The sequence below is a fragment of the Agelaius tricolor genome, unplaced genomic scaffold (genome assembly GCF_023055355.1).
Source record: "Agelaius tricolor isolate 1412-34295 unplaced genomic scaffold, bAgeTri1.0.p SCAF_13, whole genome shotgun sequence".
NCBI classification, from domain to species: Eukaryota; Metazoa; Chordata; class Aves; order Passeriformes; family Icteridae; genus Agelaius; species Agelaius tricolor.
The window spans coordinates 18,068,063-18,212,241 of record NW_027269273.1 but is presented as its reverse complement, the minus strand read 5'-3'; the positions used below and the strand labels follow the sequence as shown (position 1 = coordinate 18,212,241).

The window sequence follows — 144,179 nt, the reverse complement described above, 5'->3', positions numbered from 1 at the left end:
CTGCCTGCGCAGTCAGAATCCTGAACAGGAGATTACCCAATAATAATAATTATTATTATTGGTATTATTACTGCAGATTTATATCTCTATCATGATCTCTCTATCAAGAGAGACGTTGTACTCTCCTTGTGAAATAACATTTGCTTTGCTCTTCACAGAAGAATTAGAGGCTTTACAGGCAAAAATATACTGGCAAGTTACTCCAAAAGCACTCCAAGAAGGCAGAGGTCTACATCAAATATGTACATTTGCACCTACTTAGTCTATGATCACTTTTGTAGTGGTGTAAATCAGGAGTAATGCTCCAGACACACCGCTAATACACATCAGTGCAGTTCACTGATTTCATATAAAAACCCTGCAGACATCAGACAGGGAGAGAGCGCAATCAGACCCTGTCCGAGATCACCCCGTGTCCATATGCTGTTATTCATTACAAAGTATGATCTCAGTGCCTAGGGGCTCCTAGGAAGGCCAAAGTCCCCTCCACTACATTCTGCACTGATCAGTAATGACATACAGCACCTGCTTCAACAATTTGCAATGAAAGGAGACAGAAACCAGGTATATTCTGGTTACATTCTCAGATGATGAAATTACTGCCAAGTCTTGCAATTACATGGTGAGCCCATACAAGTCACAATTTTTCTTCAAGTCTCAGCTCTCAGTCTAGTGAGCTGATGAGATCTTGAAGAAAAAGGCTACTTTTTCCCCTAGAGAAGCCTTACAACTCAGACCTCCAGGCTGGCCTTTCTGCCCATTTCTGATTTCCAGCTGCATCTTCAGTGCATGGGTGAGTTGGCTCTCAATTCTATCTATGCTATATCAGTCTAGAAGGAACAAGAAGTCCAAAGAACAAAATAATGGGAAAGAAAGAATGGTTAACAAATGCCACTACAACCCTTGTGAGTCAAAACTAACACAAACTTTCCAAACTGAATTTTCAGTCTGCCTGAACTTGAGTCAGAATTTCCAGTTCAACCTGCATATTGATTTTACTTAATTATTATTCAGAGCTAAAGAAATCATTTATGTCTGTCCAAAAAAAAAAAAAAAAAAAGAAATACCAAGACACATTAGGAAAGAGAAGAAACACACCACTGCTGCAAGACAGTGGTGGGAGCTATGCAGAGCTGGCAGCCACAACCCTCCCTGCTCTGGTGATACAGTGCCTGTACCAGAAGAAGGACCCCCTTCAGGACCTTTTTGCACCTCAGCATGAAATCACTGGATGAGGTCAGAGGAGTTACGGAGATTGTCATATTCAACCATCCTGTCCAAACCAAGACCAACAAGAGGAGGTTGCTCAGGGCTGTGTCCAGTCAGTTTTTAAATATCTCCACTGATGGAGACCCCATAAGCTCTCTGCAAAACCTATTCTAGTGTTTGACCACCCTATAGCAATTATTGGTACATGGCTCACATGTGGAGATATTCAGCCATCTCTTAACCTGATTTGTTCACCATGTGTCAGAAATTAAATAACTCCACTGTCCCTAGTCAGCATGTTACAGTAGTGTAAGAAACCTACTGCAATAACACTTGGAGCCCAGCTGGAGCTCAGGAGCCCATATGTTACATCTGTCACACCATGAACAGACCAGACACAGAAAGAAAGAAACAGGATATAGAGAAGTGGCATGGTTCAGCTCAGTTCATCTCTGTTCATCTCACAATAGAAAGGACTAAACCCTGGGTCTCTGAATCCTCTGTTCATGGGAGAATCACGCTAACACATCCACATTGAAGCATTTATGTTCTGCTTCGCCACCAACACTGGTGACATTTTTCATAGCAAGTACAAGCTGTTGCAAGTTTAGCCTTTACCTTTTCCTGTTCACAGATCCAAAAAAAAGGCTTTTTAGAAGATAGTTTCTTGTTTGAGTATTCCATACATAAGGAACATGCTCAAATCTCAGTTGCAGCAATTCCCCTTCAGAAGAACTTTCATTCCTATATAAGACATCTGAGGTCACTGAACATATCTGCCTTAACTACTGCAATATGGATTAACCATGGAAAGAGCAAATAGCCACAAAGCAGGAATTTTCTGATGGACCAAGAGCCACATGTGTCTACAGGCCTCTTTGAAGGTCATCTTCTCATTAAAACTGCCAGGTGCAAACACATATCCCCTGTGGTCTGTGATCTCATTGTAGGGCTGTGCAACCTCTCTGTCCAGGGCAGGGACACAACAGCTCTGAGAAGTTCCACTTTTTGCATTTGTTGCCTTCTGCCAGCAGTTTTCTGGTTAAAGGCAAAGCTGAGGGAAAGTTAAAGAGCAGCAACAGCTGCTCCGGTGCCTTCCCCAGATGTTCAGCTATGTTCAGCCGGTTAACAGTTTGAGAAATCATTCGTCAGCAAAGGTTTTGCTGCCTTGCAGGCTTATCTCTGAAACAATATGGTACTTACAGAAAAACTCATTCTCACCCTGCCACACTTAGCACCTAAAAACCCCTTGTCATTTCATAACCCACCACACTCTCTATTCTCTCTCTGGGTTGTAGAAATTATTTGGTGCCTTGATGGACAGAGATGTGAAGAGGCACCCACCCTGTAAGGACTATCTGCAGGCACTCACAAAGGTTAATCTGAATGTTTCATGAATTTTAAAAGTTGACCCAGTTTTTCTGAATACTGTGCTTCAGCATGTCTCCCTGCTAGAGTGCTTTCTTCTGCTGATTATCATTCAATTACTGTTATGATTCTCTGTTACAGGGATTGATTGCAGAGGTCATGAAAGGAAGATTACAAGGAGTGTTAATGTTGGGATTAGGGTATGGTGGAGATCAGGGTGGAGCAGAGTGGCTCATGTCCAAAGTTACAGCCAGTCAAATTACAAACAGCAAAGGGCAGTTTAAGAAGGCCAGAGTTAGGACCTCTTAACTCCAGGTATCAAGGACTTGGAAGTGAACCACAGTGACAAGAGCTAATTGCCAGCTGGATACAGTCAGGACAAATTACAAGTGTTAACTGCCAATTAAAATGACAGGGCCAATATCAGAGCCACTACAAAGATCAATTATGGGATTACAGCAAAGGTCTACAAGTACATAAGAACAAAGCCCACCTGCAGCCACACAGAGAAACTCAGATGAGGAGCTTCCAAAAGTCTGAGAAGACTTCTTTGCCTTGAGGCAGCTGAAACCAGAGGCCCAGTCTCTCACAGTTGGCACAACTGAGGTTCAGGGAAGTTCAGGAAACAATGCCGCTTTACTCCAGCTGGGGTTTCAGCTGTGAATAGGCCTTTACTGGTGGTAGGAGTAAGATATGACTTATCTTATGGTTGTAAAAGACCTACCAAGAGGGACAGGAGACAGATGTCTTTACAAAGGGCTCACTGGAGAAAGAGCACAGCTCTATCAGCTGAGGAACCAGCCAGGTGTGAAAACCAAACCTACTGTACTGCTTCTTTGCTGATGTTGACACCAGTGAATCTGGGATCAGAGGTTTTAAACTCAGCCTTGCTCTTTCTGTGCTTAATTAGCTGTCCATCCATAAGCACATCAGCCAGTGTGTGAAAAGGCTCCTCAGACCTCTGCTGAGCACTCCAGTCATTTCAGAGCAACAGACAGAGCTTTATGAATAACTTAAGAGAATTTTTCCTCTGTCTGCAGAATGCTCACATTGCACTTAGCACCTGACACATATTCTGAGCTCACATAGACGTTCTCACTCCCTTTGAAGGCATCTAGATATAGCTATTGCACAATCAGGACAGGGGCATAAAAGTGCCATCTCTCTTTTGCCCTCCAAAGCCATCTAGGTGAGGACTGAGGCCAGAGCTTAAGGTGGGCAGGTAGAGAAGCCACACTGGGCTGGAGGAACATATGTGTAGATTTCCCTAGAGCTTTGATTTGTTTGTTTGATTTTCCTTTGAACTTTGATTTGTTCAAAGACAGATGCCCTTGTTCAGGCACATTCCAATTGCAAACTCAGTTCTGGGTTTGCTCTCCCCTTGTATCAATCCACCAATACCTCAGTGATCCCAGCTTGGAACAAAATTGCTTAGTGCCCACAGAGACTGACTACAACCACCTTTGGGGCAGAACAGCTCACTCCAGAATCTTTCACACATGGAGGAGACCGATTCTCTGCATGCCAATCCTAGAAAGATCGAATTACACAGTCCTAAATACCACAGAAGCTGCATAGATTTCTTAACCCACACTGAAGTTAACTGCAATCCAACAGCACACCTGTCTCAGCAGCATATGACACCAAAACCCCATCCTAAAAAGCCTGGCATTCTTACCCAAGCCTTGCAGCTGCCCTTACACTGCCCAGCTCCCAAGATATACTGGAGCGCTATTTGCCCAGGCTACCAAACAATCTCCTTTCTACTGGCTGGACAAGATCCCCTCAGTCCTGTGCTGTGCAGAGGCAGCCAGTCAGAACTGCACTGCCTCCTCAGCTCACCCCCAAGATGCTGCTGTAAATCCAAAGAGAGATTATCTTACCTGCCACAGTGTTGCCTCCTTGACTGCCAGCAACGGCAAAGGGACTGGTGAAAAATGCTGTAAATTAATTAACATCAGACCTCTTGTAGCTGTTTGTTACTGTAAACAAACATTTTAATATGCAGTAATTAATTAAATCTGCCATGCTGTCCCCCTCCTCCCATTGATCTTTCTTCAGCTTTTCTTCTGCTCTGCCTCATCTTTTTCGCTTGGTGAAACAGATCACTTGCAAACAGAGACACAGCTTTCCCAATGGTCCAACAGCAGCGACCCAATTCAAAGAGATCACTTTCCTCTTCTTAATCAAATGTTGGACTCTTTTTTGCCCACACATCTGGGTTTTTTCCCTCCTCCTGTGCACATTCTTTTCTCTCTGACATTTTCCTTCCCACTTATCAAATACAAATGCTAAATTAATTGTTTTAAATAAAAATTTAAACAACATCCCAACACTTACCAGTTGCTCCCCAGACAAAAAAAAAAAGACAAAAAAAAAAAAACTTAGATTATGTATCTTGGCACAAACCATTTCCTTTCATCAGAATCTTTCCAGCCTCCTCCTATTACAGCTCAGCTCTTTTATTCTCTCAACTCTAAACTGAGCCCTAAGTTTCCTCTTAAGCTGTAGGCAAGCTGTACCAGGCACTCAGAAAAAACACATCTTCCAGTTAAGTTTTCCTGTTAGCTCCAGCTAACACTGTTACAACCAGGAGAAAGCACAAACCCAGCATTCCAGTCAGAATGGGTGGAAAACCATCAAGGAGCAGGAAGAGTAGGGCTGTTCCATGACAGAATATAAACCAAGAGCCAGAGGTGGCTGAGCAGCAGCAACACTCACCAGTTAGAGTGCAGTTTCACAATATCTAGACAGGACTGCCAGAACAGCACCCATGAGCATTCCCTTCCCACCCCCAAAGGTGTGTCTTCACACTTTAGAAACACCTGGGTATTGGCTCTGAAACAATCTGCTTACTGTGGGTTGACATGGGGCTATTTACTAAGCCCAGATACCAACATGGCATGGGGAGGCGGCAGCTAAGGCAGGGAAACACAATAGAGATGGGACGGGAGGGACTCCAAGGACACTTAGGCCAGTGCCCTTTTCCACAATCACAGCAAATAACATTTGAACTGTGCCCTGCCCAGTCTAAGTTCCATTTGGCATGTTCACATCACTGCTGTGACCCAAAAATTATGATAATATTTGAGCAGTCAGAGTGCATAGGTTTGTTGGATGAGGACTGGGATTTAGGAGCATCTATCTATGTGTGTACAGATGGAGGTAAGTGTATGACAATGAATTTACAGAAAGGTGTGCTCATATAATAAATGCTATGGTAATGCATGCTCTTTGTGGAATGAACTCTTTCCTTGATAGGTTGTAGCAGCATCATGTTCAGACAACATTTCCAAAGACACCCAACAAAATTTTATTCCCATGGGAAAAAAAACCTGTTGGTGTGTGTGGAGTTAAGCCAGAGCACTATTTTAAGTGGGAGGCAGATGGAGCACAAAGGAACCGCAGTTCCTCACCAAGACTGGGTTATACTGCTGCAGGGAGCAGTTGCCCATCCTGTCAACCACAACTACTTAAAGAACAGAGCCAGGGCCAGGAGGAGGGTGAACTGTGAGCCCCTTTGTGCTATCCTGGTCATTTGATGTAATCCCTATTCCTTCCAGAGAACAGAATTTCTGCAGACCTTACATCTGCCAGGCAGGAGACCACCAGCTCTGTTCCATCGCAGGGGGAGAGTGCCCTAACCTCCACAAGGCTGTCGGGGTGTGCAAGGGCACCTCATACTTTTCAAATTGTGGGCTTTGCCACAAAAGCTGGCTCCAGTGAAGCCAACCACAGTCATGAGTACCCAGCCCCTCTAAGGAGCAGGCCTTGTATTTGCAGTTTTATTATCCATTTTTCTTTTAATGTCCTGCACACTTGAGAAACCCTGTGTGAGAGTCAGAATGAGAGAGGGAGAAAGAGAGAGAGCTCATCATGCCCATAAAAGGGACAGATTCTGATTAGCTGAAGTTATAAAAATGATTTATACTTGCAAACATTATTTCTACTTGTATTGTTTGCCTGCAAGCGTTAACATCACGTCATGGACACTGTAGCCAGGCTCAGTCATCCCTTGAGACGGGACAGATGGCTAACGTCCCCTTCCTATCAAAGAAACCCCAGAATGCAGAATTGGGGTGACCAGAAGAAAGACTTTGCTCTGGCTCTTGGCACTTCCGAGCCTCATGGGAACATTCATCCTCACACAGCCAAAATAGAGTCCCAGGCATCAAGAAGAGCAATCCTGATGTCAGCTCCTTCTCTGTGCTTGGCATTTCTCAAACAGGAGAAGCATGCTGAGTCCTGCCTATATTGTGCACTTTCCCCGCCTCCTGCCAGCCCAGATCTGGGTTTATTTCCTCATCCGTGATTATTGTAAAGAGGAGCAGAATGAAATGCAGATGCAAAACATGCTCGTAAGAATTTCCTCTCTCTCTCTCCCCCATCTGCCAGAGAATAGATTTTAATCTTTAATCCATGAGCAATCAGCGAACACTAGCGAATTGCAAATTACAGATGTTTTACTGTCTTTGGCATTTTTAGCTTCCTCGCTTCCCCACTGCCACTCAGTGTCTTTCTCACATCCTCCCCTCTTCTGCATTCATCGAATGCCACGCGCCATCACCAAAACCATATGACACTGTCATCATTTGGTAATTAAACCTTTACTCACTTTAAATACGCAAAGCTGGCTGGGGTAAGCAGCACTTAACCCCTTCCTGACAGGCTTTATGCATATCTGGAGTGAAGGGAAGGGGGAGGATGTTGGACAGAACAGTAAGTGAGAGGAAGCCCAAAGTTTGAAACTGTGTCCTAGTGCTGATGGCTTTCTCTGAAAGCTTCCCTGCTCTAAGAGAGTCCAAAAGAGATGGCAAAGGTCTCTGCTTGTTTCCATTTACCTTCCATCAGGACTGTCTGGTGCCACTGACAGAGGGGAGCACAGGCTGCTCTGTTAAACAAACCCCATGGGCTGCTTGAAGACTTGAGGTTCCTGGTAAAGGACCTGTTCACCATAACTATAACCCTGCGCCACACTTTCATACTAACTAACTACAGGCTCAGTCCTGGCTGCTTCAAGTTGTTTATTAGCACAAACTGTCCCTGTCTGAGGTCCTTGGTTTGATTCTTTGCTGCCCTAATAGAGATCACCAAAGAAAATCAAGTGCAAGGACAGCAGGCAGATATAGAATAGATACAGAAGCATGGAGGTACCTCTAGAGGGGTAAAGAGTAGGTGTGTAATCACCCTTCCTGGAAGTATGTTGCAGCTGTGAAGGACAAGGAAGAACTTTTAGATTGCCTCAATTGCAAGCTTATGGAGAAAAGACAAAATAAAAGCTTTCAGCACGATCTGCTGCACTGGCCTGGGTCTCTTGTCTTAGGGTGGCCTCCAGCAGGGCTCACAGCAGGGTCTCCAGCACAAGTGAGCACTCAACCCTACTAGTCTGTGAGAGATCTGAAATCTCACTGGAGGTTAAATCACAATTCATTATCAAACGAGTCCAAGGTAAATCGGAGCTGGAGAGAGTAAGACGTGGCAAGAAGGGAGGGAGGGAGGGAGGGAGGGAGGAAGGAAAGGAGGAAAACGCTGCTGCAATTATTTTGCCATAGATTGGCAGGGCCTGCTTTCCCTGTAAGAAGACTGCAACATTTGGGGAAACATAAATAACAGTTGACAAGAGACTGCACCGTAGAGACAGGCAGTAATTGTTTCACCTCCCTGTGTGCCCTGTCCACTGTAGGCTCCCAAGGAACTACCTTTGTATCTTAGCTTGAGGCAGCAGCTCAGGGCCCCTCTGGACCAGGAACAGCCAGAGCCTTAATCATTTTCTACAAGTTTGTCAATTTAACAAGTGTTTGCCCAAGGGGCATCTGTCTTCCTGCCTTCCTTTATTTCTCTCTCAGCCTGTTTGTTTGTGAGCTGGTGCATTCTGGCTGCTATCACCAGCTTCACACAAGTCTGGCTCTAAGCAGGATGTGGCCCTCACTGGAAGCAATATGGTTAACCCCAGTTTCAGAGGTTACTAAATGGTATCCTCTCCACTTTCTGCCTTCACTTATTTTTTTCCTCCATCTTTCCTTCCTGTATGTGTGGGCTGCAGCAGTCACACAGTGATCCTTCTCTCCTGCCTCCCTGCACCAGACTGAGTTTACCCCATGGCAGCTGGAATTAAATTCACCCAAAAGCTGAGCACTGACTGTTCTTGAAAACAATGTCTTTCAGCAAGTCCCCACAGGACCTGGGGCAGCACCAGGGAGCTCTGGTTCACCAAGGCATTTTAGCATGGCATCCAGCTGATGGGTATCTAAGCTGAAGGTACAGCTGTGTCAGGTGAGGAAGAGGAGGAAGGTAGGGAGTGAAGACTGCTGATGGTGGGGGGCTGCACTCCCCTCCCAGTGCCAGGTCCCCAGGCCCTCTCAAAGCGTGACAGATTGAAAGACAGAATTGGGAATTTTCACAGTTCTTCAGACAACTGAAAAGCAGGTACAGAATCATCTCTCCTTTCTCTTTGAATAAAGCAATAAAAAAAAAATACCATAAGAAAATTTTCAGTGCCTGATTTTAAATGCATTAATTTGTTTCAGATTTCTCAGGGTGGGGTTACTTTCAGAGACACTGTACCTACTAACTATAATCCTCAATATCATTGTAACATGCCCTTAGAATAACTCAGCACTATATCAAGAAAACAAATTACTCCCTCTCACATTACTCTAAGCTTCTGTTCTCAGAGAGCATTCAGCTTTGGTGCCCATGATTACCAAGACCTCATCTTAACCCTAGCCCAAATCCCAAGCTTCAGGGTCAAGTCACCCATCTCTACAGTAAAGTACACTGAAGGATACAAAAGTCCAAAGACACCAGATCTCTTCCTTGTTGTAAAGGCCCAGCAGACTCTGATTTAAAAAAAAAAAAAAAGAGTGCCCAATTAAACAAGTGATAGCCAGAACTGCCATCCTGTAGTAAGAGAGAACAAAGTCCTGATGAGAACCAAACATCTCCCTAAGGATGACAACCCTAAAGAACACATTTATTTTTACTTCTTCAGCCTAAAACTTCACTTGAATTATAATGGACAGCCCATCCTTGCAGTCAAGAAAAATTTAAGACTCAGCAGTTGTGAGAGCTCTGTAATGTCTATTCAAACTTGGTTCTAGTCATTTGGACTGAGATGATTCTCCAAGCTATATCTCTGGCTGCAATCAGACTTTCATTCCAGTTTGGCTGTGGTACTACAAAGATCTTCTAGTTCAATGCCCCATAGGACTGCTAACCATATTTATACAGTGCTGTGCCACTCTCTCTTCAAGAGAGGGCTGTGTTTGTCTGGAAGCTTTACAGTATTTTTTCTTTAATCACTTCTATGGATTTGTTCTAGTATTTCAGCACCAAGACACATCCTTACACAGTATCTCCAGGACAGGTATTGCTGTCTTAAAGACATGGTAAAAACACAGAATAAAATCAGCCAGTATCTTCTACAACACTCAGTGAAGCCACAAATATGAATATGCAGGAGGTTTGGATTCTATCCTAGATTTGATTTAGGTCTAAATATTAAATATGTGACCAAATTGTTTAAAGGAGTCATTAAAGATGGGAGTGAAAGGAAACTGCTGGCAATTACTCCCCTGTGAGATAGAACAGGGAAGACAGGATTGACTGCAAAACATATATGTTCCAGACATGGCTTTTAAAATAGAACTGGGTGATAAGAGCTCAGGCAACATGACATTATTGCAGGCAGGCAGTACAGCAGTCCCAGGAAACCTCCCTGCCGCTCATCTGTCAGTATTTATATTTTTTTACAGGGGGGCTGGCCTTGATGCTTTGTACTTAGGTCAGAGTAACTGATTATAAGGGAAGACTTGACTATGATCCCTTGGAGAAAGGTGAGCAAAAGAACATCCACTTAAACACTTAGATTCATGACACATTGCATCTCACATAAACCATACCAGAGGCAAAAATCTCAAGTCCAATGAGAAATCTACCAGCATGCTCACTTGTTGGCTTTTCTTGGTCTTTGAGACAGCAAAGAAATGCTTCATAAGTACCACAACAGCTACTGTTGGGATTGTCACCTCCAAGAAGGTGCCAGTGTGGATAACTATGAACCACAGATTCCAGTGTTTCTCTTCAGCTACAAGAAGCCTACAGCTGACAGCAGAACTTCCCTCTGTAAGCTGCCCTGTGTTCTCTATATGCTTGGAACTGCACCACAGCTTCTCCAAGACTTGCTGCCCTCAGGCCTTTCACATGCCAACAGTGGTTTATTACCTCAGTCTCCTTACCACTGGCAGGAAAGTCTTTAAGAAAAATGGGTGAAAAACCCAGGAAATGTGTGTCCTTATTAATCACTGTTAGGGTTGACAAGGAGGAAGCAAGTCCTGGACCATATCTGGATACAGGAAGGAGAACTGGAAAGACCACTTCCCAAATAGTAAACAAGGCCCCAGAGGCAGAGGCCACAATTACTCAGATGCAATCAGAGAAACTGGAATACGTTTACAGGTTCCCTTCAATCTGACATGAAGATGGACAGGACCAAAGCAGACATACCAGGGCACTTTCCACCTGTCACTTGATCAAGAAATAGCTCTTCTGCCTTCCCCACCCACTTCTTGGTGATGAACATCTCCCTAGGTCATTTATAATGAAGATAATGGGTTTAAGAAGAGATGAGCAAACCACAGTACATGAAGGATTTACCAAATCCTGATAATAGGCTAGAGAGGCAGAAACACAGCCACCCTCCTCATCAGTGTCAACTCCTTCTCCTGTGGTTATGGCCACAGCCTATTAGGTGCCAGAATGTTTTCCTCTGTGGCAAACTTTTCTGCATGGCACCATTTAATATTGGAGACCCCAGGCAAGAGAGAGCAGAGATGGGATATGTGGTTGCTCAGCAATGACCACTATGGAATTAACAAGGAGATCAGTGAGGATTTTCTACTAAAGAGATCTTATTACCCATGCTCTGTCCTCCCCACCTCCCTTCTACAACTTTGTTTGACTCACTGACATGTCTCCCTTAAGTCTTCTCCAGCCCTTCCATTCATCCAGCCTGAGCACTTCACTGGCACACAGTCACCCTCTAAGAACAAGAACTGCTCCAGAATGTAACTTGAATCCTAGGTCACATCTTAGCTTCCCTGACTACAGCTCTGGCTCCGATAGCAATAGAAAGAGCCTGAAATATCCATTATTCCAGCTGAAAAGATCCAACAAGACATTTTGCCAGGGTGGGGCAAAGAGCTGCAGATGGGCAGGGAGAATAAAAAAGGAGTGGGAGTGAGTGTCACAGAGCATCGAGACATTGTACTTAGAGGGATAAATGATGATGCAGGAGAGGTGAAACTGAAATACTGCCAAACTTCAGAGTTAGTAACTGACACACACTGGTCACAGTGCTGGGGCTTCATCTGTGCTGCCATCAGTTTCCCCAAGCCAAACTGGAAAGTATGTCCCATCCTGTTTAATACTGGGAGGTAACTGGAGTCCTTCAGACTTGCAGGTCACTGTGCATCTCTACACTCCCCTCCAGCACACTAAAAGATCATGTGAAATAATGCAGCCCCCTCTTAGCACACTGCCCAATAATACTCACAGAGCAGCCTGCACTGAGTTGCAGAAGAGATGGAGACTTTAGGAGAGTGCATGGACACACAGTCCAGATGACTGCCATGGAAACAACTTGGCTAGCCTGGCTCCATCAGGAGGAATACCTGCCCAAGGCCAGCAACCCAGCAGGAATACTGCTCCATTGAAGAGAATAGGAGCCCATTTCCAGATAATTTCTTCCATTCCTCCTGCCAACATCAGCTGTTCCCCTATTGTCAGGCTTTGGCCAGGTGCTTTCCATCAAAGCATTCTCACAATCTGCTTTCCATTTTCCCTAGGCCAAAGAAGCTGAAGTTACATAGGAAGATCCTAGAGTAGACAAAATATTGTTAAAGAGCTTCAGAAAGCAATGGAGGTATTTGATTCTGGAGTACTTGATTAAAAAGAGGATAGGAAAATGTTCAGAAGTACTTAACCTGGCGTTGTAACAAACAGAGATGGAGAACTCTTAATCAGAGTGTGTTAGGGGAAGCAATACAAGCCACTTCCATTCTCAGTGCCTGTTTTTATCTCTTCTCAACTTTCCCCTCCAGCCACACTTATCTCAGTGCTTTTAGACATACCTGCTCTGTCTCTACAGCACCTTGCACACAGCTGCTGGCCTTACAGTGGTAACAGTGACAAATTCCATTGGCAGACAGTCTACTGGGGAAGTTGGGAAAGATCTGGGACACAAGTGAAGTTGTATCAGTACAGGAAAGCAGAGTGGGAAGTCCAGCAGTATTGTTGTAGCCTTGAAAAACGGGCCTGGCATAACCCTAGTAGGAAAGCAGCAGCAGATGGGCTTGCACAGAAAACCATCCTGTGGACTTGAACCTGGCTGATGGCCCCTAAAACAAAGGTAAGATAACATAGTAATGATCAGCCTGGGGAAGGGAATAGCTGAGTATCATGTCAGGCCAATTCTCAGGTTTATTAATGACATAGAGCAAAGGATATCAAACATTTCAGTAGATGATACCAAATGTTCTCCTTTGTCAGTTCAGCAATGAAGACAGGGCCAAGTGAATACTCTCTTTTTATGCCTAACACAAGTTCCTGTGCCACAGTTATGGTCACAGCACCCACTCCATGATGATTACTTCCCTTTTAAGAATGAAATACACTTCTCTTGTAAGAATGAAATAAACCCCATGCTGCACAGCATCCAAAAGGAAAAGAGATCAGTCTTCCTGGCAAAGCTGGAGGCGGGCTGGTGTGCGGGGGGTTACCAGAATGCTTGATGGTTGAATCACACTATACTTCATCATGATAAAAACCCAATATGAAAACAGAAAAGACATGAAGACCAGCTATATAAAACAACTACCCATGGGTGCTTTTCAAGACCTAGGAAATTCATAGTAGCTTAGTCTTTTTTTTTTTTTTTGTCTTTTTTCTGCAGGAAGCATTAAGAAATGAGGAATGTTTTCCCTGGATGACTTTGCCCTCATATGGAGTGCTGCAGGACAAGGACATGCACAGAACCTGCCTGAAATAACTAATGTCCAAGGCATTCTCAAGGTCATTTCACCCCATGGTAACCAGCTTGGCTGAATCTCAACCAGCCACAGATGAGAATTTCCTGTTACAATCTGAGGACAGTTGAACACCATGGCAGTAGCTCCCAGAAAGTAACCATCAGGCTGGTGGCCAGGATCTGTTCCATCAGCACTTTAATTAGTTTGGCTATAGGTCTGTGGTAAACACACATCACTCACAGAGCAGGCAGATACCCTCCCATACCACTTATTATTAGAGAAACCAGTTAGAAAGGAAAAAAGAAGAAAAGGGGATTTTCAGCCAAGTAGATGGGAAAGTCCTGTAAGAAAAGACAGTGAGCTGGCCCTCAGCTGGAATACACTAAGTTCATGAGCAAAAGAGGAGTTTTGTTGACTAATGAGGGAAGGAAGAAGCAGTATTTCTATAGAACACCACAAAAGAGGAAGATCTCACTAAATGTAATGGAAATGAAGCAAGCAAAAGTCAACTTGCAAGTTACATGGAAGTACCCCAAGAGAGAGGATGAAAGCCTTGGGATTATTTAGGCCACTTGAAACTTTCCTGGATAAGGCATCTAATCACACACAGTGAAGAAAAACTTCTGCTCACCACTTGAGGAGGGATACCTAAAGGACCAATCCATGGTCTCTATGCAGGAGTGGTTTCCACCAGAACATGACTGGTGAAGCATTCAGCTATCCCAGAGCATTACCCAGTGGTTAGCAATGTGGCCAAGTGCAGGCAGAGCAATACTGAGGGCTCCTTGCAGGCTCCCGGAACAGTATTGGGAAGTTTGGCTCATCATCAGCCCCTGATGCGAGTTCCTTCCTTTGCCCAAGCAGACTGCTGATTAACTAGGAATTAAGCTGGCATGAGACAAGAGCTTGTTGATGTCTCATGCCAGCTTAATAGACAAAAATAACTGATAGACAAAAATAACTTTCATGTTGTCTATTCTGCCTCATCTTCTGCAAACATGCCTGGTTCTGCCAGACTGTCAGCCAAGGTCCTCCCCATACTGTAGTTTTCTGCCTGTACTCAGAAGGAGGAGATGTGCAGCTTGCTTGTGCTCCCTTGCCCACACATCCTGTTCACCCATGTGCAGGCTCACATTCACATGTGCCCCACATGTTCCCACTCATGACTCAGACACCTGCGCATGTGCTCACATGTAAGAATCCCCAGGCTGCCTGCATATGGGCATCCACCAAGTGTTTGAGGATACACAGAGGAACTTACACTGTCGCATAGGCATACACACCTTCTCACCTCATCCTCAGGCATAATTGTATCCATATCAGTGTGTGTGCATGTGTGACACTGCCTTCATCTGCAGAGATACATTCCATCTCCTATTCATTCACCACCCAAGCATTCACAGGCACCACAGCACAGAGTCCATATGCAAAGCCCATAACCTTTAGACAAGGCAAATTAATACTCACACAGACGACATGCATACAACATGCTTACAGAGCCTGCAAATACACTGCAAACCTACAGAAAGAAATAGTTTTAAGTCATGTTTATTTATGTGTGTGCAAAGCAACGTCACTGAGAAATGAATTGCTGACATTTCTGTAAGGGGAAGAGTTGCTCTTTACTAACGATTAAGCTCTTTTTCTCTTTGCAGTTCATCACCAGGGTAGAAACATGGAGCAGTCCTAAATTGCAGATATTTGTTACCATAATTAACATTAAAGATTCCTCACAAACCAGTTTAAGAGAAAAAAATTCTGCCCTATTCCCTGTGCCTACTACTGCTGCTTGTACTACATCAGTACCAGGAGCCAGGTGAGGGTCAGGAGCCCGCAGTGAGCTGTACAGTGTGACCTTACAGCGAGTATCTGAACTCCTTCCCGTGCAGCACAACAGGTGATGACAGTGGTGGGGCCTGCTGTGCCTGGGTGAGCAGTGAGAGAGTGCTTGCAGTCTCTCCCACGGCACAGCTCTGTGCCTCCAGCTTCCCAGCAGACACCCAGAGCTTTCCTCTCTGGACTCCCCCAGCTCTCGCCAGCCTCCGCAGGGGACGGCGCAGATCTGCACGAGTGCTGACACAAGCAGCTGGGACAGGGTAAAGACATAATGGTCTCTGACACACACATTTACATAGTCAACACAACCACTGAGGGGAATTTGGATCCTCACTTGCACAGAAAAATACTTTCCTCTCTCCAAAGGTGCTAGTTCATCACTGATCTTTCCAATGGGAATTTTTCATACTCTTTTGAAAGTATATATTCTTCACCAGTCAGTGATCTGCTAGTAACAGAACAGCTACATGTATGAACTTACTTGTTTCAGATTTATGTCTTCTCTTTTCCCTAACTCTGCCCCCAAGAAGTATGAGGTGCTAAGTCCAAAACTGCTAGCACTTACACAGAAAACACTTCGGTAGATCTGTCTCCAAATCACTTCAGCAGTCAAAAGCTAGCTTCAAACTGCATATAATTTTTTTCAGAAGAGAAATAGTGTGTTTAAGGAAAAAGAAAATAATTATGAGAAAAAACTCTGCTGTGTTTTTGTTGTTAAAGTGAAGAAATTCAAGTCAACTTTGTTTCACATGCCAAAACAAACATATGGGTGCTACTGTTCCAGACTAAGAGAACACGAAATTTAAGTCAAAGATTGCAAATTTTCACATGGTTTTTGGCCATAAGGGCTCCTACAAGAGCAAACATGGTCATGTTAGAAAAGCATCTAGCAATGCATTCTTGGAGTATTCTCAGAAGCTTCAGGGGAAAAGGTACTGGCACTAAAATGTCCTAACACAGATGTTAAGTAGGAAAAGAAATAGTAAAAAGAAGTTTAAAGTCCCTATAAGGAATAATCAGAGACTACAAAAGTTTTGATCTGAAAAGGTATCCAAACTGTAAAGGGAAGGAGAAGGGGAAAGGGAATGTTCTTAATATCTCCATCAAATTTTGTCTGACCAAGAATCCTTCACTGATCCTAGGAAAGGGTTTTGAATGTTGATTTCACAGACAACAGAAAAGGGACATGTCTTAAGTGCCCACACTTCACAAAATATTACTCTCTTACCTTGCAAGTATTTATTGAGCTCTCATGGTGAAAAGCACTCAGGAGTATAGGCTTTTAGGTAATCTTTCTAATTCTTGACTGCTGCCAAGGTAAAAACAAACAGTATCAAGAACCTCAAGGAATCCCTTGATGGAGCCTTCAGGCCTCTGTTTGCAACATCAACTCTCAAAAAAAATGCAAACCTCGAGAGGAAGCATAGAGGGCTGCAGTAGCTCTGTGGGATAAGCAAAGACATCTGTGAGGGAAGAACAAGGGCCAGCTGTGCACTCAGGGAGAGCAAGCCAGGGGCCAAGGGCAGCCCCAGCACAGACACACAGTGGTGGGGCCGGATTGCACAGTGCCTGAGCACAGCAGGCACAGCCAGGAGCTGCCAGCAGGCTCCATCAAAAGGCTCAGACAGGACTGGAAAAAACACTACAACATGGGCCTAAAGACCATGCAAAAGCCATAGCTAACAGACATAACTGGAGGTAAGCTGTAAGCTGTGTGTAAGGGGGGCAGCCAGGAAACAAGTTACTTACAATGCAAGGCCAAAGTCTATCCAAAAGGTCCAGAAAACAGATCCACCTACTACAGAAACAGAGCAAGGCCCAGGTCTGAGCTTAAATAGACCTCCTGGACCCCAGCCCATGGGCCAGAGGGTGTGGGGCGTGTGGAGGTTACAGGTGAGGCTGGTCAGAGCATTAAAGTCCACTGGGACATTTGACACCATTTCTCAGGAGAAGGTTTTTTATCCCAGTAGGATGCAAGCAGCCTAACGTGGCAGCCCTGCTCAGAACAGAGTGCTCCATAGCCCGAGCCACTTCATGGACATCCCAAGAAAGAGCACCCAAGAACTGCCAGGATGCCTCTGCTAAGAGGATCTGCTTCCCTGTAGGATTCAGGAAAGCTGGTGTGACCTGCTGGTCTCTAGACAAAAGATCAAACCTGCTCTTGATTTTTCCAAGCCTGAGTAGGCAACTTTAAAATTTTGTCTAATAGTTTTTTACCATATTAGCAACAACCTGGTTCCCAGATCTGCTACTCTTCTTCTCTGTACCTTCCATCTACTTTTGCCTTTGCTTCTCACCAATAACACAGAAACATCTGTTTTTCCTACTTATCTGCTCTGTGCTAACTTCAAAAACCATTTCTGAAAGGCATCCCATAAGGTTCTCAGATAGGTGCTTTGAAGAAAAATTCTTTCCTAAATGAAGGAAATTCTTTCCTTTAGAGCAAAAACTAGTCTGTATCTTTGCCTTCCAAGGTGACACCAGAGTATTTCCTAGCTAAATAATGACGTTTCCGTTAAAATAATCTAGTTTACCTGCCCCATTTTATTTTTTAAGACAAACTTGCATCTATTAGACTTGTTCAGCTTTAAACAAATACATTTTAAAAGGAATAGTATAACTAAAAAATAGTTTTTAAAAATTAGGTGGTTTTTTATTTGTGTGTTTTAGTTTCAGGTTATTCTTCAACACTAACATACGAATTTATGTGATTAGCCAGCTGTAGACTTCTAAGAGAAAAATTACACTCAGAAATTACTAGTAATCTTGTTGTGTGTTTTAAAAGGAGAAAAATTTTTTGATTCATAAAATGCAAAATATTCCCGTTGTCATCCCCAAACCCTGTATCAGTCATGAGTCAGTTATAGCTTGAGATACGAACAAATTTACAAACCTTACATCCTTCTCATTTTATCACTAAGGCTTGAGCTAGGCTTTTCCTCACAACTGTACTAGCTGAAAATACATTAAAGCTGAGAGTTGCATTTAATCACTTGACTCCAGGAGATGGGACTGAGACAAGCTGCTGTTAGGGTAATCTTGGGGACAGTATTCCAAGAGCTCTCAGGGCAGCTTCTGAAGGTAGCTGGTAGGTAAGGCTGAGAGGCAGCCCTCACATATGGCCTGCAATGAATACAGAAACCCCTCCAGTATTTAATTGACACAAGACTCAGGCTGAGCCTAAGTTCCTAAAATCTAGTGACCAAGGGAAATAACAGCATCCAATCCTTGTTCAAAATGCAGCCCCTCAGCTAACAGGAACTCAGTTCATTGCTACTGCATGATTCCTTTTTCTGCTGGTTGATGATCATTTCTGCTTGCAAGTCTGATTAATTTTTAAGGGCATCTAGAAGTTGGGGAGCTTGTGGGGTGGGGCAGAGGGAGGGTGATTTCCAGCTTTATTTACATCCAGAGGGATTTATTTCATTAGGAGTCTGAGTGCATTTTCTGAACATGTACCTCTTATAGATGCATCTCAGACTACTCAGCAAAACAAACAGCTAGGGCTTGGGCACCTCCAGCCCAGCCGAGGTCAACAGAAACCAGAGAGCCAGTCGAGCTCGACTGACTGACACCAGCAGGACTTGCTCTAAAGCTGCTGCTGCTCTGTGGAGCATCTCAATCAGCCCACAGACAGAAATAAGGAAGAAGAGGGAAAAGAAGTGCCTAACTTTGCCTTCTTGTGGGCAGCCCTGAGAAGGCCTCCTGCTCACACCTGCAGCACAGGCAGCTTCCAGGCTGTCAGCAGCACACAGCAGCAAAGGAGGGGGTGGGGGGCAGAGGGACGGGAGCTGGACAGGCCATAGCCCCCATCCCCAATGAAGTGACAGGGCTGGGGATCACCACCCCTGGTTCACCTCCAGCCCTGCCAGAGGCACACCCAAGGAGCACAGCACGGGGCAGGGGCTGGAGACTCCCAAGGCATCACCCCTCCCCGAAAAGGGAAACTGAAATAAAAGGCAGAGGGAGCCTTGTGTGTGTTTTTATTATTATTATTTCTGATTAAAGAGGAATTCATTTCATCTTTGCCTCCTGCCAGGGGCTGAGGTGCCGCCATTGAGGTTAACGGTGCGGAAGAATACAAAAAAATTTCATTGAGGAGGATTATAAAAGTTACTAGCTGGAACATTAACAGAAGAGTAACTTGTAAAAAATGCAATATTACAATATTCACAAGGACGGTAGAGCGTGGTAAAGCTATAAAATTCAACATTAAAATCTTCTACAGCCTAGATAACCTAGTTAACAAACATTGTATTGGAACTACTTTTTTTCCGCGGTGCCGAGGTGCGCGGGGCCGGGGGCGGCGGGGCCGGGGCCCGGGGCCGGGGCAGAGCCGCTCCGCGCTGCCGCTCCCTCGGCGAGCAGCGCATCTGCGCAGGGCATGCACCAAGGCGTGGAGCCGGCGCGGCTCCAGCCCCTGATTCAGCACTGATGAACTTTATGTCATTAGCAAAGCGTGGGAAGTGATTTGTCTCATCCAAACCCGCAAACAGGAAGCACGGATTCGTGTCATTTGTCACCAGCACCTAGTGCCCATACGAATAACAGCCAATATTTTTCCCTGCGCTGATGGAATTCAAAGGAAAAAAAAACCAAAACCAACCACCACCACCACCACCAACAAAAAACAAAAACAAAAACAAAAAACCCAAAAAAACCCCCAAACCAAACAAAAAAACCCCACCAACCATACCAAAAAAAAAACCAAAAAACCCACAAAAACCCCTACAAAACCCCAAACAATCAAAGCCCATTTGAAAAAAAAAAACCCAACAAAACAAAACCCCAGCGAACTGGCGAGGATCAGATATTATTATTGCTATTACTACTGCTATTATTATTACTATTATTATTATTACTAATATTCTGCTCCTAATAACGGTCTCATGCAAAGACATCAACCTTAAAGATAAACCGATGCCATTCTCCCAAAATCGGCAGAGAGAGTTTTAATCTTTAGAGTCTCCTACATCAGGCGAAACTTATTTCTCTTGCAAGAAGTAGGTACGCATTTCCCCCTGTTGTGTGTTATTTTAATGTTGTTTGTCGCCGCATCCTTCTCCCCCCACCCCGTTCCCTCTGCGTCCTCGCTCCTCTGTTCTGGGGGCTGCGGAGTCGCGAGAAGCAGATAGTGTGAAAGGGCCGGGAGAGAGGGAGAGGGAGCGAGAATTGCTCTGAGCGACTGCGGAGTGGAATTCAGTTCCCTGGGGAGTTAGCAGACAGTTTGTGGAGATGTTACTCCAGAGTTTCAGACTATGATAAATATGATAATTTGTATAAAATTTGAATGGGTTCTTGTTTTCAGGGAGAATGCCTCCGATGATGAATGTTCATGATTTTCAGATAGATGGCTGATAAAAAGTGTATTGAATTGTTGAAAGCGATTTTAATTTTAATTCTCTACCTGCAGATGTCTGATAATAATAATGTCTCCTAATAAAATAGGAAGGTGTCAGTTTAAGCAGCAGTATTTCGCTTCACTTCATCCTTCCCATCCCCAGACTGTGGCAACATTAACCTCTTCTTATAAAAAGGCACATAAAATTATTATAATTACAGAGTTATTAATTTTAAAAAGAGGGTTAGCAGGATTTTTTATTATTATTAATAGAGCTCGCAGAGAACCCCTGCAAGTAAATCCCCGTGTGAAATGATGGATCCGATTGCTAATTCTATTATTAGGTATTGCCTAGGAATTGCCTTTCGGGTTTTTAATTAGAGTAATTGAAACTGGAAGAGGCGGGGCTGATTATTTTTTATTTTTTCCCCCTTTGTTATTATTTAAAAGTCATTGATAATGTTCCCTGCATTCAGATATCGCCTTCAGAAGGAGACTTACAACAAAGCAACAAAGGGAAAACAGACAGATCCGCGGGTCTGGAGCTTGAAACTCCCAAGCCAGCAGTGTGCGTGTATTAGGTTAATTGGGTTTTGTGGGTCTGGGGGATCTCTGAGACTGTCCCCAGCCCAGCTCTTACTGCCTCTGAGCTGGGCTGATATTTCATGTGTGAGGAAAAAAAAAGAAGAAGAAAAAAACCAAACAACAACAACAACTCTGGTAACATGAAATCAGTGACCTGGCAGTTACACTCTAATTAGCGCCTCCTGCGAAGCAGCCCAAAGCCAGCCCAGGAAAACCGCACACAGGCACCGCACGCCGGGGAGCGGAGGCGGGCGGGCTGTGACTCTCCGTGCCGGGGGCAGCCTGGCTCCCGTCCGAGCCTCCCCCGGTGCGTCTCCCACCCGCGGCCGCAGCCGCACCTCCGGCTCGCCCACGCGCGGCGCGGAGCGGCTCGGCCGAGGAGCGGGGACCGGCCCCACCCGGCTCCCTGTGGGGCAGCCGCCGAGAAGCCCCCGGCTTCGCTCTCGTTTGCCCGAGCTATTTTTCTCTCGCCCTGAAAAGAGCAGACAATATTGTCCATTCATCAGAAAGGCAGGAATTTGGTGCTTCTGGTTGACTCCGAGACGGGTAATTCAGAGAGAAATGAAAGCTGGATAAATGACTCGGTAGTGTGAATTAGTACGGAGGGTGCAAGCCGCCTGGCAGAGAAGTGCGATTTTATAAACAACGGCATCATCTGGCAAAAGGGTAAAGAACTGCGCAGAGCTCCCAGCTTTTCTAAAGCATCACATTGATATTTTATAAATGGAGAAGAGGCGGGGGGGAGAGAGATACGTGTGATATATGTTCATGAGCACAGGCTGTGCAAGCACAAGGGAACACTCCCGTTCAGATCCCCACACAGGTGCATCTCGCCACGTACTAAATGCTCCCTAGCTGTCTCCAAAAGAAATAGCTATATGCAATAAAATATATATAAATTAAAGTCTCTTCATTTTGATATAAAGATGCGGGTTTGTATTATACATTTCTTATATATTGCCACGTATTCCTCTCCACAGACGAATCTATTTTGGGTATATGTGCGTAGTTGTGAACATAACATATATACTTATAGTTACACAGGGAATCTGAGAGTTGGCAATACGTCTGGCAACGAGAGCACTCGTTATATATATGGTTGCATAAAGGATCGTGTACAGTTACATTAAGTCCCATTAAGACAGTGAATGTCGGTCCGCACCGTTTCGCACACGAAATTACAATTACAAGTTCCTGACTAAAGAGCAGGAAGAAATTGTCAGAAGCTGGGGTGGTCCGGTCCCCCGGCCTGGTGCCTGCGACCTCCTTCCCACTGGGGTGCCATCGGACTTAGGAAACCGGAGATGGGGAAAGGTATTTATTCAGGGCAATTAGAAAGCAGGTACCGCTTCAAAAAATGGATTTATTAAGGGGAAAAGGAGTCGAAATTATTGTTTAAAAATGCGCATAAACGAGTCTAACAAAGTAGGGAAGCAGAAGCATATTGGCGTGTAAGGTATCACACTGGAACTGCTTCCACTTCAGACCTCGGGATTAATCAAAGAAATCGGTGCGGCTGATGAGGAGTTATTCAGCAGCTGAGCTCTGGAAAACTGCATCCCTGCTTTCTCTATACATTTTATTATTTTCAATTGGTTTGAAAAATTAGAAGTGTTTAGAAAAAAGAAATACACATTTCTTCTTCCAGCGGGCTGGAAAGCTTTGATTTTATCCCCCCATCCCCTCTCTCTAGTCTTTTCTTCCCTTTCTATTTTTTCTTCCTCTCAAGTTTGTGATGGGGACCGCAGGGAAGGATGCTTTTGAGAAAGAAATTGAAGCACCTTTTTGGAGGGCACTGCTCTCCTTCGCCTCACCCTCAGCATTCCTAACTCCCGTTTTTACCGACAATGCCAGCCTGGAAGCCAGCAGCCCGGGCATTCTGTAACCTCCGACGCCAGGCAGGGAAGAGACAGATCAGGGCTCTCCCTGACAGTTTCCCTTCATTGTGCTTTTCAACCTCCCCCTGGCAGGGCTCGGCAAGCGCTTCTTTGTCCGCTTAGGAGCGGCCGCGGCAGGGGGAGGCGAGTTCTTCCTCTTTACATGGACATCCGTCCATGCCAAAACTTTCTTAGGAAACTTGGAGAAAGACTCAGCTTCTGACAATCGGGTAGAGATGACAACTGCCAGAGATGCCCGTGGCCATTAGCTTTAACTTTCTCTCCTTTCAAAACCGATGGGAAAACGCCTTTTTTCAGAATGGCCATCTCTTCCATCGAGTACTCTTAAGTGTAAATCTTTAATGCTGAATCAGAACTTCTGTCTCTTGGCCGGTTCGCAGACAAAGTTGACAAGCTCAGGGGATGGTGGGGAGCGAAAGTTACTGACACGAGTGAGTGGGACAAGGCAGGAGTGGCCGCACCCCTCCCTCCGCACTCTCTGGGGTGTCACGCCTGGCCCTGTCCAGGCACATGGACCGCTCGGGAAATAATCCCCCGAGAGCGATTCCTATTGATCGCCGGGCGAAGAGCAGCGGATTGCATCTCTCCCCTGACGGTCGGCGACGTGTGACGGTGGAGGGTATAGGGCGGGGAGGGGACTGGGGGGGTGGAGGGGGCGGAAGGAGAGAGGGGAAGAGGGAGTTCTTGGGCCAATTTATCAGTTATTAAAGGACCCTTCCTGGACCTACAGAGCTCAGGGGCATTTCTCATCTCAACTCCAAATAGAAAAAAAAAAAAAAAAAATGTAGTCAGCTATCTTTAATCATTGACTCGAGGGCACATTTCACATCATCTCTCAAATCTGCATTTTTTATGAAGTGGCCAAAACGTGTGCTGTGTGCCTAATTTTCTCTCCCTTACAGGCGTTAAGAAGAGTAATGAGAAATCGGCTGGAAATTAACTTGCTTCTGCCCCTGCAGCCTTCTCCCCTCATGAGAGACTGGAACTTTTATCCCTCTCACACACACTTTTATATCAACTGGTTCAGAGCCCGGGGGCTGCTGGGGTTGCGGGGCAAGGGGGGCAGGCGGAGGGAGCTGCCTGCAGCAGAGTTAGGAGACAGACCTGCAAAGTTCCCTTTTCTCTACAGCTCCTAGACCATAACAGAGATTCTTGTCACAAGGACAATGGTTGTGTTCCCGGGAAAAGGTGAAAGGCACACGAGTTACATCTCCCCCGGATTTTACTCTTCCACTCAATGTTCCTCTCTCAAACCTACTCCAGCCTCCAAAATACTGAAAACTCAGCGTGTTCAAGAGCTCCGGGGAGCAGGGAGGCAGCGGATATAGGAGGATATTTATTTTCTATGCTTTAATATACGGAAACACATTATCATTGTTGTCATTATTGTTCGTCTTATCATTACTAGTGCCTGGAGTGTTGGAGTTTTCCACCGAGGTTTGGAGTTTTCCACCGACGTGGAGACGGCGTGTAAGGACAGGCTATCTGGGAAGGGAGAACCACTTCTTCCTCACTTCTTGCACCTTGAGGTCTATTTTTTGTTGTTCCCGTGGCCGCTCCCCAGCACTCGCCCCCGCGCCCGACAAGAGCGGGGCAGCCCAGCCGTGCCGCCGCTTGCTCCTTCCCCATCCCGGAGAAAGCCGTGCCCGGGGAAAAGCAGGCTCTTCTTTCTTCCCTTCCCTCGACGTGCCGGGGAACTGTTGCTTCTGCGCGCCGGCCCACACCGGCGCCTCCGAGGCAGCTGCGAGCCGCTCCTGCTGATAGCCCCGGGCTACCGAGGGTGGCCGGGGCTGAGAGCCGGAGCTGCCGCGTCCCGCACGGCGCGGAGGGGCAGCGCCCGCTGCCCGCTGCCCGTCGGCCCGACGGGAGGCGCTTGTTTGGGGGGCAGCTGCTCCGCCTGCTCCGGGGCACTCGCAATGGACACTGGAAGTGAACCTAAAAAAGAAAAGTGTGGCGGAAAATAATTCTTACAGCTCAAAACAGCGTAAAGCTGAGATTTAGGAGCTTCATAAAATGCCAATGGGGAAATCACCTCGGCACAGGCTGCCATAAATGTTTCAGCTTTTCTGTTCTAATTCTCATGTCTACCAAGTGTTTGACGGCTCTTAAAAACCTCTTTACTCTTTACTTATTTTCCTTTTATCCTTTCCTCTCTTATCCTTTCTCTTCCTCTGCCCCCTCATATACTTCTTTCCGTCCACAAATGCTAGGAAGGTGGGGGGTTGTTTCCCTCTTCTCATTTTTTTTTTCGCCCCTTCTATTCATTTATCCATCCATCCAAATTAAACGTTCCCTTCTTTATTCAGACCTTTTTCCCTAATATTGTTAAAGATCAATGTATGTCTCTCTGTCTACCCATTCATCCTGATTTCCATCTTCTCACTTAGTTCCATGCTTCTTTTATTTTCACCTTCTTTTGCACATTGGCACGGGGTGTGCTCTGCTGCTGCAGTCTCTCGTGGTTTTTATGTGATCTTCCATTTTTCCTTTCCTTTTCTCCAATTCTGGCAACGGCGAGCGGAAGCCCCTCACCTACGTATCCACATCCCTCATTCCTATCCTAATCCACGCTGGGACTCTCCAGATTCCCTGCCCGCCCAGATTCCCCGGGCCCTGCGGACTCAGGCTGTCCCTAAGCACCGGGCGCCCGCAGGCCGTGTGGCTGCCGGGTGCCCTTCCTTGAGATAGAAACTTGTGTTGAACTACTTGGAGAAGGAATAAGAGATTCATAGCGACGTCTCCCCAGCTCTCGGGAGAGCACTGCCACCCGTCCGCCCACAGCCCCGCGCAGGGGGAGCGGTAGCCCCGACCCCGGGAGACTTCGCCGGGTTTTACCAGCCGCCCCCTCCATCGGGGACCACCAGCCAGGGCCGTAGAAACATTCTGGGAAGCGCTTTTGAATCTAAACCTCACCAGAGGGCAGCGAGGGATTAACACTGCCCGGCTCCGGGGCTGGGGCAGCATCCCCTGGCTGGGCCGAGGCCGGGGCCCCGCGGCCGGCGCCGCCGATCTGCACCGCCCCCTCTGGCGGGACGCGCGGCCCCGCCGCCCCTCAGGGGACCGGCCCGAGGCCGCCCTGCTGCTGGGGCCTCGGGAGCGCCGAGCCAAAGTAACGGCACCCTCCTCCCGGCTGCCCCCCAGCCGCTGCAGGAGCTCCCGGCCGGGTCTTGGCGGGGCACCCGGCTTCCCGCAGCCGGCCTGGTTCCGTGCCCCGGGGCGCCACCGGCACGCCCGCCCAGCCCGCTCGTCCCTGCGCCACGTCCCGGTCGGCAACTTCACGCCTGGCGCAGCTGCCCTGGCTCCATCCCTCCCGCCCACTTCCCACCCCCGCCAGCACCCAGGCACCCCGCCGGAGAGACCCGAAAGGCAGCGAGAGCCCCTGCGGCCGCGTCCCGTGGGCGGCCGGGAGGGTTCCATCCTACGGCAACCCTAACCCACCGCCCCCAGGTATTCACCCCACCCACCCCAAAGTTGTCGCAAACCCTTTCCCACTCCGCTGCTCTGACACCAGCTCAGCCATGGGAAAGGCAGCCTTTTCCCGTGCCAGCAGCATCCCTGCAACTTTGGCAACTCAAAGTACTCCTGCTCATCTCACGGCCTCTAAGGACAGCCCCGGAACAGGGGAGAGGCTCACTCCTTGTCCTGCTCCTCTCACCTCTCCCTTTGTCCTCCCCCGTTCCGCCATCACCATGAAAAAGCACCAGGTGGTCAGCCCAAAACTAAGGCAATAGTGCAGGGCAGAGCGGCAGCGGCACGGACATCCCGCACCTCCGAAGTCACCCCGAAACTCTCGGGAAAGGGCTGGATCTGCTCCTGCACGGCTGCCGGCCGGACGAACCGCAGGGAGCGGCCTCTGAATGCCGAAGACCCCGACCGTGGTCCAGCCTCGCCTCTGTCCTTGCATCTCCCTTGCCCGTTCCTCCGCAGGTCATCTTTTGAATATCCTCTCCACCCTTCAAAGCACACCCTGCCTCAAAGAAAGGGAGAGGAGACGTTGGACGAAGGGAAATGCGCCCATTTCCTTACAATGCTCTCAAGCCAAACTGGCAAGCAATGTAAATTTCCCCCCGCCACTGGGAATCGTCCCTGCTCCCCGTGTCGCTAGTGTCTGCCCTATTACCTGTTGCACCACTTTCTGTCTCGGACTATGGGAAAAGAGCCTGTCAGCCTCCCTTTTGCACACCACAGCCCCGTCAGGAGTTTATTCCTCAAAACACTCGGTCCTGGTTTCCTTGCTGAAAGGCGCAGGCAGCCAGAGCCCAGCCCGCAGCGGAGGAGCGGGGGGACTTTCCCGAGTGCTGCGAGCGGCCGCGGCCAGGGGGAAGCGGCGGCCGGTGCTGGCTGGGAGCGGGGAGAGCCGCGCTCCCTCTGCCTCCGCATTTCCCTGGGAACTTTCTATTACGGAGTTAACTATTAACTGCAGCAAAGCAGGCAATTTTCTTCGGAATGCGAACTATTTCCTTTATCCAGCAGATAGATGTTTGAGGTGATTGATTAATATGGAAACTGATATTAAAATATGTGTCGTAGAACACTTTCCCCGTAGTCACAGTCTCACGGCTACTGCCGCACGGAGGAACAGGCGTCCAGGGCAAGCAACGCTCCGAGCTGCTGCCGAGGGTTTTCCTGGTTAGCCAAGAAATGTTTTAATTGCGAAATACATGCAGATATAGTTATAACAGCTCACATTAATACATATGAACAGTGCTGAGCGAAAGGGCACACTGAAGGCGCACAGCAGGACTCACGCGGGGGAAGAAACGCCGGGGGTCCCGCCACAGAAGGGGAAAGTGTTGGGAAAATGCTTGACGCTCCCCTCGGGAGCAAAGGCGAGGGTGGGCGTCCAAGTTGTCGGCAGGGTAAAGAGCAGATATTCACGTATATAGAGATGGTGTAGAGCCAAACAGGTACGCTATAACCATTCGTGGGGCATCAGTTTGCTGCAAGGGGAGAAACAAGAAATTTTAACAGGGAAGGCTATATTTCTAGACTCTCGTTAGATTATACTTCAGCACAGCTTTAAGGTAGGAAGAGTCGTGTGTCCGTTAAGGTCTCCATAATCATTCACTCCGTTTATCTGTAGCAGCACCTGCGCTCCTTGGTTAAGGGTCGCGGTCTGACACCGAAGAGGAAACCGGGAAAAGTCCGGTTCCCGTTTATCCCGGCCCCACCATGTGTTGCTGTTCTCCCTGGGCTAGCCTCGAGCTAATTAACCTGTGCCCCTTTTAATTAAGAGAGGACTCTCTTGGCGGTGCCCCCCGCTCTGCCCGACGGCGCGCAGCCGCACGTCGCCCCTGCCGCCCCCCAGGGGCTGAACCCCCGGGCAGCCCCAGCCCTGTCGCCCAGCCCGCCCCAAGCCCCCGGGCCGCCCGCCGACCAGCCCCATGGCCCCATGGCAGAGGTAGCTGGCATGGGCACCTGCTCTTCTCGGCCCGCTCGGCTCAGCCTCATGACGATATTTTTCATGCTTTGCCCCCCCCTCCCCCCTTTCCCTTCTCTGCCGATTCACACAAACATTTTATACAGGGAAGTGGGAATTTTCCAGTCTCTTTTGCTGCTTTTCCCCCTCTTTCCCGGGTTTACCCCTCTCTCCCTTGCTCCCTTGCCTTCTGCTTCCTTGCCCCTCGCCCCCCCGCCGCCGTTTGTTTGTCCCAATGCCCGGCCGATCATCGCGGTGTATGAAGTTCTAACTGGTTTGTGTCAGGCAGCTCTCTCTAAGCAGTCTGGCGTGACGGATTAAACATCAACTAGTTAAATAAAAATTAATATCAACTGCCTCCTAACTTCTAATGTCATGTTGTTTATAACTAATGAACTGATTAGGGGATAAACACATCAGGAAGACATTTCTGCTTCCCTGCTCTTTCGAGAGAGATTTGCAGAATTCAGAGTAAATCTCCCAGAGTCCCTTCTGGGTTTCTCCCACACCAGTCTGGGGAGGGAGGACGGGGATTCCGTGGGGTTTGTTGGGGTAAGGTCGGAGGAATCTGGTGCATGTGTCAGGGTTAGCTGGACTTATTTAAACATCTCACCGAGGAAGCATTTCAGCGCGGCTGCGAGCTGGGCTCGGGCTGCAGGGAGGTGAGGAACAACTCCAGACAGATCCAGCGGCTGCTGCAGACCGGGCTGGAGACGGCGTCTGAGGCAAATACTCGTTGCTGCAATTATTGACTGTTGGTGCCCCATTTTAATATTTAAGATGAAACTTTTTTTTTCTTTGCTTGAAGAGGCAATCGATGATTTTTAAGTGATATGAAGGAAAGCGTTCCCTCCACCTTCCTTATTTTTACAATTCTCCACTTGTCTGGGGCGTGCTTTTCACCAGTCTGCGTTGTTAACATTTTCCTAAACACTTTAGAAAAAGAAACACATGCACACACATAACCCCCAACAGCCTCATCTTGGAGAGGTCCCAAGCTTTTAAATACTGTTTGCCCAGCACCGCCGGCTCTGACAAGACAATAATAACAGGGGAAGCTTTTTAAAACCAATTTAGCAAATGCAGAAATGTAATTTTAATGAAGAATCGATAGCAGAATGGTTCATTTTTCCTGGGACTCCTTGTTGGAGCTGAGAGAGACTTTCAATCAATGGGGAGATAGAAGGGGGGGGGACTAGAAAGAGAGAAAGAAAAATATTCGTTCAGTGATGTCTTTAGCACTGGGAATTTTTCTTCTTTTCTTTAGAGCTTTGTTCTATTTATTATTTATTTATTTTCAGTCGCAAAGCCTTTACCAAAACGTGGTCATAAGAGCAGGACGAGAGACGAGTGGACGGATAAATGGAGGGATGGATGGATGGATGGATGGATGGATGGATGGATGGATGGACGGACGGATAAATAATCTCTCAGAGGCAAAAAGCTAGGCGCTCACAGAGGTAGACTTCGCAGGATTGCCTTCTGTCGCCTCCAAACTAAACGGCGGAATCCCCATCCCCCGCCACCCCAACTGGAGTCTGCCCGGACCCCGAGCTGAGAGCTACCGGCTCCCGGGTGGGCTGCGCCACCATCCAGACCAATTCTCCGCCCGTCCCCGACGCGCTCCCCCCCTCAGCCGGAGCCCACCGCCTCCCTTTTCAACTTGGAGGAAGTTCCTCCTCTGTCCCGCGTCCCCCTCTCCCTTGCCAGCCCCTCTCCGAGCACATTTTTATGGTAATAAGACAACAAATTAATCTGCTGTTGCAACAAGACTTCCCTACAGGTAGCCAGCTTGAAGGAGGGGGGCAAGGGGAAGCAGATTCAAAGTCCAGGCGTTGTCCCCCCTCCCGCAGGATCCCCGCGGGACCCCCCCAGCCCCTTTCCTCCCTGGCTGCACAGTCCTGGCAGACTGGAGCAGGTGAGCCCCTCTCCAATTTTATAAGCAGCAGCGCTGCATTTGCTTTGATTGTTATTTATTTTCCCCTCCTTTTAGCCTGTCCCGGCTCAGTAGAGCGGCGTTTCTTTCTCTGTGGCTGGCTTTTTTTTTTTTTTTTTTTTTTTGGTGGTGGTGGTGCTCTGGTGTGTGTGTGTTGTTATCTAAACCGTTTAGTTTTGGGTGGTTGCGCCTAGATCTCGAAAGTCAGCGGGGGAAAGCAAGACACCCAAGCGGGGAGGAGAGAAGCGAAGAAAAGGCCGCGGCGGATCTACTGGCTTGCAGCCGTCCCGGGGAGACGGGCCATTAGGCAGAGGAGCCATGGCTCAGAGCTCAGGGAGAGCAGGTAAGGCGGGGGGGGCGCTGAATATTCAGCAGGGAGGGATGAGACCGTCACCCCCAACTCCCTCCTTTGGCAGGAGGCAGCCTGCTTCTGCTCTCCTCCGCGCACACCCTCCTCACCTCGCCAGATCTCCCTCTAACACTTGCTATCTCACCTGAAAAATACCCCTTTTCCTTACGGGCGTCCGCTCCAGCGCCCCTTGAAAGGCTGGGTTCCCACCGTGTTTACCGTGGCAGCTTGGCAAGGACCCGCAGCGGAGCCCCCAGACGCGAGCGAGAGCCGGGCCGAGCCCCGGTCCCTTCCCTCCCGCCCCGCTCCGACCGCCAGCGGCCCCGGGCGCTTTGCCTCGCCGCGCTCCAGGCGCCCCGGGCGGCCGAGCCAGCCCCTCCGCCGGCCTTTGTCTATTTGCCCCGATCCCGGAGGTGTCTCCCGTCCGCAGAAAGTTCAGGGCATTGCTTAAACTCTTCCTCCACCGACTCCCTCCCCACCTCGGGAAACTTTGCTCGCCGTGCCGGCTCTGGATCTGCGCTGTCCCCGCCTCGGGCCCCTCGGGCAGCCCAGCGCCTTGCCCGGGCTCTGCGGGGGCGCAGCGCGGGGCTGAGGCGGGCGGGGGCCGGCACTGCCTCGGCCCCGAGCGGGGGCTGCCTCTGAGCCCCCCAGACCTGCTCCGCCGACGGACGCGTCTCCGGATCGCCCCCGTCTCCCAGTCAGCAATTTTATGATTTGCAAACAAAGCTTCAAACAAACCCCGCCGGAGAGGTTTGCCTCGGCGCTGCCGCTCGCGGTAAAAGCACAATTACGCGGTTTGGTTCCCTCAAATTAAGTATATAAACAGAGCTTTTAATTAAGGGATTTTTTTTTGGGGGGGGGGAAAGAGCATAGAGGTTTAAAATACAAACCTCACCGACTGTCAGCACAGAGCCGAGCTGTTGCCCCGGCTGCCAGTCGTTTGCTGCAGGGGAGGCTTGGAAAAGAAAGGCTGCGGCGAGCGCTGGGAACCGAGGCTAGGAAGCGGAGCTAAAAGCGCTGGTTTTCTTTTGTCATTTCTGATGGAGTCGCAGGGTGAAATATCCCCCACCTAGAGAGGGATTCAAGTGCACAAACAGAGAGACACGTACGGCAGGCAAATAAAAATATTCGCCCTTCAGAAAACCACATCTCTTCAATCGATAGTTTCCCCATATATAAATGTGTCTGCACCACCTCTGTAAATCTCAATTTTAAACACGTTGTGTGTGAATATATATATATGCATAAACACGTGCAAGCTTATGTTTTCATAATCGAACCAATTAAATCTATTATATATGCTGTATACTACATATAAATATGACAAAGATCCACCAAACATGAAAGAAAATTACAAAGGCAACGAAAAGGGCCTCCTAAAAGAAAAGGCCACAGAGGCAGTTTTTTGCTATTCTGCACCGAATATCTTCTAAGTCAAAACTGGAAAAAACCTTCAGAAAGTTTGCAAACCCGTCTGTTCCTTTTCCCTTCTGTGTTTTTAAAGGATCTGCCGAAGTCCCTTTGCATCTGAGGTTTAAATAGGGAGATCAATAGAAAACAGTTGTAATGATCTAATTAATTATGGCAAAATTAAAAGCGAGTAGAAAATCAATCTCTGATGGTGTTGAAGATGGAATTAAATTGATAGTCCATCTGTTCACCTCCTAGACCGTATAAATATGCAACCCAAGGACGGAGCTAATGGGATCGAGCTGCCTGGGAGACTCTCTCATTCTCTCTCTCTCTTCTTTTTACTTCATTCCTTCCCGAAGTTCACCCCCGTAGCCCCCGTGCTCCCGCTCGCAGCCCTCTCTTCACCTAGAGTTCCCCCTCTCGCTGGAGACAAGCAAAACGCTGCTTGTGTCGAGCAACTCAAACCGGCAGCAGTAGCCCGCAAATCTGAGGGTACAAAGCCGTGTGATTGGGAGGAAAAAAAAGAAAGCTGAGGAGACAGCATTCAGTGAGAGCGTGCTCCCTATCGTGCTGTTTTTAAATCAAACGGACATGATGATGATGACGATGACAACGGAGTAGTTTGAGGATGTTCTCCTCCTTCTGAGCATCTTATTTACATTGGTCGTGGGTTCAGGAAAGTCAGCCCTTTCTGTAGCCGTATTTCTATAAAATACTGTGTGTGTTCTGTCAGGGAGAGGTGACACATTGAATTAGTTTTGTTTGTCCGGTTTTCCTGACTGCGAAGCTCTAGGAGCAGAGACTCAACGGGAGGCCCTCGGTGCCGCCCTGTCCTGGCGCTGTCCCCCTTCCCCACACCTGCCCTGTCCCTGCCAGGCCAACTGTCCCCAAGTGGGCACTGGGCATTCCCACGCCGGGCTGTCCTCGGGCTTCTACCCGCCTGCCCACCACGGTGACATTCTGCTGAACGACCAGCGCCACTTGAAAATAAAGGAGAATCGGTGTAATTGCTAAATTAGAGGCATTACTGCATTTGCCGGTTAAAAAAAAAATCTAATAAATACCCTCTTTCCCCCATTTCCGCGGTTATTCGTAGGTGTGGAGCATACGCTAACAGCAGGGAGAGCTAGGGCGAGCTGTCAGGCTGAAGGAGTTCCCCGCCATTCCGGCCGCTTTTTAATTGTGAAAAATTAAAGCTAGGGGCTGCAGTTCCATTGAAAAATAACCAATGAAACCGATGATACTATTGCCCGGGCTAGAGCTGCGTGGGATGGAACGGTGGGGGAGGGTCGCTTAAATAAGTGTAGCCTAAATATAAATTAACTAAGACGGGGGGTCCCGGGCCCAGATCTAAACGCGTGTGCACACCCCCACTATCGGGGCAAAAAAAAATTGACCGTATCTCACCAAGTTGTGTCAATTTAGTTCTGCCAAACCCCGAGAGCCGACGGAGGGAGTCCCGCCGGCTTCGCCTGCCGCCCCCAGCGCCGCGCCGAGGCTGGAGCCGGTCCCGGAGCCCCGCGCAGGGCCGGAGCGGGGGAGCAGGGGAGGGGGGAGGGCGGGTCGGGTCGGGCTCTGCCTGCGGGGACTTCCCTGCCAAAGTTTGCCTTCCCCTCACACTTCCCCATCCGGCCAAAAAAGAGCGCCTCGGGGGCGGGGGGCTGGGGGAAGGGGGGGAGCAGCCCGCAGCACCAATCGGATTTATTAATTGATGTATTGAAAAGAAAGATTGATTGACATCTCCTAATGGAAATCACAGCCTCACTTTCCTGCTGCACGCTGCCCTCCCGGCTATCCCTTCATAAAGAAACCCTTGAGGCGAAAGGTAGATTTTCATTTAAAGTGCCCCAGTCCTCAATTTCACAGATTAGATACATTTTAAACACAGACGCACATATTGCAAATTAGAAGCTAATTTAATTATAAATCAAAACTGGGCATAAATCTGCACTCACCACAAAGGATCCATTTAGCAGAATGCAACCACCTCCCCTAACCCTGGAAAACTGCCTCGCAGAAATAACACTACATATACATTGCCAAAGTTATGGATTGTGCACAGTTTAAAGACATCCACGGGAGATATTTTTCCCCACGCTGGGGGAGGGGTAAAGCCCCATGTGTCAGAAATCAGCCGTTCACATGGTGACAATTTCTCTTTTTCCTAGAGAAAGGAATTCTCCGACAAATAAAAGTTTGCATAGATGTAGAAGGTTGTAATTCTGAACTTACAGGCTAGGAGGGAGTCAGAAGAGGCAGATTTTTGAAGTCCAGCAGGTCAGGATCAACAACCACGCTCACACACGCACACGCACGCACACACGCACCCACAGAGCCGGGTTTGTATTGACTGGTGACGTTTGGTTTGCAAACCTCAGAGAGGGGAGGAAGGAGGAAAGTACCGGGGTCCGAGTGAGGAGAAGGAAAGGCAGGCACCCGGGAACAACGCTCCGCGCGCTGAAAACCTCCCTCCCTCTGTCCGTCCCTCCATCCCGGATCCGCTCGTCCTCTCTCCTCTCCGCGTGCCACTCTCCCGCGCCCGCAGAGTTGCTCCCTGACTCCTCATCCCGCAGGAGCTGCCCAGATGAGGCAGCCAGGGAAACTGGAGGGATTTGGTGTCGGCTCATAGTTCAGTCCTTCCCCGCCCCCTGCACCTTCCAGCTCCTTTTTATAAGTTAGAATTCTCTATTTCCCCCACCCTTCCTTTAATCTCTCTTTCTCTTCCTCCACTACGCTGAGAGACCCCCCCCCCCCCCCCCCCCCCCCCCACTTCTTTCGGCCCCTCCGTTTCCCCGCACACTTCATCCCTCTGTGTCTTCCTCCTCAGAGGCAGTAAACTCCGAGGCCATTAACAGCTGATGTTAAAGAGGCATGAGTCTTCCTGCCACTTTTTTAATTAGGCGCCTAACTTGAGCTTTGGCGGCTCGAGGGGAAGGGAAGGGAAGGAGCGAGCCCGTCTTTGCCAATGGCACGGGAGGAGAGAGAGCTAAATTCGCCCGTTTTCCCGGCTTTCCCACAAAGACGGGAAGGGGGAAGAAAGTTTCCCCACCAACTTACGACCAGTTTCTGCTGAAGCCCTGCAGACTCGCATCTTCCCCCCCGCCGCCGATTCAAGCACTGTTCCGCAAGCAGGACCCCCCGCGCCCGGCCGGGCAAGCCCCAGCCCTCACCTGCGGCTCTCGCACGGGGCGGAGGGGCCGCGCCAGGTCCTTTGTTGGTGCGTTTCCAGCCTTTGTTTAGCGGTGGAAACGAGCCTGCCTTCCCCGACCCAGCTCCCGGTGCATCCCATCCGACCGGAGAGCCGTCCGTGGCGGAGGGAAGCGGGGGCAGGAGCAGGGCTCGCAACAGGGCTTGGGAAGCACTGCCAGAAACGCAACCGCGGCAACTTTCTCTGGGGAGGTGGATTTGTGTGTGTACTGAATTGTTCGGGCTCAGCTTGGCAGGAAAGAAGGAAAGGAAAGGAAAGGAAAGGAAAGGAAAGGAAAGGAAAGGAAAGGAAAGGAAAGGAAAGGAAAGGAAAGGAAAGGAAAGGAAAGGAAAGGAAAGGAAAGGAAAGGAAAGGAAAGGAAAGGAAAGGAAAGGAAAGGAAAGGAAAGGAAAGGAAAGGAAAGGAAAGGAAAGGAAAGGAAAGGAAAGGAGGAGAGGAAGGAAGGAAGGAAGGAAGGAAGGAAGGAAGGAAGGAAGGAAGGAAGGAAGGAAGGAAGGAAGGAAGGAAGGAAGGAAGGAAGGAAGGAAGGAAGGAAGGAAGGAAGGAAGGAAGGAAGGAAGGAAGGAAGTCTCGAGGCATATCCATCACTTTCTAGTGCATGTGTGAAGAAGTCTGCTTCCAACTTCCCCCACCGGCCCTGCGGAGGGAGTGGAGCGAAGCAGTCGCCCCTCTCCCCGGCGGGTCTTTCTGTGCGATCATTTTTGGAGATGTGAATCCCCGGCAGTCATTACCACACTTTGGCCCCTCTCACTGCTGGAATTACCCTTTCCGGGGACTTTAATGGGCAAGCCATAGGGTTTTTCGCTGATCCGCAGCAGTTTTCGCTGCCTCCCCGTTTTTATGGGTGTATTATAGTTAGGGGTTATATAAATGTTTTTGCGTGTGATAACTGTAAATCCTAACATTTGCAAATCGCCCTGAGGCAAACTAACCTTGGACGGGCAGATAGAGGGAGGGAGGATCTCCCACTACTGCTGATTAAAAGGAGACTTTAATAAGCGTCTAATTCACTCATCGGGAGTTTTATGGAGAAATTACAGGACAAAAAAAAAAAGACATCTCCAGTGTGGGGGGGAGGAGGCAGTAGAGGGGGCTCCCACGCCTCTACCCCACAGGCAGCCCAGGGCAAAGCCAAGAGACAGCTGGGCCTTGCCAGTGGCTCAGTCTCCTATCACGAAAGAGGCAGGGTTCACATCTGGGCCAGTTCGTTTTTGGGTCAGAGGAGCAACACGAAACCCCCTGCCCTCACCCCGCTCCGCTGCTCCGGGGCAAAGAAATGAGCAGGCAAAGACCAGAGGGGCTCTGGGACTGCGGGACAGACAAACGGAGAGATGGGTGGCAGGAGTTTTGTAGTGAGCGGGCGAAGCCGGCTCGGGGAGGCCGCCTCGACGGGAAACAGCTCTGGGGACCCCACTTGCAGCGAGGGCTCCTCCAGCCCGCACTGGGTGCGATGTTCGGGGGCAGGGATGGACCGAGAGCCCAGCTCGGTGCTGGGAGCCGTGTGTCCGCTCCCTGCCTGCCTGCTTAGGGTGGGAAGGGGCAGGCTGGGGCGGGCTGTGCTGAGGCCGCCCCTGTCTCCATATGTCTATGGCCCGGGAAGCTTGGAGACTCGCCCCAGCTCCGGCCGTCCCGGTGCGCTGAGAGGCGGCTTTGTTGCAGAAGTGTCTCTTCACATTGTTGGCTCTCCTCCCCCCCTCCACTCTTTTTTTTTTTTCCTTTTTATTCTTTTTTTTCCCTTTCCTTTTTTTTCTTTTTTTTTTCCCTCAATGAGGCTGCAAAAGGTCTTCGGCTTGTCTCGTTTTTGTGGCAAACGCTCTCTTGTAAAGAGGAGAGGTTAAAGTGTCGGTGACTGAATAAAGAGCAGCACACGTGGGCTATTACCATTCAGGGCAAACAAATGCAGAGAAGGGAAAAGCCAGCAGCAGGCAGGGCGAGGGGGGAGCGCAGCCCCCCCGGTACACACACGCACCCGCCCCGCTGGCAGGGCCCGGCCGCCGGCCTCCTTGCGGCCCCGGCGTCCCCCAGACATGCAACCCACCCATGGCTCACAAAAGAGCTAGAGAAAGAGAGAGGGGGAGACATGAGGGGGTCTTAGATGGGAAAAAAAAGAAAGTAGCTTTAGGGGAAATGTGCTGTGGAGTGTGAAATTGCAGCCCGTGGTGCTCCATATTGTACCAGAAGCTCTCCAAAAACTCATCCTCCAACGTGACCAGAGGTGCTTAGAGGGGGAGAAAGAGGGAGAGGGGAAGAGGGGCTCGGAGACACAGGGGGAGGGGAAGGATGGGGGTCTTTTATTCTTTTCGCGCCCTCTTTCTTATTAACTGTTCGTTTAAAACCTAAACTTTATGTTTATTTGCGAAACTCGGCCACCAAGAGCAATATCAGCTCTTCTGGGCAGAGCGGCGGGGGGACACGAGGAGGAGGAGCTGGACGCTGGCTGCCTCCCCCCGCCCTGCTCGGCCCTGCCTGGCCCTTCGGAAATCTCCCCCAGCTTCGGTCCTGTTTCCATGTCTCCACGCTACCGCTCGGCACCTCCGCCCTGCCCCATCAGCCGCTCCCCTCCGGAATGATCAGACCACAGCACCCATACAGCGAAGATGTGGACACCCCTTTCATCTGGGTGCTCGTTGGCGAGAGGCACCGAGAAATCTCAGGCCAGAAATCATCCTCTCCTCAGACATAGCACCCAAAAAGTCATCCAGGAATGTTTTAGCAAAGCGTTCCCTTCCTTGAAGATCTTTCTGACACACACGTGCCGACTCCTTCCCTTAAATGCTCACATCTTTGGGCGGGGGGGATGTGTTAGCATTTTTTTCCTCTATCTTTTTGCAGATAGAGATTTCACCACTGACTTTCTCAGGGCGAAAGTTAACTTAGTTGACGCAGAAACTATGTGTCAGAAAAATACACCTAGACAGTCAGCATAGATTTATTCTGCGAATTCTTAAATATGGTGCTGAGGATATTAAGGGTTGAGCTAAATCACCTCCAAACTACCAACATTTAGGCTGTAAGCATTTGCGCACTTGACAAGAGGAAGAGGGCAGACAGGGTGTGGAGCCGAGAACTTAGCGGCATCTCCATGGTGTAAATCCAAAACTTCTACCTCTGCAGCACACAGTCCTGCATCCTGTGGCCATAGGTCTCATTTAGCTGTTTTCCAGCATAAGTGGCTATAGACAACCCGTAGAAAATAGGGAGCCAACGTGGGCGCAAGCCCTGCTCTGGAGCCAGCTGCGATGGCAGGCACAAGTGCTTGCTCCAGGCCTGAGCCCTCCGAGGGGCTCCCCCCTCCGCCCGACCCCTATTGTTCTGGGCACAGCGCCCTTCCCGAGCCGAGAGAGGAGCAGGGGGAGCAGTTTCCGAGAGCAGCGTCTGTAGAACCGGGCTCCCAGGGACGAGGCGAGGCGGCAAGCTAGGGAAGCCAAGGCGGCTCGGGAGAACTCAAATGACTTCGAAGGGAAGCTGACAGGACCCTCGAGGTTATGTGTATTGGAACCAAGGGTGGGAAACAGGATCAATGGAGAAGATTTCGACTTGATCAGATGGAGAAAGCCGGCTAATGAAGCAGATCGAAAGATGGCTATCATTGTAACTCCCCCAAAAGTTTATTTTTCTTGAAATTTCCGCAGAGAGGCGGCCGTCTCTTTTGAAGTGTAAATGTTTCTAGCTTGGGGGAAGGCGGGGGGGGGTGGGGAGGGTGGGAGGAAGGCTGGGTTAGAGAAGGGGGAGATCCTCAGATTCTCTTTGAGAAAAAGAAATAAAAGCAGAAGATAAAAAAAGGAAAAGCAAGGCAAAGCAAAGAAAAGAGATTAGGAAAAAAAAAAAAAGATTAATCTAAAGCGGGAGAGGGAAATAAGCACACAGGGCTCGTGAAGTGGAATAGATGGGAAGCCCTGGGAGTGGAAAGAGGCCCATGGTCTTGGCCTCGCCCAGTCCTTCAGGGCACACGGCAGTGCCCGGGGCACGCAGACAGGCCGGTATTTTTAATTCTGGTTGGCAGAAATTGTTCAGTGGATTTAAATGTTGACAAAGCAATACTTCTAGGAAGCCTAGTGTGGGAAGGGGCACCAGCTGATATTGTGGTATGTGTGGTGGGGGAAGGGGACAGCAAGTGGAGGGCCTTCCCTTCCCTTCCCTTCCCTTCCCTTCCCTTCCCTTCCCTTCCCTTCCCTTCCCTTCCCTTCCCTTCCCTTCCCTTCCCTTCCCTTCCCTTCCCTTCCCTTCCCTTCCCTTCCCTTCCCTTCCCTTCCCTTCCCTTCCCTTCCCTTCCCTTCCCTTCCCTCTCCTCAGAAAGCTGTCTTGTTCTACCAGTCTCAGGGCTCCCCGGTTTACTCGAGTTACCTCCCTGAGTGGGATTCAGGCTTCGTGTCGCAGAGTGCTCATTTTTTGTATTTCTCGAGCTTGCTATTCCTGTCTTTCTTCTCAGTGATATGGGAAAATAGTGAAGAAAGTAAGGCAAAAGACATTATCGGGAAGAGGTTTGGGATTCGCCGGCTGCCCCAGACTACCACCAAGCCGTTATCTCCTCACCGTGCAATGGTCAGCTCCAGAGGCCCGAAGCATCTCTGAGCTGAACTCACCAAGTGTTAGTGCAGGCTCAGGGAGCTCCCTTCCACCCGGCATTGCCGGGGGCTCCTGCCCGCACCTCTCGCTCTGCCTTCGGCTCGGCTGAGCGCCTGAGCACGGCCCCAGGCGCGTAGGGGCAATCGGGGCTGCCTGGGGCGGAAGGGAGCAAGGGCGGGAGTGACTGCTGGAGGACCAGAAGCGACCTAGACCGGTCGGTGACAGAGAGTTGTGACAGGGCCGTTTCCAGCCACGGGCAGCGCGGGAGGCGCCGAGTGGCGGGAGGGGCTCCGGGCAGCGGCGATAAGCGGGCTCCCGGCCCCGCCGTGACCAGGAGACTCTGCTGCCGGGGGGACCCGACAGCCACCGTCGTCCCACCGACAGATGCGCACGGGCCGTGCCGTGCCGTGCCGTGCCGTGCCGTGCCGTGCCGTGCCGTGCCGTGCCGTGCCGTGCCGTGCCGCGCCGGGGATCCCGGCGGGATCGCCGTGGCCCGGGCCCGCCGCCGGCTCCTCTCCGCTCTGCCAAGCGACCGGAGGGCTCCATCTAGAGGCCGCCGTGGGCAGCGCCGCCGCCCGCACCTGAGCCCGGCCGCCCCTCAGCCGCTGCGCGGGGCGGTCCCGCCGCGGCCGGGCCCGGGGCCGGGCCGGGAACGCTGCTGAGGGACCTGGCGGCTGGGCGAGCTGCGGCCGGCGGGTCAGAGCCACGGGGAGCAGGGCACCCCGGCCCGGCAGCGGGGCAGCCCGCGGGAAGCGGCGGCCGCCCTCAGTTTGGCGTGCGGCGGGAGTTCCCCGGGAGAGACGGAGCGGTGCCTCTGCCTTCGCCGGGCGGGCGGCAGCGCAGATCCTGAGCGGGCAGCGCAGAGCCCCCCAGTCCCGTGGAAAGTCCACCCTGTGCAGGAGCTGCTGGCAGGGGCGGGCAGGGCCGCCTCAGCCGCGCCTGTCCGCAGCTCAGCCCCGCAGTCACCGAGGACTCACTTCTATGTAATCCTCGTGGTATAACAAAAAAATTTCTTTTCCAAATCATCCCTTTTTTTGCACACAAGGGAAAGAGAGAGAGGAGAGAGAAAGATAAAACATCAGCTGAAGTGCCAAAATGATTTATGAGACAGTGAAAAATATTTCATAAAGATCTCTCAGACATTCTTTACTTAAAGCGGTTAGGGAAAAAAAGGGGCGGGGGGGCTGTTTTGTGACAGATAAGCAGAGGGATGAGGAAGAATGAAGGAAGAAAAGAGAAGGAAGTATATTTCAGGTGATGGTAAACTCTCAAGTCTGAAAATCAAAACTGAGCTCACAGCAATTTCTGTCTTGCCTTTTTGCCCCTGGTTATTACCCTAAGAAGGTATTTCTTACTTGCTCTATATTTCTCTGCTAGGTCAAAGCCATGTATATTTTTGCAGTAATAAGCTGCTACAATAAGCAGACTTATTTGTAAAATAATTTAAATAATTTAAAAATCCCACTCTAACATAAAAAAAAAAAAGAAAAAGAAAAAAAAAGAATTGAGAGAGAGAGAGAGAGAGAGAGAAGCAGAAGAGATGTGGAAAGTGTGAGGCTGGATTTGCTGTTATTTCCCCAAATGCATGTGAGGGAAAACTTTGCAATGACTGAAACGGGCCTAATCTCTTCGTTTAAAGAGGTGCGAGAAGCTTGCTTGCTTTTTCGTGTATGTCTCGTTCTTTCTTTCTCTCTGGCTGGCTTCTATTTATATTTCTTTATTTTCCTTCTTTATACATACCTCTCTTTCTGTCTCTCTCCTTTTCCTTCTTCTCTCCCCCTCACCTCCTTTCTTTCTTTCTCTCACACTAAGCCGCACACCACGGAAGCCTTGATGTGTATCGAATCCCCCTCCTGTCCCGCTTTACACCGAGTAAAGTCTCCGGTAAAAAAAACGGAGCGTGAGAAGGGAGGTGAAACTAGCAAGGCGTGTGTGCTTGTGTTAAATAAGGGAGTTAAGGATCCTGGGCCGCAAGTGACAACAAAGCGGGGCTCCCGTCCGTTCCCGCGGGCCGGGCAGGGGCGCCGCCGCCCCGCACACGCACGGCCCGGGGCTCTCCGGAGCGAGCGGCCGGGGCTCCCCCGCCGCCGGTCCCGCAGGCGAGGGCCCCCCCCCGCGCCGAGCGCCGCCGGCCCGGCCCTCCTCTCTCTCCTCTCCTCTCCCCTCTCCTCTCCTCTCCTGGCCGCGCTCGGCTCGGCGCGCTGGCGAATCAGAGAGTGTCGGAATCTATTGCCTTTGTCTGACAAGTCATCCATCTCCGGGGAGGCGGGCGGGGGGCTGAGGGCGCTGCGGCTTTTAGAGAGACACACACCGGGAGCGGAGGCTCCAGTCTCCGGCCCCGGCTTCTCGCAAGCACTTCCCACCTCGGGCGAAAGTCCGCCGGGCGCCGGATCCGCCGCCCGGCCGAGAGGAGGGGTCGCGCCCGCCCGCCGCTCGCCGCTTTCCCGGGGATTGCTACTCTGCTTTGAACTTAAATGAACTAGCCCCGGACCGCGGGAGGAGGAGGAGGGAGAGCCGCGTCCTCCTGCGCCTTCTGCCGCCTGGCCGCCGGCCGCACCTTGCTCCGGCACCCCCTCCCCGCCGCCGGGGATGCTCTGAGCCCTCCCAGCCATGACACCCACCTGCCCCCCGGCGCCGCCAGTCCCTCGCTCCCACGGACTCTGCTGACTCCCCCAAGGCCGGCGCAGCCCTCCCGCCCCCCGGAAAGTACTTCGCTGCCCGCTCCGCCGGGCCGGGGGCCCAGCGCATCCCGCCGCTCCCCTCCTCTCCTCTCCTCTCCTCGTGTGCTTTTTTTGTTTTGTTTTGTTTTCCTTTTTTTTTTTTTTTTCATTTTTTTTTCTCCCCTAAGTCTTGAAGTCGAGTTTTAGAGGCGACACGGCGGCTTCAGCCGATTTCTTCCCCTTCCTTTGCCTCCCCATGGATATGCACTGCAAAGCAGACCCCTTCTCAGCAATGCACCGTGAGTACTGGAGCCCGGCTCCTTCCGCTGCTGTCCCTTTCTCATCCTTTCATTCTTCCTTCCCCAGCCATCCTTCCTCACCTGATCCTCCTTTCACCCTGGCCGATACAGGGCTTAGAGAGGCGTTCAGGAGGCAGGACGGAGAGTGCCGGCCCGAGCAGCAGAGCAAGGATGCCGGGCAGCCCCGACTGAGGGGAGCAGAGCTCCGTGCCGGCAGCGGGGCGGGGGCCAGGACCCCCAGTCCGAGGGCAGGGGTCTGAGTGCTGCTGTGCCTGCGCTGCGTGCCCTGAGCGAGCTAGAGAAAGCCCCCTCCGAACCAGAGCTATGCTCCGCAAACACACTTTCTCCATCGCCTCTCAGACAACAAGAGTTTATTCTGACTCGTGTCAGCCCCCGGGACGGGCCCTTTCCCTGTCCGTGCCCAGCCGGGCCGGGACTCCCCGCAACGCTCCGCGGCTTTAACCCCCTAGATTTCCCCGCGATGCGATGCTGTTTGCTTTGATTTTGGATTTCGGTGGCAGACAGGGAAGACGCCAGTTTCGAATTAATGGCGGGTTAGTCGGTGGCCGTTCTGTGAGTCGTTTTCGTTTGGCGAAAGGTTGGACTGCGGGAAAAATAGGACAATTGTATGGCAGGGAGATGAAGTGGCTTTGGAGGCTCCCAAGAAGTCACGATCCCTCCTGGTTTATTTACCAGATACCCGGTGTGAATTTTAGATACATTTCTGGTACAGAGGAAAGGGCATTCGTTCTACATTTTCAATTTTAAAAGCCTTTCTTAAGAGGGGGACGAAGGAACGTGAAAAGCCTCTTTTACCAGAGACTGTAACAAGGAATTTCCAGTGATTTTAATTAAACCGCAGGAGAGGCAATAATTCTGAGATTTAAATTGAAGAAGAAAAAATACAAATAGAAAACCGAGATTGAGAGTATGTTGAGTCAGGAAATGAATAATTAAGAGCAATTTGTAACTTTTGACACCGAAACTTTTGAGGACACGCCCTGCCCGCTGCATAAAACACTAATCGAAAAGATAGAAAATGGAAATGCTTGAACTTTAAAAAAATCCCGATTTTGCCTTGAGAAGGAAGGTGCAGAAATACAAACCCAAGATTAAATCCCCAAACGCGGATGTAGGTAACTGCCTTTCTGTTTCCTAATAACAGATTTCCAGAATACATTGCTTAAAATGTGAGGTTTGATTTCCAAAGAGCTTTAACAGCACATACTCCGTGCTTTAGACATTATTTTTAGTTTTCAGCGGTGCGATCTGTTTTCAGACGCGATGTCAGTAATTCCAGCTCCAGTACGATCCGAAACATGTCAGCAGACCAAAGAGGCATTTCACTGTCGCTGATTTTTTAAAAACTCCAGGGAGATTTCCGACCAATTTTTGGCTTCCGATTAGGGGAAAAAAAACCCCAAAAGAACACCAAATCTAAACAAAACAATAAGACCCCATCAACATTTGATTCGTTTCCTAAAGTGTATTTCTAGAGCTATAGACCTGGATATTATTAAGCAATTTAAAGAGATGCGGGCACAGGCTCCTGACATACAGACAGCACACACGATCGGTACGACAGCGGCACGACTGAGCCTGTGCACATACAGATGCCGGCACGCACATGCAGATAAACACACGTAAATATCTGACTGCTCTGATAGAAAGAATCGTAGAAAACCACGGGGCAGAACAAAACAAACTCGTGTGAAAAATATCCGGACTGCAATAATTTGAATTATTAATTTTTAATCTTTTTGCATCTGTTGCCCTTTAATACTTTGTAATGCGAGTTATAATAGGTGCTTTGAATTATTTATCGTGGAGTTGCCGAAGAAATTGCTATCTTGTAACTTTAGAGGCAACATGTGCAGAAGGGGTTCTGAACAAATGGAGGAATAACACAACAATATATACCCGCGGGTTTTAGTGGAAGAAGATAAATATCCCCCGTCCCCTCTGAAACCCTAAATATGTTTTTAAAAAGACTAACAAAAGAATGCAAAACATGACTCCGGTTCAGCGGGAAACGACGGGAAAGCCAGCCGGCGCCCCGGCCGATGGGGCTGGGAAGGGATGTGTGAAGGTGTTACTGAAAGGGTGGGGGAGATGGAAAAAACTCTATTTGTACGAAAGGACTTGGATCGATCGCAGGGCAATGAGAGTTTCCACTAAGTTCAGAGCCAATAAGTCAGTGTCAGAAGCAGGAGAGAAAAAAACCACAACGAAAATACAAACAGATCATTTTTCAGCAAACTGCAAAACGAACTAAGATCTCTTGGCGAGGAAAATACAGGAGGTTAGGGTTGTGTGAAAGGAAAGCTTTAATACAGAGTGCACTCCACAGCTATATCAGCTGGATATTCCGCTGCTCAGGTAGCAGCGCCAGCGAAGCTGTGCCGCCTGCGAGCGGGCATCTCCCCATGCCCTGGCAACGGCGAACTGCTCTCGGCTCCAACGTACACGTTTGATTCACGACCATCTGTCTTATTGCGTCCCAAAAGGAGATATTTCCCTTTATCCCCGTCACTCCGTTTCTCGTGTCCACTCTTAGCAGGTGCATACTTATTTTTTTCTTCCAAGTTATTTCTAGAAATGAAGAAAGACAGATCGGGGGGGAAAAAGCCATCCTAGCAGTCCTATCTGAGCGAGAGCAGGTTTTTGCCTGAAAAGGGGGGAACAGAAGAAAACGGAGAATTTAAATTCTCCCTGAATTAGATTTGTATGGTGGGGGGAAAAAAAACCAAACCCAAACCCGAAACAGTACGAATCTGTTCTGTTTTTTTTTTTTTTTCCTTGAAATTTTTTTCTGTAAAGATCGAAAGCTAATGAGAGAGAAGGTCTGCCTGTAAAGGAACACCAGCTGTGGGACTCAAAATATATTTTTTCTCTCTCCCTCCCTCCATTTTTTTCCTTTTCTCTTTTTCTCTGTGAGTCCTTTCGACTCGCATCCCAAAATAACGGGATAGGACTGCTTGCATGGGGGACATGCCGCGGGGTGAGGGAGGGCGGAGTTCGCGAGGAACTGTAATTGACAACATGATAGAAAATCCTGGAAAGAAAATGAGAGAAAAAGCCCAGGAGTAAAGAGAAAGGGAACTGCGGCAGAGTCCGCCCGGAGCCTCTAAGAGGTCGAGCTCTGGAGTTTGGGGGTGCATCTCTGCCCTGCTCTGTTTCCATGTTCGGCCCATCACAATGGCCGTGAGAATCCACCGCTCCGGCATCCCGATCGGGACCGCAGGAGGAGAGCGGCTCGGGGAGGGAGGGCGGCGTGCGGGAAGGTGGAGAACAATCTTCCTCCGTCTCGGAAAAATTCATTCTGCTTTCCCTTTCCATCTTTCCATCATTCCTCCTCTCCTCCCTTTATCTTTCTTTCTTTCTTTCTTTCTTTCTTTCTTTCTTTCTTTCTTTCTTTCTTTCTTTCTTTCTCTTTCTTTCTTTCTCTCTTTCTCTCTTTCTCTCTTTCTTTCTCTCTTTCTTTCTCTCTTTCTTTCTCTCTTTCTCTCATTTTCTCATTCTCCCTGTTTTTTGCTCCTTTCTCTCCTTCTCCCTGTTTATCTTCTCTCACTTCCCCACGTCCTGTTCCCCACACTCGACCCCCCCCGCCATCACCTCCATCCATCTGTAATGATTGGAGAATTTGCAGTACGAGTGGTAAAGAATCCACGACTAACGGTGTGTTTCTGGTGTGCGTGGGTTGTTGTGTTTTTTTTTATTTCTCTTTCCCCAGCAGGGCACGGGGGTGTGAACCAGCTCGGGGGGGTGTTTGTGAACGGCAGGCCCCTACCTGACGTGGTGAGACAAAGGATAGTGGAGCTGGCTCACCAGGGGGTGCGACCCTGTGACATTTCCAGGCAGCTGCGGGTCAGCCACGGTTGTGTCAGCAAGATCTTGGGCAGGTAAGGAAAGAGGCAGCTCCTTCCCCTCCCCTGAGACTGTAACGTTGCATCCCTTCCCCGCTCCAGTATGACCTTCCGCCCTTCCCGCGGCACCGGGCTCTCCCCGCCACGACCCCGAGCGGCCCCGGCACCTTCGCACAGTGGGAGCCCGCGGCCGAGCAGGGCCCCCTCCTCCAGCTGGCAAGGACGTGTTTCTCCCCCGCCTCCCCCCTTCCCTCACCGGCGGTGTTTGAAAACTCCTGGGAAGACAAAATAATTCGAGAAGAGTGGGTGAGAGGGCGGGAAAGAGAAGGGACGGGAGAAAGAAAACGAAAGAACGACCAAAAATCCCCAATCCATCAGGAACAAAAAAAGAAAATCCTAACTCACAACAAGCCGTAAGCAGCCTTACCAAATACACGGGTAAATAAACAAACAACGGGGCAAACAAATAAATAAATAAAAGCCCGCGGTAACCGATCATCGCCAAATGAGGTGTGCAATATCCCTAGGGGCTACTCGGGGAGACCCCGGGCCCCGGCCCGGCCGCTCGGCTGCGGAGCGGTGCGAGCAGGCGGCAGTGCCCCAGCCGCCCGTGCGAGCGCTACGCGCGCTGCCGTGCCCGGCGAAGCCGGCACAGAAACGCTGCGGGCAGCGGAGCTAATGGACAGCGGGGAGCGGGCTGGCGCTGCCCTGTACGAGCACCCGCTTTAGAGGCACCCCGGGGCCAGGATAAACCCTTCTCCTGCATCCGCAGCCCGGCCAGCGCCCCGATTCGGAGCGGCCGGCCGGGAGATCCAGGCGGGGGAGTGCGAGCCCACCACTGCCCGCTCCCCACGCCCCCTTCCCGGCCTCCCGGCCCGATCCCGCGTTCGGCAGGCTTCACCTCCGGACGGCTGCAGCGGCGAGACGGTTTCTGTTTAATTTCCCGACCCCAGGGCCTAAAAGAAGTGTGTGCGCGTAAAGCGGAGGAAGGGGGAAGCAGCGCCCCTCGCTTCTAGCATACACACACATATACAAAAAAAAAAAAAAAAAAAAAAAAAAAGGGGAAAAACCAAACCAAAAAAAAAGCCCCCCCAAAAAAACCGAGAGCGAGCTCTAGAGAGACGAAGGGCATTGCCTTAGCCCCAGGTCATGCCGCCTGGCGCCTCGCGGAGCGGCGATATGCAGCGCCGGAGCGGCCACGGCCCGAGGCCGCGCACCCGCGGGCCGAAACCGAGGTGGGGCACGGGGCAGGGGTCCGCGGGGTGCTCTGGGGGCCAGTGGGGCTCTGGGTGCTCGAGGACGGCAGGCCACTGACCATCTTTTGTACAGGTATTACGAGACGGGAAGCATCAAGCCCGGCGTGATCGGAGGCTCCAAACCCAAAGTGGCCACCCCCAAAGTAGTGGATAAAATCGCCGAGTACAAAAGACAAAACCCGACAATGTTCGCCTGGGAGATCCGGGACAGGTTATTGGCCGAGGGCATCTGCGACAACGACACGGTCCCCAGCGTCTCCTCCATAAACAGGTAAGAGCAACCCCGCAGCTCGCGGCCCACTCGCATCTTTACGGCCCCATAAAACCCCTTCCAACAGCGAGGACGGCCTAATCCTTCCTCGGTGAGGGTAGATCCAGCCTTCTCCGGTCCCCTGTCCGCAGCGGGACCCGTGGGCATAGCCCGCCAGTCCCCGGCCCGGTGCAGCGGGCGTTCCCTGGCTTCGCCGTGACCTCCGAGCGCAGCTCCGGGCAGCGGGACGGAAAGCAGCGGGACGGAAAGCAGCTGCTCGTTCCCGCAGCAGCCGCCCCGAGCAGCGGGGGCGCGGATCCGTGCCGGGGCTGGCGGCGGCAGGGCCGCAGCTTGTGCCCGCCGCCCGGCCCGGGGCAGCAGGGGGCTGGGGCAGCGCTGCTGCCAGAGCAGCTGAGCTCCCGCCGAGCAGCCCGGCACTGCCGCAAGGTTTGGGTGCTCTTCAGGCTGGAGGGGTGGACGGGCTGCGGAGCCGGGGTTTCCCGTGTCCCTCGAACATCCCTACCGGGATGTAGATGACCTCCAGCCTTGCCAGGGTATTAGAACTCTGAGCCGAAAGGCGGTCGTCATCTTCTGCCAAGCTGGGCTCGCAGCCGCGAGCCGCTGAGCGCGGGAAGAAGGATTCCCTTGCACCCACTCCCCCGGCTCACTCCTCATCGATAGCCTAAGGGAACGGCTAAATTTGCCGGGCGGTTCTTTACCCGGCTGGGGAGTGCTGCTCTCCGCGGTCCCTGTGGCCCCGACTCGGTCTGATCCCTGATCTCGCAGAAGGCTGGGCAGCAGCAGAATCGATTTCGCACTAGCAAACCATTTGCCCCCCTCCGCCTGCCTTATTTTCTCCCCCGGCTACCAGGGTGCAGATTTTGTTGATTTTGTGCTTGGAGGGACTCAGATTTGGTCTCAGGTTTGAGGTGACAAAAATAACTATATGACAGGCAAAAAACCAGGATCGATGCAGGAGAAAAAGGAATAGATGTAATCGAGTACTGACAGACGTCAAAGCACTCAGACTGCTCACATGCCTGCGCGTTCAAACACAACGTACATCAGATCTTCACACTTTGGCAACACAACACTCTTGTGCACACCGTAAAAGTAATTACACCGTTTTAGTGTTATGTATGTACAGATACCCTGACTGTGCCCACAGAAATACAACCTCTAGAAACAGAGAAATGCAAAGATATTTGCAAAAGGTACATACATAGGCATGAAATACCTCACCAACAGAGTAAAAATACATGGAATTTTGGATGCAATTCCAAATGTATGGGTTTTCCCAGCCAAATAAATATATACAGGGTATGTGTAAATAAACATGCAGGCTTTTGTAGTGTCTACATAGATAAAATGCACAAGTCGGTATACTGGCCTTTTTGACATATAACAAATTTAGCCAGATTAAAAAAAACAAAACCAATACCTGGTGTATTTATAGCAAGGGAAGCAAAAAATAAATAGCAAGGAAAACACAGTGGTATTTTTTTGTCTTGCACTTTTCATGGCAGATTTATCAAAATATGTCTAATAACTCAGACTGTGTATTTCCAAATCTGGCATCCTATATAAATGGGTTTTAATATTTTGCAAATGATATGGAATTATCCCAAATCATCTTGAAAACAGCAGGTAGAATTAGCTAGTGGAATGTACCTTGGCTAAGAAAGATTCCCTCAGACACACTGTCTCTGTAATATACTGCTAGGCTACCCTAGGAAATTATCCCTGTGTGTGCCATCTGTATTAAAATGGTTATTAAGTTATGAACAGGGTAACATAATACTGATCGGCTAATTATACACCCTCCTAAAAAACCTCCAGGTCTCTGTTACTCTCTCAGTCAGGTATTGAAATAATAACAGTTTGACATTCAGACACCTTACAAAGGCAGCTGTGGAAGGACAGACAGCTATCCCTGTAAGGAATTGAGCTGGTGGTAGGGAAGTCCAGAGGAATGGCCATAGGCTCTTTGGAGAAACAGCATGTACAGACCCAACATATATTTATACTTCAGCTAGCTTAAGGGATCCCAGCATCCAAAAGTCACTGAAGTCTCAGTCTTATACTTGCTGGACCCAGTGCCTCACGTCTGGGTTGTGTTGTCCCAGGCAGAAAGCTGAGCACCAGATTTGGCTCCTACCATGCTACCAGTCTGCAGAGGGGTTTGGGGAGTTTTGTACCTCAGTTTCGCCACACCGGAAATGAAAACTAATTTTTCTCAGAAGGAGGTGGAAACAGATGCCAGTTAGATTGTGCTTATAAAATACTTTGAGGACAAGTGTTTTGTAGCTGCTAAGTATTATACTAGAGAAGCTCAGCTGTGACCCACCGTGACAATGGTATTTGAGTGTGTAGTCCCCAAGGCTCAAGAGCATTTTAGCTTCATAAAATTTAGTCTTTCCCCATTCCTTTTAAAAATTCAGACCAAACTTCCCACTGTTCACCTTTGTATGAAGCTCCTCAAAACTCACATCTGTGAGGAAGTGAGTCCATAACACAAGTCATAAAATTTGCAAGTCTGTCCTAGACGAGAACATGACAAGAACAGGGGAAAAATTGCAGTGAAATAGGAAATATTGAGTATATTAGCACCCAATCCTAGTGCTGTGGAGAGAAGCGTGAGCTTCATCACTCCAGTGACTTTCATGACTCCAGCTCACAGAACTCACAAAACACAAAGAAGCTCACAATTTAAATATACATTTTTCTCTCTCTCATTGTAAAAATTCACATACAGAATCTGGGCAGTTTCTTTGTAACAGCAAATCCCTTACCTGCAGTAAATTGTCATCTCTCTGATCACCAATCCCAAATTGGAGTTAATCTAACACTTAGTCTCTGAGCAGCTTCAGAAAGATGACAATTTTAAAACCTAGCCATCAATAAATATCTGTCTTCTTACTTCTGTGAAATGTGGAATTTCCAATGCAAAATCTGGTTTTACCCAGTGTCTAGAACAGTTAGAACTACATCCAGGAGCATTTGACCATCTTAAGGCAAATTAGCAAGGCATTTATGGAAAAAGAAATTACCTATATCCCTAGATAGACTGTGAATACTGTGCTTCAAAATGGAGATGTCCTTGTAGACAGAAAAAAATTACTTTTGGTTATTATAAGACTTTTGGAAAATTTATTAATTACCTTTTATTTTCTTCCTGAAAATTAGTCTAACATTAGTAAAGGTCTTTGGGTGAGAGACACAAAACAACAGTTTCAATTCAGTTTTAAAATTCTCCCTTAAACACTTAAAATTTTTTTACTTTTTTTTTTTTTTAATTCTGTGTGCCTACATTGCAGTGATCTGTCACTACTGCATTGAGAACAGAAGGACTCTTTTGGGACAACATGTTATTTAGTTCTGAGTTGTATCAAAAACTTTTTCATTCCAAACTCACGCAGACAAAGGGCAGATACAAGTTCTAGTGAAAAAAACATGACTTAACTACCCTGTCAAGATTCAGGAAAAAATACTAAAATCTTCTGCTATACAGTAGATTTCTTTTAATTACGGGAAAAATCTAGGGAGTATATGAGTTTGTAATCAAAGTGCACCAGAAATGACAGGACCGAGATCAGTTATCTCTGTGCCAACAGCTTTCCTGCTCCCACTTCATACACTAAGCACTATGCAGTATATACCAAGTGTGTATGTGTAGGTATACACATAAACATACATACAAACGTGTATATGTACATGTATATATGTAAACTCACACACATACACACAGTGCATGTAATTGAGAAGCAGGCAAATGACAGAAGTGCTAATTCTTAAGTGTACGCAAATAACGTTTTAAATTGCTTGAGCACCTTGCTTCTTGAGCACTCTGCCAGCCCAAACTTTCCCATCTATCATATGACTATAAACCAAAGTTCTCTTTGGTCCTTTCAGGTTAGACTGTTTCAAGTGAATTTAGACACTGCTAAATTTAGATGCTCCTTGTGGCAGTCTCCTAAAAATGAACTTGGAGGCAGATGCTGGTGAGAACTTTTCCTTTGTTTAGCAAATCATATAGTTCACCTATAGGTTTCATGAGATGATAATCATCCCAGAGAAATCTGAATTAGACAGTGTACGTTAGTAGGAACAGGAGGGAGCACGTCACGGAATACTTACACAGTACTGTAAGTTATGCAAGTGTCGTTTAAGCACTATTTCCTGCTTCTCTTAAATTAATGAAATATCTTGGATTAATGAATGAGGTCCAGAAAGGTAAAGCAAAACAACCTCCCCCTGATTTTCACCTCTATCCCAGTTCTGGGATGGCCAGGTTCAGTACTGGGAACTCCCAGTTAGTTCTTAGTCAACGGACATCAAAGGTAAAGCATTTCAGAGTTCAGTCAGTCTTCTGGACACACTTTGGACCCTGAGTTCCTGGATCAGACCTAACTGATACCCCATGGCAGAGAATAGAGTTTAGCGCATGATATTATCTCAGTCAAACCGCTGGATGTTTTTTCAATCTTCTCTTAGGTATTGGATATCCATTAATTTCTAGTGTTAAGCATATGGTTTAGGGAGATGTTTCCATTTTCACGATATAGCAATTGGCTAATGATGCCTAGTTAAAGTCTCCAGTAATGATGTGCTTTTAAAAATACATATGGAAAGACACATACATTGACTTGCGTTATAAGGACCAGTGAAATATATTTGTACATTGAAATATTATTGAGCATATGGCCAATTTCAGTGGCTGCAGACTGCCCTGTAGTTTAGAGCAAAGAATGGCATATTCGAAGATCAGATTGCTCTTACCAGTTCTGACATTATTTTTCTGACTGATCTTAGGCAGGTCACACAGACTCCTTAGAAGGCTGTTTTGCCATCTGTAAAACAAAAATAACAGCTTTTAGTTACTTTTGTAAGACTCAGTATGATCTTTCACTAAAACTCTCCATTGAATACAACACATAACGATAAAAAAGTTAAAAACTGGTGCTAGGTTGTTTTACATCAGCTGAGGCTTTAGCTCATGCAATTGAGGTAAATGTAACATTTCAAGACAATTATCTGCCAAGAAGCAGGCACATTAGGGCAGGAGCTGTGTTGTATGCAGAAGAAATCAGTATTACGCAAACAGAGCTTTCTGAGCCACCCTCGCTAGCCAGCAGCACTTGAGAAATCCCCAAAGGACATCCCACCAAAGTCACTGTGAATCTCCTTGTTTTTCCTTCTCCCTGAACAAATCTGGAATTCTTTGAAGACAGGTATTGAGTCTAGGGAGAAGCTGTAAGAGTACAGAGTATGTCCAATGGTAGCTTGTTCATAGTGATCAAAAGTAGTGACAACTGCATTGTCTGCAATGAACTTGGGGTGAACTGCCTGAGTTTTAACCTGCAAGCATGTGGGTGGGTGTGTGTGTCACACAAACCTATCACCACTGCTAGTATTTAGTAGGCACAAGTCAGTTTTCTCAATATGCCACCAAATATTCGACTTGCCAGATACACTGGGTTTGCCTCTGTCTGACACTGTTTTGGTGCAAGGCAGGGGTGAAGAAAACATGTCCGACGGTACTCAATGGAGATTACCAGGACTTGTAAACTGGCATTCCTAGCACGCACGGAGGAAACTCGGGATTCTAGCAGGAATCCTCTCTCCCAGCTGATGCTGAGTTTAAGGTTCCTATGCGGTTTCCTGCATCAGGGCACACTCTCAAGGTAGACTTCTCCTGCCAGTTGCTTTCAGCTGAGGAAAGAATGTAATCGGGTCACACAGGGCTTCATTACAGGGAATATACTCCTTTAAATTCAGACTCTTTTCCATCAGACACAAACCTGGTATTATCTTCTTTTTATCATTGCAAATAAAGGACAGGCTCATAAAGCAGAGGTTACAAACAATGTTACTGCAGCTGAAGGAGTAAATGAATGCTCACAGCATTTCTCTTTGTCTTATTCATTGTATCTGGCCATTGGAAGGTTGTATGGGGGGAGTACAATAAGCTAGCTGCATTTTTTCTAATTTTCATATTGCAGAGATATTAGCTCAACAGAGCCAGTCAGCAAGTAGAATTGGTTGTGCCTGGGAAGTTTTGAACTCCCTGTTCTCTGAACCTTGAAGTTCAGAACCGTATCGGCCCCTTTATCACCTAAAAATCCCAGCCCTTCCTTTTTCTATAGATGTACAAAAAGCTTAATTTGTTGGAAGTCAAATATTTTCAAGCTTTTGCAACTACTGAATTATTGCTGCATTCTGCCATAGAGGTAGCTGCAGTTCTGTGCTGGGTGAGTGAGTCTTATGGAGCTAAACCTCCCTTACCAGAATCAGTATTATGTGGAAAAAACTCATTTGACTTTGGGAGAAAAGAGGAGAAATATAAGTGGCTTGGCCAAGAAATGATGAAGGGGTGAGAACAATATAGTGAAGGGCACAGTCCTTCCAACAGGAAAGGAATTATTCACATTTAAACAAAGCACTATAGGCAGGAATGAAGGGAGGCAAATAAGAAAGGAAACATTTAAATGGTAGCAGAAGGTATCCTCTGATAGGGAGGTCCATTAAAATGTGGAATTGCATCCCATAGGAATTCCTGATTTCTTGGAATATATAAAAGTAGGTGGCATTAATAACAAGCAAATATACAATAAGAAATAATCTTGTGTTGGCTAAAGAGACAGATAATGGTCTAGCAGGCCAGCTGGACCTTTTATGATATGACATGATGCATACAAAACAAAGTTGTGTTTTCAGACATATATCAAATATCAGAAAACTCCCATCTCTAACCCCAAAGCCTATTCAAACAAAAGATTTTCATTTTACTTGAATAACAGTATATGACTTCAAAACAGTTGAACAAGACTGATCTTCACTTAGATTCTATTGTCCTTAATTAAGGCATAGTGAAATTCAAATGGAATTCAAGCTCTCCAGTGAAAATCAGCAAAATATTTAGACATCACACTTTTGCTGTTGGTCTCTATAAATGGAAAGCTAGAAACTTCTAAAAGCATTTGCCATTGGTCTGACATCCACATAGCTCACTGGGGGTTTAGGAAATCCTATATGTGTGTAGATGGCTCTAACAGTGATTACTACTCATGAAAGCATCAGAAAGGTTTGAGTTCTTCTCCCAAATTATTATTTTTTAAACTGAGACTAACAGGAATGAGGATTTTTTTCCACTCTAATTCAAATTAACCTATTGGAGCCTACAGCTGCATTGCCATATTTATCAGTCCCAACTGTTTAAAAATGCCAAGGTAGAGCCTAAACTGTGTAATTGGCATAAGAATCACGAGCACTTGTAATACAATGTAGGTTTGTTTTCACTTGTTTTCTCTTTTCTACTCTAAATTTTAAAGAGGATTTGGATATCTGACTCCTATTAAACATCTTTAAAAACATCTTAACAATGCAGTCCTTTGAGTCTTCTGAGAGCTGACAGGTCCCTTTTCAAGCCCCCACAAGCACTGGCAACATACTTTATTAAATGAGAACTGAAATTCTCATGCTACCACTTGACTAGAGGAGCTGGAAAACCCAAAAAACACAGTTAGGCTTGTGATGAAATACTAAACACTATGATACTCAGCACTAGCCTCCAATTTTCTCTATTGCCAGTAACTGAGGGCTGATTTTGCAGCACTTACATGGCTACCTACCCAGCTGAAAATCACAAATCTAATCACTTGGTTTCCAAATTCCTCAAGGTGCACTTACAAATATTCATTTCCAATCAATTTACGCCTGCTAATATTTCTCAATGCTTACTTGTGATCACAGAGTCAGAAGAAATGCCAGTGCTTACTATTTCTTTTGCAATAGCATAAAGAGGCTCTGTGCATAGATCACAAACCATTGTCCAAAACAGGCACAGCGTAAATAGGAATTTCTTTCAAGAGGCACTTTTAGAAAATCAGCATATACACATGTCTTGGTTTACACCAGCCCCTTAGCTTCTACTAGGCTCATAACTCAGACAGTCCTCAAGGTTTCAGGGGTCCTGAAACAAACATCTTTGTCTGTCATAGGAAATGAGATATGTGGGAAGGGCTCACTCATCAAGTCCAAGTCTAGGCAAAAAGCAGAGCAAAACTGAAGAGTCCTTTTCTATGGGCTCATATTTGACAAGACGGAGGCTGCACACCAGCCAGGCTGAAAGAGCCTCCCCCCTCTTCCATGATAAGTAGGCATATAAATAAATAAATAAATGGCATCCTAACTGCACTGAGAACTCAATAAAACAATCACATCAAATATGAGGAGGTATAAATCTCATGTCTGCACAGGTAACCCACTCAATTGCTTTTATTATGGCTCAGCCTGACTCCATTTATTACCATCCGTGGCCTGGGTGAAGGATGTTTGCATGGAGGGTGGTCTCCTGGTGAAATCCTATCCCTGGAGCAGTGACAATCAGCCCATACAGAGGTGGATTTTGGTGGGGAGACCAAAGGCAGATCCATCTGTCTGCATGAAAACTAATCAATAACCCTGTAACTAGACCCCTTGTCACTGGGAAATGGACAACACAATAGTTCAATCCTGGAGCCATTGGAGAGGAATAGCTGTGGTTGAGGTATGAAGAATGACAGGATATATGCATGAAATGTTTGAGACATATGGAGAGAATATGTCTGTCCATACAGACATTGAGGAGGAGCGAAGATATAGAAGGAGTGTCGAGGGTACATTAGTATATAGTAGGCAGATTTGAAAGGTTAATGTGTTCAGAGGTGGGCATAAGGAACAAAAAAGCCAAATTATACTGTATTTTTTGTACAGGACATTTATACAGGGAGTGTAAGTGCAAGGCAGATAGGCACCTTTGGGAAAACGTGCCTGTTGGTTGGATACTACATATTGGTATATGGTAGAGGGCACGTGCCTCTGAGCAGGCACTTAGATGGTGACACAAAATGCTGCTCCACAAAAGAAAGCATATTCAGGAGTTCAGTGCAGTCAGGAAAGGATATTCCTTTGTCCTTTGTCTGGCTTGGGATTTATGTGTGTACTAGTTTTGACAGAGAGGAGGAAGAGTGATGTGCCAAAAGCCTGAGCTAACAGACTCTGAGTACCCAGATACACTTCCCAGAAAATGCTATATATGAAACATTTACCCAAACCTCACTGTTAATTCAGGAAGGGAGATTCTGGTGGCTTGTCTCTGCCTCTATGAAAAATAGAAATAGGACATTTCTTGCTTTTGTCATCCCTTAGCTCTGCAGTTCCTGTAGCATTTCTAAAACCTGCACAGCATACTGTTCCCCAGACTTCTAGCAATTCACTAACACATGCACACATACACAGGTAGGATGGAGTTTGTCTCTAATAATTGTTCATGCCGGGCAGAAAATTTACTATTCTTATGTTTAGCTCCATTTTCAACAGATCCTCCTCCTTTCAAGGTAAGAATTCTTCCCTCTCATATGGGTCCAAGGCATAAGGGTTAAATAGCCATCTCTGCTTGGAAGACAAATTGCTTCAAGATTAGTGATCAGTTCTGCTCAAAATGCCCATCACTGTATTTCATTTGAGAAGGGTGGTACCCATGTTTTGCTACCAGACTGATGTCTGCTTGCTAATTTACACAAGGAAAAGCAGAGACTGCAACCAGACAACTAAGTCACAAAAGAAACCCTCATGTATCTGTCAGACAGGATGCCCTGTACCACCTTTAGTTCCAGGGTAGTTTGCACAGTTCTGGCAACAAAAAGAGCACTCATTTCATTGGTCAGGAAGGAATAATATCACAGCCCTTTGATTCCCAAAATCAATCCTCATTTGTTTCAAGCTGGGCGAAAAGACAACAGCAGCATCATTATCCCACTGCTCACTTTCAAGCTCTCACTTTAAAATTTCACTAGATTCCTTGAGCACTAAGATTTGGGCTCTTCTTAAAGGGATTACTGCCTTTCAATATATCCATGTTTCTCTAAAAATACTTTTAAGAACAAGTTTTGGTCATCTGCCTCTACAAAGAATGACTACAGCATGATGTAGCTAGGTAATAGTGCCTGCTGTTAATATTTGCCTAAATTTAGGCCACTTCTTGGTTGTTTAACTGCAGACTTTCGAACTTGAAAAATTAAAAATTTATACATAAATTACACATACAAAAAAAAAAAAAAATCAATAAGAATGGAGGGGATGTATAAAAGAAGAGAAAAGGGAGAAATAACATTTCTGAAGAAAAGGATATCATGTTTGCAAACCTTGTGCATGGGGAAGTGTATTTCAGGGATACACTATGTACAAACGTGCCAAGGCAGTGCCAGCAGAGGCAGAGTGGAAAACGTGCAATGTCCCAAATTCCTTTTCTCTATGGAACAAAAAGCAAATTTAGAGTTTAAAAGAGACAATATTTGTAGTGCTGATTTTGACGGATGAGCCACAACATGAAGTTTCCAGAACTTAGGAAGAGAACAGAGTTGGGTGGGGTTGGATAAGGAAAGAGCAAGAGATAAGGATGGAGAGAAAGGCTAAAGCAGATTTGAATTGTATACTGTCAAAATCAGACCTGCTGCGGCTTTCCAGAAGGCAGTTTGGGCCACTGTGCCAAAGAAGATGTCAAGTCATTCAGTATTAACATCCAACTCCTTTATGTGGCTTTAACAATTTCAGGCTACACATGTACCTGAGTTTAGGGTCTGTGAGTATGAAGGCAGACAGGATGGGGACAGAGTAAGCGGGTCTGGCTGCATGCAGATTCTTGTGAGGGGTGGATGCTGGAGAGCAGGGAGGAACTGCATGGATGAGTTTGTACGCTTGTACATGAGAAAGCACAAACAAATTTGTAAAAAGATGAGTGCCATGATTCTAAACCCCCTTTGCAGTTTACATGAGTTTTTGTGACCTGCAAATATTTGAAGAAAAATACACCTTTATGGTATACCTATTGCTCTTCATGCCCCACAGAAAAAAATGAGAGAGCTCATGGCAGAGGATGACATGAAATGGAAGGGAATGTGGTCCATTTCAGGTGGATGTGTATACAAGGAATGCCCCTAGCACAGTGAAAGACAAGGGATAAAGTGATCCTGGGGAGCACAGTCTTTTGAAGCATGCATGCATGAGGAGGATGCCAGCCCTGTAAATGAAGCCTTAGCACTGCTCAGAGCACAGCCTTCCAAAATGAAAGCACTTTCTGCACCTCTTGAATATGCTCCAGGATCGCTCTGTGCACAGTGAAGTAATTTGAGCATGGAAACCTGGGTGCCTTTGTGCAGATAAACCTTTGAGTCTCTATTGTTCCACTAGACAATCTTCTCTGTAATGGATATTTGGGCGAGACATGCCCTATACCCCACGACATGTGTACAAGGAGGAGCATTGGGCATATCACTAGGGCAACATGTCCAGCTGGGAGTATAGACTTTTAGCAAGCAGGTATTATCGGTCTGTGTAAGAACTAAGAATAGTCTTATCCATGGAAACAACGTCACAACTCTGCAGTTACATGCAGAGAGTCACAGCGGTGAGCAAAGGCACAGCAATATGTGGGACTCTGCACCGGATTCTGTGCCACCCTCTGTGCTTCCCAAGGGCCAGAGAGTCTTGTAAATGCACTGATGAGCTATGGCTCTAAGCAGATGCAGGGGAAGTCCTAACAGTGCTCATATCTTTGCCAGCAGTTCTTTTGGACAGATGTGGGGATAAGCTGCTTTGGGAGCTGTACCACCAATGTGCTGAGGAAACAGCAGGTGAGATGGGCAGCGTCAGTAACACAAACACGTGTGCAAGTGTGTATGACAAAGTGGCATCTGCTGAGATGTGTGAACACAAAATGTGTACGACAGGGCAAATACATATATAAAAGAAAATGTCATGCACAAATGTAGGGACGTGTGCCTGTTGTGGGTACCAAGGGAATGAAGGGTGTATATGGCGTGATACATTTGTCAGAGAGTGGATGTGTGGTAGTTCACCTGATACATGATGCAAGAAGAGGATACCTAGGGATAGTGGGGGCAAAGGAGATTACACAAAAGGAGATATTTCTAATTATAGCTATAGTTTAATGCACTGGACTCTGCCCTTCTCTCCTCTCCCCTCCCCTTGCACTCTTTTCCTCATTACCCAGGTTATCTTGTTTGGGTTAAGAGGCCAATTTCAACAGACTATAATTGAAGAGTGAAGAGAATCTGATAAGATAAGGAAGGGACATCATTCCTCAAGGGATCAATAGAGGTTTCATGTTCCTCCTTCCCCTGCTGTGTCCCTAACACGCTAACACTCTGTGTCCATGGGCCTGGTTTATTTACTCTGCTTGTCTGCAAGACTGGAAAGGAAGTGTGGGAGTAGAATGGGGCTGTAGCCTGTCTGCCACACAGCCAGAGCAGGCAAGGGGGCATGAGGAAGGGACCACAGTCTCCTCTGGGACTCATGAGGAGGCAGGGAGGTGAGAAGTCTGATACCCTTCTGGCTCTGGCAAGGGCACAGATTAACAAGGGGGTGTTCACCTTTGGCCTTTTATCTCATCGTTGCTCTGCAATGAAAGGATATGGATAATTTTTCTTTATTTAGACTTGCTTTCCCTAGCATCCATGTGCAGACAAGCTCAAGCTTTTTATAAGCACTCCCAGGGCAACCTCTAGGGCCCCTCAGGGTGACTGAGGCATAATTACCCCTTCCACAAGGAGGGCTGGTAGCTGCTCCTGAGTAGGTTTATGTTAGAATCTGAAGTTCAGGCTTGACAGACCCAGTATCTCACGAGACGTTCTTAGTAGTTTTCTGGACCAAACAGGCATGTTTGGGATCCCCTTAAGAAACATGAAGCTGTCTCAGCAGTGAATACAAGTCCTTGTGGCAGGGCTGCTAGGGCTCCCACACCGCAAAGGCAGAGTTTGTTCCACTCCTGACTCATGCTCTTTGGCAAGAAGATGCATATTTCACAGAAGCAATGTAAGATTGCCTGTGTGAGATCCACAGTAACTCATGCCCATGTGAGATGCATATGAATGTGCAGGCAGCTGGGGCACTGTAAAGAAGTCCCTCCAGGAGGCCCAGCCTCCCACATCAGGCAAGCTCTGTGGATGTTCCCCCATCCCTGCAGCTGGCATAGGAATGCTCAGGCACAGGGAGATGAGCTGAGGGGTCAGCACAGTACAGGATACAATCCAGATCCCATACAACAGGGCTGGGCAAGTTGCTGGAGAGACTGAGACACGGAGGGGTCTAGGGCTGAGATATCTTCTTCCAGCTGATTTCTCTTTTATTTTTAACACCCAGAGAAACAGACGCTGAGAGCAAGTCAGTCATGCAGGGAGCATGTGGCAGAGTTGGGAATACAACCCAGATCCCCTGACTCCCAACCTCAGGCTTTAACCACTAGACCATGCTTCCCTCTAAGCCACCTTGAACTTTCCTCAGTGAGGATGGGGGCTACTAAGCCTCTGTGGGCTGCAGTTTACCAAGCTGTCAGGAGTGTGCTCACTGGACCGCCTCACCAGAGACAGCCTTCCTCACGCATGCTAAAAAAGTTGAAAAGAAATTCATTTCATGGCCGGTGGTTGCTTAAAAAAGGCGATTCCAGCATATGTATGTGATAAATGTTAACTGTGCATTAATCGCATTAAAGAGGACCCTATAAACTTTTCATTTCTAATTAAATTCTGGCCGGTGATTCTGGCGAAGCCAGCTCACTCCGGGCCTTTGTTTATGTGGAAAATTAAAATGCAAATACAATGGAATTTATTTCCATTACTAGAGTGATATGCTGGGCTCCTCTGTTTAACAGCCTCCAATTATTTTTCAAACAGGTCTCTCTCCCTCTTTCCCTCCCTCTCTCCCTTCCTCACTCCCTCATTTTTTTCCCTTCTCCCTGTTACCCTGATGCTGCTACCCCAGTGTGAGGGGTGGAATCTGGTAAAGCAGTGGTTGAGCTAAGGACCATGTCATCTGTTCAAGGTCAAACTCAGGCCAGAATGCAGAGGAGAAAGTGGGGAAAAGAGTGTGAGAGCACAAACAAGAGAGCAAGGGAAGTAAACAAGGCTTGAGCTAATGCAAGGATGAGTAAGGAGTTCCCTGTTAGCAGCCTCACTGAAAAATATAAGCTAAATTCACTGGCTTGCTAAATCCCAGCCATATAGATGGCCTGACTGAGAGAGGTCATAGATCTTTCCCTGATGAGATATTTTGATGAGAGGGTACAAGTGAAAACTCTCTCTGGAAGTTTTCTGGATCTTTCACAGCCTTTTTCATAGACTTTATCTGGATGTGACTGCTGCTGGGCTAAATCCTGATGGCTGAGGAAGGACAGAACAGGCCCAATGCCAGACACATTGCCTGTGCAGAGCAAATAAATTCATGCAGCAATGACACATAATCATCAGCTGAAAAATAACTGAACTCTCTTGTTCATTTCCAAGGGACCAAATGTGGCCACACTGTCTTAAAGCATTACTGCACAATACCCGCACAAGTCAGAAGCCATTGCACAAACCCAGAGATTCATTGTACGTTTAAAATTTCTTAACACATATATTTACTGCTAAATGCTGCTGACACAGAATCCCATTCTTTCTTACATATATGAAAGACCCAGGTCAGTTCAGACTTGGGAACATCGCCAGTCAGTCACACACAGATCAGAAGCATCTGTTAACTGACACAGATGCCCTTCTATGCATTAATGTAGAAAGTCATACAAGAAGACCCTTGCAAAGGCAAGCGTGCACTTCACTGAAGACATGTAGTAATTTATAGATCCTTTCACAGACTCAGTCAAATCTATTTGAAACTGCACAGAATTGTCTTGCATGTAATTGTGAAGAACCTTATCCAAAAACATAACTGAAAGGTCTTAGCAAAATCCCTGAGAACACCAGAAGACACACACACCTTGAAGCATGCAGCTGAGAACCAGCCAGACACACCACCTCACGTGTCACACACACAAGAGACGTACCTTTGGCATGCCCCGTGGGCAGGGAGAGCTCGTGAGCCAAAGGGATATTCTTTTAGTGCATGTGAGCATCTTAAGGAATCACCTAGTGTAAATGATCCTGCCCCAGCTGAGACAGGGAAACAGGAGAAGGACACATTCACTTAGAACACTGAAAAGAGGCCATTACCCAGTCAAACAACCCAATCCCTGACATCATTATTCAATACACAGGAGCCCTGAAATGCACACTAACTCAATCACACGATTACAAAATAATACTGATGGAATCAATGAGACAGACATGCAGACATACAAAGCACACCCAGCCTGGTGTTAATACACAATAACAGCCTCCCAACAAGCGAATACAAAACAGCCATTCACGACCACAGGGCAAAACACCAAAACATGGGGCCACATTCTCAAGGGAGACTTGAAAACTCTGGTAACAAAACCCACCCTTGCCAGAGGGGTCTTAGGGTATGGGCAAAATCTGGCAGTTGTCAGTCTAGTGAGAAGCAAATAGTAAAAGCCTTGTTGAGCAGCACAACTGAGCACATTCATGTCCTAGTGAGGCTGGTGGACTCCCAGAGCACTCAGAACCATTCAGAATTGCACCCACAGCCTTGAAATAGACTGATCTAGTGAAGTGACACCTGCTCAATGACCAAAAGCATCATGCAGGCACTCTTAACACAAGAAGGGGTGCATGACATTCACCAAAACACAAGCCATTTTAAGAAAGGAAATCCTACAGAATATTGCAAACAAAACAAATTCACGCTGTGGACAGATCAAAATACTGTTCAGCACCCAAAGCCACAGAACTATCTCACAGACATGCCTCTGTAACACAGCCAAATCCTCTTTCCAAACCACAGCAGCACCCCCAAACTTAACACAGAGTAGTGTCTTTCCTCTTCAGGGAGGAAAAAAGCAAAGTGACACATAGAACAGGCTCATAACACCACAAATATTCATCCTTCCTTGTGCCTTGCAGATTGTGCCAGACCATGCTAACCCAAGCGCTTAACACACAGCCCAAACAGCCAGCTTTTGCAAATCCTGCATGATCTTCTTGGGAGGGAGATGGGGGAACCAGTCTGTAAGTCCTTTCCCTGGCACAGCAGGCAGCAGCTCGTAGCAGGTTATGTGCACAAGAATGTGCTGTTATTGAAACAGCCAGCAAGGCTTGGGGAAGGCTGCTGTTGGTTGTGTGTGCCTGCGTGTGTTTTGTGTACAGGAATTCCCCTTCCTCTACCCAGTGCTGCTGCTTGTAGCCATTAAAAAGCCCAGGTCCTCATGCTGGGTGTTCAGTGAGTATTGATTCGGTCTGCAAGCAATTTTAATATTTCTTCAGGGACTTTCCAGCAACAGCACAAGTCATTAATTCACCCTCCCAAATTGCTTATTCAATAGAAGGAACATGGCTCCTGAATAAAGTCCCAGAATTTATGTGACTCACATGAGTCAGGAGGTCAAACAACTGTTATGGAGCGAAGTTAAAAATCCAAATAAAATATTGACACTTTTTTGGGAGTGAGAGGAGGGGGAAGGGGGAAGGGAAAGAAAAGGTATTTAAAATAGGGTTTTGTTGCAATGCCCCCAGGATAAAGAATGGAAAGAGATTGAAGACAAGCTGGAGTTTGTAAAATCAATGGGATTTATTGCATATCCGCTTGGCATTTAATAACTCCTTCCTTTCCATCTTCCCCTGCTCTGTTTGTACATGGGGGAGATAAAAACTACAAATAGCCAGCCACAAAGTACACAGATGGACACCCCAAACACGAACACACAAAGGCAGGTACATGCAGGGATGAATGTTACTGGGAGGCAGCGGCACAGCATCAGAAGGGCCTCTCAGGACTCAGTATCATGACTGAAGCCGATAGAGCCATTCACACAGGGAATTATATTATGCCCATATAGTAGCAAGGAGTGTGTTTCCACAGCCTGAGTTTAAAAAAGGGCTGGGAGGGGAAACTGAGGCACAGAGCAAATTAAAAGACTGCTCACTCACAGAGCTCATCAACAGGGACCCAGGTGTCCTGGTGCCCAGTTTGCGTTTTTGCAGTTGAATGATGGCGCCTTTTATGAGAATGAAAGTGCTCACATTGACTGAGATCAGGCCTCAAGAAGGCCCCCATCTCACAGGAGGGACACACAAACCACACAAAGAAATGGATCTGCAGACACCATACAAGCCCATCCATACGCAGATAGATGCATACAGAGATACAAATACATACATGCTTTTACTAAGCTCATTGACGTTCAGAAAGCAGTGCAGCCAGATCACACACACAGAAGTGGGAGCACACCTGCAGACAGACAGACAGACCAACAGACCTGCAGTGGCCCGTGTGTACAAACCCACAAACACACACATACACACACTGGTGCAGCAGCATAACCCCACAGAGCAGCACAGCCACTCTGAAAGTCACTGTTTCTGCAAGCCCAGGTTTTACTCATAGGGGCATCCTGTCAGCTAGCTGCACATAAATGGATGCTCACATACACTGAAGTGCATTCTGCACAAGCATATTAATATATAGGACTGTCTCCTTATTGCATTATACTGTGGCTGTTTCAGTGAAACCATGCTAATCTTCTACCACTCAAAGATCCGAGACTGCTGTAGCCATCAAATAACACTATTCATAAGCAATAACTCCATAAAAACCAGCACACAAAATATTGCCTAACCATCTAATCAAAGAGCACTGGATGGCTGGGGACATTTAAGTGGCTTTCTTTGATTTCTTTGGGAGTTTTTTGGGGGTTTTTTTTGGTCTGGTTGATTTTAAGCAAAATCTTAGCTCAGCTGCTTTCTGAGAGGACATTTTCCAAAAGGCAATTTTTTCAAGGGCTTTTTTGCATTGTGATAAAGATATTTGACAGAATTTCCTTCCTAAGGTATCTTTTGACCAAATACAGAGTGTGTTTTAAAATTAAGGAAGGTAATGAAAATTTTGAAATTTCCATAATGATGCTCTAAAAATAATAATATTCCTGCATTAAAATATGCTTCTGTCTTACTTCTAAGGTTATTTTGTTCATAATTGATTTTGCAACTGCCTTTTAAAAATTACATGATAGCATCTTTGGTTGACCTCATGCTATCTCCTGTATTCTTAGACTACAAAACATTCAAGAAAAAAAGTAAAGGGAGTATAGTTTTTTAAATCCCCTTGCCTATGTCCCTCTATATTCCGCTGCCTATAAATCTTGATTGCATCTGATCTTGTTGAACTGAAGTTAGATTTAAAAAAATTGAATACATGTTGATTTACAGCTGGAGGCATTCTGATTCATTAGGTGAACAAGTACTTAATTCAGATTAAGGGGACCATGTTTTGAAATAATGAAACTGAATAAAATCACTAAAATTCTCTAGGATATCATGATTTGCAGAAATAATATATCATAATTTGCAATATTGTATTCCACTGCAAAATCCTAAACTGCAAACTTTGAATAATTCAATATTGATAACTCAGGTCTTCAGATAGTGCTGAACAACTGCTGCATCTCTTCTGTATTTACCCCAGCTAGTGCCCGGTTCAGCAAGTCAAGCTCTAGACAAATCAGTCTTAGAGATCACTAAAGCTCACTGGGAGAAAAGTTGTCTGCATGGGGATGTAGGGATAAGGAAACACTTGTGCTTGTGGGAGCATCATTTAAACTGCTTCTCTTGGGAGGTTGGTTGTCAATTCGGAGTCGTTGGAGGAGTCTCAGCTGAGATGGTTTCATTGAGAGGGAATAGCAAACAGGCTTGTTTACACAGGGGCAAACAGGAAAATTAATCTGAGTTAACTTTGCAACTACATTGGTTAAAAGCATTAAAACATTGTTCAGGTGCTCATTCAAAATTTGAGTGTCCTAAATTGAATTAAGTTCACTTCATTTCCAAAGTGAATTAAGCTAAACTAAATTAAAGCTGCCTTAATTCTAAACAAGGGAATCAGAGGTGTAATGCAGTTTAACTAGACCACTTTAATTTCACATATTCAGTTAATTCAAATTATTTTGCAGAGCCTTATGTAGATAAACCCTTAATCTGCTAGCTCCTATGGACAGGGACTGTACTTATGCAGGAGCCAGAAAAAGGGGACCCAGAGGCACAGGGTACTCCCCCAACCACTGCAACTGTAACAGAAAAGGATGGATATAATAGGTTGGTGAAGGCTCACAGAAACCCACAGTTCTGCAGTATATCAGATGGAAGCCAGATATGTTTTTTTGAGAATAGAGCAGTTCTGCCTTCACAAACTTACACAATTATGCAAATGTACACACAGGTATGGGCCTTATAATACAGCAAGGTTCCACATAAATTATTGATCAGTATTCAGATATGTTAGCTATTACATCATAGATATTAGAGCCTTGTTAAAGACTAGTGCTAGGTGATTGTGACATATAATTTTTAATAAGTATGTGCTGTACAAAAACATCCATATAAATATCTGATGATGGTTTCTAGCCACACATCTAAATATTTTCCCATAAAACTCTGTTAAAACTTGAAATGGTTGAAAAATATTTATCAATTCTTCATGGAACCTGAATATTTAATATGTGACCCAAATGTCTAACTCCATGTAGGCACAGTTATAAATGCAGATCTATAGGTAAACAGGTATTCTGGCTGTGTGGGGAATTAAAACATACCCAGAAACAAACGCTAATGCATTTGCCAACACAATATGGACACATAAACATACAGCTTGTATCTCTAAACACTTGACCTGAGAGTGACTTATATGAGCCAAACAGACTGGTTACAGATTTATCTTTTCACAATATAAAACTGACTTTGTCCTATAAATATGAAAATTAGACAATCTTGTACAGAGACAGGCACCAACTTGATGCTGGGAGTCTATGTAGCATCCACACCCTGAAGTGCTCACTTGTGCTTAACTGCTTTGGGTGACATGATGAAGCAAGGAATAAATGACACCAAGAACAACAAGGACTAGAACAGGAAGGGAAAGATTCGGGTTCTCTGTGAATATTTTTTATGGGTTTTTGAATCAGAACTTTATTAAAATTCTACATTTCAGAGTTGTTGGAACCTACTTTTTCAATAAAATCAAAACATATTATTTTTATTTTAACATAGTCAACAATTCATCTGAAAAAGATAATTTTAAAGGGAAACCCCAAAATTTTTCCTCTCTAATAATACTTATATTTTTCTTACAATTTTGTTGATTTCTTTACAAGCTGGGGTTAAAAGAACATTAGATTTAAAAAACACATTCTCAGCACCATTTTTTTAAAATTTATTTTGGCAAAAATCTTCTAACAGTAACTGTGAAAATTTTCCCTAGTTCAGAGGAGTGTAAGGGAGGCAAACAAAAGTACATCCCTGTAAAGGGAAACATTTACTTATCCAACACATGCAAGCATGCACTGCAGTGCAGCACTCTGCAGGATACAGAGATAATACACAGCTAATACACAATGCTGCCAAAACCAAAAGTTAAAAAGTCCTGAGTCAGTACCCTCCATAATGAAGAGACTGGCATAAAATTCCCAAGGCTGTAAATAAGATTTTTTTTTTCCTTTGCCTCCAGTTCTGGCCCCTTGGGAGTCAGCCAGGTCCCACTTCCACCTGGTCCTTGCAGTTATGAAAGCCAGAAATACCTTGGTATTAAATGAAAGCTGAACTAATTGTTTATCTTCAAGATCTGAGGCTTTACACAAAATACCAGCTATGGCATAACTTGCAAGAGGGCTGAGAATGTTATCTACATTTATCTGATTCCTCCCAGTTCAAGACTCCCTTCCTAGTACACACATGTCTTCTGTTAATCAAAATGAATGTCCACAAGGAATTCAGCACAGACTCCTGAATTTTAATAACTGGAAACGGGCTCAAAGCAAAGCTTTCAATTAAAAGTTCCCATACTCCAGATTAAGATATTTAACCTTGGCAAGCCCGTGTGTTTCTGTAGGTCTTCTTAACTCACCCGCTGGCACGGCCGCTGCTCTGCCAGCTCCAGCGCGCGCCGCGTGGCACTCACCGTGTGCTGGCAGCTCCTGGGGCTGTGCCCTATGCCAGCTCCATGCTGCTGCAGCAGCACTGCTGGCAGCACTCAAGCCGGCCAGGCTAGAGGTGACAGAAAATCACACTCTGAACTGCAGAGTTAGCACTCTGAACTACACATCATTGCAGTGTAGGTGTAATCAGAAAACAATTCTTAATTCCTAAGAGGTCAAAAATTTCTGGGCCTTTTCATAGCAGAAATGTCTTGCTAGTGAAAGGGATTTTAGCTACTAGTGATGCTTTTCTCCTGTTCTCTTCCTGTGACTTGTTAGTTCTACAGCTTTTTGTCTTCTGTTGCAGAGATTATGAATTTGTTGAGGGGGAAAGGTAGATCTGTATCTGCTTTAATGGATACTTTGATGGATGCTCTGAGTTGAATGTCTGCTCCATGGTGGCCTATGGTATTAAAATTTGGACTTGATGACCCAGGTGGTTCCTCCTATGCCTGTGTTTCTACATCCAAGACCAGTAGTACTCTTTTTGTCATTTAAGATTTCCTTAATTCACCTTAAAACCAGGTTTTTTAAAACCTGGGTCAAAAACCCAGGATCAAGTTTACTTACAATATTTTGGTACCTGTATGATACCTTCTAAATGTTTGGAATTTTAATGAATTTCTCGAAGAAAGCCTTCCAGACATGAACTGAGTAAAATGAAAGAAGAAACACCTGCCTGAGGACATTTCTATCCTGTAGTCACTACTTGAGTGCAGCTCTTGTAGACATGCTTTAGCCACCTTTAAGCCAGCCAGCCTGGGTCCTGATAGCTCTGTAGCCACAGCTTTGCATAGCACAGCAAATATTCAAGTACACCTGTTTCCCAGGTGGGCAAATGGTTCTTACAGCCTCATGCAGCAATTCATTCCAGGGGGTCAGGCTAGGCAATCTATCCTCATGGGGCTGACCTCTGTCAACCGTCAGTGCCAGGGCCATGAAGTTGCATACTACTGCTCAGCAGAATGAGGTGGCAGGCCAGCCTCCTGCCTGGCACATCTATGCTCAGAAGGCAGACATCTTCTTTCTACCCCTCTTCCTTATGTCTGCACTTGTACCATGTAGCACAGCAGAAGTGGAATGGGTAGAGATCTGCTAGAAGCTGAACGTTAATGCTCTGCTCAAATTAAATGAAATAAAACCATATGGTGTCATCATGGGTCACTGATTTAAAACAACAAAAAAATCCTAGCTCCACTCTAAGCCCTTCAGATAGTAAAACTGATGCTGTGAATTGTGTGTCTTAGAGTGCAGTCAAGAAATGCAGTGAGAGAAATGGGCAGGATTGGGCTTTCTCTCTTGTTCGTAGTGAGCAGGCTAACCTGGAACAAAGTGACACTTTTCTCCCCATGTCTGCAGGCATGATGTCAGTCTAGCCCCAGTGAAATTGATGGACTCACACAGATTAACAGCACATACAGAGTCAATTCTCCTCAGAGAGGGCTGGGATTGTCTTTTGAAATATGTAAGGCATCTCCTTTTTGACCTCTCATCTATTTGGAAGCTTTGAGAAAACAGATAATCCCTCTTCATGTACCTTTTAGGACCATCAATCTAATCAATCTAATTAATCTATCATACTTGTGCTTATATGCTCACACAGTACATGATCACTCATTTTCTCTCTCCTTTTCCAAAAGGTAGGGAGAAAGAAATGCAATTTTCATGATAAAAGCAAGTTTGAATGTGTGAATATTGCTTGTGGCCCCTGAATGTGGCAGGGTTTGAAGGCATTCTGTTGTTTTGGCAGGGAGTGCCAGAGCCCCAGGCCAGCTAGCGATGAAGCTGCTCCTGCCAATGTCAGCTGTTTTTCTGAAGGTTCTAAGTGTTGCAGTAGATTTTGAGAGCAGTAGCTTCTACTGCTCCCACCCTACTTCCTATGAGAAATTATTGGTTGGCTTTTATGTAGCAACTGCAGCTCTGATTTTCCCAATTACATCTGCTGTTCCAAATGCAAACACCACCACCAAAGTCTGTGCAGCTGAAACACAATTCCTGTTGCCTTTGCCCATTTCCCTTCACATAGAGCCACTGTCAGCAGGGTACATGTCACTTCTGCTTCAAGCAGGAAAATGAAGCCAATACCGTGCTACAGCTCGCTGAAGCACTTACTTGGCCCCTGTTTATTAGAGAGTCTGAGCCCTTCACTCCTCCTTCCAGCTGTCCTCACTGTGCCCCAGGTGGCACGGCAATGCTCCTATCTTCACACTTCAGGCAGGAAACAGAGCACAGAGAGAAATGCCATTTGTCCAAACTCTTGATGAGAGAGGTCTATGACAGAGCAAGAACTGAAGCCCTTCCCTAAATCGGATTAGGCTCTAACTATCAGACTTTTCTATTTCCCTTCCTTCACCCCCAAATCCCTTGGCTGTTTTTCCTCACCATAGTACAAAGCTTGCTTTCCGTTTTGAACTTTGGGCAAACAAGATTTCCCCTCCCCTCTTCTTTTGCTCAACCATGAATTCAGCTGCGTTTTAACCTATGCCCAGAAATATAAGACTGCCTCCTGTTTGAAGCAAAGCCACATTCAGAGCTCTTTATGCCTCTGCAGCACCAATCTGCAGGTGGGATACTGTTGGCTCCATGGGGGCTTTCACCAAAGACCCCAAAGCTGCCTCTTCTCATCCCATGTTGTCCCTCTTTGCCAGCATCAGCGGGATGGTCACAAGCCCTTTTGCAGGAAGCCATCTGATGCAGAGGAGGCTCTGTCTCGCTCAGCCCTACCCGTGTGCCCCGCAGGCTGCCTTGTGCCGGCGCCGGCACAGCCCCGCTCGGCGGTGCAGCCCAGCACTAATTAAGCAGCGCGGCACAGCAGGGTGTGTGTGCCTTGGCCATCACAGCCTCCCCTGGACACAGCGCAGAGAAAAGGCTGAAGCTTCGCAATGTTAGCCTTCCAAGAACCGCTTTAATTGCCCAGTAATGCACACCCTGGGGTCTTGTAATGTGCTTCTAATATGGAGCATTTAAAATATGAATACTCCAAAACAATTACAAGGAGTTTGGTGCTCTGCTGAGTGTGTCCTTCCACCCTCAAAAATAATCCACGGCAATGGAATCTGATCAGAGTGAGGATAGCAATGTTTTCTGAAACCTGTCAGGGTCTTCTTGAGGCAGCAGGACACCTTTCCTTCAGTTCAACTTCACTCTGTTCTTCCAGGATTAAGATTGTGACTCCAGATTATTCAGTCCTACCTTATCTCCCTCTGATCAGCCCTAGTATGGTTCTTTTATTTGAGATACTGTCAAAACACTCTGCCAGCCATAGTAAGAGAGGAGAAACCACCAAGTATGTTAGGCTTTTAGAGAGTTTGGATAGAAATGTCAGAGAAGCAAGGTGAGTTTTCTGCCATCTTTTCTATGTTCTTTTAGTGACTAATTTCTCCACAAGTTAAGAAATGATTTTCTACTTGCTTATTTACAAGGAGTGAAAGTTCTTCTCAGAAAGCACTCTGGCTCAGCTAATTTTAACATCTAATATTTTTTGTTACATCTCTTGATTAGAGCTTGTTACAATTGTAATACTAGAAGATTTTTGTCTGTCCATCCGTATTCAGAATCAGGAGAAGGAATTCCATTAAAACTGACAAAAATAATGAAATAGAAATCAAACATTGGAAATTCATGATCTAATGTTGAGCATTTAAAAAAGTCAAAGGCATTTGGAAATCAGCTGTTGTTTTCAGCTGGTGCTGTATGTAATATTAAGTCTAGAAGGAGTTACTACAAGCCAACTATAGCAACTCATGAATTCCAGGATGGATGTATAATTCATAGTATGATACTATTTACTGTAATGACATTATATGCCATCACTTAACATAATATTGCATATTAAATTCAGATTGTGAAATGAAGTTCAGTTGCTTTACTGCAATCAAAGATCTATAAATGTCCTGTTGCTGGAACTTCAGAAGGCAATGTATTAAATCTGTTTATATTATCCAAAACTCAAAGTAGTCAACTTGTACAAAAATCTCCCACCAGAAAATGAAAAATGGGAATTTACAGTAAGTACCAGTTTCTGTTCTTAATTAAATACAAAGGCTGTTATTGGAGTCACTGATTGTGATGGAATTAGAGCAGGGATGAATTTAGTCCAAAGGGTCAATTTCTCTTGGAAAAAGATGTTTGAAAATATTGGCATTTATCTCAAGAAATCAGCACTGCTAACTGATGTGTCAGGACTTGTGTCCCTTCTGCTTTTGGGAAGGGCTGAGGATGTAATCTGCAAGACTTCTCTTTCTCCAGTGCCTGAAGGCAAGAACAACCCATCAAAGACAGCAAGAGGTGATCGAGGTTTTGTGACCTCTTACACAGCAGTAATCCAGAAATCCTAGATTTGAGGCAGCAGAGCTGGCTTAGTGCGTATTTCAATCCCTAGTAAGGGTGAGAAGCTTTCAGCAACACTGAAGTTTAAAGACAGCATTATTATGCTGCATTTGTTGCTACGGGGCTAGGTCAGCTCTGTTCATCTTTCATCTGCTGTTTCATTAGGTGGTCTTTTGTAGGACAGACTCACTTGAAGCCTCTCAAAGCAGCAGTAGTGCTGCCTAGCTATTCTGCTGTTTACCACTGTCCCTAAGTGAATCAACCCGGGGGGATGCAGTGCCGTGTTCTGTACTGAGCATTAGAATCCTGAAATTTCGCCTTTCCTTAAAACACTGGAGTTGAGTCATGACTTTAGGGCAAAGGAACACTGATGGGGAGAGTCTTTTCAAGACCTGCCTCTTCTTTTAGCCATAGAAAATACATTCTACCAGATACCTCATTAGGTTCACTGTGCATTTGATGCCAAAAATTATTTGACCCAAGCCACTGGAGGCAGCACGACCAGAACTACTCTCCTCTGCTGACAGTTTCCGGACACTTTCTTTTGACATAAGACCGGTTTCATTCTTAGGAATGGGATGTTTCTGAACAGAGCCTTTCACCTCTGGGTCACTAGCAGAAATCTGGCCCTGCTTGGTAGTGACCGAAAATCATTACCAGCTGACAGCTACTTGGTGCAATGAGCTGGTGAGTCTCATTCCAGTTCCTAATGGACACATCTCAGTAAACACAGTCACAACTGGCACTAACTGGTGTTCTCAGCCAAGAGACCTCGAACTGAATGGGAAAGGAAATTGAACCTTCCTCTTCATCCCCTGCCTGAGTTTTGGAATATTATGGACAGGCATTTTATACCTGCAGCGTTTCACAGGCTGTTTTTACTCTAAATGGGTTTTTGAAACTTTGCAATTTTCATGCAGCATGATTCAGCACAGCCTGATCTGCCATCTCAGTATAATTAGACTCATCTTATGGTTCCCCTCAGTAGAAGCTGAGCTGTCTGGTGCCATCTCCCAGTACAAATGGTAAATCTGATGTCACATCTCAGTATGAATGGAACCATCTGATGTCACCTCAGTGCTAACAGGACGTTTTATAATATGTCATCTAAGGCTGCAGGGGAAATCTTCTAATCCATTCACTATGCTACACTACAATAGAACATAACACAGTATAATGTGTAGGTTAACTTAGACACCCTCAGGCAGATTTTGGATAGACGGATAGATGGATGGATAGAAACATTTATACAAAGTATACATATATTATATCACTCTATTGATTTTAAAAAAGTTCCAGGACTGCCTAGCTATAATGAGATTTTTGAACTTTGTGTTGCGATCAATGAGGGGAATATTATTGGCGTGGAGAATTGATATACCCGCTCTCTGTGGCTTGTTCTGCTCCTGGACTGCCCCTGCCCCCAAGGTGTACGATTCCATCAGACACTTAACCTCTTTTACAGTGTCATCAGGCTAAAAGGAATCTAATAGTGACACGGGACTTGTGCTCAGCACTCTGGCACTATTGCTTTCCTGTCACAAATAATTTATAGCTTTCTATTTCCATCCCTTTGCCTGCACCCCATCCCCTTTTTCTGTTTCTCTGGGCTGGGGGAAATCAATAAACTCACAAAACCAGAGTGGCACTTCAGGGGGTTTTAGGGGGAATGTGAGACAAGAGGGGAAAAAAGAAAAAAAAAGAGAAAAGAAGAAAAAAAGTTATATTATTTGCTGTAGCACATTTTTCAGATGAGGTCTTCACCTAGTGCAAATTTTAAGACCTCAGAATCTGGCCCTGAGGCCTTCAGACACTTTTTGTATAGGGTCTCAGCAACTATAGATTAGGGCATCTGGTACCACTGATCTATATGAAGTGAGGATCTGGATCTCCATCCTCAGCTAGAGCCGTGACATTCTCTGTCTCCAGCTATGTCCCAGGCACTCCAGCTACAGGTCAGGCTTCATCAAGCTTGTAGCAGAGTCTTCTAATGTGCTGAGGTGAGATGTTCTCTTTTCCTAAGAAGGCTTCATCCTCAGAAGTAGTGGTTTTAAAAAATTGCCCCCATAATGTCTCTGCCTATCTCTGTCCATGCCATATCACTCACTAGCCACACATTTGCTCTTTGCAGTTTTGCCGACTTATTCTTCAGTACAAATTTTTAAGGGAAGCTCTCAAGTGGGCAGGACAAATCTTCTATTTGCTTTCACTTTCTGGAGAGATTTTTGGGTAGAAAATAAAGCTAATAAAATGCAGGGCTAAGAGTTCCGGAAGCTCAGGATGAAGGGAAGCTGCACCTACACCCCAGCTGGAGTGGCTGAAGAGAGGAGAGGCTTGTTCTAATCCCAGAAAGGAAGTTGGTTTCCATGGCCTCCACAGGTCATGGCTTATTTACTGAGTTCCTTGGTGGAACAGCGGTTCCCAACTCACAGATACCCAATGTCTGCCAGTAGTCAGGGACCTTGCAGTCAGGTACTAGGTACTAGTGATTTTCTTTCACCACTGACCTCAGCTGGATTTAAATCAGTGACCTAGAGGTGAAAGATTTCATGTAACAAGAAACAGAGCACTGACAATTACAGTTCAGTTTATCGTCATTCTAAGCTACACTATAAGCTTCGTGATGCTTTTTTGAGTTCCCATGCTGTGCTCATTCACCACCTGACAAACACCAATTTTTGCCCTGTTTGATGGACCTTTTTCTCCTGGTGATCTATATCCCATCACCAGTCCCTACAGATGCCGTCTGCTTTCACCTCATTTATGAAGGGCAAGGGCTATGGGCAAACCTTCCACAGTACAAAGCATTTAGTCAGTTAGAAGGGTATTTTTCAGGTAGACAACAAAATTAAAGCTACTCCATTTGTAAATTCAGCAATGTCTCTATTAGCTGTGAAGACTGCACTGTTATTATGCTCACAGACCAGACCATAAATGGCAATGCAGCTGTTAACACACAGCAGATCCTGGCTTGCTCACTGAACACCATCCTTATGCAGTGAACACCCAAGTTTGGGATAAAGATGACAGAGCAGAAATAGGATGATTCTCTGAGAGCTGGACTATTAAAGCAGTAGAATCAGGACCACAAAGCAAATGAAGCCACTCTGCTGCACTGAGAGCTCAGATCGAGCCTTCAGCTTCTGATATCTGGGACTGTGGGTCTGCAAAGGCACAGAGAAGATGCATTTGAGTTCTGAATGTGTTTCACTCTTTTCCAGGATCATCAGAACCAAAGTTCAGCAACCTTTTCACCCAACACCAGATGGGAGTGGGACAGGTGTGACTGCACCAGGACATACTATTGGTAAGTAGACCAGCATGAGGGGTGGTGACAGGTCAAGTGGAAATGGGGATGAAGCTTAGTTGAGGGAACAAAGTCTGACAAGCAGATGCTAAGCAGAGCAAAAGGGAGGAGGGGTGGGGGGAAAGAAGTCTCCATGAAAATCAGAGTTTTCTATTCTTTGTCTCCCCTGTTGCAATGCAGAGAAGTGAATCACAGAGAAACTAGCCCAAAGTAGGGGTTTGCCCAAGTGATTCTGCCTTAATGTCCATTTCATGTTCATGCTCTCTCCTTCATCTCCTTATACAGAGCTATTTACTGCTGTCCTGTCTAAGCATTAGTCTTCACCTTTTCCCTTGTCCTTCCTTTGACTCTCTTTTTCCTCCCTGCCAATTTTTCTTCTCTCCTCTCCCTTTGATGGAAATGGTCCATTTTTTTAATGGTAGTAACACACAAATATGGGTAAGATATTCCAGCTGCCTCACAACTGAATTCTTCATTGTTCTAGCTCTGCAGTCAGGTATCCCATGGGTGTATTTCACTGAGAATGCTGCGGGAGATGTTTTGCTAGTTTGTTGAGGTGAACAGAAGATGGAGGCTGTAATACAGTGACCAAATGCCTCCTAGTCTGTTTAGAGGTACTGTGTTAGATGTGTGATGAGATACTTTCTAATCTGTGAGCTGTGGGGTGGATATGTCTGCTCTTGCTAGCATAGCTTTATCTAGTGACAAACTAGAGCAGGAAAAACATGCAGTATTCTGGGATACTGTGAATTACAGTGGCTTATTTGTGGCCTAAGACTTTCTGAGATTCTGTTGGTTATGGAGAATCTGCTGCTACACAAGGATTTACCAGAAAATGCTCATCTGCATCAGACAGAGCTGGTAGATGTCCTGTACACAAACTGTATTCAGGATTACAATGGGCAAATACGGAAGAACATTTCTGGATGCTCTTTTAACATGGACTTGCTCACTGGACTGGCAATCACTGATCACAACAGATGGAGCTGGCAGATTCCTTCTTGGAACAGCAGTGCAATGTCTAGGGAACGCAATGACTGAGCTGGGATAGTGATTGTGAGTGCTTCTAGTGAAGTCTCATTGCTCTGGGATATTCTAGGAAGTGGGTCTACACTGGAGAGTGTTGAAAGGTTCTGTTCCATCCTGAAAGGCTTCTGTTGGATGTATTGATTGCTTCAGATCAGTGCTTTATGAGCTGAATGATGAATAGTGGCCTGTAAGAGAACTGGGATATTCTTTCCATTACTGGGACACACTGGGACACAATAGGTATGCCTGCTGGATGCATAGGTCTACCTGTTCTATTTTCTAAAGGCCTGATTATCATGAAGGGATCATTTCTAATTTGGATTACTTGTCACTTTTGATATATTGGAAATTCATGAGCAATCTCGGACAGCCAGGTGGCCAGAGCATTCTGCCTACTGATATTGGTCAGTACAAAAGGAAGGCACTAGATTTTCATTAATCTGGGTGGTAGTATGTATCACCCAGTCATTCCAGTAGGGAACTGAATTTAATAGGCTAGCACTGAAGTGCTTCTAACCTATGCTAAGAAGGTAATTTTTTCACTAAGTTTTTCAGGTGGGCATGTAAGAGGCTAGTCTGACTAAGACAGAGCATGTGCACTCCTGGTGAAAAAATACTGAGAAGAAATGATCTGGTAAAATATGGATGGACTATGAAGTCACTAGAGAATGTGGCCTATGCGGCATTTCATTGGATTACCTTGAAAGCCTGCTCTGAACTGGGATGTAACAACATTTAGCTTCTTGATGGAATACACTTACTTGTTATCAATGGCCCTGTATTGGAAGGCTGTGAAGCTACAGTGTAGTAGTGGACAAGCAAAGCTGGGATGCAGCTTTGCTGGGATGCAGTAGAGTAAGTCCTTCAGCCTGAAGGACCAGGAATCTGCTTAGTGCCCAGGCTTTCCTGTTAGACTGGTGGCATGCATAGCTTTCAGCTGGGGATCCCTGAGTGCTGTGCTGCTCTCCTGATGGCCCTTTCTCCCTTTTCCTTTCATCCAGTGCCCAGCACAGCATCCCCTCCTGTCTCCAGTGCCTCCAATGATCCAGTGGGCTCTTACTCCATTAACGGGATCCTGGGGATTCCTCGGTCGAATGGCGAGAAGAGGAAACGTGATGAAGGTAGGGGGAGGGGAGAAGCTCATCCTCCCTTTTATATTCTTTGTCCCCATGTACAGGCTCCAATTTCAGGCCAAGGTTTGCAGCTGCTCCAGGGGCTAGATCAGTTTTAGCAACAGAGACCAGTTCCCCGCCACTGCCCTGCTGGCTTGGAATGCTCTTCTTCCGAGGCCTTTCATGACAGGCTGCATCTCCAGACATCTGCTCAGCAGGCAGAGAGCCGTCTCCATTGCTGGAGCTGATCCCAAGTTCATTCACTGCTGGAAACGGCTGGAACTGAGCTCCCAAGGAGCCAGCAGGTGCCCGGACTTTGAACTGTGGGTAAACATGGTTTCCCTGACTCACTTGATTTCAAACTAAATGCCATCTTGGAGAAGCACCAGCAATGTGGGAGTTGTCTTTCATTCCCCTTGCAAACCAGTCCCTGCCCTGTGATGTGCTACGAGCTACATTAGCTGGTGATCACCAGGGCCCAGTTTTCAATGAGTAGCATCTACCACAGCAGAACTGTCATGCTTGCAACAGTCTGAAAGCAGAACAGGAGGTCTTCTGAGTATTGTGATCCTAAGGTTGTTTCTAAGCCTTTCAATAAGGCTATAATGAAACAGTATTAAGCTCTCTTCTTTTGCATCCTACTTGCTGTGAAGTATTCAGGGCAAAGATCCTGAAATTAATCAAAAGCTGGAGCCTCAGGTCTAAATAGACTGAGTCAGGAGGGGTGGGTAAGGCCTTGGTGCTCTTATGGTGGCTTTCAAACACTTTTCCTTAAATCTGTCTTTTTAAATTTGATTTGTTCTAAACCTGAGGGCCAGGAGGTGAACTTTTTAAAGAATATTGACTGACCAGTTTGTTGGGTTCAGTTCTGACTTCAGTATGTTGTGTTGCTTGTTGCATGGAAAGACCTCTTAGGATAGGTGGCTCAGGGTGCTGTGTGTGCTGTAATCCCAATGCTGTGCAGTGCAAGAGAACATGAGAGTTCTCTGTGATATGTGGTGAGAAGAAAAAGCTCTCCTGAGACAGATGCTGCATTTTGAGGTTTTGCTAGTAATTTTCTCAGTATTGGTTCTGGTGAGGTTCACATCTGTAAGTTTTTGATCCAAACAAACACAGTAATCCTAAGAACAACAGGCAGTCATCATGTTTCCTTCCTCCCTTATACAAAGTAAAACTAGGTGCAAGAACCCATTTCAGCTTCTGTTAAAGCAAATGGGAAGATTTTTGCTGATGTCATTGGAAATTGGATCGGGGCCCCAGAGGAAGATCCATTTCCCAGCTAGATGGCAGTAGGGCCCAGCTAAGAAAAAAGTGTAGCAATGGAAGGACTGAGTCAATGCCTCAAAGTTAAAAAATGTCAGGAATAAGAGACAAGTATTGCAAACCTTTCCAGCATTTGCCATCATTACATACACAGGAAATAGTGACATTTCAAACTGAATGACACATTTCTTTAACAGTGGTGCAGATCTCCTGGCAGTTATTTGAGGGTTTTGTGAACCCCTGTTCTCATACAGTCCAATGTGGTGATCACCATCTCTCAACATGGTGCCTCCACATCTCATTAGAAATTAAACTCTTCAATCTGGCTTTAGCTACTATGCAGGATATACCTGGAAAGATCATCCCACTTTAGATGCAGCCTCTCAGTCACTTCCAGCCTCAGAACCTGAGCTTTCTTTGGAACAGTACAATTAAACACAGAAACAACACAGCAGCCATCTAAGACTGTGACACTTCACAATGATATATTGACAGTAAGAACTATTCTTTGTGTCTGTCCTTAATTCATTCCAGATTTGATTTAGGCAAGTGACACTATGCAGCTCCTTGCTGTTGGCCAAGTGCCCAAATATCCCACTAGGAATCAAAAAGGTTCCAACCAGACAATCCTGCAGATGTTGTTTGTCTTTAGCTCTCAGAGTTTTAGGTGGCAGTTACATGATATGGTTGCAACTGCCTTAGATAACAGCCTTAATCCTGCCATCCCAGATATCTGCTGCAGGGACACGTGCTCCTGATCCAGAGAAAGCTCACATGGGACCTCCAGCTAGCTGCTCAACATCTCTAACCATGAGTTGCATTATCTGGGCTCACACTGGCCTCAGAAATTATGAAAAATATTGTCCCTTTGTGGGGCTGAGTCCTAAGGTTAGAAGGGTGCAAGGGGAAGTTTTGCAAAGCCAGTGATCTTCACTCATTCCTGGGCAGTCTCCTCTGTAGCTCTGAACATTCTGATTGTTTCTAGTTGAGATGGGGAGTAGGAAAAGTTTGTCAAGAGATACAACATGAGTATTTCTTTCATATTCATGCTGGATGCATACACCTTCTCAGTATTTCCCAGAGCTTCTGAACACTTTTTTGCAGTTTCTTTCTTAACTTCAGGTTTTATTCTCACATTGAAAAGCCCTTGTGAGCTTTGCACATCTACTTTCCAAGCATTTAGGGAGTGGTTCTTCCCTAAAGGAGGCAGAAGAAGCAGCACTGCTCTCTCTTTCTTTCCGCTCTGTTGGACCAGCTCTGCTGCAAGGATTCCTCTGTGAGGAATGCAGTTCAGCAGAAAGGGGAAGTACCAAACTGTTCCTGAATCACCAGTTCTGAAAACCTTGTTAGCAACCTCTGTGATGGCTGGGGGGAACAGGGTAGGAGAAAGACAGAGAAGCCTCTATGTGAGCACACCCCCTCCCCCAGGTCCTCCTTGCTGCAGCTGGTGTCTACATTAGACAGTAGCACAGATGATTAAGAAGAAGAGAGATAATTATGTGTCAAGATGATGTAGCAGAACTCCCGATTGGACAGAAGGAGCCAGACGGATGTATGAGGTGGGCTCAGAGATGGACGCTGACAGCCAGGTGTGTCCCCCACAGGGAGTTAGAGGAAAGAGTGGGAATCCCAACCTACCAAATACACTGGTTGCAAGTGCAGGGGTTGCCTGGGTGATGTATGACATTGAGAGAGAGCTAGCTGGGAAGCAGCTCTGAGTGTCTACTAGTCACAAGGAACTGTTGGCCATGAGTCTTTCCTCAAAACTCAGTACGTCTTCCTCAGGTGAATGCCAAGAACGGATGGTCAGGATTTGCCTTGTTAAGACCAAATTACACTTTAGTTTCAGTTTATAACCAGTGATTGCAAAATTTCTGACTTTTGTGATAGAGTTGGTCTCCTGCAATTTTGAAAATAATTTGACTAAAACGCTTAACTAAACATTTGTGTAGCACTGTGGGCATTGCCAGTGGAGCTGTAACTTCCCTCTGACCTTACACCCACCCTCACTTACACCCACCATCTTCCAAAGGCAGAGGTCACCCTGCAGCATGTGATGACTTTCTCAAGACCAGTGAGGGTCTTACACTATCAAGTTGCATCAGAAAACATGAATTCTTTATGGTTTGAGTGTTGCAGTACTCTGTGTTGGCAGGCCAACCATGTTCAGCAGGGTCATTGCCAGACTAAGAAGCAGCAGTACAATATCCAGAAGGACAAAGGGGAAGAATATGCAACTATTTCTGCTTTTTCATAATCCCTTAATTGACAGCTAAAAGAATGAGAACTGGGGTGACCCAGAGGCACTAACAAAAACTTAGTATCACTCATATTGTAGTCTTGAGCATGGTACAAGGAGAAAAAAAGGAGAAATGCAGAGAAAGCAAAAGACAGATAAATAGAAAGATAGATAGATAGATAGATAGATAGATATAGATAAGTAATTAGATAACAGGAAAAGAGTATATCAAGCTGCTGTCAGCATAACACTGCATCTTCAGCTGGGTGAAACTTCAGCAATTTTTACGAAACCATTCTTATGAGACATGGCCCTTTCTTTCCAAAATAGGCTGCAAACAGACTTCCTGTCTAACCCTAAATTCTCATTTGGGATTCAACTTCCAGTGAGGTTGGTGCTGTAACATTCTCAGCATTATTAATCTTGGTCCTTGACAGTATCTGTAGTATTTGACAGCATTACTGGTAATAATATCTGCAGTGCTGACAATGGCAGAGATAATATCCCCCAGTATTATCGACATTAGCAGGGATCATATCTGCAGCCTGTTATTGGTGGGAGCAGACATAATGTGTCCAGTATTATTAGTATCAGTAGAAATAAAACCCAAAGGCTTGTTAGTGTGATCACTGCTAATATCAGCGCTAGGTTTGTGGGAGAGGAGGGGACGGAGTGATCACTACTGTAAATGGCAATAATACTCACGGTGTTTGCAGTGAAGGAATCCCCAACAGAGATGGGGGAGCAAGCCTGAGAAGGCAGAAGTCCCTCCTTCCCATCCTTCACTTGTCATTTTGATGATTAGAGTGAGTTGCATTGATGCCTAATAATGCAGGGCTGTGTCAGTGCAGCGGGACAATGAAGAGTCACCAAGATTTCTACAGATCTGGTGGCCTTTTCCAAGAAGTGTTAACTGTATCAGTGCAGATGGGTCACCAATACTCCTCAAATGGAATTGGGCCGTGCTGAACAGGGTGCTGTCCACTATCTGTAGGAGTATCTGCACTGTTAATCCTGGAGCTATAGGATAGGCAGCATCACTGCCCTTCTCTTTGCTGCTGCTGCTCATGTAATTTTCTGACTGTTATTGCCACAAGACCCTCTACTGAAAATCAGTGCTTTTATTACAGGTGGTTTTCTCTTTCCTCACTCCAAATGGGAGGACTCTGAGTGCAGAGCAGGGTCTTGACAGTGTTTAGCTTGGGACTTTTCCTACCTTGATGTGATCTGATTTTCATATTGGAAAAGCAAAAATGCCTCCTGATGAAGTGTGAGGCAGGGACATCTGTGACAGTTCCACTACTGAAAGTTGTTTTTTAAAATACTGCCCCAGGACATAAACTGTTTTAAAGACTTGGGTTCAAAATTTTCTTCAAGTGGAAAGTAACACAGAGCAGAGGTGTGTAATGTGTCTTAAGTTTTTGAGCAGATATACAGCAGCTGAGTATGCCACTGCAAGTATGATCCCATTTGTGTTCAGAGTAGCAGGGATAATTCTGTGTGAGAGACATAGCTATGACATTTCAGATGACTGTGTCATTGTCAGTGGCACACAGTATGTGTTTGCAGGCAGTTTGGTTGTGGTTATCCTGTTGTAACTATCACTATAGGTTGTGGGTTTGTGATGCTAATGATGAGATTAACTGTATCACTACTTGGTCTGCTGCCCCATTGCACTCAAGGCCATTACACTCTTCACAGGAGCAGCTGTGAATTGCTTTTTGTGGTATGTTTGCATCACGGCATACAGTAAGGGTGTTTCAACATGGTAATTGTTGGTTCACTGGTGCAGTTTCTACTGTGCTGTCACTGCAATTCATAGAGTTGTTACTGCAGTTGATATAATGTGTTGGTTGAAAACAGACTGGCCATGACAGTGAGGTCAATACAGCTACGTCACTGCAGGACCATGTTCAGAATGGTGTGTTTTCATGAAATGTGATATTAGTGTTCCATAGCATGCTGGGGTCATTTCAGAACATACAGTGTGCTTATGCTGTCATCTGCAGTATTGTGATGCTTTGCTTATGCTGGAGTTGTACCAGAGCAGAGGTCTAGCCCAGTGCTGTCCTGTGGGGAAATGCATTCATTCATTTTTCTATGCTGCCTGCATATGTTTGCTAAGAATATGAGTGAGTCATTCCACTTGACTGTGTCATGGCCTGATGTATGTTCATTTCTGGGCATAGTAGGTATATTTCTGTTCTCCTCAAACCCTAAGATTTGTTGAAGGCAACAGGGTCTGTTTGGACCCCTGTAGGTGATGATGGAACAGCGCTACTGTCTGTGGCGAGCCTGAATTGTTTCACAGTGTGATTTTTTGTCACCACAGCTGACTTGTTTGTGTTATTCTATATGGCTGCTTTATTGCAGGTCAGCAATAGTCTTAATGACACCGGAGACACATGCAGTTATATTGCCTCAGGTGCTAACCCTATGTCCAACCATCACACAGAGTTGTGGGGTGTATACACAGCAGTTTATGGATGTGCAGATGGGCTGAGCAGATTCTGGAGTCTTTCAAACTCTCACAATGTTTTTCTCCTACTTTCTCTGGGACTGCTGTTTTATGCAGCATGGGTGAGTTTCCAGTGGCTGGCAGCTTGCAGAAATGGTGTATCTCTGCAAACAGGAGCAGTCACAGGGGACCAGGCTCACTGTGTTCATACACACAAGTCTAGATAACACTCCCTGCGATTCTAGATGAAAATATAAATTGAAGAGGGAGTTTATTCCAAGTGATCACCCACTTCTCCCTCCTGGAGGTCTTTGGCTAGTGAGACCCCTGGAAGGACATAAGAAAAGCACCTGCTCATCCTGCACCTCTATAAATAAACTGCAGGAGGATGTCAGAAAAGGGAGAGTGTGTATAGGAAAACAGAGGAGGGGGAAACTGGATGAAGCAGAAGACAGTGAATAAGCAGCACAGCGCTGACAGAAATGTGGGCTGCTGCACCAGGAATCTGGAGGTCAGTCTGTAAGCAGGAGAAACAGGATACATGTGTTTGTGTGAGGTGTCTGCACACACGCTGGGATTTTGGGGAGTACACTTTGCTCAGAAAGAAGTCAGGTAAGGGAGAGTTAACAGCTTACATCACAGAAAGCAGTTTGGACAGAATGCCCTGCTTCCAGAGCTTATAGTGCTGCTTAGTTTGGCAGGGGCTGCTATTCTCTGAAGACAAACTGGTCTGGCTGTAGTTGTATTTGTGTGCATCTCTGATTGTGTATTTGTATCTCTAGGAATGCACGCCTATTTGGTTTTTGTATTTCTGTGTTAGGATCACTGGTCTCTACTTATCTGTGCCTGTGTACTGGGGTGAGTGGCAGGTTGGACCCGTATTTTTGTGCATGCCTATGGAGACCTAGAAAATGTGTATGTTAAGCTGTGTATATTATTGCCTAGTAGGAGGATGGATACTGTGGATCATATGGATATCTGGGCATGTATGGCTCAGTATTAGTGCTATGTATTTTTATGAATGCGAGGTATTTGTATTCACATTTTGAGACTATATGTGAATGTTGTATATTTGTATGTATATTCTGAGTGTATGTGTTGTTACATACTTGGAGTATCAATGTATCTTTGTGGTTGCTGGATATGAATATGTAGCCTGCTAGTGCTGTGCACTTCTGTACATAGTTTGTACAGATGTGTATTTGCATTGAGGTTATATATTTGTGTGTATGTTATATATATATTTATATATACACATATTGGTTGTTTTTGCCTGTATAAAGGCTGTTTATTTATGTAAATATTCTGTATTTGTTTACATTATTTGATTCTGTACATGTTAATTTAAGGAAATTACTTTGAGTTACAGGTTCTCATTTAGTTAGTGTACATATACTTTTGTAAGTTATTTGTTTTTTCAGAAATTACATTTAATTGACATGCACCTACATTAGTACCTCTGTGTGTCTCAGTTTGCATTCTTGTGTCTTTAATGTTAATTTGCTATGTTTTGTGGACGCTACTTATGCATAGAGCTTTTCTTTACATTTATTTGTGTGAGTACCATAAGTGTGTGCTTTTATGACTGCTTATTATGGGTAGTTAGTTCGTGGTTAGATATTTTTCCACTTTTTGACTCATTCTTGGGAGTGGTTGTTGCAGCTAACATGTCAACAAGAGTCAGGCAGCTACAACTCCTCCTAGTGTCTCTGCCTCCTCAATGATTCTACCTGTGCAAAGGCTGCTCCCCAGTTTTGCTAGATGCCTGGTTCTCTGGATCTTCTTGTTCACTTTAGATGAGTCTTACATTGGCTCTGCCTGCAATCATGGAGGTGGCTGTTATAAGTTGTCATGGATGTAAAGAGTATGGGAGTCAGAGGAGCATGGTGTCTGAACCCATGAGGGTCCCAGGTTAATGCGCAGTGGGTGACAGAATCAACTGCAAAAGGAATCAGAAATAGCTGGCAATGTGCAGGCAAATGGTATTTTCGAGGGTTGTTGGTATAACAGTGGATGAGGATGCCATGACAAGTGAGAGACACTGGTTTGGGGTCAAGTGACATAGCAATGAGACATAAGGGCAATACTGCCATGGAATAAAGGTGACATGGCACTGACACAAAACATGGGTCATGGTGACATGCCAATGACCCAGGCTGATCTGTCAGAACAGGGAGAGCTGGGATCTGTCCATCAGCTGAATAAGGCAAGGGAAAACAGGAGGAGGAGGGTGAAGAAGATCAGAGGCAAGTCAACAGACCTGTACCTGGGCTGTAGGACCCAGATCACCAGTAGTTTGGGACATGCAGCGTCTCCACAGGATCAGTTGTGTCCTGGTGTGAAGGGCCAGGACAGCCTGTTAGCAGTGGCTGCTTGCTCACAGTGATGGAGAGCAGGGATAACACAGTGATGACATCAGGTGGTGGCCATATCCTGTGAAGGTAGCCATGGACCATGGGGACTGTGGGCAGGGGCATTATTCCCAGTTGGTGGAAAAACAAAGAACCTAACAGGCAGTAAAACAAAAACAAAGGAGACTTGGTAGCACCTGACAGCCCTAATTCATCACAGCCCAAGATTTTTTTCCCCCATCATGTTCCCATTATATTTGTTTGTAAAAGTGGAAATCAATTTTGAAGGTAATTTTCTGGAAAGAATGGAAGGGAGGTGGGAGGGCCGGATAAGGCAGAGATGGCAAGAGGAAAAAAAAAAATTTAGGCCAGGCGCAGCCCAGGGGCAGCTCTTGGCAAGGTGAAAGAAAATTGCATATTCAATCTCCATCCATGAATCTCCCTTGCTGCTGCCCGCCTCCTGCTCGAAAACAATGAAGGCTTTCTCCCCTACGCTGCACAACGCCTGAGTATCAGCGCTCACTTTAACTTCAGGGTCATTAATTCACCTGATTATTGCAGGAGAGGAGAGGGTTGCAGAGGCATCCATTCTAAAGAGCCCTCCCTTAGCTCATCCTTTGATTAGTTCAGGGTGGGGGGAGCTGAGATAATGTGTTGTCTTGGACACAGTTTAAAATGGGAGGGGTTGAAGAGGGGGTGGAAGGAGGTAGAGAGGAAAAGATGTGGCCCAGCTTGTTGTGGAAGGGAGGGTTGGAGAGCAGTCATTCTTGCATCCCTCTGCTGTGGTGTTACTGCAAATTAAAAGTAGCATGTTCCACTTCGTAGCTATCCTTCAGGGAGGGGAGGGGCATGGGTATATGTCGGCATGGGGATGGGGGGATCTTATCATTGCTTCCTCAGCAGCCCAGCGTAGTGTCACCCTGTGAGGTGACATTTGAATTTACAATTCCGCAGAGAAAAGCCATTAATTCACAAATTAACATTTCTCCCTCTCTCTCTCTCTAGCTCTTTCTCTCTCTCTCTCTCTATCTCACATGGATGTGCAAGCAATTGAAAAGACAAAGGAAATAGCCTTAAGGAAGAGACTTTACTGCTACTCTGTCTGTGCAGAGATTGCTACTACTGCTTCTAGATAGATAAACCAATTACCTGAGCTGCTCTGCTCATGGCAGCCTGCTATTACCTCCTTTTGTAGAGCTGATTCCATTGCCGGATTACACTGTGTGTATCTCATTAATGTAAACCAGCATGATACTGGGCGCTGTTTCTGACCCTTCTTGCCATAGCCCCTTGCTCTGCAGTGGAAGAGGGAACTGGGAGAGGAGTTGAAGAGAGGTGACAGTAGGCACAACATACTTCCTAGAGCAGGCTACACACAGAGCTCATTAGAATAGCTGGGCTAAGCTTAGAGGAGATGGGGGCTTCCCTTCTGTGGAGCAGATCTCATGACATTAACCCTGATCTCTTCCATGTCTTGGTGAGCACCAAGGGTGCTGTGCAAGAGGTCTTGTGTATGGGCACCAGATATGGGCAGTCTCTTGCATTCTCAGCTCTACATGAAGTTTTCAACAGGTGTAGAAATGCGTGTGGCAAGCAGACACAAAGGTGTGAGTACAAAAGCTGCCTATCCATAGCTATTGCACACGAGTGACTGACTCACAGAGGAACACAACAGAGCTCAGAATAAGAAGCAAGAGTAAGCACTTCAGCTTACACATTGAGAGGGCCAGATTTCTCTGTAGTGCAACTCTATTGAAAGCAAGTAAAGGATGCCTGTAGACACGTTCTCGTCTAAGACAAACACTAGACACTACTTCTACACAACTCTGTTGTCTTCTAAATCCTCCTGTTGCTCTTTTCTGCCACTTTCTTTCTCATGTACTTCTGCTATCACTGCTGCTGTGGCTGCTTGGATGGTGCGCACACACACACACACACACACACACATGCACACACACACACGTAGGCACTCAGCCACACCCTGGTGCCACTGCAGGCACATATCTGTGATGCTGCCAGCCTAGATATGCAAACTCATACCTCTGCAGGCACGGCTTCTCCCCACCTGCTCTGGTGAGGTCTCTTCAGTGGCTCCAAGACTACCTGCTGCGGGACACACTGGCAGTCAGCTTTCTGAGCACCTTCTGGCACTCTCTGCAGACTGCCTTGTAGGAACATGCTGGCTACCCTGCCCTTTAGCCTGATCACACAGATATATGTGTTTGGGGAGAAAATGTCCAAGCAGTGTTGTTTAAATAAAGACTTGCACATACTAATGTGCAGTTATCCAGGTAAAAGAAAAATGGACCAGAATGGCTGTTTCTAGAAACCTAGTCTCCACATGCTCAGTGGTTGGAGCATGTGCCTTTCTTCAGCATTGCCTTGGGTCTTTAAATCTTCCTAAAAACTTATCCTTTTAACAAGAGCATCTGCCTCTCTGACATTCCCTGTGCCCCACACCGTGCACAGCACATGGCTGGGGAGCATCATCCCGCAGCTGGTGCTGGAAGACGGATCACGATCAGCGGAGGAATCGGCAGGCAGTGCCAGTAATTCAAACCATCCTGACCGTTCAGTGAACCTGAACCTGCTGACCTTGACAGCACTAGACAGAAGCGGCCTCAGGAATCCCAACCTTTAGAGAGGCATTGGCTGGAGGATGGCTCCTGCTCTCTCCCTTTCTTTCTTTCTTTTTTTCTTTCTATTCGTGATCACATCCAGCAGCCAAGGGGGCCCAACAGTCAGTCCCCAGTGCACCAATTAGCTCCTAATTTGTCTATCTCTGCACTCCCAAGTCTACATCAGTGTAACGTTAAGCATCGCTTGCTGTTCATAGATGTAAATCATTTCTATAGAGGAGTGTCTTTTTGTGATAAAGGAAAACACTAAGCACCTTGTTCTCAGTCAGGGCCACAGAAACCCCTCCTCCCAAAATGAGAGCTGCTGCTCCTGCTGTTTGGAAGGAAAGCAGAAGCTCTTTACTTCCCTAAGTGATAGTATCAGATCCTCTAGCCTTGTTTCACTGGATCCCGGGGGAACAACAAGATCTCACCAAGCGATTAGCCCATGAGAATCTTGGCTGGATAGATGAGGGGCAAGGAAGCAATTTGATTGGAGGGGAGAAAGTAAGAAAAACCAGTGTGTTTATTTTGTCACCAGACCTTGCTTGAAAAAAATGCAATTTGTGAACATTTTATGATGCTTTCAGGACTTTCAGGACTCCAGCTATCTCTGCTGATAAAACAGCACTTTGTGTTGGCCTGCAGAGGCTATTCTAAGCTCTAGGATACTGCATATGAGGGATAACTCTCTTAGTAGTAGATGGCTGGAAAGAAGCAATTACAGATACATATTTGTATCTATCTATTGACACACACCAGACATATTCTGTCTTCTGTCTGTCTCCATCCATAGCTCTTTGAAGATGATTTTTCCAAGAATCAATCAGATAAAATAAAGGATGCTTTAAATAGGGGTCAAATGCAATTCATGCCCATCTTAAGCCCCTTTAAAATGTCAGAGTTGTGTTAAGAGGCCTAAAAATAATGCCTAGATTCACATTTTCCTTTCACTTTTCTTCATTCATCCAAGCATCTTACTGCTTACATCCCAATAGGTTCAAGGTACAAAGGCCTCTTCCTACAGAGGTCAACAGCTGCAGGAAAACACATATGAGTACAGAGCCAGAACAGGAGCCAGGTCATGGGTATCACGGTTTCCTTTTGGATGTGCATCAGGTCAGGATTTCTTTCTCTCTTTGGCCCTGCCTTTTTTTTGGTCAGAGGAGCTATTCTGGTTTTAAGGTAGGGGATCTGCATTGGAACAGATTTCTAGACATAAACCTTAATGAGGTGATTGTTGTTATGAAATGTCCATCAGACCTTGAGTGCCTTCTACTCCTCTCTTAAATGCTCTAGAAAAGGCTGTTATAAAGGACAGGTATACTTCCATTCCTGGTTTCCCAAAGGACTTGGTGCTCTTTTGCTTTGGCTTTCGGCACCTAGTCTGATAAGAGGTAGGCCTTGAACAGAAGGGCTGACTTTCCAAGAAGATAAGAACTGTTCTAGAGTTTGGGACAACTTTATTAAATCCCAGCAAACAAAAAACAATACTCCACTAGCTAATCCTCAAAGATACTTGTGGCTCTTCTCTGCAGAGACCTCACTTGTTTGTGAAACTGATTGCTGCCCATGGCTGGGCCCTCTCTTGTTTGGAGACTACCTTTTACAATTTGGAACATATTGCAATATACATTTTATAGAGATCACATTAGTATAGGTTCCTTCATGAACCTATAATGGCCTTCATGTGACCTCATGCAGAAAGATGACAAATTATTCTACTAATGGTTTACAGTTATTATAGGAATGAGGATTCAAAAAAAATATTTTGCATGGTGATGTTTCAAGCAGATTGCTGCCTATTGCAAGCCTGTAGCTCTTTTATTGCATGGCATTTCACAATTATCCATCCTGTATCATATGTTGTTTATTAACCTTCCCATTCTTAAGATCTCATTTTCTACTGAAATGTGGCTGACTCTCAGGTGGACCATGGCAGATGTTGAACAATACAGAGCATCAACTGTGAAATTTTGCTGTGCCATGTCCAAATGAAACCACAGGAGAATTAAGATATGCTGTGGGTAATCACTCAGGCTGGATTTTGTTCAGGACAGCCAGGTTAATGTCTGCACTCTTGCAAAAAATGCCATGGGAATTTTAATGACTCTGAGTGATTGGAGCCTTTGTTTTATGGCACGTCAAAAATGGCAGCTCTAAAAACACTCTGCTTGAATACTGGTTCAGTGCTGACTCAGAAGAGCTTCCAATAACATGATTCACAAGTATCTGGCTCAGGGGCAGGTACAGACTCCTTTGACTGATGAGGTTAAGGTAAAAGTGTACATGAGGGGAAAATAGGTGGAATGAAAGGAAGGGAAAGTCTAGAGGGAAACAGAAGGAAAGAAGACATATTAGTGGGGGACCAAGCCGATGGAACCAAGCAGTCTAAAGGGGAATTCATATTTTCTAGACTGTCCATGGTCTGACCCAGATCTGCTGAGTCTATTTGCTGGTGTCTTCTCAGTGCTCTCCACTGGAATCTCAGGGATTCCCACAAACTGGGAGCTGGAACTGCATGGTGACACTCCAGCTCTGGGCTCCCTGCTTTGTGTCTAGCAGCCCTGATAGCAGTGTTGATTTCCATGTCAGGCAAAGCACTGCTTGAGAAAAAAAAAACCCCTCCAAGTGTGGCGGTGTCAGCGCTCGCTGTTGTTCGACAGTGTAAAATTAAATTAATAAAGCCCCCAACACAGGAAAACATAACAGGAAATTAATGGCCTTTACTGTCGCTCTGATGCAGTCATTTGCAACCCTGCTTTCCGCACCAAAGACTTCATAAATGCAAGCAGTTTCTCTAAACAAGCATAGTTAGGGCAGCATGCGATGTAATTTTTTGTGTTGCTTCTCTCCTTTGGAGCTAACAAAAGCCACCCCTTTTTTATATGCTCACCAAGGGGGATCCTGCCAAGAAGTAGCTCCCCAACAAACATGCTTAGGAAGATGAGAGAAGAGAGTTAAGCCACACCAATGATGCTGAGAGCATCACCTTCTCTGGCAGAGAGAAAGCATATCTTCAGAGCTCCCTGCAGCAGCAGCTGTACCCGAGGACACTGCACTACAGGCACTGTTGTGGACACCACAACAGCATAAATCAGCATAACCGTTCTGATAACTTTTAGGACGTGTAAATCAGTATAACTACTGAATGCAAGAGACTTACAGATTTATACTGACCAGAGGATCTGGCTCACTATATGAGAATGCCAGTTGCTACTCTGTCAATGTAAACAAAGCAGTGTACTGGATTCTAGAGGCAGCTGCATTTCTGTTTGTCTAACAGTCAAACCTAATAGCACTAGTAAGAGATACTGGACCTAGGAAACTACTACCTAGGCTAAAACCCCTTAGGAAACTACTACCTAGGCTAAACTTGCACACCCACACATGCTGTAGTACATGTTGTATACACATCTGAGACAGCTGCTTGCATCCTAACACCTGGAAAGACTTTTGCTGGCATTTTCAGTAAGGCTGGATGTGCTGATTTTTACTATCCAACACAGACTTCATTTCCCAGATGCTCTTGTCCAAATTTGCAATCATACACTTAGATACAGTAGTAAATACATATGATTTTCATATGCATATACACACTCGCTTCCTTAAATGCATTTTACATGCTCCCATGATAATCCAAGACTGATCTGGGCACACACTTCATTACACATTTGCACACACAATTCATTACATTTACATTCTCATTGAGCACTGCCATTTTTGCTCATATAAGCCCTGTATTCAAGCTGCACTGCCTGTCCCTGCTCCATCTAGGGTTCTCAGTCATACACAACCCCTGTGTAAAAAGCACTGCTGTCAGGCATCAGCACACATCTCACTCTTCCTCAGTCAGGCACACTCACTTCCCTGCATGAGCAGCCTTCCTTACTCACCAATTCCTCATGTGAGCTATACCCTCATTTCAAAACATAAAATCCGTTGTTTCTGAGCCTTTCTGATTTAAGTCTGAGCATGTAAAAAAGAAATACACACAGTCTATGTGTTGCTGACACACTTAAACTACAGAGACACATGGACCAGCAGAGTACTATCAATTAGCATACTGAAATTCAGGTTTGTTGATTCCCTTGAGGCAAATGGACACAGGAATCTGTACAAGAGTGGAGTTCATGAAGGCTGATGGTCTTCCTTGAGGTGATAATCCTCCAGTACTTATGCCCTACTATCCCTATTTCTGCAGGATACTGTACATAACCTGAACTTATTCTGTATCTTCTTTCACCATCGCAGCGTAGATCTCTGATAACATTCCTTCTCTGTGCATTCCTGAATCTTGCCAGCCCCTTCCATGCTCCATCATCTCTATTCTGCACTCACTTAGGATCCTTCCCATCTGAATTTGAGGTTCATCTTTCTCCCCACCAGTTACCACAATCAAAGCACTCAGAATTCTTGCAACACTACTACATGCTAAAACACAGAACTGACCCATCTAGAGATGACATCTTCTTTCGCACTGTCTAAAAAAGCACAAAAATTCTCCTGGAAGGAAATGCACCCAAAATTTACAGCCTTCCTTTTCCAAACCTCTAACTTGTGGGGCAAGAAAGGCGAAAAGATCACCAGGTAAGGACTGCCAGTCCTTGCGCTTATCCTTACTGGGGGGAGTACAGTATTAGTTCAATAATTACTGAGGATGCAAACAGTGTCTCTAGAAACATTGTGACAGCTAGACTGGATGAGCTTGTGTGGATCAGGACATCAGTACCAGACAATCCAGGCCATCTGAAAATTTGTGACCCACTACCTCAGGACAAGGTTCTTCTCCTTGGTCTCTCTCTTGGTTAGGGGTCAGTTCAGACACAGATGCAGGATGTGTGCTATTCCCAGGGGGAGCTTGAGACCCAGGTTTGAAGGCCAGCTCTGCTGGTGCTGGGGTCCTTCGTGTTGCACTGAAGGCAGCGCGAGGGCCTGTGCAAAGCTGGCTGCCCTGAATGACAAGCACTGGCTATCGATCGCGTTCTGAACTCGGCCCAGCCGATAGAAGGTAATTAATGACTCCATTTGCCTCAGTACCGAGGAGAACAATTGAGTTTGAAACTGCAACAACTGGCAGTGTGGGGAAAGGCCCCCCGGGATGGACAGGAAAGCTGCCTGACAGGCCCAGGCTGCATGGGGACAAGGGAACACATCAGAGGGGGAAAAAAGAGAAGAGAAATCGGAAAAAGGGAAAGAGCAGTCTTAACACAAAAATGTGATTTGGGACGGGCCAGCACATGTATCCACAAATGCTAAGGGCGTGGGAGAGGGCTGCTCTGAGTTGAGCACCCCGGCAGGGATGGTGCAGGCAGGCTGCAAGAGATGACAGGGTCGCCTTGCTGGTGCAGAGGAACAGCATTGCAGCAGCCAGCTCAGCACCACTGCATCAGACAGTTGTGCTTCCCTCGGAGCCTTTGACAATTAGATGGGTTCTGCTGTGTCACCTGGCTGGCAGTTCTCATGCCAGTCACATTCGCTTTTGTTATGACTGTGATTTTTATTGGTAGAGCTGCAAGGGCCCAGCTGAGATCAGGGCCCCATGGCACTGCAGGCAGACGTCATAGGGATAGTAACAGCCCCTTCCCTAAAAGAGAGCAGTATCACCATGTTTGTGTGGTAGCTGCACAGCTTCTCATGACCTTCCTAGATGTTTCTGTACCATAAAGATCTCCCTATGTCAGCAATACTTCTGAGTTATTTGTTGAGATGGTCTTGTCCCACCCTGAGCAAGAGTTCTGTCTGTCACTTGTAACCAGGGAAGTAATGAATTATGCTACTTTGCGCTACTTGTACATTTTGGTGTTTTTGTGGCTTCCAGACCTGAGAATGTCTCTTTGTTTTGGAATTATTTAATGGGCATATTCCCTGTGTCGGATGTAGTCAAGGTTGTTCTGTTGTTCTTTGGCACAGCATTTCCTTGTTATCTGTCAGAATAGCTCTGTAACACCCGTGGAGCATTTCTGTGTCTTGTGTTGAGGGTTTACTCTAAACATTTGCTGTGTGTACTCCCTTGGCTGTCCCTTGTAGGAGAGATATTTCCTGTCACATGTGCAAGGCCTGATCATACTGACAGCAATGTGTGCCTTTGTGAGGGACACAGTGATTGAGGCCATGGTTTGACTCTCAAGCAGTTTGTTAAGATTCTTATGATTTAAAAGAGAGGTTTCCCTTCCACTAAAAGGGAACTGGGAAAGGTGATGATGCTGCTTCCTATTGGGTACAGTTAGCACAGTTACCCATGTGGCATCCTCAGACTCATCCTGCAGCTGAAGTCCTCCTTTACTCCTTTGAACAGGACCCCTTCCAATATCTGCTTTCTTGGCAAATACCTGTCCTATAAGCTTTTAGCATTGTTCTTCATCAGCTGAAGTGACTGTTGCCCACCACAGTGCCATTCCTCCTGGGATCTGATAGACTTTCCCAAATCAGATTTTCCCCATAGGCCCTTTCTTCACAAGCACCTTCAGCCGTCTGATGGACTCCATCTCTTCTCCAAAGTCCTCTCTGGTCTTTTCTGCCACCTTTGCTCACACCCACATGGCTGTCAGCTCTCATACTTTGTGTATTACACTATTTGAAGCTTCTCCTGATAGTCCAGCTTACAGAGTCATACCCTTAGATGAGAATTCAACTTTAATCTAAAATCAGATATAAGTGTCTGGCCCTTGCAGTTTCAAGGAAAAAATGAAAACACATCCTCTGCAGGTTTTGACACCAGAAGACAAACACAGGGGACTTACAATCATTTGGTTTTGAAGAAAATAAAACTATCTGTGACTGTGAATGTCTCAGCTTTAGCAACACAAGACACAGAAATCTGTCTTTCAGGATCACCTCTGTGAAACCTTCTCTGCTTCAAAAGTAAAATAAATATGCACAATTCATATAATTGTTCTGTGAAGTTTGGGATTCATGCATTCTACCGTTACTAAGGCAAATCCTACTGCAAGTTGTTTAGACAAGATCAGCATCGAGGTACCCTGCAGGCCTCTGTCAAAGTTTCCTTTGAGATTCCTAAAATCTGATTTTGCAGATTTTAAAGCATAGGCTAGGGCAGAGTGGCCCATCCCCCTCCTTCATCCCTCTCCCCTCCAGGAATTTCAACCTAAACTAAAGCATTGTCTTTTGCCTTACAACTTTTGTACCCCTCTCTATCCATTTGCTTGCTTTGATCATTCTTATTTCTTATTTAACCCCATTCTTTACCCTTCTCCTTCCTTCATCCTTCTCTTTCATTTCCTGTAGACTGTACAGATGCTCTCTCATCAGCTGGTCCTGGGTTTCCCAAATACACATACACGCTTATGTGTGCACATGCACACACACACACTCTGACATAAATAAATAAATAAATAGAAAGGTCAGTGAGCAGAGCAGCAATAACCCCTAAAACAGTACTATCAGAGGGACATGATTGATCAATTGAATTCCATAGCGGCTCAAAAATGTGGGATTAAGTAGTGTATTATACGCACAATGAGTTGAGGCATGATGTTCATTTCAAGTTCATTTCGCCAGCCCTCTGCCACCAGATCAGGCAATCAATAGGGGCAGCAGATATCATATATCACCTCTCTCCGTGCTAGGCAGAGAGCACCATAATCTCCCGCAAATTTAGAGTGACAGATTTGTCAAGATCTGAAGGGCCCCTGAATAAATGAAGGAAAAGAGACTCTTACAGCGACTCAGGAAAGCTGTGATTTCAGCTTCTTCACACAAAGGTATGGCCTGTGCACATGCAGGAGACACATGTGCACAGGGCTCTGAAGGCAGACAGTATTGCAAATACCTGTGCATGTGTGCACAAATCTGTGTAACCACTCAGGGCAACTCACTAAGGGTAAAATCTAGTTTAATGACAATCAGCGAAAGTTTTACTGTGCATCAGTCCACTCACACCAAACACCATGTGGAGTTTAAGGCTGCCAACCTTGAAAATCAGGTATAGCCAAAACCAGCAGCCACAAATGCCTGGTCAAGTATGTACTGTGATGCAGAATCTAAAGAATAACAGAATAATTATCTCCTGCAAAAATACTCATGTGTATTAGTGTTATGGTGTGTACAATCATACACACTGACTGACATGTGGAAAAATCCTCAAAGACAAACAGCTTCACAGGCTGCAGACAGGTTGAGGCTGATACAGAAACATTTTTTTTTCCTGAGTCTGGACCCAGGAGTTCTGTGCTAGCTTTCTGCAGGGAAGACCAGAATTCTAGTCCTCCTGAAATTCAGCACCTGCAGAAACAGCCCAGTGTCATATAAAACATGAAAACCGTACTGACCCACACAGTGTGCAGTCCACCAAGCCTAATCCTTGCTTTGTTTTCTTAGTCAAATCTGTCATGAACTCCAGATTTCAGGAAATTTTTAACTTTCTCTTGAGCAAATAAGCCTGGGGAGAGGAGAAAACTCCAGGGATCAGTGCCAGTAAACAGCCTTGCTCTGGCTTGGGGTAGAAAAGAAAGAGAGAAGAGGCTGCTTGAGGGAAGGCTGCTGGCAGGGACAAATCAATATGTAATATTTTCTATGGTCTTGTGAGTGGTACTGTACTACGCTACTGTATATAATGTACTATTGATTATATCATATCGTATAATCACCTATAAACGGATATATCTCATAGCCAGAAGGCAGCAGGCTCAGTCATAACTCTGGGCCACCAGTTGGGCATTAACTGTGCCAGGAAAATACCATCTTGGCACTATCCATGAGCTAAAAGAGGAAGCAGCAGAATGGTATTGTTCTGGATGCTGCACAGTGAATGTCACTCCAGGCTCCTGGGAGCATCATGTGTCCATGAGCACCTCATGATTGCATGGGGGAAGGAAAAGGTCTATATAGAGCCCTCGCCCAATTTCCTGACAGCAGATTTCTGAGATTCACAGACTGGAGGCCACCAAGAAAGGCTTAAGTATGAGGCATATTAGTGAAAAACCAGGAAGATAATTGCAGCACAAGAGGGAGAACCTGATCTTAGGTTACTCAGGGTGATAAGGCAGGCAGACTTGTGTCTGATGAAGCACAGTAGGTAAGGATTCAGCATGGAGAGTATGGAGGTATATCAGCATGGATGAAGGAGAGATTATTGCCAAAGTTAAGCTGAGATGTGACAGCAGAAAGATACTCAGCACAGTTGGAGGAGATTATAATGAGAAGACTTGCCTTAGATGAGATGAGGGATTATGACAGAGGAAGATTCACTTCAGCTGGGACAGGAGGTTATAACAGACAGACTCACCTTGGATATGACAGATGCTAATAGCAGGAGACTTACTCTAGATAAAAAGGGGTTATAACAGAGAAAAATGCACCTCATTTGAGTTGGGGGATAACAGAGGGAAAAAACCAAACCAAACCCAGATAGGTGATCAGATGGTTTATCACAGGAAAAAAATCACTTTGGATGGGGTAGGGCATTTATAACGGACCCACAGCAGAGGGGATGAGTGGGATGATGTAAGAGACATGGGATGGCACAACAGAAAGAGAGACATCCTGGAGCATGGCAGGAAGCACTGCTGTGAGATTGGACTGTGTCAGAGGGCTGTTGTAGGGACAGAGATGCACTTCCAGGGAAGCTTCTACCAGAAGGCAGCTATATTCCTAGTAAGAACAAAGTAATACAAGAAAGGCTGAATCCCCCTGAGCAGGTGGGAATTTTGTAATTCCCACCTAGGTTTTGTAATACAATAATTCATTTTGGATAAGAAGGGAGACTGGCAGAGACAAAGATTCATCTCATTTTGGAGGGAGTTTTATAACAGAGATATGGGTCATGATAAATCACAAGCTACACATAGGTGAATGGGACAGAAACCAACATATGTTGGATGGGACAGCTGCCCCGCCGGGAGAGATTTGTCTCTGGTGAAACATGGAGTCAAAAACCAGATTTCCCTGTTATCTAAGGGGAATGAAAGGTTTATCTATGATATGATCAGATGAAATTAGAACAGTGATAGCAGCTCATAGGATTGGGGAGATACAACAGAGACTGTCTCCCCTCCAAACTGTAAGAGAGCCTTTTTCCCATTGCAGGCTCCCTCAGTTCTCTCCACTACAGCCCATCCTCAGCACTCTTGTTTCTCTGTGAACTGCCTCTCCAGTGGTCTTCTAGCGATGCTAATCGCTGTGCTTTGCTCCCATTTTATGCTCGGCAGTCGAGATTTGGCAATTTTTAACACTGAAAATCAGCGGAACCGAAACTCATCTCTGAGCTAAGCGCCATTCTCCACAGCCTCACTCATTCTGGGCAGGAGAATCCCACAGAACCCAGTGGAGCAGCCTGGCCATTCCATCAGAGAGAAGGGGGCTCCTCTTGGACCCCTGTAGCCTCCTCTTCCCTCAGGAGTGGCACAGCTACCTGGGTGGAGGCACAGAGCCTCCCTCTTTCCTGCTCTGTCCTTGTCCTGCATCCATTACCAATCCAAGCCAGGGTGGTGCTAACTCCCTGTTTTCTCTGTCTGTGCCCTGCAGATGTATCCGAGGGCTCAGTTCCCAATGGAGATTCCCAGAGCAGCGTGGACAGTTTGCGGAAGCACCTTCGTGGCGACACTTTCACCCAGCAGCAGCTGGAAGCTTTAGATCGAGTTTTTGAGCGTCCTTCTTACCCTGACGTCTTTCAAACATCAGAGCACATCAAATCTGAGCAGGTGAGGGCTTGGCCTGGTAATGGGAACCCACAGGCACTGCGAGGATGATGGCAGGGAGATTCCCTCACCAAAATCCCTCTCCTCCTCTCTGTCCCTTGTTATGATGCTGACCTGTTATTGCACATACCTTTTACAGCCCTTTCTATTCATAACTGTATCACTGTGCTTATACACAAGCTTTATCTCCTCTGGTAAATTTGCCATAAATGTGCACACTGTGCTCTCCTTATGTCCCCATGACCACTTTTCCCTCTGCACACAGACCTGTCTGTAGCTTGCCATGAACATGCCTACCCCCCATCTATGCTCACTGGCAGACAACACTGCATAGAAACTCCTGCACCCTGAGATCACACTGGTGACCAGCAAGCCACAGGGTTGGGTTTAAATGGATAATTTTCCTTCATGGCCCAAAGCTGACACTCAGCTCCTATCTCCAACATAGTTTTCCACACTTCTGCAGCTCTGCCACCTTTTCTTTACTCCCCCACTCTCCCAGCCTTTTATCCCAAAAGCTGTTTGTCTTAATAAAATGAAAATCAAAAGTCTTTTTAAACCGCCCCAAGCCATAAACCAACAAAGGAAGAGAAGGAGAGGTTGGCTGTGGACTCCCTTCATCCCAGAGTCCCTGGGTTTATTACAATGAATAACCTTTATTTACTTTCATTAGACTATTAAGCACCAGCACAGTCATTTTTCCCCCTGAAACTCTGAGCAGGGCCCATAAAGCAAATCCAAAGCCTAATTGAGTTCATTTTAATTTCTCTCCGATCACAGCGAATTACTCTGGTGATAAATCAGGGGGCAGGCTCACCCCCAGTAGAAGGCCTAATTTGCAGCTAATTACAAAACTGATTTCTACAGGAAGATCAATACAAGAAGGAATTGGAAATGACTAGGCAGTCCTAGCCAAGCAGGGACAGGGGCGGGGAGGGGGCAGCACGCGTGGAACCTGCTGGAGGAGGGGAAGATGTGGGGAGGGGGCTGGGGAAGTGCATGGAAAAAACCAGAGGAGAAAGAGCAGAAAATCAGTTTTAATTTAACGTAATATTAATCAGAGCAACTTTTCCTGCTGTTTTGTAGCCTTCCTGGTTTCTCCAGCTCCCGCGTCTGGTCTGGAGGCTGCCACAATAAAAAGGCAATTACCAGAGCCTTTCGGACAGGACACCCTTTCAGATTCAATGGCTCTCCCCCTCCCACCCTTCTGTTAGCCATGTGGCTCCCCCCTCCCCAATTTCATACCCCAATGCACAGAGTGACAGAGGCAGGGGATGAGGCTTCTTTGTTTTTAAAAAGCTAGGACAGAGGTAACAGCGGAGGGGAGACAGGCGACCCAGGCAGAGACCCTGGCGCCAGTGCGCCAACACTGGCTGCTTCCTACAGCCTGCCTGTCCTAGTCATGTCATTGTAGTCCTATGCCCCAGCTGTCCTTGTCACAAGGCAAACACCTCCCATCGCCACTCAGCCAAGAGGAGGGGATGTGGATTTCCCCTTTCTTTTCCCATGAGCTGGCACAGACAGCCATCCCCATCCCCACAGCATCAAATGAGGGTCCAGCCATACCACAGATACCAGGCCAGATCCCTCAACTCTCTTCCCCTTCACAGCATCAAGCAGGCAGGTGGGATAGTCCATCCTAGGATACCCCCTCCTCATCCCCCTCAACCTTCTTGTCACTTTATCTTCTCCATTTCCTCCTCCTCCTCCTCTTCCATCTGTGCAAGGGTTTGCATCTCTCCTCTTCCTCCCCCCCATCTGTACACCCTTCCCTTTCTCCCATCACATCAATAGCGAGCTGTCTTTCTCCTCTCTTCCCCAGGGTAATGAGTACTCCCTCCCAGCTCTGACCCCTGGTCTCGATGAAGTCAAATCAAGTCTATCCACCTCTGCTAACCCAGACCTGGGGACAAATGTGTCAGGACCCCAGACGTACCCTGTGGTGACCGGTAAGCTGCCTGACCAAACAGCAGAACCAAGCTTTTTATTTATTTCCCTCATCACCATTAGCTTCTGCTTTTTCTGCTAATGCAAGATACCCCTCTGTGGCAAACAAGGAAAGAGACAGAAAGACTGTGGAGAACATAAGGGTGGATAAGTTTATAAGTTTATAATTCAGAGTGTTGGCAGTTTTGGGTACATTTAGATGTGTCCAGGTGTGACTCAACAATAGGCAAACCCAGATGTGAATCATAAACTTGTGTGCCCAGATGGGGCTTAAGGTTGGGATGTTGGTGGAGAACAAATATGTCCAAATATGCACTGTGATTTTTTTCCTTTGTATCTGAGAACAACGGGGTCATGGCTTACCTATGATCTCCACTTGGTTTTCTTTTGGAGAAATAATAGTTTAAGTTTTATTCAGCCCTGGCATTTGGAAGGGGCATTTGCAAATTAAAAACTGAGATCTGCTGAACTGCAACTGCTCAACTCCCTCCTCCTTAAGTTCATGAGTCTCTTAGGAAAGCTGGCAAAAAAATTTGTTCACAGCCTTTCCTCATGTGTGGGCACCTTAAACTCAAGTGTGTCTGGGAGAGTAGAAACTGTGAGCAAGCACATGAAAGCAGACAAATCAGGATGCAGAGAAATAGGAGGCAACCCCTGTAGCAGATGCTTCACTGAAACTTCCTTTTTGCTGGTAGCATATGCAGAACCTGAGTGGTACTGTTTGGCCTTAGGCCACAGGTCACTCCCACACTGTCCTGATACTGGTGTAGGCTGCCTGTCCTGCATGTGTCTAGAGCTGTAAGGAAATATTCTGGTGTCACAGCCCTTCTTCTTGAGGCCTTGGTTGCCATTGGTGGCTGCCTCTCCTTTTCCTTTTACAGCTACCACACTTGCACATCTCCTCCTGGGTAATTAAAGTGGCTGCAAGGCTCAAGTGACTTGCTCCTGTTTGGAATATTCCCCTTTCTTGACAACTTTTGTAGCCCCTCTAGAAACCTCATGGCAGAAGTTGAGAAACAACTCATGACAAAGGTCTAAGTCCTGTTAGTAAGGGAAGAAGCTTCTTGTCCCTTGACCAAAAAGTTGTCCTCTGATGGCACAGAATCAAGAGCATTTGAGTATGTATCTCAATTTTTTCTTGCAGAAGCCCCAGCTAATAGCTCCTGATGTCAGGGCAGCTCATGGCTGAGGCAGGCAGTCATTGCTTGTTCAGCAAACGTTGAGCAAAGGCATATTGTTGTATGCAACTTTTGGCTACCAAGAATTTTGGGACCAGGCAGGATTAGTAACAGTTAACTCAAAGACAGAGGACGTCCAGCGTGTCTGCAAAATCTCATGGAGAACATGGGAGGTTAACTATATTATTCAGGAAATGTCTAGAAAGTATGACATCCCAGACCTTTTTCATGGCTTTTACAGCTATCAGGCTTGATTCAGAATCCTTGTAGACATGCAGTCTCTTAGCCAACCAGAAAAAAAAATGGCTTAGCTTTGGCAAAAGTGTTCTACCTTTCTTTGTATTTGCAAAACTCAGCTGTCATTCATCTACTGTTTAGCAGATTCTCATCTCTTACAGGAAATATCTTCTGGTCTTTGAGGGGCAAAGCCAGTAGGAGAGCAAGGCAAATCCCCACAGCTAAATGTAAAGGTGATGTGTCTACAATCAGAGTTTAAGATTCAAAGAAGCCATGAAAAGAGTTCTTTTTAGTCCTTTTGCCTAAGTGAAGATGGTGCATTCTAGCTTGTCAATGTGAGAGGAGGCTTCCTGAAGGCTGGGACACTAAACAAGCCTTGGACATGACTCTCACAAGGGCACAGCATGAGACAGATTTGGTCTCACAGACGAGACTGTAGGCTGAGGAAAAAACTTTCTTCATGTCCCTCCCACCCTGTGCTACCCCTACTCTGTTCCCTGCCACACTCCCAGCTCAGCTTGAGAACATCCCCATCTGATCCATCTGGATCCAAGAGTGAGAAAAGTTCATTTCAGACCCAGCTTGACATTCCCAGGTGGCAACTTAGCACTAACATCTCAATCTGTATGCGACATTTCAATCAGTGCAGAGTAACAAAAGCAGAACTATTAGCACTGGGAGCTGTTCACTGGTGGTAATGATGGAGAAACTCAGAAACTGGAAATGAAAAGGGGAAGAAAAAGCCCCTCAACAACCTGAAAGGCATCAGGGGAAGAGGGGCGGAGAATTTTTCCTGTACATTTAGGCCAGGATCCAATGTTTGGATTAATGGTGCCATTACCCAAGAAAGGACTTCAGATAATGCTCATTCTTAAAATGTTTTTGCTGGCAATTAAATGGTTGCAGGTATTGATCTTCATCGATCTGATGTTCTCAATTTGCATAATCTATTAAAGATGAATGATTCATTATATGTTTGCTATGGGGCTGGGCAATGCTTTCAGGAAGGACCAGAGATGAGGAACTCAGTCCTGCCTCCTGGTCTACCCCAGCTAGGAAATTAAGGAAGAGTCATGCAGATATCTTTGGTATCACCCAGCTCCTGATCCCAGGAAGGGATATTGGAGTATTAGTGAGTATTGAACTGCTGGGTGCCTCTTTTGCTGCTATGGTATCATCCTTGAAATGCCTCACAAAATGTCCAGGGCAGTCTGTGAATGCAGGTGATACCTGACACAAATGTGAAACAAACCTACTCAATCAGGGTACAAATTCTGTGTGGAGTCACTTCACAATGTGAGATTTAGAGCTTCGGTCTACAGGCAAGTCTCCCCAGCTTAGTCTTCCCAGACGGAAAAATATAGTACTAGGTCTTTCCAAACCATAGCTGTATGACACCAGATCATACAGTCTTCAGAAAGTCTTCCTTTCTGAAGACTTCCGAGAAAGTCCTTCTTTCTGGTTTATGACTAACTGTCCTCAGCAAGCTCTTTCAGCTCACACCATTCTGGGACCTCACCCCTCCAAAAGCCATCAAACCCTCAACAATCTCTAGCTACCTAAAATCTTGAAATGTAGTGAGATAGTTAAGGAATGGTGTTGCTGAAGTTCCTTTATCTGTCAGGGAGCTTCTTGGAACTGAAGAGCTGGAAATGCTGCGAAACAGGCAGCCACCTCTTCAATTGGCCAGAAGGCCCTCCCCAAAGTCCTGGGTATCTATTCGAAGACACAGCTTAGCACCACAGCTGTGTACAGCCCAGCCTTGCCTAGTATGGCCAATATAAAACACTCCCTTTTAGACAATTATTCTACTAACACATCTTAGATGGCTCATTTATTACGCAAATCTCTGAATGCAGTTAAACAAAACCATTTTTTTTTTTTTTACTATGGAGCAAAAAGGTCATCATTATCACTCCCTATTAAGTATGTTCAAGGAATGTCCATGAATGAGTTGTCACAGTGACTTGCTGGACACTAGGCTAGGAAACCTACCCTGCTGTCCTTCATATGGAACAGACAATGCAGAAATTTTCAACTGCCTTGTGAAGATTCAGAGAGAGAAAAAAGTTCATGGATTTTACCTTCCTCCAGACCTCCCCTCTCTGGCATACAATCAGGGTTTTTTCAGTTTATTCTTTAATTCAGACATGAATGTATGCAAAAAATGTTGGAATTACTGACAAAAAAGGATACTTGCTATACCTGAAAGACATAAAGCAGTATTCAAACAGAATCTGATTTTCAGGAAAGCAGTGATGCTAATCATGGGGAAATCACTGGCTAGACACTTGGAAAGATTTTCTGAAATGCTAAACAATCCTTTGAGAACTTTAGCTTCCCACAGATGTTATTTCCTTCATTTCAGATTAGCAAGTGAACCAAAGAGAATTTTGTTCAGTTCAATATCTGGTCATTTAAAATGAAGAAACAAACTCAGATTTGAAAAAGCAGGAACATTTCTTTTCCTCAAAGGAAGTGAATTAGAGTTGGTAGGAAAGAATGAAATCTATTATTTTTAAAATAGGGTTCTTAAACCAATCCAAATTCCTCCTTATAGCTATCCTTCCCTCCAGTTAATAAATATTTTTTTAATGCAAAACCTGCTTAGAAAAGCTTGCTTTTTCTGTTCTAATATATTTAGGAAGTCAGGGAACTTATGGTCATTTTATTTAATTAGCATGAATAATTACAAATACTGTTTTTAATTTAATTCTAATTTCCATCCAAATATAACTTGACACAGATAACAAGTAAAAAGTTAATAATCTAATAAAATAATAATATGGACTCATCGTTCACTATTTTGCCATGTAATAATATGTGAAGACAAATTATATTAAACAACATAATTGCTTAAATAAATGTGCACATGATGCAGTTCATCTACTTAGCAACAACTGAAATAACTATGTTTAGGGTGAATTTTGTATTTGTCAAAATATTTGTTACCTCCCATAAAATTCAATCTTGTAGTAAACAGCCTTACAGTGGAAATGTAAAACAAGTTGATCCACCTTGCTGTTTTAAATCATGACTAAAACTGACCATTACATTCAGCTGTACTTATAACATTACAGTGATAGGGGAAGTATTTCCTTCTCCTTTTCCTTGTTTGAACTGGTGAAAAATTCCTGCCTTACTCCAGCCTACTTTAGCCTCTGATACCAGCAAGCAATGGCCCTGGTCAGGGCTTGACTCGTCTGACTTTTAAAAATCTGTTTAGCAAACTGCTAAACAGATTGGGGGGCCCCAACTTGGGGGGCCCAAGTTGGCTTTGGTGAAGGCAGATCCCACACACTGACCCCACCCAGCAGCCCAGCAGCAGGGCAGCAGTCAGCAGCACTCAAACAGCCTCTTGGCACAGCTCTGGGTGCTCCAATGCCCTGAAAATGGAATACGATAATCAATCATGCATCTGCTACAAGGTTGTAACTACCCTGCCTCACTAAAATGAAGGTAGTATTTTCTGTGAGCAAGCCTCTCATATTGAAGATGAGGAACTGGCCAAAGCAGAAGTCCACAGGACCTCCAAGTTTAATCAACCGTTTCCCCTCTTTAAGAAGAGATAGCATCTTCTTATCTAGTCAAGGAATTTGTAAAAGCAAAAGGTGTTACTGTTACTCTCTGGGACCAAATGGCTGAGAGTGATAGATGGTCATATGAATGATCCCTGAAACAGACAGGAACAGGGATGAAGAGGAAGGAATCACATAAACTATTTATATGCATTCAGTGGAATTTTCACTGACAGTAACTTTATGATGCTGAAAAAAGCAGCTGGTGGGCTTTAAAGGCATATTCAACTGAAGAACACAGAAATGGATGGGCCTAAAAGAAATAATATCTTTGCTTTCCTTAAATTAGCATTTAAGTGGACAGTAGCAGTGAGTGAAAATAATGTCATATAATGACAATAGCAGTGAATTGGCATTTCCAGTCCAATTTTCTTCAGCAAGAGGCAGCATTGCAGGCTGCCACACTCTATGCTGCTGGACAAAAGGGGACTTTTTTAGAGAAAATAATTGTATTATATTGTCTTTCCAGCAGTTTAAGTTTTGCCTTTTCTTCTGAGGTTAAATGAAGGATCCAATGAGTACGACTTTGATAAAAATTCTTGCGATGTATACATTTGCCCAGTGTAGCAAAGACTGCTTTATACCTGAGTTAAGCAGACATTAATAACTTTTGGTGTCCGTCAACTGTACTGGATTCAATCAGGCCCACTTTTTGTACAACCAAAATTGCCCACTGCAGTCTTTCAGAGAAATTGAGAGCTTAGAGTAATCTTTGTCCCATCTTTTTAAGTTTACCACTGCTATGGGCTACCAAGGAAGATCTATCCTATCTTGTGATCAGTAAAATACCATTATGATGGAATCTTGGAGTTACCTATAATGAGGACTGCATGAAAAACTAACAGGTTTTGCATTGCCCAGTATATATTTCAAAAGCATTTTTTTTAAGAGGCAACACTCAAGTCACAAAACAGCAAGGAATAAGCACGTGCTACATTTCAAGACAGGTAGAACTTGCCAAATCCAATGGGCTGCGACTCAAGAAAGGTGACAATATAAACTCCACTGAACTTCTCTGTTTGTGAAGTGCACAAGTTGCACGCATATCTTTCTCCCCTCCACCCAGGACTTCAAAGCATATCTTTCCTCTTCAGCTCCATCTTTAAAGAAATGTACTGACAGCCACATGAAATAGGCTCCAGTAGAGTTCCCAAGTGATTAGGATTCAAGTAGCTTCAAAGAGTAAGTCCAGATCACAGGTCTACTGGAAGCTCCATGTTTTACTCTATATGAAGGGTATAAAATTTTCTCTTCAAAGTAATATACAGAGTTAGCATGTCAGTTTACTTAGAAAGCAGCAGTTGATCAGATAAGACCAGACATAAAATCTAGATTTATAATATTCAGTTTAATGAAAAAATACAGAAAATACAGTACAAATTTCGACATGGGATGTGATGTCACAACAGTGTTGACTCTTAGGGGAAAGCAGCCCAAGGTTGTTAAGAACATGGGTGAATGTGTGCACAAACAGAAAAAAAAAACCTGAACACACAAGGTACACTCTCCAGTCAGTAGGAAGACAAGAAAGGTATAAAGAGAAGCAGATTAATCATAGGACTTCCAGCAAGGGTCTGTTATGATCAGAGAAGAGAAAAAACACAGGACGGTATTTATTTCATGTGCAACTTGAAAAATGCTCTCACAACAGAAAACCTAGGACACTAAGAATAGAAAAAGTGGCTATTCTGATATGACAGTAAGCAAAAGGAACAGTATGCTGTGTGAGTCCTGTCTGGTCTTTTGTATGGCTTTTGGAATTTGAGGCAAGATCACCACAAGGGAGAAAGTGATGTAACTCCACTGCCTATAGTGTAAACTCACCAGTCTATGAGTTCTAAGGACCCAGTCCCATTCTGTTTACCACAATGAAACTTTTCTAAGGAATAGAGAACACAAATACAGAAAAAGACGTTTCAGAGGTGGGTGCAAGGATAGAATTCAAAACACCTGAGATAAGATTCAGCTTTGGCACAGGGCCCCTACACAAACTTGAGTATTCTTCTCTAGGCTCAGTTCCTCACAGATAAAAGAGTGATCCCTAAGCAATGCTGTAAGGATATGTGTTGTAAAGGGTGGGGCACTGGGGTCATACAAATATATGATAGAGACCTCAGGAAAAGACAAAGAACAGGAAACATTGTCAAGATGGTAAGCAGGGTTGAGTGGGTGTGTGAGCCATTCTCTCATGCATGGATGTGCCATCTTGGTATTCTTTGTGTACTATAAAGAAAAGGAGCACTGGATGCAGATAGCTTATGCTCCAGGAAAACAGCAATGAAAAACAAGCAGCTTATGTAGTCCTGCAACCAACCCCCACCCCACTTCCCTTCCCTTCAGCAGGAGAGAGCATGATAAAAGCTGAGATGAGTCTCCATAGGAACCCAAAGCTGTGAATCTTCCTCTCACTCTGTCTGGCCAAAATCCCTTCATTCACAGTAGGAATTTAGGCTAGAGATCACCAGTTCTTGCTCTCCGCCAAAATAACAGAGGAGAGGGCTAGAATGGAATAAAAACAACCATAACTCAGAAAATACAGTCAGAAAGAGAGGAGTAGGTGATTCACAAAATGTTGTCCTCTGCTATGTTTCCAGCTATATCCCCACCCAGATGACTTTCAAGTTTCCCCCACCATGACAGTGGGTGATATTTTTTTTGCCACCTATAAACAAGGATATTGTTCGCCTTTTAGAAGAGTAAAGGAGACTGGGGCAGGAATAGATTTCTGCTGATTTGGAAAGGGGTTGCAAACTCATTCCCCTCCACTCTCCTCCCATTTGATTTCAGGTTGGTATTCCAGCCCTAAGAGAAAGATATACCTTGGGATTCACTTAAGGAGTCTTACTAAGAAACACTCCCAACAAAACATAGACAAGCCAAAATTGCACTGCTCTACAGCTTGCTGGCAGTAGTGGGACTTGGGATAGGCAGAGGCAAGTTCTCCATCACAAATATGAAAGAATTAGAGAATGGAGAAAATCAAAATGGAAAACATAAAAGATGCAGCTGAAGTTTGAGGTGGTTAAAATGAAAAATGAGACTGTGCCATTCACAGGTGGATAGATAGATCAATCAATTGATTTCATATACAGTGACATGCTTTGGAGCTATAATTCACTACTGGGGCAATTATTCCAGCATAGCAGTGGCAGGAGTTATATCAGAGACAGAATTCAGGTGCTTTTAGTCAGTGGAGAGTTGGACAACAAAGGAGTAAAAAATGGTAAATTCCATCCATCAGTAAAGATACATGTGATATAAATTATGTCTGTGCAGTTGCAGAGTGTAGAGGGAAAGATAGACAGATAAATAGACATATATAAGTCTGAGTTTTGGTTGTGCAATCATTCGCTGTCTGACCTTATCCTCATCTCCTTTCCACTATTAGAGAGAAGAGTGTTTAGCATTATTGTGTTCAAGTCTCTTTGCCATGTTAGTGTTTACTTCTTTATCCCCCCACACACTGAGTAAGTGGCAATGGCTCTGGAAGGTGCGAGGAATTTTTCTTCATAAGCCTTGATGTGTTCAAGAGAGGGCTGGGCTCATCTCCGCTGTGAGTCTGACAGGGGTTTTAACAGCCTCACAACATTGGGACAAATAGCTCCTGGTCCCTTAACCCTTCCCAGCTTTGCAAGGCAAGGCCTAGCACTGTTATTCCCATTGCAAGGGCTTTACACAGTCTTTCAGGCTGAAATCCTCTCTGTGGTGGCTGGGCAGAGCGGAAATCCAGGGGCTGGATCAGATTGGCCTAATGCTACAGCAGCTTAAGCGGTCTGTTTTACCAGAGATTATGGTTTCACTTACACAGAGCGCCTGAAAAATGCTGCGGTTTAGGAAGGATTATAGCTGAAAATTCCATGCTTTAAAAGAGAAATAAAGCAGGGGAGGGACTAGGAAAGCCAACGTGCCTGGGGGCTGTGCAAACAGGATTAACCCCTGCCCATAGCATCTCTTGCTTCTGCCCACCCACGCTTCCATGTCCACCTTATTCTCTGCCCTTTTCTCCTCAGCAGCTCCCCACACCTGCTGTCTCTTGTATAATAAAAAGAGTTGAAATAGGAGTATGGAAAATGCCCAGGACTGAAGTGTCCCCAGTTTATTTACATATCACTGTCAAATGACTTCCTTGAAAAATATCCCTTCACTCACATCCTGTGAAAGCCCAGGGAACTTTTGGGCCTCTGCCTGCAGATAGCTCTAGTCATCCAAATTATCTTGTATCAACATTATTTGGATAAAGGCTTCAAGCACTCCCAGAATGCTGGTGGTAACTCTGCCTCTTTGGTCTGAAAGTAAATCTGTGCATACCTTGCCTTGCAGAGGACAGAGGATGCAGGAGGAAAATAGCTTGGGGAGGGTTCTTGATCTACAGAGACTGGCTCTGGCACATGAAGGCTCACTAGTGGGACAAGTAGGACAGTGTATGGTTGTAAAAGGCAGAAGCTGGGTGCTGATGGGCTGCCTATTCTGGGGACTTTAATTAACTGTAAAACAAAATCCACATACTCCAAGTTCCATTCCCCATATCCTCCACAAAAGGTCCTTGCCAAACAGAGCTTTGTAGCAAAAAGGGAAAAGAAATTATGATCCTCACTTAGCATACCAGTGACTTCACTTGGTAAACTAAATGAGGACGAAGTGTATCCCTCTTGGCCAGAACGGATCCTTCCCAACTAATTGAAACATGAGCGTATGTCTTTGCTGCAAAGAAATCTTGGTGATGAGAGACCTTTGCTGGCCACCCATGTTAGAAGTACTTGGAGTAGAACACAGACGGCAAACTATCATTTTTGCCAGGTAGCAAATCTTTAGGAAACAAATATCTCAGGGTAAACAGCATTCACAGAGAGAAATTGCCCAGCCCTTTATTGTCTAGGTGAGCACTACAGCCTCACAACAAGGTGCCCAAAGTTAATTAAGCCAGTTCTACATTAATGAAGTCAGATTTATGTCCTAATTATATGTCACATTTCTATTTCTCTGTATAAATCAAAACCACCAGAACTAACTTATTTCATAGGCCATTGGCAATAGTTGCCATCACATCTTTCATTTATTGGCTTGAATTTGATAACCTGAGGATGGACAGTTTGGTAGATAATTTGGATTGGATCTGATCACATCATCCATGCTTTGATTTCAGGTGTCCAAATACAGGACTCTATTACTGCTGACCCAACAGCAGTGGGTGTTCTGGAGTACCCATGCTTTAGGTCACAGAGTTCTCCAATTCCCAAACATCCTACTTGGCAGCCAAGTTAGGAACAGTGACAAAGCTCAATTGACCAGAAATGGAGGCCCAATGCAAACAACAATGAAAATTAGATCTTTTACAAGTCCCCCACATTTCCTCTCTTCCATTATGTCTCTCTGTCAAGGTATCTATCTGGCAAAACTACACTCTGGGAACAATCAGAGTCAGCCCTGACTGTTTTTATGGTTAAATCTCCAAAATGTGCCACTGTGAACAAGATCAATTGATTGATCCATCTGTCTATCCACCTATTAATTGCACAATCCCATTTGTATTTTAACCTCAAACTCCAGCTATACCATTTTTGTCAAGCTTTTATGAAATTTGGGTAGAGAAGCTTTGGCCATTACACCCAGCAATCTGTTTAATAGATGCTTATAGCAAGGCTACTCTCCTGAGGAAGGTTACCTTGGAAGAGAAAAAGTGGTGCAATTCCTTGGGCCCAAACTGTGTAAGCGTAGCATCTTCGTATGCCCTTGGCCAGCAGGAAGAAGCAGCAGGAAAGGGAGCACAAAAGCTTCAGAGCATTCTTCTTCCCAATCCTATGCTTGTTCCTGTCCTCCCTCTCCTGCATGTTCCCTCCCTCACCTCCTTCTCTTCTTGCCTCCCATTCCTCCCCTCTGCCACTGCACTCCATTCCCCTCATCTCCTGCTGCTCTGCAGAGGCATTCCTGCAGTCTGAGCCTAGCCCCCAGGCACATTTACTGCTGTTGTCTCAGCATTGGCTCCTCTGATCTACTCCTAGCCTTTTTATTTTTATTTTTGTTTTAAAATTAATTTCCCTGTAGATTTTAACCACTCCATTTTCATTTACCCATTTTGTTCTTCCTCTCCTCCCTTCCCCACCCTCCTCTTCCTTCCCCTGTTCCCTTTGTCTGTCTGTGTCCATCCCTTACCCTACCACAGAAAACCTCTCCTCTCCCCTCAGTATAAAGCAAGAGCCTCATGGAGCCTCTCTCACCCCTTTCACCCCCACCACGCCGGTCGGCTCTGGGCAGGCTGATCTTCAGCCCTTCCACATGGCCCTTTCAGACGATGCGTCCACGCCTTGCTACAGTGCCTTCCTTCATCATGGTGCCCACTTTGGGCAGTCCAGCAGCCAGCCTCTGATAGCAGGTAACCGGCTTTGGCCACAAACTGAGTGGGGATGCTGTAGGCAAGGGGTTCAGTTTCGTCTGATGGGGAGCCTAGTAAATGCTGCAAGCTCTTTGAGTGCAAGTGGGAACCAGAGCAACCATGTTCCAGGTCTGCATCTGCAGTGTATGTTCTCAGCTCCATGAAGAATCAAAAAGCTTTCATGCCTGTCCTTCTTTGTTAAAATAAAATGGGAAAAGAAGATGTAACTACCTAGAAGTGACTGGGTGTCCCAATTGGACTGGGTTTGGGACTTAGCATAGAAACATTCATACAGCAAAATCCTGTGTTGACTCAATAGCCATAATGTCCCTGAGTACTGCAGGCACAGAATACAGTGTGCTAGCCTAAGGCACATGACAGCAGCACGAAGATTCCAGCCAGCTCTAGGCCTGCCTGGGTTGTTCAGCATGGGTTGCAGCTACTAAGTCAAATAGACACAGGCAGCTGGTGAGCACTGCCATAGCTATGCTGGGAGCAGTATTTGAGTCACCTGATTTGGGTGAGCTGGTGCCTTCACACAGCAGACCAAGCAGTTAAGAAATCCAGCATCATGTCTGAATGTCAAGAGCAGGAAGGATGTGTGAAAGACTGTGTTTTACAGCCAAAGGAATACAGAGCTGAGGTGGCCTTTAAGGGAAAAGCAGGTGGCCTTTAGGGAAGAGCAGAGGTGAAGAAATAGGTTGCAGAAGATGGCAGCATTTATGAGCAGCAGGCAGGAGGGAAAGATGAGGAGGAAGGTCAAGTTTCAGGTAGGTACTAACGGAAACTCCTGAGCAAGGTGACAGAAACAACATTGCTGCAGAATCTCAGGGGTGACTTGGGTGAAATAGTGGGTCATCTTGGGTGACCACTGACTATTTTTCAAAGAATGTAATCTGGGCTTTTTTCAGAAAAGATAAGACTTAGTGCAGACCACACTAATACTCAAGAAACATGTCTTCTTCCTAACACTCAAGAAACGTATTTCTTACTTCTGCATTCTTCATGTTCCTATATTATTTTTCTCTTTTGACTTAATATCCTTCCTTTGTCTTGTCACATGAGATTTCCATCTCTAAAACTCCATGTAGGAAAACAGCAAGTAAGAAGGCTTGTGTTCATAAGACCATCTTGATCCTACCTTACTGCAGCCAGTAAGAGCCTCTGAGTTCTGGGCACTTCCTAAGCCAAGAAGTGGCTCCACAGTTGAGATATCTGGGGATACTGTTATATATGACCATCTTCTAGCCTAGAAGGCACTGTGTGTCTCTTGAGAGGCACATGCCTTAAGACTCTTAGAGGGAATTAGACATGGAACAAAAATGTTCAAAAGTGCAAACAATGTCACAGTGATTCAAGTGCTGTTCCTCACTCAGTAAGTTCTTGCAGGAAGAAAAATGGCTGTAGTTGGAAGCATGTCATGAGCTAGCTTTGCCACAGCCTGCAGTACAAGAATTTAATAATCCTGTCTACCTGTTTATAATGAGAGAAAGTTATGGAAGGGGCCTGTTTGTATGTAACAGCATTTTAAGAGTTTCCCTGTGGGAGTCTTACTGATGTTACTGATACAGTACTTGTTTGTTATCTTCTTTTCCAAGACCGGGATTCTGGCAAATGATCACTTCCCAACAAATTTTCCATGCTCAGTTTTGAACATCAACCTCTGTGCACTCATGTCTGAATAAAAACACAGGGGCATATGTGCACACATAAAGTAGCAGAGTGAGTGTATATGTGATCCCACCTGAATGAAAGTGTCAAAATGAATTAATTTTGCCTGCAGCTAGATAATGTTATCTCTAACTTTTCAGTGACACTGTTTTCTCACTCATCACTTGTTATTTCTCAGGTTAGTCAATAAATAAAACTAAAAGAACAAGATTTTTAAGCCTAAAAGTTTCTTGCCTTAAACCAAAGTGAGAAAAAAATGACTACATCTACTAGCTGTTATTCATACAGTTTAACATACAGCTACAAGTCACTAAAGGAATGATGGTGATAAAAGAGTAAAAGAATGTAGAATATTAATCCCTGATACATTATGTATTTATTATTATCAGTATTGGGGAGTGGCTGGAAAATGGCTCAGCGGTTGTCTAAGAGAACATAAACTATGCTAGGACCTTCAGCCACTGATAGGGAACCTCTTCTGGAAGAAAGAATGAACTTGCATTTCTGTTTTCTTGAGTAAATCACCTCAGTAATCCTTACTCAAGAGTGTGAAAGCAATGGCACTGGTTTAGCCTACCTCATCCCAGAGAAACTTCCTCCCTTCAGGTTAATGTTCCATGCTTATTAGTTTTTGCTTTGCCTTGTAACTGTTAATTATTTCTGATTCCCCAGCCAAGGTTCATGCTTGTTCCAGGGCCTGCTTTTATCAGTTATCATTCTGCTGGTAGTAGAGCTAACCAAATACTTCTTTCATTGGCATATCCCAGCATGGTTCCTGTGACTCCAGTGGTATTAATGGGCTTTACTTAGCCTGTCACTCCTAAAGGTGAATCAGACTCTTGCCAGGAGAGACAAAATTTAACAAAAGAATAACAAATAGCACAAACTTCTTGGTGAGCTATAGTTCACCTAGGGAATGTGAAAGGCTTTTGATGCCTGGAACAGGCTGACATCTCTGTAGGCAGTGTTGGAGGTTGAGCTGTAAATCTCTCAGCAGCTGTGGGGGAAAGATTATCTTAATTTATTTAGCTTTTTGTTTTGTTTTATTTTTCTTTGTTTGTTTTGTTTTGCTTTGGCTTGAAACTCCCAGCAGCTTCTGAGATTATTTTAGTTCATTTAAATGCAATAAGCACTAACAGCAAATGCCCTTCTGGCTGGCCCATTTTCAGGCTAACCAGTCCAAATGAGGAAATGCCTCTGGCATCAACCAAGAAACCCCCAGCTGCACTTCCTAAGAGAGGAAAAATAATCTACAATCATACACCAAATCCACACCCCTCTCTACTTCTTTGGTGATGAAAAGTTATGACAACTTAAAGTATTATAAACAAAAACACTTGTACCTGTGATAAAAATGAAGTGAGACTCAAACTAATTTGCATGATCCTATTATTACATATAGTACACCAACACCTGGAAGGAGTCCAACCATTATTGGTCTCATGTTAAACACTGTGCAAATGTACTAAAAGTGTGCTCTTGCACCAAAGAGTTTGCAGCACAAAAAGAGGCACAGAGAGGTAAAGTGACTTGCCTAAAACCATATGCAGGTGAATTACAAAGGTGGGAAGAGAGACAGGCACAGAAAACTCTTGGATCACTTCCCAGTGCCTTGCACATTGATCATGCCCTAAAGCAACATCACCACAGTTTGGAACCACATCCACTGCATATAGACAGGACCTCAGCTACTCTGGCAATGAATATGCTGCCACTCTCTGTGCAGATCAAGGCCATTTTGATTTAGTTAAAATAGACCCAAAATCAAACCAAATTCTTTTGAGCCTGATCAAAGCTAAGTTTTTACATCCATCCTTACAGTGTGAGAACAAAAGTGCCCCAATCTTCACCCAAAATTTTCAGTGGGCAGACAGAACTCATGTAAGAGAAGGCTATGCAGTAGTTGCCTATCAAGTCATGTGACAGCGGGACAAGAGATGATACCAAATCAATATTGAAAGATCTTATCTGTATTGATCACTTGTCCTGATTCTCTCCCTTTCCAGGTCGTGATATGGCAAGCACCACCTTGCCTGGCTACCCACCCCATGTTCCCCCAACTGGACAAGGCAGCTACCCGACATCAACTCTTGCAGGAATGGTTCCTGGTAAGTCAGCTGCCAGCCCTCAGTAATGGTGCACACATGTCTGAACGCTTACCAGCATTGTGAGAGCTTTCACAGCTGGCTTGGCCATTGCTTTGCTGACATGAAGAGCTATTCTTTTCATAAAGAAACCATCAGGAGCCTATAACCAATGTAGCTAACAACCCTTTCTGTAATGTATCTCTTTCCCCCTAGTAACTGATTCACTGCTGCTATGGGCAGCTAGCTAGCTATAACCTGTGCCAATTAATTGGTAATTAATTAACCCTAGTATTCATAAACTAATGTAATTATTTTCCAATGACCCATGCAGATTATTATGTACTGCTCATGGCTCAAGATACTCACCTATCCACTAACTAAGGGTGACAACTCACCTTCTGTCTAAATCCATGGCCATCAAGATGAAAATTATCAATGGCAATTTAATACCTACAGTATTTGAAGACCTACTGTCTATACAGCCTAAACTTACTAAGAACTCAGAAATTATTAAGAGCATTTCATGAGAAACTAACTATTCACTCTTAGCAACCAACTACTTAACCACCTCCTGTTTGTAAAATAGTGCCTCCAATCCAGGAAATTACCAACCTAATCCTGCATCCAAAGACAACCTTTCTTTGATACCCAATGCTTTGGAGAAATACCTTATCTCAGCATTTGGATTCTCCCACTCTTTTGGAAGAAGAGAGAACCATTTACTCTAGGACAATTGAGGAGTTTATTACCTCAGGCTCTATTACCCACTCTCCTCTCATAACAGTTGTCCCCAGTAGATAAATGAAGAGGCAGGATTTTCTTTTCTCAGACATGGTAGCTCTGAACTCAGAACTCATCTGCCACTGATTTCTGCTTTTTATGGCCCATGGTTGTGAGTTGTGATGATTAAGGGGCAGGTACACAGCCATTCTGCAGCCTCTGCTTCTGAAGAGATGAGTCCAGAACTGAAGCAGCAACAAGTTGAGGACAGAAAGCTCTTAAATTACTATCATAGGATTTGCCAGGCCTTACGAGTGGAAAGCCTAACTTAACTCTCACCTAGACCTCAGAACAGATAGCTAAATGAACATTAACATCAGTGAGGACAGTGAAAATATAACTCTTAGGAAATGTTTTCAGGTCAAAGTCTTAACATCTTAAAGTGACAAATCATAGAACTGCCTGAGTTGAAAGGGACCTTAAAGGTCACCTAGTTCCAACCACCCTGTCATGGGTGGACAGGGATGTGCAAAGCCCCATCCAGCCTGACCTTAAACACTTTCAGGGACTGGGTATCCACAACTACTCTGGGCAACATATTCCGGTGGCAAATTTTAGGGCATGTCCTACACTAAATTATTCAGGAAGGATTCATTATCCAGAATCAGACATGCACTAAGACAACATAAGGTCAATTAACACCCCCCCCCACAACTCCCCCCAGTAACAGTAGGTAAATTCAGTTGACAATATTTAGATCATTCATGGTAAAAACTTATAGGAGGTCACAGCATATAGAAATTATTAATAATATCAAAATACCTGTCTCTTTGAATAGAAACTGTTCAGTGATTGCTATGTAAGTTTAGTGTCCTCATTACAAGGATGATACTGACTTCTAAATTGGGACATAATTTTTAAGACCACTAATATCAGGGGTCACTTAACCAAGAATAAGGTATTTCAGCTCCTTGATGTGGAGGCTGCATATAAGATAGTAGTGTCCCCCAAAAAAAAGCAACCCAGAAATATTCCCCAAAAGAAAATGAATAGAATTATACAGAAAAAAAAGTTAAGTTATACTTCAAAGTTAAAAAAAAATATTCTGGTCAAATGGATATCTTCACATTAAATCTGATGTCAACATTTAATCAGAGGGAGTTTTTCCAGTGGCCTGCTTGGGCATCCTGCAGTAGTTACTGCATATTTCAACAGAGCATCAGGTTCTGGCTGTTTCAGTCATACCCCACTGGTCAGACCCAGCCAGGAAGCCCTTTTCTTCCTGTTTTCTAGTGTGACTGAAGCCAACAAGATGGAGATAAAGAGGCTTCCTGGGAAGAAACAGAAGATTTTCCTTTAATGGGTCACTCTGCAGATCTCTGCAGCCACTACTTTGTGTCAGGGGCCAACAGGGGAAATATGAGGAAGGGTGTAAGAGTAGAGCAAGCATGTATTGGTACTTTCTTGAAAGATCTCCAAGCCTCCATGTTGCAGCTAAGAAATATTTTAAGCCAGACTTCTTTCTATTTAATATTAAACCCTTGATAGGTTTTCTCTCTATAAATGTAAGAAATGTCTCCTGAGCCCATATAAGCCTTTAACATGCACAGAAACCTTTTGCAAAAAGTTCTATAAACTACATATTTTGTGAAAACTATATCCCTTATTTTTTCTGAACCTGCCACCTGCTAGGCTCACTTCATGCCTCATCATTTCTGTATTAGAAGACTAAGCCATTAAGATTTAAATACAGATGCCAAGAAATAGTGTTAGTAAAGATTCCCTGAGCACAGATTGCACAGAATATAGGCCTCCTGAGATCAATCCTCTGTGCTGACTTGCAACCTCTGTTAGGAGTCCAGTTTGAACAATCACATACAATGATGCCAATGGTTTGTTATGTGCCCTCAGGCCAAGAAAGTTCAGGAGCCAGTGCTTTAACTACACTGGAAACAAGAAGCCAGCAAGATGACTACTCAGGAAGTATCTTTAAGAAAGCCACTAACATGCAAACAAACCTATTGTTCAGATGTGAGAAAACATGGGAAAGAGGCTCTGTCTTCTTTTAACAAAGGTGCAGAGCTAAACACACAACTGTTCAGAAATCAGATTTCTAACCCATTCAAAATTCTGATTCCTTGATATTTGCTTTCATCTTGCATTGGTATTAGGAGTCAGAACCCTGCAACAGTTCAGTTTGCAAACATCAGGATGAAACATTTCAATAACATCAACATGTTCTAGATGTCAAGGCATATTAAAATAATGAAAGAACTGAAAGGAATTTAAATGAAATAAGAAAGGCAAAATGAAACAAAACAAGAAAGTTGAAACATAACACTTTGTTTCAATTTGCAATAACTTCAGAACTTTTCTTTCCAAAACTCTATTGAAGCTGACAAGCTTTAGCAAGACATTTCCATTTCAATGAGACAGCATTTTCCAGTGGAAAACTGTTTCTGTGAAGATTGCTTAACCAGTGTTAATCAAAGCTGCTATTTTCTACCCATGACAACCTTTCACTAGACTTCTACTCACATAGTCTAGAGAAAACCTTGTCTCCTGTAGCACTACATTCATGCAGCATGGCCAGCAAATGCAAATGTCTCTGAGGATTATGCAGATGACAAGATACATATTCCTGCATTTGCCCTTCCTGTAACTTCAGGTCCCAGGCTGTAAACATGGACGAAGGCCAGTGGTCCTGAGCACACACTTGGAAAAGCAGGGGTTAGTCACTCACAGACAGATGAATCAGGTATTGGGCTACACTTAACCTACATATCTGGGAGAAGTTTCCCACAAAGGTAACAGAATACCTTTGATTCCTGTCTCAATTCTTCCTCTTTCCCAGAAAGGACATCAAGTTTCTGCAAACTGTTTTAGTGCAGTCAGCATCCACTGCAGGAACTGAAGTTTACACAGAGCAGTGCAGAGCCTGCAGAGGGCTGGGGACGGCAGCGGCAGGGAGTCGTTAAACAGAATCCAATGTTGATGAGGAAATTACACTTGTTTCATTAGTGATCGGGGAAGGCGATAGCTCAGTTCCTCTTGGTCACAGTTGAGCTCAAAAGCTCATTATCCTGCTGCATGCATGCTTTCACTCCTCGTCAATAAACACTGTTTCCAGTGGCTGCCCTCCCTCCTCCCCACGCTCCATAGCTGTGGCTCTTTCTCCTGTGCTTAACCCATGCTTTAGCAACACTATAAACAGTTTAGGGTGTCAACTCAGCAGGGAGTGAGAGAAAAGTCATGAAATATCAGAACAATTTCTCTCCATACAGTAAAGTTATGTCATATGAAACACTTCAGAAGCAGAAATTCTCATAAGGATAGTTTTTTTCTCCTTCTTTGGGAAGCAAACCAATTCCAGTATATTCCACAGATAAGTCAATTCAGTAGAGAAAAATCTGGACTGTGCATTGCACGGTCATCTTCACAGGTTACACCTATTCCTTTCCAGCTAGTTGCCAATTTTCCATGCAGGATGTTTCTAGCTAGGGAATTATGCTGAGTTATCATCATTAAAACAGTAGTTAGCAAGATCTCTCACACAGAATGAGGTTTTATACTGAAACTAAATGCTGCTGTGACTAAAATACCTTTGGATTATTATTTGGTTTGATTCATACTCAATTTTGCACTGACTACTTTGGTTATCACCTTGAGTACCTCTAAAAACCTTGCTGGAAAGATTCTCTTCAAGTTTAAAGCAGTACAAATCCCCTAACTTGAACAGACTTCATTTCCACCATTTGAGAATCTGTGGTTTTGGCTTTAATACTCCAGTGAGAGGACATTTGCAGAGATTATGCCATAATTAATTGACATTCTGTGGTAATTGTATCACAGGCATCCATCCCATCTTGCATTACCTTATTTTCCTCTTCCATGGTATCTAGCAGGCACTGCCAGGTGCTTCTCAAACACTTCTGTTTGAACAATTCCACCTCTGCCTTCAGGCAGACCAGAAGCTAATACCTACAGTACTCTAAGAACATAAGCACATAAGGCCTTTCAGATGGCCTTAATTGTCCACAGTTTGTTGATACTACATTAAATTGAGCTTATGATCAGATCATATCATGATTTTCCATAATAGTAGCATACATGTTTAAGTTTGGGAGATTTGTTTATTTTGAATGCAGCACCAGACCCCTTCAGTTACCAAATACTCTGCACAGCCTTCTAAGAAACAGGGAGACTCAACTCCTTCTGCACAATAAAACTGAATGTTTTAGAAGACTCTGCACCATTCAGATCTTGGTTCAGAGTGTTACTAAGTCACAAAATTTGGAAGTATTTTGGTTTGGGCCCATTTTCCTAATGTGAAAAGGGGAGCTGTAGCACAACTTGTCTTTCAGATTCAGCACAGTACCTAAAGTGCTAATCATTAGAAAAACAGTTTCCAGGGCTAGAATGCAGGAAGTTTTCTCTATAATTCACTAACTAAGCATAAAAGAGAGGTTAATCATGTATGAATCACTTTTCTGACTAATACCATCATCCAGAGTAAAAAAGAAAGTGATTCATGTGTTTTCCATTTTGTTTTGTATTTAAGCACAGCCAACTCAGAACATTTCCAAAAATGAATGATACTCTTCTTCACAATTATGCCATCACCCTCAGTACCCTAATTAAAAAAAAAATAGCAATACATATTGCTATCAACAGCACTGCTAGCTCCAAAGATTTTCTTGTGAGCTTGTCCCATTAACCTTCCATGCCTGCTGTCTCAACGCTACTCGAGAACCTTCAATGTTATTAATTAGAAAGCTGATAATTAAGTGCATAAAAACTTGCATATGCAGTCCTACTGCAGCTTGAGAATTGGAAGACAGAAGGCAATGAAAAAAAAAAGAAAAAAAGCCACCCCACTTAAATAATTTATTTGTATTATCAAATTTGAACTGATTTCTTGATTGTGAAGATGTCAATTTTGTGATGCTTGATGGTATGGGTAAGCAACTTTGCACTGAACAGGCACGGCAGTGACTTGAAGGGAAGAGTTCCAGTTAGACAAGGAAGCTACATGCTCCAGTTTTCCTGCTGGCAAATGGATTCAACATGAACGCTGGTCTGATGGAACAGCAGACATTAATCTTTATTGCTTACTGTATTTCACACCTTCCTTGGTTTCTTCCAGGGAGCGAGTTCTCAGGGAATCCCTACAGCCACCCTCAGTACACGACCTACAATGAGGCCTGGCGGTTCAGCAACCCTGCATTACTAAGTGAGTACCTCTTTCCCACAGCACACCCCCAGCCTCGCGCTCCTTCTGTTTGTCTCTTTGTTTTCTTTTCTTTGTTCTCTTTGGGTTGTTTGTTTGTTTGTTTGTTTCTGAAGAGGGGTTTCAAGTATTTGGGCAGGTGAGAGGCCTTTTTCCTCACTCTCCAGTTCAGTTTGACACGGGTATATACCTCATGCATATTTTGTACCAGTTCTGAAGTGGATTCCTCTTTCATGAGACAGTTCAGAACTCGAGTTCTGGCTCCGGCTTCTCTATGGGCTGCATCCACAGCTATATCAACAAATTACATCAAAAGTTAAATTTAGGTTCTGCTACTCTTAGGCCACAACCAGCATATTTTCAAGGCCTGGTTAAAAATTCAGATAAGGTTTCACTCCTCTCCCAGGCTAAATCCAGAGTCAATTCCTAGGAAATCTTTAAATCCCATAGAATTTCTTCCTACTGGACCAAGTTGGACTAATGTCTAGAGTAGGAGACAGGCTGCATCACAAGATTTATAATAGTCAGTAGAGTTCCCTTGCAGGGATATATATCCATCTCCAGTCACTGATATGCTCAGAAATAGTCAAGGGATTTTCAGAAGGGAAAAAACCTCCTATGAGACTTCAGCTTCTAATACAACGTTTCTTTGCAGGGGAATAGGAAGATATTTACTATATGTAAAATAAATCAGTTGTGATTATTACCTATGTATTTACTGAGGTTTAACAACTGGATAATAGATGCACATTTTATTCCAGTGCTGTTAAACTTCAGTAAACGTCATCTTAATAATCAATTACTATTTAACACACATTCGATAACCATCTAAAGAGCTTCCATGCCAATTGTGACCCAAATCCCAATTAAGAAAACACTGTAATTTTGTTTCATTTTTCCCCTACTGGTTTTAAAGTCACTTTGTCAGGTGCACTCAGAACATCTGGCCCTGACACTTTCTTTGTGGCTATGGATGAGGTGTGGCATATCATGCTGCAGTGTTTGTTGTGGTTTAGCCCCAGGCAATAGCCAAGCCCCATGCAGCCACTCATTCATTCTTCCACCAGGAGGATCAGGGAGAGAATTGGAAGGATAAAAACTAGAATATTCCTGGGCTGAGACAGTTTAAAAGCAAAAGCCACACACAGAAGCAAAGCGAAACAAGGAATGAATTCACTCCTTCCCATGGGCAGGCATCCCCAGGAGAGCAGAGCCTCATTATGCACAATGGTTACTTGGGAAGAAAAACAGTATCACTCCAAGCATCTCTCCTTCCTCCTTCCTTCCCTGCTTTCACATAGTGACCAGGATATTTTCTGGTCTGGAATATTCCTTTGGCCAGTTCAGGTCATCTGTCCTAGCTGTGTCTCCTTCCAGCCTCCCATGCATCCCCAGACTCCTCACTGGTGTGGCAGCAGGAGAAGCAAAAAAGCCTTGGCTTTATGTAAGCCCTGCTCAGCAATAGAAAAAACATCTCTGTACTATCAACCCTGTGCTCAGCACAAATCCAAAACCCAGTCCCTTACCAGCCACTGTGAAGAAAACTAACTCTACCCCAGCCAAAACCTGCACAAATGCTCATGGGCTTACTCATTGATTGTCGGAGGATGCAAAAGGATCTCCTTCCCATAGAGGGGTGTCCTATCCAGAGGTCACCATAGCATCTATCAACTGAAGTATGGCCCTCGGTTGGCTTCCACTGACTGCCTTTCCCTAATCCCATTAGGAGCTCAGTCTCCAAGTTCTTCTTTTGGTTCTTTTGCTTTTCTTTCTTTCTACCTTTCTTTTTGTTTTCAGTTGTCCTTAATTTCTTTTCTTAGTTTGATTGTTTCTGTTTTTTGTTTCGTTTTGGTTTTTTTTTGTTTACTGTTTGTCCTTTCAACCAGTCCATTCTTCTCCTGTGTTAACTTTCAGGTTCCCCTTATTATTATAGTGCCACATCCCGGGGCTCCGCACCTCCCACTGCTGCCGCTGCCTATGACCGCCACTAGTTACCATGGAAACCACATGAAACTGCAGGGCGACAGCTTAGGCCTCCACATTGTACCTGTCTGATCACCTCCCTCCATCCCTGGGAAGGGTGAAGAGACCTTCTCCGTTCCTCCCCACAGTCCAGTTCCTTCCTCTTCGCCACGAAGGCGCCGGACCAAGCGCTCACCACATGAGACTGAGACCCCCTCGTTCCCCCTGCCCTCCGCCCCCGCCAGAAACAGCCTGCGGCCAAGTGGCTTCCCCTGCAGGAGCCCTCCAGCACCCCTGGGTAAAGCTCAGCCATGCAAAGTCCCTTCAGCTTCCAGGACTCCAGGGGCACTGGGAAGCAATGCAGCTGGCAACCATTGCCTTACAGGACCCCTTTCTGGGAGCGGTAAGGGCCAGGGAAGCAGGGGAGAACGCCGCTTGTGAAACACTGTTCCCCAAAGATATACTCTTCTGTGGTGGACTCTTGATGTAACCTGTGATGCTCACCCTGTTTCCCTGGACAGAGGGAACAGTCTGGCTAGAGCAAAGATGGCAGCAACTGGCCCATCTGGCAAATGAAGAAAGGACCAAGTAAAGATCTGCACCCCATGAGGGGTTCTCTGTGCACCTCATCCCCACTTTCCAGCATGGATTCCCCCAGAGTTGGCTGCACCTCACGGGTGGTGACTTTGCAGGCCAGAGTTGGGAGGAACCTCACACATACACCCACAATTTCTGTGACACACAATCAGCTCAGACAGGAGGATGGAGCAACATTTACAAACAAACCGACGAAATGAAGAAATATATAAATAGATATATAAATATAACTGTGTTTTTATGCTTTGTCATGAAGGTCTGTAAAAAGGAACAAAAAAATCCCCAATTTTCTAAAAAACCCAAGCAAACAAAACCAACAAAAAAAAACCAAAATAACGATTAAAAAACCCTACAAAAATAAAACTCCAAGTCCCATCTCTCCCCACCACCTGAATGGCAGACAGAGTTCCTCTGACGTTTGATGCTCCTCTTTCACTCTAGGGTTTTGTTTCCTTTCTGTTTTGCACTACAATGGGATGATGGTATTGGAGAGGACTGGATGCCAGCTCCACCCGGTCGCCTCCTCCTCCCCCTCCTTTCCCAAATCCTGTCTCTGGGGAGCAGTATGGACAAGTCACATCTGACAAAGTTACCAAATACATCAGTCGACAAAAAAAAAAGCACTCTGAGGCAACAAACGTTTTCCATGTCACTGGTTGGCAAGCAAAGAAAACAAGCCCAGCTGCGCTCTCACTGCGCTGTGTGGTGGAAAGTGTGGGGCTTCATGTGGGCCCATCTGATTGCCCTCTGGACAGCTGAGACTGAGATGGACAAATTCAGGATTGGCTGGGATAATTGCTTGGTTCCCTAGTCCTTAGCCTTCAGTCCTTTTACCTTAAACTCTGTACCTGTGATGACTTCAATTCACCCGCATCCCAACTTTTGCAATTTTAGATATGCCCAACACCCATTCTCCAGATCTCCACTGCTGGTGACAACCATGTCATTATCTGTGCCCAACACCTAATTTCCTAACCATTATAGCCCTGCTATATGGGTCTCCCCCTTTGATTCCCCACCCATCTGCTCATACACCTACTAATTTATAGGCCTCCATTCAAATCCATATGCTCGCATCCTACCAGCCAGACCCAATATACAGTCCCATCTTTTCATCTCCAATCCTGTATTGTGCACCCTAATATCTACCCCTTATCCCAAATGCTCACCTGATGATTCTCAAGGGATTCTCTGCTCATTTTGGTTCCCAAGTGACGGACAAACACTGTTCTGCAAAGGCTAAATGTCAATAGAAATGCTTATTATCCTGTATTGTCAGCAAACTCATTAACTGTTCCTTGCACTGACACTTCCTCAAAATTACTCAAAGAAAACATGAAGGCAGCTATAGCCTATCCCCAGGGCACCAAGTCTGCCAAAGTAGATCCTTGTTGTTTTAGAGAGGTTTCAGATAAAACTCATGGGCTATTGTCCATGGACAAAGACAGGATTGAGAATAAAACCCCCAAAGGGCATAAAAGTGAACAGTGGAGCAATCTCTACAGCCAACATCATGTATAAAATCCAAAGTTCCAAGCCTCTGAGGAGATGTGGTAGTGGACTTGGTATTCTGTCTCCAAGTTTAACTTGTATGTATGAAATCCACCATCAGTAAACAGCTGTGTTGATCCCAAAGGCCCCTTTCACTTAACTTTTTCAGCCTCTGCATGGCTTTAGCTGATTATAGGTCTGTGTCTTCTTTAATGGGGTGCCCAAATGATAAGGGTGTTTGGGGGGACATTTACATAGAAGATATAGAGCTAAAATCTGTTCCTGTACAGAATAAAATCCAAGAGGTTACTTCTGATCTATTCAAAGTGTCATTCTGCACATCTTACCTCTGAGTAACCTGCTTCAAATAGCAGAGTGGTTACACTGTCACTACAACCAGAATTTGGCCTGTTGTCTGATCTTACTCTGTGAGAGAAGAAAATTCTGTTCAATTTCTAATCAAATGCTTTCACCACTCCTTCTGTTTTCCTTCACAGACACCAGATAGATGCTGAACCCTGTTAGAATGGTCTCTCTTTTAGTCTCTCAGTACGACCTCTGCTCTACTTGTGCACCACACAGATTCACTCAGCAGGTAGTGCACAGGCAAGAAATCCCAGGACCAGCAAAGAGAAGCTCCTGAGGAAGCTAGAGAAAAGGAGACTGTCACACCTCACACTTGGCCACCTGCAGCCCAGGGCCCAGGTTGAGAGAAGCCAGAAGCTCAGAAATGCTTATTTTTCTAATGGTGTTTCACTAAACTTGAGGACATGAGCTAGAGTCTGAAAGCAGGATTTAGTTGTCTCACTCACGGCTGGCTTGATTTGACTCTTGAAAGGCCAAATCTATTGTTGGTTTAACTCCACTGGTAAAAGAGGATTTCCACCAGGCATTGGATTGGTCTGGAAAGTTCATAAGTACAGCATGTAGTTTGACCAGGAAAATACAAAGGAAAGCAGAATTATGCAAAGGACTGGGCAGTCTAATCCTCTTCCACCACCATCTGTAGACCCTCATGCGAATGTACTGAATTACATTTGCCAAAGAGTTTCTTGTGTTGGTTGTTTTGATTTACAGTCGGTGGATGCATTGTAAAGCAGTATTATAGCCCAAGTCTAGTAGCTGACATGGGGATTTATGTGGTGATATTATGCAGAAGAAAACCATCAATATTCATCTAGATTCCATTAGACTGGACTATGCAGGAAACGCAAAAATTCTACCAATTATTTAATATTATGTTATTTGCAAAAAACAATTGCTGCTTTGTAGGAAGATAATGTGTGTAATGTGAAGGCAATTCCTCTTGTATATAAGTTCATCTCCATCTTCATCATGGTAGTTATTAAAACAGCCTCGTCTCATCCTGTAGATAAGGAACACGCTGTGTGTACTGTGCAAGTCTCGTTGTGCTCACTGAAAACAAAACAATGTGTTCAATAAAGCACAGCACAAATCCAGAACTTGAGGGAACAGCCAAACCTTGTAAGGACACTTTCCCCAACAGGCCAACAGCTGCTTTGCTATAGGTGGGGGTTTTAATTATTTTCCTTTTAAAAGTGTTACAGGAAAAAGAACAAGGATTGGAGGAAGAAATCATTATGCAAAATCCAGTGAAGCCTGTAACACAAACCTCTCCTCCATTCTGCTGTCTCTTACCTTTCTCACATTTTTTTCTCATAGTCTCTTTCCAATCAATTTCTATCCCTCTCTTTTATTATTTCTCATTCCCAATGCCCTTTTCTATCCAGGGAGAGAAGAGCATTGCTGATATGAGAACAGGTTTCTGGGATCTCAAACATCCTAGTTCTCCTTGTGGCTCTAGAAAACCTTTGTCAACTCTAACTTCCCCAAACACCTCAATTCCAACACAGTAAAATGGGAATAACAACAGTTTCTAGTTCACAAGGGGATTGCACAGCTGAATTAATTAGCACCGGCTCAGTGCTTTGAGATTCTGGATAGAAAATTCTATCAAAATTTCAAGCATTATTGTGAATAATAATTAATGTTTCCATGACATTTCTCTGTTTTCCTTTTTCACGCAAATCATTCTTTGTTTCTTTATTCTTCTTCCTTAGCTCTCCCTTCACTTCTTTTTTCTCAGGTCATTCTTAGTTCTGTTACTATGTTTGCTTTAGCTAATGGACCAAGCAGAAATGTTGTGAGACTGAGTCTCCTCTGTCTCTACTTGATCATGGGGGAAAAATCTCACAAAATCTCAAATGCTGTGCTTGGCTGGAAACAACAGGGACCACGGCATTCAAAACTGGGCAGTACCTTTGAGTCCTGCCCTCTGAAGCTCTCATCCCTTTGGCCCAAAGGGATGTGGGGAGGATTGTAGATGGATGCAGTAAAGCTGATACTTGTGGCCTGTAAATCTGTTGGGGAGGGTTGGTGGCAATGAGCCCTGCTGTGGAAACAGGGAGAAGTTTGCATGCTGTCTGACCCATCAGTAGCGATGAATCAAACTCAGAGTAAGACTTTGGAATTAATCACAACATAAGTGTGAGGATGTTAAACAAGAAAAGGAAAGCAAAAAGCCCTGCACCTCTTTCTTCTCTTGAATATAAATTTATATATGCTTATTAACATTTTCCTAAAGGAATTTTTGTTTTGCTGAACTGTTGGAAAAACTCTACCCTTTTGTCCCCTAGGAAAAGCACCCCTCTGGAAAAAGAAATAAGAATCATAGCTGAGCTGCCCCTTTTGGCACTGACAGAGTGAGGGCTTCTGAGGGACCCACAAATACCACAGAGTGCTCCTTGGCTGAGCCCAGGATGGTGGCAAACTTGCAAAGCAGGAAGGACGGACCAAGCCAGCAATTACAAAACTGATAATAAATGTAACTGTAGAGCAGCTCTGCTGATGATCTCCAGGCTAAGCCAGACATGAGACCCAGGAGGGAGGGGACCAGTGCCTGGTGCAGGGTCACATCCATTCTAGGCTTCTGCAGCCCCTCTTGGCTTTTCCTCATCACTTCAGTTCTGTTTGACTCTTTTCTTTTCTCTTTTGTGCACATGAGAAATAAAAGCAATTTTTTTTTTCTATGTCATTTTTGTGGCTTCTGGCTTGTTTCTCTTTCCCTCTGCTTCTTTCTCTCTCTTCCTCCACTCCCACAACACTTCGCTCTTCAATAGATTTGCCTTGAGGTCTCTGGGAAGTTACATTTGTTGCACCTGGCACCCTTTGGGCACCGTGTAAACAACATTATGATTGTTAACATCCACCACGCTGTGTGATGGACGGCACTGCACATGCTTGCAACACCCTACAGCACAATCCAGCCTCTGAGCCCCCAGCAGCCACCACACGCTCCTGTGCATTGCCAGCAGGACTCCCTCTTCTATTGATCTCACTCAATTGATTCCCAATGATCCATAACACATCAGGTATCCCCAGGTAGTTCGAAAAATCAAAATGCTATTGGGTCGCCACAACATCAGAAAGATGTAGGGTAAAACCCAGAGCCTCCTCCCCCTTTAATCCCATTTCCTCATAGCCCCAACTGGGAGGCTCTGTCTAGGTGAACTGGGGAACAAAACCCAATGTAAAGTCATAAATTACCCATTCTCCAAGGTATTTGTCATCCACCTAACAAACAGCTGGGCATTATATTCTGGTATGCTATAAACATACCAAATACTGAGGTATTCAGTCAATTCCTCCTCAGTTAAGCATTATTTATACAGGAAGTCCTATACAGTTTAAGATCATAGAGGTGGACTAAAAATGTAGCAAGAAGTCAGGCTAGGCCAAACCCATTTTGCTCCTACAATTTTTAGTCATTATAAAATATTTTCATAACTCCTCATGAAAGCCAGTGGGCCCCATTTTCTGCCAGTGCATGTGTATCTTAAGGCAAGCCTGCCATAAGTGCTGTCATGAAATCAAATACTTTTGCTCATCAGAGAGTTAAATTGCCTTTTGTTTATTTTCTATTTTTCCCTTGCAGTATTAATAGCATAGGCTGAAAATCCCCCAACAGGACATTTTCTGTAAGTGAAAGTCAATTCATTGAAATCCAGACAGACTGTAAAAGCAATTCAGTTTTCACAATACTGCAGCAAAACTGCCTGGCAACTCTCCTGAAGTTGGAGGCCTCAAGTTCCCAGGGTTTGCTGCCTGCAAGAGACAGGCCTGGGATGTGATCTAGGGATAGGCTTGCACTCAAAATTGGAATAAAACTGAATTCCCCAATTCTGACACTTTTTATGCATCAGAATTCTCTTTCTCTGCCAAAGTTTCAGTGATAAGAATCAAAAAGCAAATGGATAGATGAATCCTAGATGTTAAATTGACTGGAATAAAAGGAAATTATTAATGTACATTCACTGTCAGAGGTGAAAGACAGGCTAAGAATCACCAGATAGATGTGTCAGACAAATGCAAAATGGATCTTCAAAATTCATCCTGGTAAAATAATCTTATAAGAATGATTTTGAAACTAGCATGATTTCTCATTTGTATCACAAAATACAGCCCAGAGATCTTTGCCCTGACATTCCTGTGTAAGTCTCCATAACTGGCAGTAGAACTACAGCAAAACTTTTGCAACTTTCAAGAACTTATATATCTTGCAAAAATAAATACTTGCATGAAAGAGCTATTTCCACCATTCAAACTAGTATTATGTTCCTTTAATAATTCTGCATAATCAATGGGAGTTTTCTCAGTGTGAAAATGTTATGTGATAAAACTAAAAAGAGCACCACAGTCTGTCTCCTAATGAGGAAAATGATATTGTGAAGGTTTATACAACACTAAGTAAAAAAATCCTCTTTATGATTACTCGGACAAGAAAAATAAAGAAAAGTTTGAACATTCTGAGATGATGACAACCTTCTTTAAATACACTCTTTAATGAGTGTAGGCAAGAAAAGATAATACACATCTCAAGGTATTCATTTAGGTAGCAGATGAATATACTGGGCACAAAATCAGTACTGAAAAACCATAAGAACCTGAGGAGGGGCAAAAATGGAAGAACAGCAAACGTGACATCAGTGGAAAGGAACAAGGAAAAAGACCATCCTGAAAACTATAATCTAGCAAACCTATACAATGATGTCTGTGTCCAAAGAAAAAGGCTTTAAAATATTAAGGGAAGGATCCACTCGCTAAAAAAGTAGCAATTAATGAAGATATGCCTTGTAAACAGTCTGTATATAAATTTTTCTCTTCTTTAGAAAAAAACTGGAAAAATCCTCAGGACAGTTAACTTACACGATTCAGGCCCTGTCTGCAGTGAAGTAAAGAATGTTTGCATTGTCAGCACTTCATACTTAAAAATCATGATCCAAGTACAGGCAAAAATCACAAGATACACTAGAAATAATGTAATTTGTATATAACAACATTTTGTATATATGTATATTTATATACATGTATATAACATAAATACAAAAGAACTTTTATCTGACTTCTAGTTTCAGTGTTCTCAAGACATCTACAGCTACATTATTAATGTAATTAATTCCTCTGTAAGAGCCAGAAATTCACTTCTAGTGAAAAGGAAGCATCTCATTGCATCACAGGGACCTTGTGTCTCAGTGCTTTTGGAAGCAGCTCAAACGTCACTGGAAAGCAGCTCAAAAGACCTGGAAATGGCCCAGCAACTCCTGGCAAGGCTGACAGGGCTGGTCGATACCAAAACTTATCAAAGGCTTGGGTGTTTTCTCCTGTGTGACATTTTGGTGGAAGATGCCATCCAAAGCCTATTTGATAATTTCAGGTTCAAAATTCTACCTGGAAATTCATTCTGTAGTAGCAGCTTGGAAAGGACTGTTTTCCACTGATTCTTATCCATGTACCAGGAGAACCCCTCTTGTGAACCTTGGCTGCTTCTTGCAAGCCCTGTCTCCTGCCAGGCCCTTCTTTCAAGATCTCTTTCTGTGCCTTGCCTGCTCTTCCCCAGGCACATTGACCCCTGATGTTGCTCACAATGAGGAATACAGGGACTCTCTGTAAACACTGTTCCTCCTTCTCTCCTCCTACCCTCCCAGGTATAACCCCCCACGTGTTTCTTACACACACTGGGGAGAGCATCCAGCACCCCACATTGCATGCTCAGGTACTAGTGGCTTCTCCACACTACTCCCTTTCCCTCACACATTCAAAGCACCTTCTCTATCCTTACTGTTTTCATTGTTCTTCACAGTCTCCTTTACTAAGGAACAGAAAGTTTCAGGAAGGAGGCAACGTCTTTACTACAGGCATCCTAACTTTTTTCTGCCATTTGTAAGCAAATGCTGACCCTCTGAAACTGCAACCTTCTGTGGCTTCTGACCATTGGGAGAAAAGCTGTAGGGGACTGTTTTGAAGGGTTTGTTTGGGTTTTTTTTTAACTCAAAGAAGATAGATTTAGATTAGATTTTTAGGGAGTAATTCTTGACTGTGAGGGTGGTGATACATTAGAACAGGTTGCCCAGAGAAGTTGTGGATGCCCCATCCCAAGAAGTGTTCAAGGCCAGGCTGTATAAGGGCTTGAGGAAACCTGGTCTAGAGGGTGGCATCCAAGCCCACTGCAGGTGAGTTGGAGTGAGACAAAATTTAAGGTTCCTTCCAACCCAAAACATTCTATGATTCTGTAATGACTTTTAACCTGAGACTAATTTCAAACACATCCTGTTGAACATCCACAAAAGGAAGACAAAATCTACACAGAAAACTCAAATGGACTGAACAGGGTGAAACTTCACACAGGTAGAGAACCTCTCTTCACAGAAGAAAGAAGCTTTTTTTTTTTTCCATGTTAGTGTCCATGAGAATCCTCTCTTAACCACAGAGCTGCATTTAGAATATCCTTAATACACCAGCAATGGTTAGTTACACTGCCTAATCAGGCAGCTTCCACATATATACTTCACAGACTCATATATGAAAGTCAAATCATCATTATCAAGCAAATCAACCCAAAGCCCCCTATTTTCATGCTGCTTTCTCTAACATCAAGACCAGTAGTTTTTAGTGTACACTTTTAAAACCACTAGTTTATTTTTAAGGAAAATGCTTTTAATGTAACTGGGAAAGGTGAGCTTATGGACAGAGATGGACTGTACTGGCAGCTATTCTTCTAATGCTTGCTTTTTGTTCTTACTCTTTGCTAATTGAATACGATTGAAAATCATTTATCTAGATATGCTTCATATCACGGAACATGACATAAAATCCAGGAATCCAAATTTTAACCAGTAACATCTAGCTAACAGTTAGCTGTCTAACCCATCAGGAAAGTTTATATATCCTATCTCCTGTCAAAACTGAGCAGAAATAGGATAATAGCTTGCTAATGCTACCAGCTAAGCCAACCTTTTTTCTCAGGCCAATACAGTCCACAGTCAGAAAGTTCCAGACAGACTCTGCACAGAATCATTCTCCTTAAAATGTCATGAATTGCCTGTTTGAACTTGAAAAGTCCCAGAGAAAAAAAAAAGAGTAGTACAATAATTGAGCCAAAGCTACAAAGCAGGGTACCCAAAACTTAGTAAGTGCCGGAATACAGGAAGACTGCACAGAACCGTGCAGGCAATGAGCCAGAGGGAACAGGAGAGAAATTAAATGAATCTGTCATACTTCTTGCTCTCTAACTTGGTAGTCTATTACTAACAGGGTAAGATTAGCAGAAGGGGTTTGCACCATCATGAACAGAAACTCCTTGTACACGCCCTCATCCACCTTTGTCCAGCAACCCATTAACATCAAGCAAGTATAATATGCTAGTAGGTTAAATTTCCTAATCAACCAGGATGTGAGCATGTTATAGCTACTTAGTATTCAGTTTGCTCTTTAAAAAATGATTTGGTAGAGAATCAGGCCCTCCTCTCCCTCTCTAGCTGACTCTCATCTGATTCTAATTCAATTTCTCTGCCTATTGTTTATTTCACCGCTCCCCTGTGAAGTGTCAAATGCTGATGTTCCGTCAGCCTAGAACTGTCGTTTATATTTGTCATTCAGTCCTTGTTAAAATATAAAACAGGACTGCGCCTGCCTTGGAGCGCTCTGCTTGGGAATTCCCTGTGGTAAAATTAGTCCATTTAGATGGAAAGTTTTGTGTCACTCCCCTGTCTAAATTGGCAGATCTGGCTCTTTTGCAAAAACCAATAAACTGTGAACCTTGATGCATCTGTCAATCAAACTCATCTTTCGTGAGCAAAGCCAGATGACAACAAAAGCTGGGCAGGCTCCTCTGATTGGTTCTTCTCATTTAGGCATATCAGGAGGCACCTGTCACTCCTCTGGCTCAGCATCATGCTCAGAGGGACTCGATTCCCAGAGAGATGAAGCCTTATTGGGGGCTGGGTTGGGGCTGGAATGGGAAAGGAGAAAGGGGGAGTTTACCCTTCTCACTTTTAGTATAATCTGCAGCTTGGCTCCTTCCTCATAGCACTGGTGGGAGACAAGGAACTGGCATCCCCTTTTGTTCTGAAAATGCTTTTTTCACAACTTAAGCAAGCACTTTGATTTCCTAAACTGCAGGTTTTCTGGTGGCTAAAAGGAGCAGTAAATATGACATGCTATATCCCTGGGGCTCTAGGAACTAAGCCACAATACCACAGGAGAGACAGGACGTATTCCAAACCCTTTTCCAAAGCTGCTGTGCCACTGTGCCTATCTGGTCACCCACTGAGGAGAAGCAGAGAAAGTATTTCTACCTCTCTGCTAGGAAAGAAGGGGTTTGCAAACTGTTTGCATTTCAAAGGAAGTATTTCATGTATATATATATTTCATATAAAGGCATAAAAGAGGGAATAAAATGGCAGCAAAGATCAATAGCTCACTCGACCGGACTTGAGAGGGGCTGGCACTTAGGAGCTGATGATATTCTGAGAACAAACCCCAGAGAGAGCAGAACTTCATAGGACATCTCAACTTGTCCAGTTTTCACTGGAAAATTCTGAACTCTGCTGTCTGCCCCAAAAAAGGAGGCCAAATCTTTATTAATTTTTCCTTTTGCTTTCCAAAAACTGATTTGAAATTATTTTTTTAAGTGTTCTCATTTGCATACTTGCTTTAGGTTGCTATTAAATCAATCAAGAAACTTCCACAGAACTGTTGCTTGATGGTGGATTTATGTTGCCTCTTACGCACCCCATCACAAACCTCATCTCAGGTACCTACATTTTTTCTTTCAATTTTTTTTTGCTCAGAGCAGCTCTGCCTTCATATGTCACTTACATTGTTTGTAGGAATCATTGTAATTATCTTGGCAAGGCAGTAGCCAAACAGTTCTCTCAAAATTAGAATACAGTACATGACTATTTCTCACAGTTACCGTGCAAGCCTCATCAAAGTTTTGTGCTTTTGCTCCAAGAAGGATATGTGATAACAGATTGAAACCTCAGCCTACCTAAACAGTTGTGAGTTCTTTTGGTTCTACCATCCAGCGTCAATTACAGGCTCAAAAACAAAAGACAAAAAGCCTAAAATCAAACTGCAAAAAAAGCTCTTTACAACATTAAAGCTCATATCATTATTCTTACTTACTGAGTGTGTGAGACTTGCCAAACTGGACAAAGTACAGATTTTCATGTGAGATGAATCTAGTAAAATATTGACCAGGTGATACCAGTCAGCCTTCATATACACACCTACTGGGCTACACATATAAGGTCAAAATACAATTTGTACCTCAGTGTCTGAGGTCTTAAACAGATTGCTAAAAGACTGGTTTTAGCAGGCAGGTTACAGAGCACTGAGTGAATACACAAAGTAGCATAGCCACAGGCTGCAATCTTGGAAAGGAACATTGCAAACTGTGACTATGAACCATATTAATATCACCTACAGATCCTGAGACAATGACTCTGTGCCTTATGCACTGTACACAGTAAGACATCATTCCTGTCCTGACCAGCCTACTTATCATTAGACAAAACTGAAAGGGAAAGTGACTCATTCAGAGCTGCTCACCTGATCATTGACAGCAAAGGAACAACACATAAATCTCACCAGCTCTACCAGCTGGAACCTCCTGCTCTTTATGCAGGCATGGATAAAAGCAAAGGGAACTATCATCAATTGGTTTTTTTGTTTTGTTTTTTGTTTTTTTTTTTTTTTTTTTTTTTGTTTGGTTTTTTTTTAACAGATTCTTGAGAAAGTAAATGAAAGAAGAGATTATAAATTTTCAACACAGATTTTCTACCTGCTGCATCATTTTCTGGCAGGGGAGTACATATATGTAGTACATAGAATGTCTAAGCAAATGAACTGGAAAACACTGTGACAAAAAAAGAGAAACTTTAAAAAGCTGATTTGTGGAAATAAACTGCTATCAAAGAGCACACCAATAGGCCAAAGAACGTCCATAACGTTTTTAATCAATTTCAGTGTTTCGGGAGATATTCAGCCAAGATTCCCAAAAGCAGCTCTCTAAAATGTAACTCATACTCAAGGATCTAACCAAACATCACAGGTTTCCCAGAATCGCCAAGAGCTCAGCACTTTCCCTGTTCACAAGCATCTTTTCTTGTTCTGGATGCACGCAGGAGTGGAATTCCTTCCATGATTTATTCCCATCCCAGGACTCTGCTTTGTAGGTTCACTGCCCAACAACTGCAAGATACTGGCCAGTATTCTGAACTGCATAATCTTTTGTTATTTGGTTTCTCCTTTGTCAAAATATTCCAGAAGCTCAGTCTCTGCAGTTGTGACCAGCTCTTCTAAAGGGTTCAAATGTGAGCTAGGTATGTAAATATGTACAGTTCAGTATTTTTACTACAAGACTTTGAAAAGTGTTTGGACGCTCAGTTGCACATTATACAATGAGCTTTAGCTTTTTTGAATTTTTTTGTTAAAGATCCCTGAAAACCCATCCATCATTTTCATGTCTATCTACTCATATAAATTAATTCATTTATGCTTAACTTGCTCTTCTTTGAAAGTTCTGGGGTTTAGGTTGATTAGGAAAATTCTCACCCTGTTCTTCTACCAACTAGATTACATATTCACCATTCAACTTCCTTTTGGGTTTTAGTATAAATCAAAACAAACTTAAATTATAGCCTGTGCTCCAACTATTTCATTGTGCTTTCCCTTCTGTCTGTATCAGCTGATCACTCTCACTAGATGTAGATATTACTGTCTGCAGCAGAAATTCTCTTGCTGCTTTGTGTTTGTACAGCAGGTACCATAGTGGGCTCTTGGCCCCCTCCAGAAATCTCAAAGAGCTCCCACAAAATAAACTTTGAACAGCAAAATATTTTTGGAGAAAAGGCCACCAAATATCATTGTTGTGAAACATTCAGGTGATGTTGAATGTATCTTCTCCTTGGAGGTGAATTCTCTGAAATTACTGCCTTCCTGGAAAATTCTGCTCTGGGTCATAGTGCCAGATATGAAGTTTCCACCAAAAGAGGGGAGAGAGAGTGGAAACAAAACTAAAAGTAACTCAGAACAGTCTTGATTCTGGAGAGTTGTCAGTCTCTATCAATGTCTCTGATATTGTCAAAAATGCCTTTCTAGTTTTGTCTTTGAGTATGGATTGCCCATTTTGACTCATTATTGTTTGTTTACTCTTGTGTTTTACATCTTCATTTGTATTTTGCTTTGATAACACAACAAAACTAAAAAAAAAAGAAATAACATTTTTATTTGCAGTCCCAAGCTGAGTCTGAGCATAGATATCATCCATTCCCTCAGAAGAGAGGGAGACACCAGAACATTTGAGACCCATGATGAACAGTCTGCAGGGAAAGGAAGATGTTTCCAAGGTCATATCTCAGGGCTGGGCCTCATCATTTTTGTGTTCCATTCTAAGGTGACTGGAAGGCTTTTTGGAGTCTTTCCTTCTAAGTGAGTCATACATTGGCAAGGGTACTAGGTTATTTTTGTCATCTCTGAACTACAAAGATTTTAATTCATGAAAATCAAAGCTTTGGTGTATCTCTTCCCTTGCATAACCACTCAGAACACAACAAAGTTGAGGCTGGATTATTTGGTTGCTTCTGCACAGAACATTTTTGTGCAATACGTATCTATCTGTGCATGTTAACAGTGAGCATCAGAGCTCACGTTAAATGGCCAACCAAAAGCCCCAGAAGGCAGCTGAAAGCTTAGACTAATGAGCTTGGTTTATGCTCCAGACTAGCTCCTAATTTGCCAAAACAGATACTAATTTTGAAATACCCCATGCTGCTACCACAGGAGATACATACTGACAACAATCACACAGAGGCAAGAACTTCCTTACGCTCCTTCTCTTCAGACATAAGTGTCGTGATTGCAGGTCCTCTCACTTTGTCCCGTTAACCCTATTTCAAAGCATGGTAAATATGTAAGCCACTGATCATCTGGTTTGCTTAGCAAAGACAGAAAACATTTTTCCTGACACTATTTCTCCTTTGGCACGCAGAACTAGTGGGCAGTCTGTCTAATATGGCTTACTCCTAAACTGCTCAACCTTGAAAAAAATTCAGGATTCTAGTTTTGGTTAGCAGGGCCAAAGTAATAACAACATACTGTTTCTGCCATCTATTCCCATTGTATTATATTTTTCCCTTAAAATGAGCTTATGTCAACATCTTATTTAAATGCTGAACAAGTCACCTAAGATACAGCCCAGACTGAAGAAGCCAAAGAGAGAAGAAAACGGTCATGAGAAGGAGGAGGGGAAAGAGTTTAAAATCAAAAGCACCGGCCAGACCTCCTCCATGGAAAGCTTCATGTCCCTTGAATAAACACAGTGCTAAAGAACTCCTTCATGCTACTCTCTGTGCTGCCAAAGTAGCAGACTGCTACTCACAGAAGTTTCTGCTGTGAATTCAGGCACAACTCCACTGTTTGAAAATACATGATATTGATAGCAACCAACTTGTACATACAATCAATTATGGTTCTCAACTTGAACAATGAGATTTTGCTTTTTTGTCCTTTCTGTACCTTTTCTCAATCCTGCAGGATGTTCATCTATATAATGGTTAGCTCGCTCAGACTCATTGGAGAGCTTCTATCAAGCTCAGTTAACAATGCAGTATTGGTACCACAAGTTACCTGTGCTGTGCTAATAACAGAGGTTGACTCTAGAAATGCCAGTGAGAATCTGTCAGTTCTACTCCTGACTGAGTATCCACTTAGCTATGAGGTTAGTCCCCTAAATTTCATTTTACTAGCCATAAGCAGAGTTGCTTAAAGACAAATTGCTATGCAGACCACTGCCATCTTCTGCTTGAATCACAAGCACACCAGAAGGCACTCGGGGATCTCTTATCTTCAAGCAACCACAATAATTCTCTCTTACAAGTCACACATGAATAAAAACCTCTTGTTTCTGATTAGACCATCTACAACTTTCTGTAAACCTCCATTCCAGATTAGTCACTGCATAAATGAGGCATAGCATTGTTATTACTTCCTCCACCAAGTATACAAGAATCTGTACATAGCTCTTCAGGGTTCCAGGCAGAAATTTTAGCTGCACAACTCACTCAAAACCCTTCCAAATTCAAATGCTTTTCATGTCTTCAGGAATTTCTGTTCAAATTCATAATTGTGACATTTTCTTACCTTTATCTGTGCACATGGTCTGTTGCTGTGCTGCTCAGCGCATTCTTTGACCTCTGCATCCCCTGGTGTCAGAAAGACTCTTAATTGGAATTCATTAAAAAGGTTCCTAAACACTCCCCAGAAGATAAGCCACAGGCTTCCTTAGCAGAACCAGACTCTGCAGGTCACAAGAACACAAGAAAAAGATGGCAATTGATTAAATTACAAAGTAGCAAATTAAAAGCTGATTAAAAACTTTCCCCACCAGTTTGTATTTTGACCAACTGAATTTGTAAACACAGGAAGTTACATAAATTCCAGAAAATTCTTGACAGTTTTATAAACAGAAAAAAAAAATCCAGAGTTATGAGCACTCCACAAGCATTCTGCAGATTATCTGAGCTCACAACAAAGTGGAGGATATTCCTCTGTCTGCCTATTGCACAATTCTACCTTCCTGTAAAGAATCTGTTGAAACTACCGCTAGAGATGGTTGACCATGCAAAACATGAGCCTTTCTTACAAATCCTATACTTTTAAATACATAGAAATACCATTAAAAGGGAGGAAACAGCCTGCGACTTTGGCTTGCATTTCTAATTGTGTGGCCTGCTAAAGGAGCTGCATATTGAATAATTTTAAGTCATTTGTCTTGATGCTTTAGCTACCTAGTATATCCTGGTTAGTTCTAAATGCAACCCTCTTGAAGCTTATTTTGGTTCATTTTATCTCCATTATTTTATGCAGAGTTCAGTTTTGAATGAACTGCCTCTTCAGCAACAGGAGTTTTTTCATCTGTATTTCGTAATGCAGGAAGATTTGTATTTTTTCAGGTTTTACTCTCTCTCTTCAATTTTTAGGGGTAATTTTTAAATAAAATTGTTTGTGTTCCTGTCTCAAAGATTCAGTGTCATAGGAGAAAATACGCCTGTTTACTTCTTTAATGTGTCCTATGTCATGTTCACCTCACTGGCTCAGGACAGCTTGATCATAACCATTTTTCTCAGAAGCTTGATTTGCCTTCTGTATGCACCACTGTCAGTCAGCCCTCTGAAGTCAAAAGAGTAACATTCATGTAAACAGTGAGCAAGTGAAACTGGAATCAGGCACTGACTTTTAAGATAGCTGTTTTCAAGTTCATTGCCACAGCCACCCCAGAGGAGACTCCTATTGCACTGTGATCATCTTGTCTGGCCTCTGATATGAGATACCCATAGGGCTGCTCTGAATTAATACCTGCTGTGGGTCCAATAACTGGAGTTGAAGTAGGAGAATCTGTTTCTGAGGAGCATTTGCTATCAACTGTAAAAGTTCAAGTGCTGGAAAATACAGTGAACCCTAACTGTAATATTTTGACAGCTGATTACCTGCACTGTTGGAAATGTGCACATTTTTTTCTGGTTGAATTTACCTGGTATCAACTTATAGGTGCTGGAGCTTCTCAGATAGCAAATTGTGACCAAGCTATATTGCAGAGTTCTTTGCTACCAAACTATATGTCCTTCATTGTTGTTCATATTTATAAACTGTAACACTACTAATCTTTTATGGAGGAAAAAAAAATCTTTTTATAAATAACCTGAATTTGGACTTCATATCTGTGTGTGGAGTCACTCTAAATAAAAGAGACTATTCTTATGTTCTTTCCTGTACACTTGCTCTTAGCACAGTAGCTTTAAATGTCTTTCTAACTGGCAGAAAACTTGGGGGCTCTACAAAAAGACTGTCTCAAATCCTTTGCAGTTTTACTATGATAGCTGCTGGCTTCCTACATCTCCTCACCCAACCTACTTTGTTTTACCACCCTGCAAGTTCTGATGCTCATATGTTGTCCAGCAGGATGCAGGCTAGAGGCTTGACCCAACCCAGCATAAAAGCAACAATGCTAAGACAACCATAAACAAGCATTTGGGCTCCTCAAAGCCCAGTTACACAGTTTTTACCAGATGAGAATTATATTTGTGTTTGCTTTTAATATGACTGAACAAAATAAGGAGAGACCATCTACCACACATTGTTGTGTTTTACCACCCACAGTTTGGGGCTTGCCACTCAAATTCAGTTCTGTCTCCAGGCTGTTTATGATATGGACACTCATTTTGACAGCTGGACTGATGAAACCTTGAGTCCCAAGATGGCCGAAGGCTGGTAAACTGAGCCACAGTGCTCCAAAACCAAGACATGCCCCACTAGCCTGCAGCTAAAGGCTCTGGATGGCTGTTCCAGAAATGCTGAGCTCTGATTTAATGCTGCTTGCAATGAGATGAGCAGGAATGCTACTGGTAATTCTTCCACTGATCTCAGCATTGAGTATTTTGATGCATCCCACTTACAGTGGAGAGAAGTCCATGGGAGGAGGCTGAGGTGAAGATTGAGATAATGAAGCTGGTCCTCTACCCATGCATACAACCAACGTTTCATAGACTTATCTCCCCCTGACCAAGTCTGTAGTACACCTCTTTAGGACACTCAAAGATTCCTAGAAGATGCATAATTTAAAAATTCTTTTAATGTTTATGCAAATACTTTTGTTGCACCCAAATTGAATTTCTTTCTGTCTTTGGTTGCATGCATACCCATGTGTATGCATACCCACTCTTCTGCATTCAGAAGTTGTGAAGTCAAAAGCACTAAAATGATCATTTACATTGCTCTGACTAAAAACTGAATCCCTATGTGAGAGTCATGACATTTTAATGAAAATGTAACAGTGATATAATTTTAACTCTATTGGGAAGCCCTGCATTGTCTCAATTGCAGACAATGTGAAACGATATAACCTGGGATCATCAGGGGCATATATAGGACCAGGCACCCCTTTCTGATCCATACAGAGAAAAAACGAGGAACCCAAATCACTGAATT

At 44.9% G+C, this 144,179-nt stretch overlaps 1 protein-coding gene across 4 annotated transcripts; it reads left to right on the top strand.

Moving 5' to 3' along the window:
• Window positions 1-42,775: 42,775 nt before the first annotated feature.
• On the top strand, window positions 42,776-126,068 carry PAX2 (paired box 2). Of its 4 annotated transcripts, none has more exons than XM_071439005.1 (10): window positions 42,776-43,114; window positions 46,851-47,016; window positions 48,310-48,507; window positions 76,951-77,009; window positions 79,067-79,186; window positions 100,592-100,767; window positions 102,587-102,713; window positions 117,752-117,853; window positions 123,699-123,785; window positions 125,697-126,068. In XM_071439005.1, exons 1-10 carry the CDS (start codon window positions 43,072-43,074, stop codon window positions 125,771-125,773), a joined length of 1,155 nt encoding a protein of 384 aa, XP_071295106.1. In that variant the 5' UTR covers window positions 42,776-43,071; the 3' UTR covers window positions 125,774-126,068. The 4 variants fall into 4 exon arrangements, with proteins under 4 accessions (XP_071295106.1, XP_071295104.1, XP_071295105.1 ...); XM_071439003.1 differs by having other exon boundaries at window positions 46,848-47,016; window positions 76,951-77,036; window positions 125,716-126,068; XM_071439004.1 differs by having other exon boundaries at window positions 46,848-47,016; window positions 76,951-77,036.
• Window positions 126,069-144,179: the final 18,111 nt, after the last annotated feature.

What these genes read in the sequence shown, in the direction of transcription:
- PAX2 (XM_071439003.1), top strand. Translation starts at nt 43,072, where the DNA reads ATGGATATGCACTGCAAAGCAGACCCCTTCTCAGCAATGCACC. An exon ending in CCCCTTCTCAGCAATGCACC is followed by an intron (nt 43,115 to 46,847) that starts GTGAGTACTGGA and finishes CTCTTTCCCCAG; the next exon opens with CAGGGCACGGGGGTGTGAAC. An exon ending in GACGTACCCTGTGGTGACCG is followed by an intron (nt 102,714 to 117,751) that starts GTAAGCTGCCTG and finishes CTCCCTTTCCAG; the next exon opens with GTCGTGATATGGCAAGCACC.